Below are 144,179 nucleotides of genomic sequence, written 5' to 3'. Positions count from 1 at the left end.
ACCTAAACTCTGCAGAGGTGAAACTGAGAGAAGCTCTCCTGCCCTGCCCCTTACACATCAGTGCAGGGCTAAATACAATGTAGAATGGTTTCAGGAGAGCTGGGTTCAATTCCCACTTCTGCCATACACTGCCTATGTGCCCTTTGGCAAGTTGCTTAATCTCTTGGTGCCTCAGTTTCCCATACGTAAAATGGGGATAATAACCATGCCTGTCTCTCTTGTCTATTACAGTTTGAGCTTTTTGGAGCAGGGACTGTCTCTTATTTTGTGTGCATATAGCCCCTAGCACAACTGGGCCCCAAGCATAGTTACAACTTTGAGATATTACTGTCATACAAATAATAACAACAGTTTTATATTTCATGGTAGTGCTGTATACTTGCATCGTCTAGGCTCTGTGCCCATTTATACGTGAATTTTCCCCCAGAGAATTGAATCCTGTATAATCTTATATCATCTACAAATGCATATATACACACACAGAGTATATATACAAACACACAATCATTGATGCCACATATAGATAGCTAGAAATATACACACGCATAGTACACTGTGTAATATGCATATATGAGTATTTATAATACTAGCCAGTGTATATTGTATGTAGAAAGAAAGAAAGAGAAAGAATTGAAAAATCCCCAGCTTCCTTCTATCTATGGCTTCAGAGATCTCTTTCTCCTGAAATTACTTCTTGCCACAGTGATATAGGACTTGCAGGGCTTGTTGGGATACACAATCCATCTTCGCGAGCCCATAGTCACAGGGAAAGAGAGAGAGAGAAAAAAAACCAATTCCTAAGCACATTTCACCATTGGTTTTGATCCATAGCCAAGGCACTCCACCTGCAGAAATCTTCTACTATCACATTTCTACTGCTCTGGCCGATAACGAAGATAATTGTTTCATCCACTTTGTCAAGCTGAAATGAAAAGAGGGCAAAGCAAAATGATGCCATCATAAATCATGGGGCTGAGACAGCAAAAAAGGACAAGATAGTGACTTCATTAAGGGTTATGTATTGTGTCATTAAGTTGGCAGGGGTCACCTTTCATGTCATGCCACGGCCCCATGATGCATTGCCGGCTCCTCTTTCCAATAAAATTAAACGTAGATGTAAAACTGATTAGGCCGTGTTTGCTTCAGCCCAAGGCAAGGGAACTGCATAGGGAATAATTGATACAAGATCACGACTGATTTGTAATGGCAGCGATTTCTCTTCCTGGTCATTTCATTGCTGACCTTGCCCATTAAAATAAGCCCAGCTGCCTTGAAAAGAGAGAGACTTTATTCCACCATCTCCCCCCGCCCACCAAAGCGGCTTGCCTGGAATTCATTTCCCCAGACTTTCTCTCCTTGGAATTTTTCGTTCAATATTATTGCAGATTAAAACTGAATGCATGATGGCTGTGGCACTGTGTGTGACAGAGAGTCCTGGGGCCATCCCTTCCTATCTCCTTGGTATCACTCGCAACACCATCCTCATGTTCCAATGACATTGCCCGTCTCTGGCTTTGCCTTTGTGGGAAACAATTTATTATTTCCGTCTTCGCAGCCCTCCCAATCCCTGTAGGGTGAGGCTTGGCCTTACTGTGTCCCTCTGGTAGGTCTGCAATTTTGCTGGAGAGATCAGGTTGCAGGGTGTTGCATTGCACAGGTCTCATTGGTGTTTTGTATCAGTTTTGTTGAGCTCTGTCAAGGGTCTCCATGTTCCTTTGAGAAAGAAGAGCTTTAATCAGAATTTAGAGATTATAGGGGAGAAAGCAAGAGCAGCCAGCTAGGCACTGCAAGATGTGACCCTAGCCCGCCTATGTTACCTACTGTGAGAGTGTATTCTTGTTAATTAAACTATGCTAGGAAGGGAGTTTTACCAGCATAAGTGGGGTGACTACATGAAAAAGGGTGAAAAAATCATCCAAAATTCAGGTTTGAATATTTTCTACCAGCTTTACAACCTGGCAGAACAAAAATCTAAGATTAAAGAAGTGTCAAATATTTTCTGTGAAATTTAAAATGAAAATGTTAGTGAAAACTTCTTGGTTGAAATTAAAAAAAAAAAAATTCAACCAGCTCTACTAGCCTGTATACAGAGGTCTGAATTTAACCCTGTCTAAACTTGTTTCTAATAGCAGGTGGACAAGCTTACCACAAGGCTTTGAATTGTGCTTTCTTTAGCCCACTTTGACTGCCCAGTGATACGTTGAGGATAATTTTTTCCCCCTTGTGGGTTTCTGAGTGTTTTTCCAAATACTCCAAGATGGTGCTCGTTTCAGGCCTGATCCTGCAGCCCTTACTCACTCATAAGGATTTCAGGATTGGAACTTTCATTGCCAGCTCTCAGTTGCTTGCTCAATTGAGCCGATGAACATCCAAGATCTTCATTGCTTATATTCAACAGCCTTGGAGAAGATGTCTGTTATTAAACCCTAGAACTGGCAGGGGGGATGTCCCATGAAAAATGTCTACAAAATTAAAACTTTCTCGTTTCCATCTAATTTTCTGTTCTTTTCTTTTCGGACATTTTGGGGGTTCGTGTTGAAAAGCCAAAGCACTGCAACAAAAACAAACAATTTCCTTTTGGTCAAAAAAGCTTTTTTCTGCTGGGAAAAAAAGTTTTGATGGAAATGTTTCGACCGGCTCTACTAAACAATGATGAAAGGCCAATTTTGTGATTCTCAGCTGTATGGCATCCCTTATATCCATCATGATCAGGAAAACACTGCCTCTGTCTAATACCCACCAGCTATCCCTGCAATAATATTGCTATATAGGATAGTACTAGAAGTTAAGGGATGAAGTTAAGAAAGGGAAAAATTAGGCTAAATATCAGAAATAAATGCATGACAGTGACCTCAGTTGAGATTCTAAGGGAAGGCGGAAGCCCCATTGCTTAGAAGCATGGACTAGATAAAATCCTAGGAAATGTTATAGGCTATTTATAGGCATTTCAGTGTAGTATCTCAATGCTTCACAAACATTAACTAATGTACCCCCACAACACCCCTGTGAGCCAGGGAAATGTTATCCCCATTCAGGCTGATTGAAAATTTTCAATAGAAACAGTTGCTTGACAGAAAATTGGGTTACCGACCAAAGCAAATTTTTCCCAAAAAGCATCTGTGTTCTGTAGAAAGCATCTAGTTTTTGTTGAAATGGGGGGGGGGAAAAAACAAAAAAACAAAAATATTTTAGACCATAAAACAAAAATGGTTTTCGGTCAAAATCTTTCAGTTCTTACTTTTTCCATGAAAAGTCAAAATCTTCTGTGGGGGGAAAAAAAAATTCCAAGCTGGGGGAGGGGGAGGAGGAGGAGCAAGGCATTTTCCAACCAATTCAAAACCCGGTCAGGACAGATGAACAAACTGACACACATAGCAATGCGATGTCTTGCCCAAGAGTCACATAGCAAGTCAGTATCAGAGTCAGGTATAGAACCTAGGTCTCCTGAGTCTAATTCTGAGGACTTAAGGATGAAGCCAAGGCTCTCCTGAATGTAGAGAACAACCCTGAGTTGTCTGGTGTTTTCTATCTCCAGTTTCATGTGGATGGAGATGGCTCCGAAATCAGACTCCTCTCAAAGAGCTGGGTGGGATGAGATGAATGCTAATTCCTGCTATACATTATTTTAAAACCATAGGGCTGGTTACCTTCTGGGATCATGGGAGATTTAGACATCCGACTCCCCTATGCTAAGATAACAAGAGGCGCATAAATGTGTCCACTCTGAAATTTAAAGACAGTGGCTCAAACGAGATCTCCTTCGCATTCTCTGAAGACATAGAAAGCAACTCTGGCCTCATAACTCAATCTGTTTGGTTCTTGGCTACCCTTTACTGTACCTTCCCTCCCTCTATCATGTCCATCCCCTAATATAGGGCCCATAATGGCACACCACATTTCAAAGGGAGCCTCCCTGGTGCTTTATATATCCTCATGCCACAATAATGTCTGTGGATTAACACTCCTTGTGTTCACAGCACTTTGCAAGGGTGGAGAACATGAGCTGAAGTCAAGTCTGGAAGTGGAGGAAAGTCACTAGTGTTTTAATTTCCTTCAGAGAGAAGCAAGCAGGAACTTTGTTGCAACAGGAGGCCTAGGTCCTGAAAATTGTTCTGTGCGGATGCATTTCAATGAGACCATTCATCTGTCCCATCCACTATCCCATTTCGATAAGATTTTCAAAAGTGGCTCGTGACTTTTGGGTGCCCAACTTGAGACACCGTAAAAGAGTCTGATTTTCAGAGCACGGGCACTTAGCACTCTCTGAAAGTCCCCTTTAAAATGTCTGAAGATAGGCTACCAAAAACACTGATCCACCTCAAAGCACTAAACATTGGCCTTTGTCCGAAACAAACATTAATATACAAGCTGATCATCAACTGCTGTAAACTGGTGCAGCTCTGGACAGGTCAAGGAAGTTGGGACAATTTACAGCATTGAGCATCTGACTTCAATAGATCTAGGCCGGGGTTCTCAAACTGGGGGTCGGGGGGGGGTTGCGAGCTGTCAGCCTCCACCCCAAACCCCGCTTTGCCTCTGTGATGGGTTGGATCACAGAAACCCCCTGGGAGCTGCCACCCGATGTGCCAAGACTACTTCTATTCCTGCCTTCCCTGCCAGCTCAGGACTCCAGCACCCTGTCTTGTTGAGCCAGACACACCCGTCTGCTCCAACAAAGATCCAGGGTCAGAATTACTTGCTCCAAAGCTGCAGGTTTACCTGAAGGCAGCTTACAGAAGTGTTCCTGTCTTTAACACTCAGATGCCCAAATCCCAATGTGGTCTAAACCCAAGGAAATCTGTTTTACACTGTATAAAGCTTATACAGGGTAAACTCATAAATTGTTCGCCCTCTATATCACTGATAGACAGATATGCACAGTTGTTTGCTCCCCCAGGTATTAATACATACTCTGAGTTAACTAATAAGTAAAAAGTGATTTTATTAAATACAGAAAGTAGGATTTAAGTGGTTCCAAGTAGTAACAGACAGAACAAAGTAAGTCACCAAGCAAAATAAAATAAAATGCGCAAATCTATGTCTAATCAAACTGAATACAGATAATCTCACCCTTAGAGATGCTTCAGTAATTTTTTTCCTCATACTGGACACCTTCCAGGCCTGGGCACAATTCTTTCCCTTGCTATAGCTCTTGTTCCAGCTCAGGTGGTAGCTAGGGGATTCTTCATGATGGCTCCTCTCCCTCCTTTTGTTCTGTTCCACCCCTTTATATATCTTTTGCATAAGGCGGGAATCCTTTGTCTCTCTCTGGGTTTCCACCCCCCTCACTGGAAAAGCACAAGGTTAAAGATGGATTCCAGTTCATGTGACATGATCACATGTCACTGTAAGACCCCAAGCCTTCATTCCTCCCAGCCTGACTCACAGGAAAGCTTGCCTGCAAACAGAACCATCCAGTCAATTGTCCTGGTTGATGGGAGCCATTAAGATTCCGAACCACCATTAATGGCCCACACTTTGCATAATTACAATAGGCCCTCAGAGTTATATTTTATAGTTCTAGTTTCAGGTACAAGAGTGGAACATTTATACAAATAGGATGATCACACTCAGTAGATTTTAAGCTTTGTAATGATACCTTACAAGAGACCTTTTGCATGAAGCATATTCCAGTTACATTATATTCACTCATTACCATATTTTTATAAAACCATATAGACTGCACAACATCACAGCCTCCAGCATTTATAATGGTGTTAAATATATTAAAAAAGTGTTTTTAATTTATAAGGGGGGTCGCACTCAGAGGCTTGCTATGTGAAAGGGGTCACCAGTACAAACGTGGTGAGAAACACTGAGCTAGGCCAAGTTACATCTGCCAAGAACCTGAGCCACAACATAAATAAGTTTGTGCACTTCCCAACAATCAGCCCTCCACAATGATATGATATAAACCTAGGCAGAATTTCAAAGCCCTCCCTGCTCCTGCTTCCTTTACACTGAAATAGGTCACGTCTCAGGCAGCCTTATAACTATGAGGCAATTGGATTGATTGAACTGAGCGCTTGCAATAATGGCACTGGAAGAAAACAGAGTAAATAACAAGTATTGGGTCCCCTTTGCAATGAAAAACTATTAAAGAGACGGAACCTGTAAAACAAACCCATTTCCATGCATCACCCCAAGAAATATGGACTAAAAAATACATAGAGGGAGAGAGAGTGCACGAGCCTTATAAATGGAGAAGCGAAAAGCACTCATTTTCCCATGCTGTAACTAAGCTGATGTGGAACAAAGGAGCTGGGACCTTCTCACCATAAACAACTGATGAAAATATAAACATTTTCTGGGCGCAGATGGCCGATGCTTCGATTGTATTTGTCTTTTCTATACATTTGACAGCTAAATTCAGTCATTTGTGAACAACGCAGCAATAAAAATGAGTAATAATGATTGGAGGTATCTTACTTTTGTTTTAATGGGCCTCAATGCAATTCTTGGGGCTTCACCAACCTTTACAAGGAAGAAAAAAAAAGATATTGCAGGCCACATCCTCAGCTGGTGTGAATCAGCCCAGCTACAATGGGGCTGCCCAAATGTACGCCTGCTGCGGATCTGGTTCTGCAGTTTTCTGCAGTAATGGCTCTAAATATTAAATCCATGCTATCATCTGCTGCAGAGTTTCTGGTCTGCACAGTGATATCAACATACTATTAGATAAGGCAGATGAATAGGTGTTATTTTTAAATATTTTAATCTGCTTTTCATCTTTTTGTCCTTCTATGATTATTTGAACTGTAATGTATGTTTAGGCCAGGATTTTCAAAGGAACCTAAGAGAATTAGATGCCAATCCCAACCTTTGCTGAAATGCCCACAGTAGAGTGTTATGCAACCAGTTAAGGGAAGAGGATAGTTATGCATAGGGTGGCAGTGCTCTATTTGTCCTTCTGCCAGTATTTTGAGATCCTCAGATTATATAACTGCAATGTGAAATTATTAATTTTCAATACATTATGAACAGCTATGTATTGAGCAAACTAATCTGTGCTTATCAAATTATTATTAACGATGCTAAAAGGATAGATTAGATAATGTACTGGGGTCATAAATCTGGACGTGCAGAAAAGAAGAAACAACATAAGATTGGAATGCAAAAAAGAGGACTTCTATCAGAGAAATGAAAACCCCATTCTCAGCCAAGTAAATTTTAATAAAATTATGTATAATCCTTTTATTGACACTGATGCTGCGGTGGCCCAAAGGAACTGTGTTCATTCTATGTTCAACTCACATAGTACCCAGTGCTTCAGCTCCTGGTTTATACTTTGATTGGACTCTCCCCAAAGTCATTTGGTCAAAGTTTGCCCTGGACTACAGAGAGCGGATTCAGGGAATGACTTTCACTGGTATCCAAGGATTAGCTGGCTTGGAACTTGTTTAGGGACATGTCCAAAAACATACAGGCCAGTGCTGCACCTCGGTTATTCAATGACATGGCATTAGATGGTATTTAAAACTAAAGCCAGCTGTGACAGTGAGTTTACCAAGCTGGAAAACAAAGCGATAAAACCTCACAATACTGCTGCCTCTCTGAGGATGAAATTCACCACTGTGCAAAGAGGCCAGAAAAAGGCCAAGGCACCACTTAAGTCCCACCTAAGCCCTATTTTGAGGACTTAAGTGGCTCATAGGCCTTACACTGGCCCGTCTGCACGGGGTGAATTCCATCCCAATATAGTAAATTGCTGCATTTTGATTAATAGCCTCTCTGTCGCAGGGGGTGGGCGCACGCCTTCCTTCCAGTGACCCTCAAGCTGGGGTTAGAACCCACCTCTCTCGGACGCCAGTGCTTGCCTGACTATAAAGGCTATTGAAGTCAATGTGGGTATTTTCATTGAGTTCAATGGGCTTTGGATGAGGGCATAAAACAGTCCTTGCAGCTGTGTCTCGCCCCCACTAAATAAACACTCACTAGACGATCCCAGCGCACCGATCCACAGAATTATGTTCCTGCTGCACCTTTGACCTTCCAGCATTTAGAAAAGGCGTCTTCATAGCTGAGTACAGGCCCAGAGGGAGAGCAGGAACAGTGGGAAAGAACAAAGTACATTTATACAACTTCTTACTAGGCAACTAGCATTCTCCCCATAGTATGTTCTGCCTATCACAGTCTTTTACTGCCATTAACAGCAGAGTCAGGGGACAACAAGGATGGGGGGGGAAGAGGCGGGATTATTAAATAGATTAAATGTTAAAGTAACTTTCAGGCCCAGGCTCCCTTCTTCAAGCTGGTTAGGGGGAGCTGCTATTTAGTTGGTAGCTGGAGCTGTTTTTGAGGGGCTTAGTTATTACTACTCTTCCTGGACCTATAGGTAACAGGTCTCAACAAGCAACAAAGAGTCCTGTGGCACCTTATAGACTAACAGACGTATTGGAGCATAAGCTTTCATGGGTGAATACTCACTTCATCAACAGTTCAAGCAGGGCTTTGTTACAACAGCCTTTTACTTTGTTTTCCTAGTGAACTGGAAGGAAAAAGCAGCACCTTCCATGTCCTGGCTCCAGGTATGAACTGCCCAGTTGGACAACAGTTAGCAACTCCTTTTCTCTGTCTTTTCACAAGATCTCCTTACCTTGGGGGCAGGAGCCTTCTCCACTGCAGCTTTGGCCATCTGGCACAGCCTTTCTGAATCACCCTCCGGCTCTCTTCTGATCTCAGGTAAAAACACATTTTGCCCCTTGACTGTATTCCTCGGTATCTCTGCTGCTATTTACTCTTGCAGTCTGAGACACTCTTATTTGTCTCTGCAAAAAGTTTTGGAATGCTGTTGTTGTGAAAGATGCTCTTTCTGCCATGATGCCTACCAATCACTGCCACCTGACAATGGTTAGGTGGGTGGTAAGCTGGAACTGTTGTTATTATGCATAATGTGGTCTTTGCACCTGTGATGGGTTGGATCACAGAAACCCCCTGGGAACTGCCAACTGGTATGCCAAGACTACTTCAGCCCCTGCTTTCCTGCCCTGGCAACTTGGGACTTCAGCACCCTGTCTTGTTGAGCCAGACACGCCCGTCTGCTCCAACACAGACCCAGGGTCTGAACCACGTGCCCCAAAGCTGCAGACTTAATTGAAAGTAACTTAAGAAGTGTTCTTGTCTTTAACACTCAGATGCCCAACTCCCAATGGGGTCCAACCCCAAATAAATCTGTTTTACCCTGTATAAAGCTTATACAGGGTAAACTCATAAATTGTTCGCCCTCTATAACACTGATAGAGAGGTGTGCACAGCTGTTTGCCCCCCCCCCCCAAGTATTAATACATACTCTGGGTTAATGAATAAGTAAAAAGTGATTTTATTAAATACAGAAAGTAGGATTTAAGTGGTTCCAAGTAGTGACAGACAGAACAAAGTGAATTACCAAGCAAAATAAAATAAAACACACCAGCTTATGCCTAATACAGTAATAAAACTGAATACAGATAAAATCTCACCCTCAGAGATGTTTCAATAAGTTTCTTTCACAGACTGGACACCTTCCTAGTCTGGGCACAATCCTTTCCCCTGGTACAGCCCTTGTTCCAGCTCAGGTGGTAGCTAGGGGATTTCTCATGACTGCAGCCCCTTTTGTTCTGTTCCATCCCTTTATATAGCTTTGGCACAAGGCGGGAATCTTTTGTCTCTCTGGGTCCTCCCCACCCCCTTCTAAATGGAAAGCACCAGGTTTAAGATGGATTTCAGTACCAGGTGACATGGTCACATGTCCTGTGAGACTCCAAGCCTTCATTCCTCCCAGCCTGACTCACAGGAAGGCCTGCCTGCAAACAGAGCCCTAGTCAGTTGTCCTGGCTGATGGGAGCCATCAAGATTCCAAACCACCATTAATGGCCCACACTTTGCATAATTACAATAGGCCCTCATAGTTATATTTCATAGTTCTAGTTTCAGATACAAGAGTGATACATTTATACAAATAGGATGACCACACTCAGTAGATTATAAGCTTTGTAATGATACCTTACAAGAGACCTTTTGCATGAAGCATATTTTAGTTATATTATATTCCCACTCATCAGCATATTTTCATAAAATCATATAGAGTGCAACAACACAGCACCATTATGGTATCTTCCCATCTCCATCACCCCACTCCTTTATCCTGTTTCTTCCACTTGTTGTGCCTTGGCATTATCCTAGACTGAGAGCATACTGGGGCAGAGACTGTCTTATTTTGTGTTTACACAGTGCCCAGCACAATGGGGATCTGACCCTTGGCTGATCCTATTTGTGCTCCTGTAATAATAACAATAATTAATCTTGTGTGGGCCTAATCTTACAAACACTTAGTACCCGGCATTGATCTCTGCTGAGTGAGCAGTCCCAGTGATGTTTGAGCCAGGGGGCGATTTGCCCCTGCTTTTTAGGAATTTAGAAGCATTTAATAACAGAGCTGCCAGTGAGCTCTATGCACCTCCCCTAGCCAAAGAGGGAGGGGAACATTAAATGATAATCAATAGCTCCCCATTCCAGTAAGGAGATGGCATCCCAAAAAGAGGTCCAGTGGCAGCTTCTACTCCCCCATTCACTATGTCCCAGTGCATGCCGCCAAGTCAAGATGCTGAGCTGTGATCCCAGATTGATTTTTCTTAATGTCTTTATATAGATGAGTTAACTCAAAGCCCTTCCAACATAAGCATGTTTTTCTGTTCCTTCATTCTGACCTTGGCATTTTCTTTCTCCACTCCAAGTTCTGTGCTGTCCTCTGGCCAGCTTTGCCTCTCATTTGTCAATGTTATTATTGAATTTTCAAATGCCAGTAGTGCACATAAATCAATGGCTTGCTTCTCCCTAGTGGCATATCCCTGCCACATGTGGTCATTCATTTTTTTTAATAAGTCCTCCTCTCCTTTCACCCATTTATAAAAATGCATCTTGTTCGCCCACTGCCGTCCATCATTCCGTGAGTCCAGCTATTTGTTGCCCCTGAGTGCTTATTCATCAACGTTTTCAAAAGCAAAATCACTCTTCGCCTCCTGCTCTTATTGTGCCATCAATCTCGACTGGGGATCAATAAACCTCGCTTTTGCAATTTTTCCCCTCCACCTTCCTGCGCTAGTTTTCCCAAAGTCTAGTCTTTTTATTTACATTTTTAACTGATCATCAGGAGCGGGGCAATGACAGTGTCGAGGAGCTAAATGCTTTCATTTGCTCCCAGCGTGGCAATCACCAGCTAGGCATCAGTCATTTCACATGGTAACCCAGAGAAAGGAATACTCCTCTTTTCCCCTTGCTCCACTCCTGCAGTGTGAATTGTAAGTGGAGGGCAGAAAATCCCCAGCCCCAATGGTATCTGGAGGCAGCAGCCATAGGGACTAGTATTGATTGCTTTTTTTTTTTTTTTTTCATTATATAGCAATTTCAGGGGAAAGGAAATTTCACTGAATTTTCAGAGAAAAACATTATTTTTTGATGAAATTTTCTGTTTTACCAAAAATGATATACATTTTTATCAAGAATGTTTTTCAAATACTGGAAATTCTTAAGGAAACAGTTTTTTAAAACTGTGGGGGGGGTTTTCTTTCAACCAATAATGTTTTTCAAAAGCTGAAAATACTTAGTGAAAACAATTTTTGAACAAAAAATATTTTTTCAGTTTTTCATTCACATAAAATGTTGACAAAAATGAAAAAGCTCCCCCAAAGTGACCCACAAAGTTAGTTACCATCTTTTGAACTGCTCTAATAGGGACAAGCTGTTTTGGTCACATAAGGGACATAGCTGGTCAGTGTTACTTGCTGAAGTGATTTGCTGGACTGGGTTTGAGTGGCTACAAGAGTGTATAATTTCAGACTGAGGGAGTGGCTAGCAGGGCTTGGTTCATTCATTAAGGGAACTTCATGTATCTTTTGCCTTTGTGTAGTTTCCAGATTGTATTTAACACAGGGAATTCTATTCCCCCACTGCCTGCTCTCCCTAATACCAGCCCAATTTTCTTTCAATTCACTGGCCTTTCACTTCTGGATCCATGGCTTCCTCAAATTCTGATTTAGGACACCAGTGAAAATGAGTCTTATGGCCTTGATCTAGTATCAAATGGACTTTCCTCCACCGCACAAAATCACCACCCAATGTGGGATGGCTAGCCATCTTTTTGACTCAGGGCATTGATCTAGACCTATTGAAAAGTGCTGGCAAAGAAGAGCTGGCCGGAATGGGCAGAGGACTGGAAAAGAAGTGGCACTGTAGGTGAAGACTGAAAGGTTGTGGCAGAGTGTGTTGGTCATTTTTGGATAGCTACCAACTCCATTATGCCTGCCTTTCTCCAGTGCAAATTACCCTTTGTGTGCATAGAAACTATCCCCACTCATGCTCACCAGGTTCACCGTCTTCCGGGTTATCTAGCCAGACATCATTCCCATAGAAACAACAGCTGGCCTCAGTGTTACCAATCAGTCAAGTGGGCCAGGGAGTAACACTCGGGTGACAAAGGCTGCCCTTGGGGTGTTTCACCAGGGGTGGAAAGTGTGTCATTAACCCTTTGTAAACAAGATAAGGGAAACTAAGGCCCCACGTTTTCAAGAGGGAGGAAGCCAGAGCAAGGAAAAGAAAGAGGAGGCAGAAGGAAGCATCTGCCAAGATAATAAATGCAGGCCAAAATCATTAACATTTTGTGGTTTGACACTTAATTGATTAACTGATTTGAGGCAACAAGATTCAGTGTAGCTGTAGATTAGTGTCGAAGGGATAATTATGGCTAAGCTCCTATTTCCAAACAGTGTGTCAGCTGCAGTTTAGAGCAGGCAAAACCTGCATTACAGCTTTTGCTTTGCAGCCAGTACAAAAGGTTCTTGGAAGAGGTCCCTTTATGGCTCAGCACACTGGGATTGCAATGGAAAGGTCAGGCGCTGCCTTATCAGCATAGACAAAATCCCCTTCTATAATGTATGTGTTTATTCTCAAATTAAATATATTAATGTATTATTTGTTCTTAAAATGTCATTCAATAGATAGTAAGCCTAGGTTTCCTGGCAGACCTTTGAAGCCTGAAGTGTAATGTAATAATAGTACATTAATCCATAAGCTACACAGTCATCTCCCAGCAGACACCAAAACCCCAGTACTAGCTCTGAACCGCTGAATTCGCTGCATCTGTTCCTAGGAATTTCTGTCTAACAATAGCGGGCTTGTTGAAATATGCTCTGCCAGCTCCAGCATGAGACACTGCTTCTCTCCCATCCATCTGTTCAGCATTAACACTCAGGCACCTGTAACGGTGCTTCTGGGTACAAAGGCAGGTATTCATTTCTCTAGTGGCACACATCACAGCTCCACTTTAATTCGGGGTGCGCTCGAAGCACAGAGTTCAGCTCTGTAACCAAATCAGGATTTGGACTTTCCCTGTTGCCCAAAATTTTGGTTTGGGCCCATCCCTAATTGAACTTCAGTGGAAAATTGCTGCAGTTGGACTTGACCCCTTCCTGAATTCTTGGCATAAGCAGATGATCTCTTGATAAAAAGAAAGAATGTCTCCAGCCTATTTCTCAAAAGCTACCTAGCTATCTATCGTGATATGCTATATTATAGGTACCTAAATGCCAATAGTATATGCAGCTTTAAAGTAAACGGAAACCTTTTATTTACCCTTATCCCCACTGAACCTTGATAGTTTGGAGAAATTGGAATCCACCTCTGAAGCACTCTGGTTTTGGTTTTGCAAATCTGACACTTGACTGACGAGTACAGCTGAGCAAATAGTTTACAACAGTTCATTTATCTGGCAAATTTAGACCTCTTTTGTCTTTACAGAATATCCACAAGCAGAGCATGTTTTATTTTAATGTATCCGTTATTCCAATTTATTCAATGAATGTTTAATTTTTTTACTAAATTACGTATTTTGTTTTTTTCATGTTCTTATGCCACATCCATCTTATCTTAGCGTTTAACAACATGGATTGACCACGAACACGTCCCGAAGAGTATTCATTTGTCAACATTCAAAATTATAACTGAGCTGCTTACTTGCGACTGGTCAGTTAAGTCACATTATTATCTGTCCCCCAATGCTATGAGTATACATGCATAGCCAATGCTTATAGCCATGCACACGAATTTAAAATTTCCCAAAATACTTTTACAGGCAACTTTGACATTCACTTTTTGTGGACGTGTGTATCAGCACAACTTGATTTCTCAAGTGTCTCCACAAATCTAATCCAAAAGGGATGTGATCCCAGCCAAAGAGAGATCAATGGAGAGGATTGGAGCTATACTTTTCACCACGTTTGCTTCAATTTTGAAATGAAGTCAATGACAAAACTCCTACTGGCTTGAGTGGTGCTGAATTAGGCCCTACATAAGATATTCACCCATCTTTACTGATGAGGTTGTGCAAAATTATCCCAAAGTGTGTGTGTGTGTGCGTGTGTGTGTGCGTGCGTGCATAAGAGAGAGAGAAAGAGAGAGAGAGAGAGAGAGAGATATGCATGTATAGGGAGTACTGTTTACTTAGATTGTAAGGTCTTTGAGCAATGGAATCCTGGTACTTGAATGGGGTTCCTAGATAATGATGAAATAATAACCTAAATTATTTATTAATCATTATTATTATTATCCTATTTTCGATATATATGTAAATCTTTTTTTTAATTAAGCACTTGGCAGATTGCTAGCACAATGGAACTGTAGGACAGGAATTAATTATGATATATGATCATTACTGGTAGTATTATAAATAATAAGAAGAAAAGTTTTCTGTTTCCTTTACTAGGATGTTCAAAGCCAGGAATTCCCATTTGAGGAAAGCTCAATAGATAGGTGGTGTAATTGCACTATGTAAAGTCAAGATTAGAAGCTTGGTGCTCTTTGGCTGTATTGCAACACCCTCTCATTCCAACCCCACACACTCAGGGCAGCTTCCTCTCATCCTGAGAAAAGATTGCAACTCTACTTAGAGATGACATGTATGAAAATGAAGGAAAAAATTGGAGAACTTGGCAGCGAGGGGTGGGTGGTACCAACAGATTCCTAGCACTTCCTGTTCCTTCTCCATTGTGCTCAGGAAACTGTATAAAATGCAGAGACCCTGCTCCGAATCCCAATACCTTCCAAGCTGTGTGCTCTCCAGGAGAGAAGGATGCAAAGGCAAGTTTCCCTGTCAAAGTGGAGCAGTTCTATTATAGGAGGGAGGGGGAATATGTCCCAGTGTAACCCTCGATCAAGGAGCCATAGAGGTCACAGAGAGAACATGCCGGGATTCTTCTCTTCAGCTCTTGTAATGGTATTAGCAATGACTGTTTCTTACTCAATCATACTCCCAAAGGATTTTCAATAAACTTTTTATGTGCCATAACTGTTACATTAAATAAAGCTGAAAGTATTGAGTAAACTGACTGTAAATCACTTTAGATGCCTTGGAATTACATTAAGTGTGAGAATTATGGATCTTTTGCTGCTTGCAGAAACTGAGAGACGACAGAGCCAGATATTTTTATGTTGCAGCCTTTCTGAAGATTTTTTTAATTATTTTTATGCCATGCGACAGGCTTCTCCTCCTGTAAAGGGCTTGTTCAGGAGTACATAGATGCTGAATGCTGGCTACACTTTGGAATCTTATGGCTCCAGGGAATATCGCCCTCCCCCCCCCAAATCTGCGTTGGTTTTCTCAAGTGGGAAACCTTAATTAAATGCTGGAGGGGACAGCGTTAGCAGATCTGAATACACTGCAGAGTTTATTACATTGAGGGTGATTTTCCATTGGATGCTTACCAGCTGATATTTTATCAATATAAAAATCTTATTTATTTAGATTTTTAAAAATGCTGAGCAAAGAGCGAAGTGTGGGCCCCTTCCTGAATGGGGGAGGCAACCTAGTGACAGAGGATGTGGAAAAAGCTAATGTACTCAATGGTTTTTTTTGCCTCTGTCTTCACGAAAAAGGTCAGCTCCCAGACTACTGCACTGGGCAGCACAGTATGGAGAGGAGGTGACCAGCCCTCTGTGGAGAAAGAAGTGGTTCAGGACTATTTAGAAAAGCTCGACGAGTACAAGTCCATGGGGCTGGCTGCACTGCAACCGAGGGCGCTAAAGGAGTTGGCGGATGTGATTGCAGAGCCATTGGCCATAATCTTTGAACACTCATGGTGATCGGGGGAGGTCCCGGATGACTGGAAAAAGGCTAATGTAGTACCCATCTTTTAAAAAGGGAAGGAGGAGGATCCGGGGAACTACAGGCCAGTCAGCCTCACCTCAGTCCCTGGAAAAATCATGGAGCAGGTCCTCAAGGAATCAATTTTGAAGCACTTTGAGGAGAGAATAGTGATCAGGAACAGTCAGCATGGATTCACCAAGGGCAAGTCATGCCTGACTAACCTAATTGCCTTCTATGATGAGATAACTGGCTCTGTGAATGAGGGGAAAGCAGTGGACGTGTTATTCCTTGACTTTAGCAAAGCTTTTGATACGGTCTCCCACAGTATTCTTGCCAGCAAGTTAAAGAAGTATGGGCTGGATGAATGGACTATAAGGTGGATAGAAAGGTGGCTAGATCGTCGGGCTCAACGGGTAGTGATCAATGGCTCCATGTCTAGTTGGCAACCGGTATCAAGTGGAGTGCCCCAAGGGTCGGTCTTGGGGCTGGTTTTGTTCAATATCTTCATTAATGATCTGGAGGATGGCGTGGACTGCACCCACAGCAAGTTTGCAGATGACACTAAACTGGGAGGAGTGGTATGTATGCTGGAGGGTAGGGATAGGATACAGAGGGAGCTAGACAAATTAGAGGATTGGGCCAAAAGAATTCTGATAAGGTTCAACAAAGACAAGTGCAGAGTCCTGCACTTAGGATGGAAGAATCCCATGCACTGCTACAGACTAGGGACCGAATGGCTAGGCAGCAGTTCTGCAGAAAAGGACCTAGGGATTACAGTGGACGAGAAGCTGGATATGAGTCAACAGTGTGCCCTTGTTGCCAAGAAGGCTAACGGCATTTTGGGCTGTATAAGTAGGGGCATTGCCAGCAGATTGAGGGACGTGATCATTCCCCTCTATTCGGCACTGTTGAGGCTTCATCTGGAGTACTGTGCCAGTTTTGGGTACCACACTACAAGAAGGATGTGAAAAAATTGGAAAGAGTCCAGTGGAGGGTAACAAAAATGATTAAGGGGCTGGAGCACATGCTCTTCCTCCTCCAGCTTCTCCTCCACTTACAACTCCCTCCACCCCATTATCAAATGAGTGGGAAACAAGATGAACTTTGCAAAATGCACTGATGGTCATCAGATTCAGGGCATTTTGGACCAAGGGTGGGGAGCAGTAGGACACTCACAGAATATGGTGAACCAGCAGCCTCTTCTTGTTTATACCAACAGGTCTTCAACTCAAGCTCCTCTGCTGATCTCAACTTGACCTTGATCCAGTGGCCTTGCTGTGACTGTCATTCTGTCATAGATCATTGGGGGGCATTGGTTTTTAATCCTTTAAGGCTTAATGGGTCTCATCCAGTGCCCATCATAGTCAATGGGAGTGTTTCCATTGACTTCAGTGGTCTTTGGATCGGGCACCACAGGACATTCATCCTGCAGGAAAAGTGAACAGAGCATTTATAAAAACTGACCTGTCAGGGGATTCTGATGGAGCCTTTCACCTCTACACTGCTGGTTCAAACCACATCAAAGTAGGGAGTGGATAAGAGCTGTTACCATCTGCATGATATTTGGTGACCTATGGGAACTGAGTATGCTGGGTCTTGTTGCAGTTCTTTATGGACAGGTGCCCATGTCACAAAATCCACCTTCACGATTAACACCAATTCTTGACAGCCTCTGCAGAGAAACCAAGGACAACGAGGAATTCTGCTCTCAGCCACCAAGGTCAGGGTTTTGTCCTTGGGAGACAGTACATGAGGATCATTTGCGTGTGCTCCATGGACTAGTAGAGGACTCCTGTCTCCTTTGTGTAACTTTCATGAGCATCAAGTTCACATGAACAGTAACATCAACAGAAAAGCTTCATAAACAGACTCCAACAAGAGATTGATGAGCTGGAATTGATACGCAAACTAGATACAATCAACTTAGGCTTGAATAAGGACTGGGAATGGCTGAGCCATTACAAACATTGAATCTATCTCCCCTTGTAAGTATTCTCACACTACTTATCAAACTGTCTGTACTGGGCTATCTTGATTATCACTTCAAAAGTTTTTTTCTCTTACTTAATTGGCCTCTCAGAGTTGGTAAGACAACTCCCACCTGTTCATGCTCTCTGTATGTGTGTATATATATCTCCTCAATATATGTTCCATTCTATGCATCTGAAGAAGTGGGCTGTAGCCCACGAAAGCTTATGCTCTAATAAATTTGTTAGTCTCTAAGGTGCCACAAGTACTCCTGTTCTTTTTGCGGATACAGACTAACACGGCTGCTACTCTGAAACCTATCATGATGGTGGTGAACAAGTATAGGAAGGAAGTTGGTTTGTTTCTTTTCTTTTGATCCAACTGATGTGAAAACTTTCGACCTGAATGCTTGTTGCTTTTAACAAAAGGGCCAAAATCAGAGGTAATGAGCATGATGGTGTATGTTAAATTCCAATAGGTCTTCTCTATGCTAATTGTTTTCGCAAAAGATTTCCAATTCTTGCTACTGCTGGTTCAGCTCCACTGGGGATAGCACTGTTGCAGACAGGGAACCATCATGCCATCTTCCTGGTTTTTGCCTCCAGCCCGCAAACATAACCACAGGGGCGGCTCGTGATAACCACAGGGGCGGCTCGTATCTGGGAATTTGAATTGGAGGCATTCTTGCTCCTCAAAAAGGAGTGGGCTGGGAAATTAAAGGTTTTGGCCTCTCCCTTGTTTAAAGCAAGGCAACAGGCATTTTAAAAGTTCCATCCTGGTCCAGCCCTACTTGGCCAGCTCTGTCTCAGGTTCACAGCAGTTCAACCAGTCTGATTCTTCTCCCACCCACAGCGCTGCAAATCAAGAATCAAATCCACCAAAGTCAATGGAGTTACCCCAGAATGGAAAGAGTCAGGTCCAATATATTGCAAGTGGGCTTGTGCATCGCTCACTATGCATTAAAAGTGCAAAACAAAGGGCAACAGTCTGGGGATATTTTGGTTTTGTGTGTTATCATTACCACTGAATTAGAAATCTAACTCTGCAAATCAAGCAAGGCAAATGGCAACCTGGCTGGAATCCAGGCCGGAGTGCTGAGATGGTTGGGGGGAGGGCGGTGAGTGAAGGAAAGAGAGAGAAATGCCTGGCTAGAATTGCTGGTCTATGTTTCTAGCAGAAGCATAGCAAATCACAGGCTCTCGCAAGCCAACATTCTGATGAGGAAATAGTTAGAAAAAGACTCCCAGTGGGAAAACCTTCTGTTTTGCTGATCTTGTAAATCAGCTGAATTCAGCATGTCACAAGCACGTCTTACAATACACAAGACAATGCCCAGATTTTTGTAGCGCAAAAGCATATTAACCTTTGTGTACTCTTGCGGGCTTTCAACAAAAGATGTCTGGTAAGAACTGCAGGGCTCATTGTAATTGCTTGCCATGTGGGTAAATGATCCAGAGCTGTGTGAAGATAAGAAGAAATTGCTAAAGGCAAATCACCTGGGTTTTATTATGCTTGCCCTAAAAAATAATTAGCATGGCCTATGAAATCATGCTGTGAGGGGGTTTGTTTTAGAAGGAAACTGTAACCTATATAGTGTAACTTTCTTTCTGCAGTGTAGATGTTGTTGTTGTTGGGGGAATGTGTGGGGTTGACTACAGCGAAAGACAAATGAACAAGTCCCTGTTACATTGAATAGCAACAAGGGGATTGAGTGTTAAACTGCAAAACCAGGTATCTTCACTCATCAAGACACAGACTTGACCTTAAGGAAAATCTTGTCAGTTTCTCCAAGTGGACACCGCTGGCTGTAGCAAAATTCCCTCCCCAACCCCATGTGCTACCTGGAATCAGGAATTGTTGTGAATTTGTCCCAGTCATAAAAATTCCCCATTTTTTAAGGATGCAAACAGCTTTGTAGAGGAGCAAAATGACCGTTTTCTTGATTTTTGTAGATGCTGAATACCTACAGCTCAATGAGGACTGCAGATACTCAGCACATCTGAAAAACATTCCCTGTACATACGAACATTTAAAAATCGTGAGTCAGGGCCTCCCTCCACCCAAATCACAAGATTTGACGTAAAATTCATGAGACACTTAAAAAATAATAAATATAGATTTCTTTTTATTGGCCTTCTGGTTCTTGAGCCTTTAAGGTTCATGTTTTCATGCTTTCCTCTGCACCCGTGTGAGCTAGAAACTTACTTATTTTATTCATAAAAGCTGAGACTCTCATGCAATAACATGACTCTGGGAGCCAAGGCTTGAAAAAAAAAGCCAAATATCACGAGCCTTGTGATTAAATCATGAGAGATGGCGAGAGTTATGTGATTGTTTCATTCTCCCTTTTCCCCTTTTTTAAGTGGCTCATCTCTTCTTACATAGCAAGGTCTGTGGGGCAGCTGAAAGTGTCTTGTGAAAATGCACAAAGGGGGCTGCACCTCATGCAACATAATAGCAAAGAACAATGTATTTTCATTACTGTGTTTTTACCCCCCTTTGAAACTAGGGAGAGCTGTACACGTGCAATCCATGGATTACAGTAGTTTACCCTCTCTGCACTAGGGGTTCGCACAGGTGCAGCTCCACCAGTGGCTCGTCGTTAGTGGGTGGAAATGTAACAAAGCAGACAAGGCCTGAGGCTGCAGACAGCACTGGGTGTGTCATCTGAATGCACTCACTGTGCCAGACATCCAGTGTGTAGAACCACTGGACTGCTTTGCTATGGAAACAGGGCAGCCAGCCCCGGGGACCAGCCTGTGTCTTCTACCATTTGCCTATACCACTATGGGCAAAACTCACCACTGCATAAGACGTATGGACCACTTAGGCCTTGAATGGTGCATGGGGCCCTTTGCACAGCGGGCTGCATCATATCAACACCAACTCCCCTGACTTCCCAGTCTCTTTGCTTTTTATTACTCCAGCTCTGTGGCTTTTCTTTGCGCCTACAATAATCCCTGCATTATCCTAAGAGAGTCCGCCCCCCTCCCCCCGCCCCGAGCTCAACTGATTATTTATTTAGTTTTGCTAAGTGTTTCTGTTCTGGGGGCAGGGGAGAGGAAGGCTGGTGTCTTAGAAAAAACGACTCATAAATGTTCAGGTATATTCCTTTTTTGTTTCGTTTTGTTGGCTAAGCTGCTTTCCCCGCCAAAACTATAATCCCACTATGCGCATCTCCCAGGACCTGGGAGCAAACATATTTCATCTCTCCTTGGTGACAATGCACAGACGCCAATGCTGCTGGTTTGGTTGTTCTTGTTTTAATGATGCATTTTAGAAAGGAATAGATTTTTGTCCAGATGTGTTTTGCTCAGTGGGGGCTTAAGTGGCATTCAGGGGGTGCATGGGCCTCATGCTAACTAATGCAATTATTTGAGAAACTGCATATGAATTCATTCTGCTTCAGTGAGATGGCACCTACGTCTTACTTGAGTTGTCAAAATAGTGCTGCATAGAGTTTATGTGCTATCTACACAGGGGTAAGTTTCATCCTTGGGTACCAGAACAGATGAGATCCTGTTCCCATTAAAATCAATGGCAAAACTCTCAGTGACATCAGTGGGATCACGATTTCACCCCAGGTATCTTTTACATGTGTATGTATTACACATTGAAAGGCGGGGGGTAGAGAGGGAAGCTCTGTAACTGCTCCAAATCCCCTATGATATACAGTCCGTGTGTTCTAATGATTCGAATGCCTTTCAATCATTGGGGTGGGGCTGGGGGTATTTTATTGGGGGCTGGAGGGAATGCAGGAAACTAAATAGGTAATGTTTGTGCTGAGCCCAAATCTTGGATCCACTTTCTCCTCCTGTCTCCGCTGGAGCCAGAAAGTTTGCTGGGTTGCTGATGCAGAGTAAGCTCTGAATGGCATTTATGTGTCTTCTATCACATGCCTAGCAGGCTAGACTTTTCCCCTGGTTCATTTTCTAAAGCGACCCATTTGTTTTTGCACTGGGCAGTTGTTCTGAGTTCTGGAAGGGCTTCAATGGGCTGCACCTTACAGGGAGGAACAGATTGTGTTTCTTGGAGTCCCCGAAGCATGGTTGGGCCCAGAGGATCCTGACACAGTGAGGGCATTCTTTGGTGCAAAGCTGAAATCAATGAAGATGGAGTCTTATTAGCAACCACCTTTAAATCAACTGTCTAATTTCAAGCAGAAAGGCAGGTCACTCCAAAGTGGATACATTCACCAGATGGAGACACTCAATTCAAACGTTTCATGCCAGGTCATTTGTAATGGATGTGGTATGTTTGTCTCCTGCCAGCACTTCATGTGGACAGGTATAAATTAACAACCTCATCATTTATCATGGGAGCTGCAACAGGGAAATTTTGCTGAAGGATCAGGTGGCTTAAAGAAATTGGTAATAGGCCTTTGCTTAAAGTTAAGCATATGCTTAAGGGCTTTGCTGAAATGTGGCTTCTAAGTCCAACTGACGTCAATATGAGTTGAAGTTCAGCATGTGTTTAAAGGGGTTTAGAGCCTTTAGGATCAAATTTCTATAAGAACACAGCTCCCATTTAGGTACCTAAATAAATTGTTCAGATTTACAAAAGTGTGAACAATGGGAGATGCAGGGTGCTGGGAATTCTGAAAATCTGACTCTTCTTTAGGTGCCTAAATGGGAGCTGAGCTCTTCTGCAAACCTGGCCATTCATCATCCTCTTCACTGATTTGAATGTGGTCCAGGATGTTTCTGACTGAGTGTTGCTATCTATTTCTTGCTCCCTGTAAAAATGAGTGGGTGGGTGAGGTTGTATGTAGCAGAGGAGGTTTTTCACTCTATTTCTTAGTGGATCACATGTCTTTCTCACAAAAATCACTATCAGAATCGACATGAATAGGCACACTCATTGACAATCTCAGATAGGTGAAGCATGGAACAGGACACAGAGTCTGAACCTCACAATTACCTCTCCTGAAAAGAGTCGATGCAAATCGGTTCTGCCACTGTCCATTGTGTATTTGCTTTGTAGATAAACTGAACTCTCCATTCCTTGGGCTGTAAGCCTGAGCCCTTTAACAGCCAATAAATACTTTTATTTTTTAAATGACCTAGCCTGAAGGACTCCCTATTTGAAACATTCCATCTGCAGTAGACAGGGGAGACTCTTATCTGTGTTTAGAAAATCTCTCTCATTGGAAAGGCCGCAGATCCCTTCTATTTTCTCCCAGGAATTCTGGCTGTGTTTGCTTTGTCCAACTGCTTTCTGAGCTTCCACTTAAAGGTCAGGGAGAGCCATAAAAATCCTATTCCGCATTATTACATGCTTAAAACAATCGGTTCCATTCTTAAGTAGGTATGGGAGGGTTTATTCCGTCCTTGCAAAAAAAAAAATTTTAATTGGTTTTGGCAACACATTCCACCAAAAGGAAAATTCCTATGGTAATTAGTAATTCCTGTGGTCGTCAGTATAATAACAGAAATATGCTATCCTGTAGTTTTAGATTAAATTTAAAATAAGATACAAAAAGGACCACTGAAAACAGAAAGAGTCAGACATCATCCTACGAAAGCACAGTGATCCTAGCTTCAGGCTCCTGTGCTAAGCTGGGCCCACTCTGCTGTGTATAGATGCACAATAGTTTACACACTATTCCAAGGTTAGAGAACAGACATGCCTTAGAAAGGTTCAGCATGCAGGTGAGGCTAGAATAAGCACCCTGATGATGCTGCACCCCAGCCCTCTAGGTCTGCAAAAATAGGCCAGGAAACTCTCGAGAGGCCGGGACTTTTCACAAGGTTTCTGCTGCTTCCTGCATCTGATGGGAAAACTCAAGGAAAGTCTCAGTGATGGGAAATCATCAAAAACCACCACAATGGAAGTGCAAGCTTCCCCACAACTCAATCTGTATGGGCCTTAGTGCTTCACACCTGGACTAGAAAGAGAAAGAGAATTCAGTCTTTATGACCTACTCACTACTTGTCCTAGCTGCTGGGGCAACCAACAAGAGCCATTAGTGCCAGCTGGGACACTGATATTGAAAACTTGGGCTGAGCCCAAACCATCTCACTGAAACCACATCCCATTGAGCTGTGTGGGAGAGTTCAGGTCCCAGTCTGAAAATCACTTCTCAGGCAGACATATCTATACTGGGCCGAACTGGAACAACAAATCCAAACACCAGAGAAGAGTTTAGGGGATGTTGGATTTGACTCTGGATCCAAACACCCCAGTTCAGGCTCATAGTAAAACTCAGCTCTTCTATAGAACTTTTCAGCCACAGATTTTAAGATGTCTTACAAAGGAAGGTCAGTATCATTATCCCCATCTGTAAGATGGGAAACTGAGGCACAGAGACGTGAAATAAATAACCTAGATAGTGGAATAGAATCCAGTGCTCCCAACTGCCAGTCCCATGCTCTGTCCATTGGCAAACTCCATCAATTTATTGTCCACAGGCCACTGAACAGCCATCGTATACTGAGAAAATCCCAAATGGGCCGTAACTAAACTAGATTTATCCCAAAGATGAAAGTTTCTGAAGGTGGAAGCTTTGATCTCATGGGCTTTCTTCAGTCATTACCAGTCATCCTGAGCCACTGAATCCATCTCAAAGCTCCAGAGTTTCAGAAACAATGATAGCTTAGAAACTAGTGGAAAAAACCTATCCCCGCGGATTATGTATTTTTCGCCATTAAGACCTTGTAAAAAAGGCATTAAAATTCATAAGCCACAATAGTGCCGCTTCCTCGTAGCTCCCAGTGACTTGGAGGTACTAAAGACAATGTGATGTAGCAGTTTGCACACTGTGGATTTTATTATTAAATACCAGCATAAATAGTCATTTGAAACTGACATCATTTGTCAGCTCCTGAGTTATGGCTGCTGTGGTAACATAGACACCCTCAGCTTCTGCCAAGTTCTCATGCTCTTTGTTTTGAATATGTATAATTTTATGGGTTTGGACTTAAATAACTTCTGCTGTCTCTCTCAGATTCCACCAGTGTAGGAGCAAAGGCAAAGCTACTTCCACACAGGATACAAAGGGAACCGTAATGTGCCACCGTTTTTTCTTGGGAAACAGTTGCGTTGCTCGTTTTTCTAAGCAATTGGAGAGTCATGCTGGAAAGGAATCAACTCTGCTGTTAGTATTAGTCACAGACCTTGGAAATGTGTATCTTTCCCAGGAAGTCCCAATGAAGTTTAAAGTCCTCAGGCCAGATTCACAAAGGTATTGAGATATGTAAAGATGCAGTCAGGTGCCTAGTGGGGTTTACACAAACTTCTGAGCAGGTCAGACCCCTATCTTCCACGGAAAGTCCATGGGATTTAGATGCCAACTCACTTAGGTGCTTTTTCAAATCCCATTAGACACCTGTATAATCTGCAGGTGCCTAAACACCTGTGAAAATCTGGCCCTTGTTCTATCCCCATTTTTCATTCACTCGTAATTTGGGATCTGACGATTACATTGTAGAAATGTATGCAAAAGAATAAAAAGAAAAACCACAAATTCTTTAAAATACTTTCACTGCACAAGGCAAATCCCTCAAACCCCAGTGCAGCAGATACTCAGCTGAGGTAAATTCGCACCACTCAGTTGGCTTTAATGGGACTCGTATTATTAAGTGTATTACAGTAGTGGCTAGAAGCCCAGGTTGTTGACCAGGAGCCCATTGTCTTAGGCGCTGTACAAACAGAACTACGCTGATTTACGCCAGCTGAAGATTTGGTGCCGTTTCTCTTGTGATTAGCACAGGCAAATGGAAATCAGGCCTGGCTTCTGTAGTGTTCCAGGTTGATGGAAGCTTCCTGAATCAAAGCGCTAAGGGTTGATAAATGAGGCAAATAACAATTAGCTTTATCAAAGATGTCCACATTTATGGGTTGCAGTCTATAAAGTACTAATTACTGGTGACTCTCAATATCCTGCCTCATCATGACCTGGGCTGATGAATTTTTTGGAGAGGTCTCCTCTTCATTTATTCCCAAAGCCTCAAGCCCAGTTCAGATCCCATGGAAGTCGGTGCAAAGCTTCCACTGACTTCCATGCGAGCAGGCTGGAATCCAGAGTGGGTCTTGCTGAGATGTTGCAGGTTCTACTCCCAGCTCTGGCACTGATTTGCTGTATGACCTTGGGCACATCTCTGACCCTTGTGTGCCTCTGTTACTGCATCTTCAAAAAGGAAATAACGGTGTGTTGCACAGCTTAATTGTTTGTAAAGTGCTTTGAAATCCTCAGATACATGGTAGAAATGCAAATCATTATGACTTTGGATAACTGTGCCTCTTTTAATCCATGTGTTGCCTGCAAAGTATAATTAAAACAAATACAAATTATCAGCCAGATTTCAATCCCTTTACTTGCGCTTGCTTTGCACATGACTCTGCAGGAGAATGATTTAAGGATCGGAAAACATGCCTATAGTGGTAAACTCAAGGAGCTCAATCTGTTTAGTTTCCCAAAGGGTACCTTGATCACAGTCTATAAGTACCTAACTGGGGAACAAAGATTTGATAACGGGCTCTTCAATCTAGCAGACAAAGGTATAACAAGATTCAGTGGCTGGAAGTGGAAGCTAGGCAATTTCAGACTAGAAATAAGGTGTACATTTTTAACAGTGAATGTAATTAACTACTGGAACAATTGACCAAGGGTTGTGGTGGATTCTCCATCATCGGTAAGCTTTAAATCAAGATAGGATGTTTTTCTAATAGATCTGCTCTACTGCAATCAGGAATTATTTCAGAGACGTTCTCTGGCCTGTGTTCTGCAGGAGGTCAGGTTAGACTATCACAATGGTCCCTTCTGGCCTTAGGATCTATGAATCTGCATGCAGCCCCATGGAATACTTGTGGCTGAGTAAGGGCGGCACAGTCTGTCCCATTATGTATATAAATTTACAGCTCTTTTCTAATAGCATCAGACAAAGGGAAACATAGGCATAGACAGAATGAGAAAGCCAATACCCCCAATACCAGACCCACGCTCCTGTGCTGCGGTCAGAACTTCCAGAGGGTAGAAGTGCTTTTCTCTTTGAACTAGTGCTTAGTTCTATGTGTACCAAAATTGCTGAACTATTGACTGTCATGCTGGTTCAATTATCCTCCGCTATAACCTTCTTTTTCCACATTGCTGCAGATAACAGAAATTGCAGGCACATCCATTCACCAAGGCCACACAAGGAGGCACTTGCTGTGCAGTTACAAGTTCCCTGCCATATAACTCTTCCTAGCAGAGAACGTTGGCTCACAGGCGAAGGGCAGGAAGATAAGGGACTAGCCTGACACCTCTTGAAACCCGTATTCAGACCTGGCCTGGATCGCAAGTGAAATGTGTTTGCTGGGTCTCAGGCTGCCATTTGTCATCCCCTAAATATCACCATGGAACTTGACAGATGCTTAATGGGCATACGAGGGATGGGACAATAGGAGACAGTGTGGGGCATTGGCAGAGAGAGCTGGCCAGACATCAGAATTCCTGTTCCACAGGAAATACCAAAATTTAAAAACAAAAACAAATCTGAAACAGAATAAAACTGAAATTTCTAAATTTCCTGCAGACTGGGAATTCTGAAACTGCATTTCAAAAAAGTAGAATAGACCTTTTATTTTGACCTCTTCTAAATGTTTGCAAGGCTTCCCCAACTGCCCAGAGTCCCGGCAGCTCACCAGGCAGAGAGTCGGGCAACTCAGGGGACCTGGGAACCAGAGCTCTCAGAGTTTCTGGGCTGCTAAGGAGCCAAGAGCCTGGAAGCAGTAGGATCCCCAGCTGCAGGACAGGTGGCCAGGCAGGCTGCCCCAGAGCTGAGGAGCTGGTAGCTTGGGAGCCAGGGCTTCCAGGCTCCTGGTTCTCCATCCAGGTTTCGAAACCTGCCCGAGCTCTGTCAGAATTTTGCGAAATTCGGCTGCGGTCCCGTGGAATGTTTCAATTTCATCGCATTGACACTTCCAAAGGAACCGTGTTCTGTCAGAAAATTTCTGACAGGTTTGATTGGCAGAATTGTGTGGTGAGGCCTGAGGCTGGAGCAGAAGGGAGTCTTGCAGGGCAGGACTGAGGGGCAGTGGCAGATTTTCGAGGTAGCCTGAGACTGGAGGTCTGGATTAATGTAAGTCTGAGAGAGCTGTTCCACCGAACCTGCTTGCACTATGCACCAGACAGGTCTATTGCTGCGGTCCTGGTGCTCATTTTATGTATGTATGTATTATTGGCATGCCTAGGGCCTGAATTGAGAATCAGGACCCCATTGTGCTAGGTGCTGTACAAACATAGAACAAACAGATGGTCCTTGCCCCAAAGAGCTTCCCATCCAAGTACATGACTAGAGATAGCAGACGGATACAATCAACAATCAGGAGGAGCGTGAGGTAACAATGAGACACGCCTGGTCTGCACGATAAGCAGTGATCACAGCTCGCCGGCTGCCGACCCAGCCTCCTCACCATTACAATTCAGCACTCTTTATTTTAAGGATCTATATATATATAAAACCCAAACCAGGAGAGGTGATAAGCTGAACAGCTGTCTGCTGGGCTAATAACCTAGCATCTTGCTGCCCATCAGGGTGTGTAGACTTGCTGCATAGTAGGCCAGGATAACAGCAATATTTGTATTTTTATTATTGGACATTTATTATCTATTCTATTGCAGCAGTGTCTAGAGACCACAGCCACTGATTTCAGAAGCTATCAGTGTCACCAGAAAGTTTCCGGCTGCTCAGACACATTTACAGTGTGACCATTGTGCTAGGTGTGTAGGATGCAGGGGAACTGGGGTATAGTTGTCGGCCTCATGGAGAAGAGGCCTTGGTAGGGTTTTGCCATCTTGGGTGGATACTTTCCAAGTTAATTTCAGATCTACAAACCTTCCCATGGATGTTGCTCGTAGCTGCCTTGCTCTGCAGCAGGGGTCACTGTACAGCTAGGATAACAGCACCAGCCCAGGGACAACATGCATTGCACTTTGGGCAGCAACCTGTCCTTTCCTGTTAGGTTCATACGGCTGAGTGCAGCTGTGTGTCTTGGACACAGATTCTTCCTCTGATCACATCTCATGCTGTGCCCTGTAAAGACAACCTGGGTATTGTCACCCATCACCGTGCGGCAAGGAGAGCCTCCTGGGCATCAGGGAGGAGCAGAGGAGTGAGGACTTAGGGATGCTAGCACTTGTCAAATGCACTTCGTGTGATTGGGGACCTAAGCCTTATAAACTGTCTGAAAGGGAAGGAAGCATGGTCCTATGGTTAAAGCAGTAGATTAGGAACAGGCCTGGCCTGTACTACAGAGTCAGAGTCACAGCCATATAGCCGGACGAGAGACTAAGACACCAGGACTCTAGTGCACTATTCCTGGCTATAACCCTGACTCGTTCCCTCTCCTTGCGTCAGTTTCCCCATCAGTCAGATGCGGGTGATGATGCTGACCTATCACACAGAGTGTGTTGTGAGGGTTACCAGTTAATGATTTGTTGATTGGTCAGATCTTAGCTCTATTATAAACTAAAGTCCCAGAACTGGGAAACGGGATATTAACTTTAGGTCCAGTCTCTATCTCCGAAATGGGCAGAACACCTGCGGTCTGGGTAGAACTTCAAAAAACATTTTTTTTAAAAAATAAAGCGGCATCTAAATAAAGTCGAGCACAGGACTAGGACTTAGGAGACCTGGGTTCTATCCCTGGCTCTGCCACTGCGTGTGCCTCAGTTTCATGCTCTGTACATTGGGGATAATGATCGTGCTCTCCTTTGTGAAGCCCTTTGAGATCGGTTGATGAAAATGCATTGTGTGTATATATATAAGAACCGAGTATTATTATTAGTGCTAAATATTAAGGCCAGAATTTTCAGAAGGATTCAGCATCCACAGGTGGGGCTTATGTTTCCAAAATAGCTCAGCTCCCATTTAGGCATCTGGAAAAAAACAAAAACAGATTTTCAAAAGAGTTCAGCGAGTTGAATGCAGGACTCATTTGACAACCTGGTTCCACCTGTGGGTGCTGAGCACTTGAAAATCTGGCCCTGAGCTCTTCTGAAAAACTGGCTCAGCCCCTGTTGACCTACCGCATTGGGAGGGTGGGGAGAAGCTTAATGTTCATAAGCCACTGTGAGAGCTTCACTTGAAAAACATTGTGGGTAAAATTCACCTCAGTTCAGAGAGAGAGCGTGAAGCCCTCAGAACAGTGCCTAGGGCTGGTATTGGTCTATAGGCATGCAAAGCCCCTCATTGTTACTGCCATTGTTTAATGTGTCTATTTACTGGGGAAGCACTGCAACCAGAGGGATAATAGAAAGGTTAAATGATAAATTGTAAAGGCCTTTGCTTGGCCACCACACATGGGACACAGCCATCCTTACCAGCAATCTGAGTTCTAATGGGAAAGGGAAATTATTTTGCCGTCTACTAAAGAGCAATTTTCTGATCAGCTCCTGTTCTGATGCATGCAGAGAGGAGAGAGAGCAGAAGAAGGAGAAGAGTACAAAAAAAAATAGTGAGAGAGAAAGAAACACTTACGCTTTAATGGAAGCTCATTTTTGTAAAGTACCCCAGTGGCCCCGTGGGCCCAGAGAATTAAACGCTGTCATTCAGAGCTTGAAAGCAGAGCTATCCAGTTTGCAGACACCTGTCATAATTAAACTAATGGCTCTGAAAATGTGCCTTGATATTAAATCTATCTTCCACCGAGGAGCAGGGCTGATTAAAACTGCTGTTTGACAGTTAATGATGAACCTCTCGCTTGCTGAGCTCAGTAACTGGAACAGACCGGTTCATCCCTCCCCTGGCCTGTCCCTTTCCCATATTACTCTCCTCCTCCCATGAACTGCCTGACTTCTCCCCAGGTCCTGTCCTGCCAGCAATGAGAGGTGGTGGGTGATAGGGCTTGAAAGGCAATGCCAAGCTAGTGAATGCATGTCATGGCTCAGCATAGGGACTCCAGCAATTTTTTAGTGGCAAGAGGATAAGAAGCCATCTGGAGGGGATTGGGTGGTTTTGCAGTTGGGGGAGGCTTTTTATATGTATGTACAGAGCCTAGCACAATGGGCTCAAACATGAATGGCCGCTAGGTGCTACTGCAATATTAATTAACCTTTTATAAGCCCAGAAAAAATATCCAGACCCAAATATCTCTGATCTTTCTCTAATGGGAAGGTTGGAATTTGAACCCAGATCTGGATTTCAAACCTGGCCACTTGTCTCTGTGCATGGCTAGATCCTGAAATCCCTGAACTCTGGAATATTTGGTATTTAGATCCTTTATTTTACCTCTGTATTTGGCACTAGTGCAACTGCTGCTGGAACACTGTGTCCATTTCCGGTGCCCACGATTCGAGGAGGATGTTGATAAATTGGAGAGGGTTCAGAGAAGACCCATGAGAATAATTAAAGGATTGGAAAACCTGCCTTATAATTATAAACCCAAGGAGCTTGATCTACTTAGCTTAACAAAGAGAAGGCGAAGGGGAGACTTGATGACAGTCCAGAAGTACCTATGTGATGAACAGAAATTTGATAATAGGCTCTTCAATCTAGCACACAAGATCCAATGGCTGAAAGTTAAAACTAGATACATTCAGACTGGAAATGAGGCAGAAATTTTTAACAATGAGGGCAATTAATCATTGGAACAGTCATGGGTGGCAGGTGGACCCCCCTTTCGGGGAGACTTGCCCCACAGCCCCGCCCCCTCTGCACGAGGCCCCATCCCCCCACGGCCAGAGCCTTGAGCCCCGCCTCAGCCAGAGAAGCCTCGGGCCAGCCGGAACCTCGAGCCACACAACCCCTCTCCACCAGAGGGGCCCCCCCAGGGCCAGAGCAGCCCCAACCACGCCAGCCAGCCCAGGGCCAGAGCAATCCCAGCCCCACTGGCCGGCCCAGGGCCAGAGCAGCCCCAGCCCAGCATCTCGCGGCAGTGGCTACAGACAGGGAAAGCAGAGCCTACCCTGGCCGATTATACCCACCGCCCATGGGAACAGTTTATCAAAGATCGAGGTATATTCCCCGCCGTGGGCAATTTTTAGATCAAGGTTGAATATTTTTCTAAAAGATCTGATCTAGTTCAAACAGGAATTTATCCAGGGCAGTCCTCTGGCCTGCTTTATACAGGAGGTCAGACTAGATGATCCCAGTGGTCCTTTCTGGCTTTATAATCTACAAATTCAGCTCTGTGGGCCAGGGAATCAGGAGACCTGGATTCTATTCCTGGCTCTGGCATCGACCTTGGACAAGTCACTTCCCCTCTCTGTCTCTGTCTCTTTTGTTTCCCCTTCTCAGTCCTTGTCTATTTAAATTGCAAGCCTTTGAGGCAGGAACTGTCTCTTACTATGTGAACATGCAGCGCCTCGCACAATGTGCCCTCCTCTCCATGGGGCTTCTAGATACTACTGTCATACAAATAATAAGATATTTGAATTGTGCCTCAAGAGTCCATCTGGACCCTGTAATTGTGGTGCAGCTGGTGACTGTGAAAATGCTGAATCATCTTTTGTAGAGGTGCTTCTGCCAAGAAATCTTGTCCTTTCAGGTTCTCTGCATGTCTAAGAGGACAAGAAAAACTCTTTGATCATCCCTATTATTAGGTACATTGGCATGGAAACAGGGATCTTTATTGCTTTGTTTTTCATCAGCTGCTGCTTATTCCCCAGATGATGTCATAACCTACTTATTCTGATGTCACAGTTGGTTGCCATGGCAGTGGTTTGGCTGTCACAAACACAGGATTATGATTTCAGGAGAGGGAAAGAATCCAAATTGCTGTTTTCTTGGAAATGTCTCCATTAAGGACTGTTGGGGTGCAATGGGTTAGTGCCTCAGTCCAGCTTCTAGCAGGGACCAATTCTTCTCAGCAATCCCTCAGAACAGCTGCTTCTAGCTTTTCCCCTTGTTGGTAGCCTCCTGGGGGGCGGGGAGGGAGACCAAGACTAAATTGACCATAGAGACTGAACTGCCCCTGGTCCCTAGAGGCAGCCCTTTGAACACTCATAAACTAGGGTTATGTGCTCAGCCTAGATAAACACAATAATCCCAAAGTGATTGCAAAGCTAATCAGACACAGCCGTAGCAATTAGTGTGATGCAAACTCCAAAAAGTACAGATAAGTATCAGCAGTTCCAGATATCATTTACTCTGATGAGCTGGCTCATATGATATCTCAGTGCCTCAATTCTACATCTATACAATGGGGATCATAAAACTTCTTTTGTCTACCTTGTCTTTGTAAATTGTAAGATCACTGGGGCAGGGAATGTCAGTATCTAGATGCCCAACTGAGATCAGGGCCCCTTTGTACTGCGTGCTGTATAACACATAGTAACAGACACTATAAATGCACTACGTAAGTCCATGGTACACCCACACCTTGAATACTGCAATCAGTTATTGTCGCCCCATCTCCAAAAAGATATATTAGAATTGGAAAAGGTACAGAGAAGGGCAACAAAAATGATTAGCGGTATGGAACAGCTTTTATATGAGGAGAAATTTAAAAGACTGGGACTTTTCATCTTAGAAAAGTGACGACTAAGGGGTGATATGATCGATAAAATCAAGAATGGTGTGAAGAAAGTGACTAGAGAAGTGTTATGTACCCCTTCACATAACACAAGCCCTAGAGGTCATCTGATTAAATTAATAGGCAGCAGTTTTGAAACAAACAGAAGGAAGTACTTCTTCACACAGCGCACAGTCAACCTGTGGAACTTGCTGCCAGGGGATGTTGTGAAGGTCAAAAGTATAACTGAGTTCAAAAAAGAATGAGATAAGTTCACAGAGAATAGGTCCATCAATGGCTATAAGCCAAAATGGTCAGGGATACAACCCCATGTTCGCAGTGTCTCTAAACTTCTGACTGCCAGGAACTTGGTCTGGACCACGGGTTGGATCACTTCGTAAATTGTCCTGTTCTATTCGTTCCCCCTGAAGCATCTGGCATTGACCACTGTTGGAAGACAGGATACTGGGATACATGGACCATTGGTCTGACTCAATATGGCTGTTCTTATGCTGTAATATAAATAATAAGGCACACTAATAATTCAGGATGCTGATGAGAAAATAGGTTTATGTATAGAGAGAGTGATAAAAGAGCCATTTGCTGGACTTGTCTGATCACAAGAGCTCTCACTCCACAGTCAGCCTGCCACTGACATCCAGCCAGGCTTCTATGTGACTAGCATTAGCTTTCTTACCCAGCTCTAATGCCATCCGCTGCCACAACAGTAATTACCAGGAGATTAGGCAGCATTAAGCACTCCTTAATTTGACACATTGCAATGATCTCCATTCAGCCTTTCTGCTCAAATAACTCTCCATAAATATTTCGTAAGGCTACCAAAATAAACAGAAACTAGGCTGTTTGTACAGCTGAGCTCCTTGCAGCTTTTAGGAGACCAGGTAGCAGGGCAGAGGGCTATTGTGGATGCAGTAGGAGGGAATCTGCAAAGTAAATTGGTTCTGGTGAAGCACCAGGAACTGGGGAAATTACACTGTGCAGCAAAAGTTAAAATAATAATAATAATAATAATTAATAATAAATGTCTTATCCCTGATAGCAATTTAATAGAAACCATTTTTAAACAACAACCTAGTAAAGAGAGATGGGTATTTATGTAAGAAGTGGCTGCATTAGGAGAAATAATAATTACATTGGAGTTGGCTTTTTTGGTGTGCTATTAACCTAGACATTATTCATTAAGTAATGCAGTGGAAAACCACTGTTAGTATAGCAATAAATCCCATGGGGCCCCATCGCTTCTGAGATAGGATCATTTGGTAATTACTGTGCATTAGAAGTTCAATATTCTTTCATGATTTTTTTTTTTCGTACTCTCCTCCCTCCCTGAGCGAGTTGGATTAGAGGTGGGCTGCAAAGGCATGCGCTGGGGAGAAATACTGCAAACGCAAGGTGTGCTGCTCCACATGATGTCACTGCACCTGATGTCGGCTCCTTATGAGCCTCAGTCCTGCGCAGTACAGGAGAGGAAAGTCACATGAGCAAAGCAAAATGTGTAGGACAGGAGGGTGGAGGAACCTGATGCAGCATTAATGAGAATGTACCCACAACATTATTCCTGCCTAGGAGCAGGAGTATGGCTAACGAGGGCAGCTCGTTATTATCATTCGTGTATAGACATCTTTCAAACTCACTTACCCCACTAGAACAATAGAGCTTCCAGCTACCAGGGTAAGACTCGTGAGCATGAGCTTTCCTTGGCAGCTGGAACTCAGCTGTGGAACCTGTCCCTGGAGATGGAGCTGGGGCTGAGTGAAAATTTTCTACTTTAATTTTTAAAACAGAAAATTGGATTTTCAACTAACTGAAAATTTTCATGGAAAAAAAGTCTGATTTCCTTGAAAATTTTCACCAGAAAACCTGAACTCTCTCCGCCCAAATTGAGTCAAAAACAGCTCCAAATTGAAAAGAAATTGGCTAAAACCCAAACAATTTTGGGAGCAAAATATTTAGGGTTTGGGCTGAAATTTTTCGGTTTTGTGGTCTTTCTGATTTTCAGCAAAAAGTGAAAAAATTCTGCAGAAATGTTGATACACAAAAAGAAGTGTTTTCATTGAAATTTCCCACCAACTGTCTCCCCCCCCCCCAACAAACAAATTTTCCAACCAGTTCTAAACATTTGCATTTTGCATTGAGGATAATAAAGCTCATGCTAAACTTATTTATTTGACATAGCTTTCCTGATTACATGCAAGTGTGTGACTGTATAGAGTCACAACAGAGAAAGAGAAATAGGCTCACTACAGATAGCTAGATAGCTGTATCTCTATAATATATATATATATAGTATACATGAGTGCATGCACATATATATGTATTTATGCACACTAACATACTGACCTGAAGAAGAGCTCTGTGAAGCTCGAAAGCTTGTCCCTTCCACCAACAGAAGTTGGTTCAATAAAAGTTATTACCTCACCCACCTTGTCCCTCTAATATACTTGTTAATATTTCTCTTTTCTAAAACTGGCCGGGTGCTCAGATACCGTTGTTATTATTGTATTACAGTGGTTCCTACAAGCCCCAACCAAAGTTAGCCCCTGACCTGAAGAATTTATAATCCAGACAAGGCAAATCAGACAAAGGATGGGATAAAGGAAAGATTATTATCCCCATTTTACAAATGGAAAACTGAGGCACAAAAAGATTCAGTGACTTGCCCACTGTCATATTGGAAGCTTGAGGAGGAGCCAGGATTTAAACCAGTCCAGTGCCTTGACCATGAGATCCTGTCTCTCTAGCCATGGTGATGAGACAGGAATAAAAACTAGACAGATAAACAGATTCTCTACTCACATCCTAGTTTTAGTCTTTGTGGCACTCAAGAATTAAGGGAGTGGGTGTGCAAGGATTTTTGAGACATTTTCCATTCAGCGTCGAAGACTGTCGGCCAAATCCTCAGCTGGTGTAAAGTGATGCAGCTCAGTGGAGCTATGCTGATTTAAACCTCTGAGGGTTTGACCTTGTACCTAGTGCTTAACCTTACTTGTGCACACATCGAACCTTTGCAGCACAATGATTTTTTGCACTGCACAAGGACTTGCAGGATCAAGGGCTATCAACATCTGGGAATAGGGATGGAGCTGGGCAGGCCAGGGTGAAGGTGATTCTAGGCAGGAAGAAGGCAGAGTCCTTGGCAGGTTGTTTACAGGTGTGACGGGTTGGATCACAGAAACCCCCTGGGAGCTGCCACCTGATGTGCCCAGACTACTTCTACCCCTGCTTTCCCTGCCAGTTCAGGACTCCAGCACCCTGTCTTGCTGAGCCAGACACACCCGTCTGCTCCAACAAAGACCCAGGGTCTGAATTAGCTGCTTTCAGGTAAACCTGCAGCTTTGGGGCAAGTAACAGAAGTGTTCCTGTCTTTAACACTCAGATGCCCAACTCCCAATGGCGTCTAAACCCAAAGAAATCTGTTTTACACTGTATAAAGCTTATACAGGGTAAAGTCATAAATTGTTCGCCCTCTATAACACGGATAGAGAGATATGCACAGTTGTTTGCTCCCCCAGGTATTAATACATACTCTGAGTTAACTAATAAGTAAAAAGTGATTTTATTAAATACAGAAAGTAGGATTTAAGTGATTCCAAGTAGTAACAGACAGAACAAAGTAAGTCACCAAGCAAAATAAAATAAAACATGCAAATCTATGTCTAATCAAACTGAATACAGATAATCTCACCATTAGAGATGCTTCAGTAAGTTTTTTTCCTCAGACTGGACACCTTCCAGGCCTGGGCACAATTCTTTCCCCTGGTACAGCGCTTGTTCCAGCTCAGGTGGAAGCTAGGGGATTCTTCATGATGGCTCCTCTCCCTCCTTTTGTTCTGTTCCACCCCTTTATATATCTTTTGCATAAGGCGGGAATCCTTTGTCCCTCTCTGGGTTCCCACCCCCTCCTTCTCAATGGAAAGACATCAGGTTAAAGATGGATTCCAGTTCAGGTGACATGATCATGTCACTGCAAGACTTCATTGCCCACTTGCCAGCACACACGTATACAGGAAAACTTACAGTTAAACACAGCCATCTGCAGACAATTGTCCTGGTTAATGGGAGTCATCAAGATTCCAAACCACCATTTATGGCCCACACTTTGCATAATTACAATAGGCCCTCGGAGTTATATTTCATATTTCTAGTTTCAGATACAAGAGTGGTACATTTATACAAATAGGATGATCACACTCAGTAGATTATAAGCTTTGTAATGATAATTTACAAGAGACCTTTTGCATGAAGCATATTCCAGTTACATTATATTCACTCATTAGAATATTTTTATAAAACCATATAGACTGCAACGTCACAACAGGATTAGGTGATTGACCATAGTGATTCGACCCACAACTATGGGGTCAGGAAGGAATTCCCCACCTATGGAGCAGAGCACTGAGCGAGGGCTATCGCCGAGGATCAGATGGGTGTATCCCATGGGGCAACCTTTTGGCCCATTGGCTTCAACAGGAGTTGAGGATGCTCAGAAGCTGGAAACCCGGAAGCCCTGGATAGCCGCTATGCATTTATTACGATGGGGTAAATGCTGCCTTTACATAGAAGAAATTCCCTTCCTTTACGCAGCAGCTGCTATTAAACAGTAATGAAATCTATGGGTGCTCTTAACAAATGCATCTTCCCTGAGTGCTAAAGTAAACTGTCTCCATTTACAGTGTCAATATCAGAGTGGAGTCTTCCCCGTTCTTCAAGCAGCCCTTAATGGATTGTGGTCGGCTTCCGGGCCCCCGATTCCTATGCACAGTGAAAGCTGTCAATGGACGTGTCAATAAGATACTGGGGGCTATTGATCAGCATAGGTGTGTAGGGGTCACTGGTCGATGAGAACTCTCGCCAAGAGATGTAGGAAATGAGCGCTTTCAAATAAAGGCAGCAAAATGAGAGTCCCCGATGAAGAATAATATGTCTCAGTTTTCCCCTCGCCCTGCTGCTTTGTCAATTCCCCTCTATCTGGAGGTGGTTGTGACCATGATAGCAGGGCCGGGTTGAATTCAAGTGTTTGACTGAAAACATCTCAGAGACTGAAAAAACAACCAGCGGCAATTAAACCACAGGTTAACTCCCAATAGACTGTGTGAAGGGAAGGGCAAAGGATAAGGTGCTAAACAAGAGCCATTCTGGTGTGAACCTAAGGATCAGTGATTTAGATAAGGGCACAGAGAGTACACTTATAAAGTTTGCGGAGGATACCAAGCTGGGAGGAGTTGCAAGTGCTTTGAAGGATAGGATTAAAATTCAAAATGATTTGGACAAACTGGAGAAATGGTCTGAAGTAAATAGGATGCAATTCATTAAGGACAAATGCAAAGTACTCCACTTAGGAAGGAACAATCAATCAGTTGCACTCCACACATACAAAATGGGAAATGACTGCCTAGAAAGGAGTACTGCAGAAAGGGATCTGGGGATAATATTGGATCACAAGCTTAAACATGAGTCAACAGTGTAACCCTGTTGGCAAAAAAAAGCAAACATAATTCTGGGATGTATTAGCAGGAGTGTTGTAAGCAAGACATGAGGAGTAATTCTTCCACTCTATTCTGTGCTAATTAAGCCCCAACTGGAGTATTGTGTCCAGTTCTGGGCGCCACATTTCAGGAAAGATGTAGACAAACTGGAGAAAGTCCAGAGAAGAGCAACAAAAATGATTAAAGGTCTAGAAAACATGACCTGTGAGGGAAGATTGAAAATATTGGGTTTGTTTAGTCTGGTAAAGAGAAGACTGAGAGGGGACATGATAACAGTTTTCAAGTACATAAACGGTTGTTACAAGGAGGAGGGAGAAAAATTGTTCTTCTTAACCTCTGAGGATAGGACAAGGAGCAGTGGGCTTAAATTGCAGCAAGGAGGGGTTAGGTTGGACATTAGGAAAAACGTCTTAGCTGTCAGGGTGGTTAAGCACTGGAATAAATTGCCTAGGGAGGTTGTGGAATCTCCATCATTGGGGATTTTTAAGAGCAGGTTAAACAAACACCTGTCAGGGATGGTCTAGATAATACTTAGTCCTGCCATGAGTGCAGGGGACTGGACTAGATGACCTCGCAAGGTCCTTTCCAGTCCTATGATTCTATGTCTCGCCTTTGAGAGCTCAAAGGATCGGTAACAGGATACAGGCCTGTAGCTCACTGGTGCTTTGTGATTGAGTTTCCATGCAAAATGGGTTGGTGGAGATCACACCAGTTGGCTGTCTGGTTGAATGGGCCATGGAGACTGAACAATCCCCTTATGGTTAGCTGGGAACTAAAATCTGTGTATATTCTCTGAATAGATAATAGTACCATCCTTCCCCCCCAGCAGGGTTTTCTGCCTTCCCCATTTTCAAGAGCAAGGCCCCATTTCCTGTGAATACAGCAACAGTGGTGGTTGCCATTACGCCATCCTGCCTGGATCAGAAACCTTGAGTCGATAGATACATTGTGCAAATGTGCAAATTTGTCATTTATTGGACATGAGTCATTATAAATATTGAAAAGTGGTGGTTCTTAATTCATTCATGCTCACAAAGCCCTTCAAGATCCTCGGTGTTACAACGGGCCACGGTCTCACTGAAATATCGTTACTCTCCATGCATTACAGCCGTCCCTGAGTTTCTCCTTTCTTCCTCCCTCTTCTGGTCTAAAGAAAATGCTTGCAGCCATCGAACCAGGAGAGCGCTCGTAGGTCTGAATGTTAATCAATATCTGTTCTGCAGATACAAAGTGTTTGCCATTGTTATTCAATTCCTCAGGCTGGAGTCAGACAGATACTGACAGCGGACTGGATTGGGAGGGAGGTGAGGAGAGCTGGCAGCATAATCGCTCTTTCCTCATGAGTCTTTAATTCTAATTGTGTTTTTGGTTTCACACAAAGTGGGACCCTAAGAATCCTGCAATGCCAGCTAGCGATGGGTTTACTATTCTGTATCCGCAAAGCCTATGAGGCCTGACAAACTCACTGCACCTAACACACTACTTTCATAGTATTGAACCACAAAGGGTCATGAAAGGTGTCTGATAAAAGCCTATATCATACTTGTAATCGCTGTGGGATGGATGGATGGATGGATGGATGGATGGATGGATGGGGGATATTTAAGACGTCGTATCTCTGTGCTGAAAGTGTGTTTTAGAATCTGTGTCCCTGGTAGGGTTGACAAGCAGATTTTGCCAGACAAGGGGATGCAGAATCACCTGTGCGGCTGGGTCTCTGATGTAGATTAAGCATTGTAAAGCCAAACAAAGTGGGAGCTACATTTGCATTCCAAGTCAACACAAGGATGTGAAGTCAACATGGGAAGACACCCAAGACTAAAACCACAGTGGGTTGTCTTGTCTCTTGGGTACAAAGGCAATGAACTTTGGGGTATAGGAGGAAGGAAAAAGGACCCCTGTGTCATTCATTTCTTGAGGAATAAATCAATAAAGGGAATGGGGTGTTCATGAAAAGTCGGATCCTGGTTATGATGGAAAATGATAGGCTTGATCAAAGAATGAATCCTAGGGAAGGAAGCTACTCTGTTAAACGGGAAAGTAACCATTACTAAGTGTAGATCTAGGACTGTGTTTGATGCTTTGTTTCACATGTAATCTGTTGTCCTGACTAGTCTTACTCACTATTTCTTATAATTTTAGCCTTTGCTAATAAACTGATGTTTGTTCTCACTATAAGTAGATCATAGTGCTGTGTTATTATAAAGGGGCTGATCCTGAGTTGGACCAGTCCAGTTGTGGGTGCTCTGTTCCTTCAGGGACAGCCTACCTGGTAATTTCTGTGAGTGTCCAATGACGGAGGCTGGATACTACAGAGGGAATGCTCCAGGGACTCAAGGGTTGGTGTTTGCCTGTTACTAGCCTGAACGGAGACAGCGAGGTCTGTAGAGAGCTGCACAGCAGGGCTTGTGTGGGCAGAGGCTGTTGATTTCAGGGAGCTGAGCTGCAGCAGGCACACACAAGACCATTTCACACTCAGGGCAAGTAATGGTGAGGTGCCTCACAGACCTGGATTCCCCTGGGGAGTGTCCCACAAAAGTTACTTGTCTAAGCACAAAGGGGGATGCACCGTCTGGACCTCTACCAGCCATGTCATTCATGTTGCTTACTGAGGCCTTGTCTGCACTGGGGATTTGCCCTGATTCCAGCTGTCAATGGCCAGCTGCTGATGCAGCATTGCAAATGCCAACTGTGGACAAGAACAGCCATGCTGGAGCTCACCCCTGCTGCAGTCTCCCATTGTTGCAGATCAAAGCTTAGCCTGTCTACACTAGAGACCTCACTATCACCTGCCCTTAGCGTGAGGACCCGTTGTCTGTGCCTGCCATGGGTCAGCTCCTCAACTCCCCTGGTCTTGGGCAGCACCAGCATTCCCCCCACCCCACAGGCCTCACAAGCCCTGCTGTCACTCTACAGCTTAGTGGCTGGCACACTCCTACTCTCAAGACCTTTGAGCATCTCCCTGGAGTGTCCAGTCCCTGGTCCACTGGCCACTCACAGTATTCACAGATTTGCTGCTTCCAAAGAAATAGTGCAGTCCAGCTCACCAGTTCCACCTCAGACCACCACTCCGCTATACACACAGCACTTCTACTTCATCTCACTATGAATAGATCTAAATTTAGTCAGCAAAGCAGAGCTTCAAGCAGGAGCAAGTAGAAGTACTGGAAACAATGGCTCCATATAAAATAAAATCATAACACACATTCTAGAGCCGAGGCTGAATTAACCTGAGACTCTCATGTCTTGCTGAGTATTGTGCACTCAAAATCCTTGCAATGCTTTAGAGCCAAGCTGGCTGTGACTCTCCTTTCATAAGGCACGTCCGCTGTCAGTTTGCCTCCTCAGAGAAGGATTCCGTGTGTCCCTTTGCACTCCTAGATATCCCAGAATGATCATTTGTCTTTATTCATAAACGGGACACCTCCCTGCTGTTCATTTATTCCTGTAGATTTACTCTTTTCTTCATTTCGCAATCTCTCTGTCCACACCCAGCTCAGTATGCAAATAGCAGACACTTATCTCTAGATCTGGACATTTGTGTATTATGTAATGTCTGCCTATCTCCTGCCTAAAAGGAATATTTCTCTGTCACCTCCTGGTGACTTGCCTTAACTCCAAGACCTTAAGAGCGTGATTTTCAGTATAGATACATAATTCCTTAAATATTATCCAGACATACATTCTGCAATGATTATGACAATCAGTGAGCAACTGGCTCTCAGTAGACACCTCCCATGCCACCCTTTGGTAAACTATTATGTAGATATCTGACCCAGGGGCCCTGTAAAACCCTCTGCCCCCTATGCCCTCTGCCAGGTGGGATCAAGGGATTCATAGGTCACAATTGCATCAGTGCAGCTATACCTGTGGCTGGCTATTGATTGCTGGAATTAGAGGCAATCATCAGTGTAGAGCAGACCTGAGGCTTGTCTGCAACTTGGGGAGCAATGGGGAGCAGCAGAAAAATGACAGAAGGGACAAACTTGACCCAGAGTTGCCATTTTGCATGGTCTTCTGGGTCTTTTTGTCTTCGGTTTCTTTCCTTTTTACCTCACTCTGAGGTTTGCACAGGCCACTGAATAACAGGCACTGCCTGCTTTGGAGCAGCCACTCTAGTTGCTGAGATACAGCATCCACCCTAAGTAGACAGGGATAGACAGATACAATCTGACCCACAGATGGTGTGCTGTAGATCTGAGACACAAGCTTTGTTCAGCAGAATCACTATAGAGGGACAAGTCTTCAGAGCATTAAAAACCCCAACCCAGTTCAGGTGCAGTGTAGGGAAATACCTGAAATCCATGCATCCGCCGTGACATAATGACCTTGTACCATCATGATGCAAACTTATTGGTGTTTTCAGCCCTGCATAACAAACCCTTGCTAATAATGCGACTCCATACCCAGAGAATGATATATGATTGGGAGAAGTAATGTATGGAAGCCACAGCCACTAACTGTTCCTTATAAGGGCTGGTCTATAGTGAAAAGTTACATCAGTATAACTACATCTCTCAGGGGTGTGAAAAATCCACACCCCTGAGAGACCAAGTGAAGCCAACTTAACCCCCAGTGTAAGCAGTGCTGGGTCAACAGAAGAATTCTTCCATCAACCTAACTATCGCCTCTCAGGGAGGTGGATTAACTACAACGATGGGAGCTGTAGTAAGTGTCTACACTGAAGTGCTACAACAGAGCTGCAGGGCCGCAGCTATGCCACAGCAGTGTTTTAAATGTAGCCATAGCCTGATAGTTGAAGGTTTCCCTGAGGTAGAACTTCATGGGACAACGCTTGTACCCAGCCAGCCGACCTCCACCCTCTTATCTCTGCCCATCTCCTGCTCCCAGAACCCAGAAGGGGGATAGGCTTGTGGATGAGTATCATACAATATGACACAGCTCCTTTGCTTTTACATTTGCTCTAAAATCAATGGTCAGAGTTTTCCACTGCATAACATTGAGTCATGCACACTGTCAGCTGAATACAACTTCCTTCTCTATACCTGGCCATTGTCCTTTGATTATTCCAGTTCTGGCACCTTGGGGATGGTTCTCTGATTGCATGTGCTTCCCTGACTTGCTTCTTTGCAATGCTTTTTTGGTGTCTTTCTGTTGTCAATTGCTCTGAGCTGGTGCTGGAAATTAAACTGTCTATGTGATGCAAATCAGGCAAGAGAAACAAAATGAGCCCTATGTGTTCTGCCACATAATCCTATTCTGTGAAAAAAAACTATGCACAGAAGACAAGACAGAGAGCTGCATGGGGCTAATTTGATCTCACTTACACTGGTGTAAATCAGGAGTAACTCAATTAATGCTAATGGCGCTAACGGCAGTTTGAAGCCAGCATAAGCGAGAGGAAAATCAGGCTCCACATAAGCACTCTTAGATCTAAGATAAACTTTCTCGCTTGTTTTTCGGTCATGCTGCAGACTTTCCCTGCAAGCTTTCTCCAGCCCTTCTGTTGGGGGTCAAAGTAAAGTTCATGAGAGGACTCATTCCATTCCCCAGTGAATGTGTATGCACATGACAAGGCTGCCATCATGTCTTTGTTGGCCTAGAGGGGGATAATTGACTGGGCTCTGTAGACTGCCCTGCCTGGTCAGTATTCAGGAATATTGGCCTGATTGTCTGGGGAAAGCTCTCACTGCATGGCTTCTGTAGCACAGATAGCAGCAGTGCAAGAACATTTTGCAAATAAATAAAAAGTAGCACGTTTGCAAATATTGTAAGGAATATATGTTCTCATACGTGCTGCTATTAAGTCCGTTCATATCGTATCAGCAAACATCATGTCAGCTTGGAGAGGTTCCTAGTTACTTTTTTTTCCCCCATGAAATGTTTTTCAATGCCTGAGTGAATCAAAATGAATGTAAATGAGGTTTATTAAGTCAACCCCACACAGTGCTGTATTGTCAGCATTTGTAGGCTGTGACAGGTTAGTTATTCCAGTTTGAAAGGAATGTCACCATCACAGCAGTCTGCAGCAAAAACTTTTAAAAAGAAGAAGAACAACAACAACACATCTCAGGACTTTCCATGATCTTTGAGAATCATTTTCACAAGAAATGTGAAAAGGAGTTTAAAATACTTAGGGAGAATTTTCAAAAGGCCTCTGGAATTTGTACAGGCAAAATGTATGTGTGCAGTCATTTGTCTGTGCAGTCAGTGGTTATGCAGTCATTTGTGTGTGTACTGACTGAGCACTCAGGGGCACTGAAAGGCACAAACGTTATTTTCTCTTCTGGTTTTTATACAATGCCAATTCCCCATGACTTCTGGAAGATACTCTGTAAATCTGACCCCCATGGAGCTGTCTCAGGAGTCGCTCTTGCCTTCAGTGAACCAATCAAATTAATTTTAGTAAATTACTTAGGCCTTGGCTATGCAACAAAAGTAACCAGGAGTAGTGTTTATTATTTATTATTCATTTAGATTTAAAATAACAAAAACACCTAGCCAGGTGCTAACCTAGGTGCGCTTAGCATCATCACTACATCATCCGGCCGGGGTAGCGGGGCCACGGGACTTGCCGCGCTCCGGCCGGGGGAGCGGGGCCGCGGGACTTGCCGCGCTCTGGCCGGGGTAGTGGGTCGCGGGACTTGCCGCACTCGGCCAGGGGAGTGGGGCCGCGGGACTTGTCGCGCTCCGGCCGGGGTAGCGGGTCGCGGGACTTGCCGCGCTCGGCCGGGGTAGCGGGGCCCGATAAGCAGCACAAATACCATCAGTTCCACAGCAACTCAGCCAGCTACCCCTTACTTCAGCATTTAGGAAGTGTCCCTCAGCCCCATCCAAAACCTTTATCAAACAGCCCCCAGGCTCCAAATTTGGATTTTTTTTATGGCCCAAAGGGGACACAAGGTCAAGAGCCTCAGAGCCCACACAGAAAATGGTCCCTTTCTTCTAGGACATGGAGGTACCAACTCAGTCACGCCAGGTCTATGGCATGTGGCACACGGAGAGGTGATCCCTCAGGTAGGTCATCCCAGCCCATGTAAGGTTTGTATAGGTTATTTATATTCTGGAAGTCACCAAAGGTGACTATCAGGATGCGGGCCACATTTTGCCAGGCTCTTCACAAACCTAGGAAAGAGGCAATTTTCTAGTCTAAAAGGCACAAATCAATAAAGGGCAGAGGAAGGGAATATAAGGAAAGCAAATAAGAACAGCCATACTGGGTTAGATCAATGGCCCATCTAGCCCAGTATCCTGTCTTCTGACAGTGGCCAATGCTGGGTGTGTCAGAGGGAATGAATAGAACAGGGGAAATTCGACTGGTCCATTCCCTGTCATCCAATCCCAGCTTCTGCCAGTCAGAGGTTTAGTGACACCCAGAGCATGGGGCAGCCTCCCTGACCCTCTTGGCTAATAGATCAAGTCCTGGAGGATAGGTCCATCAATGACTAATTCTTTTTTGAACCCAATTATACTTTTGGTCTTCACAACATCCCATGGCAACAAGTGCCACAGGCTGACTGTGTGCTGTGTAAAGAAACACTTCCTTTTGTTCATTTCAAAATTGCTGCCTATTAATGTCATCAGATTACCTCTAGTTCTTGTGTTATGTGAAGGGGTCAATAACATTTCCTATTCACTTTTTCCACACCATTCATGATTTTATGGACCTCTATCATATCTCCCCTTGGTTATCTTTTTTTCTAAGCTGAACAGTCTCAGTCTCTTTAATCTCTCCTTGTATGGAAGCTGTTCCATCCCCTTAATCATTTTTGTTGCCTTTCTCTGTACTTTTTCCAATTGTAATATATCTTTTTTGAGGTGGGGCAACCAGAACTGCAGGCAATATTCAAGGGGTGGGCGTACCGGCACTGGTGAGGCCACACCTGAAGTATTGCATCCAGTTTTGGTCCCCCCACTATAGAAGGGATGTGGACAAATTGGAGAGAGTCCAGCGGAGGGCAACGAAAATGATGAGGGGGCTGGAGCACATGACTTACGAGGAGAGGCTGAGGGAACTGGGGTTATTTAGTCTACAGAAGAGAAGAGTGAGGAGAGATTTGATAGCAACCTTCAACTACCTGAAGGGGGTTCAAAAGAGGATGGAGCTTGGTTGTTCTCAGTGGTGGCAGATAACCGAACAAGGAGCAATGGTCTCAAGTTACAGTGGGGGAGGTCTAGGTTGGATATTAGGAAACACTATTTCACTAGGAGGGTGATGAAGCACTGGAATGGGTTACCTAGGGAGGTGGTGGAATCTCCATCCTTAGAGGTTTTTAAGGTCAGGCTTGACAAAGCCCTGGCTGGGATGATTTAGTGGGTGTAGGTCCTGCTTTGAGCAGGGGATTGGACTAGATGACCTCCTGAGGTCTCTTTCAACCCTAATATTCTATGATTCTATGATTCTACCATGGATTTATATAGAGGTATCATGATATTTACTGCCTTATTATGGCATATGGCCCTTGTTTTTGGTCCCAAACTGAACCAGAAAGTGCAGAAGTCCCTGTGAAAATGAGAAATTGTTTTTAAAAAGTAATCTTAAATCTGTCAAAAATAAAACTGGATTGGGCGAGGTTGACTTTGTATTTTGGGGGTGGAGGTCTAAAGGGGCAGCTATATTATAGAAACCACTATACACAGAAAGTCCTGTTTATGCCCTGCATGAGATTTCAGCCTTTTACAACAGCTCTCATTCCTATTTTTCATGCCTTCCACAAGTGAACGATCAGGACACGGGACTGATGTTTAGGCCTGGCTGAAATTTTCAGGACAGATGAGAGCCGTTTTTCCCAGCGCATAATTTCTATTCCCACCTGCTTGATATGTCCTCTCTACTTAGACACAGTGCAGCTGTGCTGATGATGACCATACATTTTATAAGCAGGAGGCTCCAGTACACGTCATTGTCTGAAGATATAAGGTTGGAATTTTCAGAAGGTCTCAGCTACAGATTTTCCCATTTAGCTACCCAAAACACTCAGCACATTGGGTGATGATCTCTGTTGAAAATCCAGCCATTTGTGTCACCATGGGAGCTGCTGGGTGCTGAGCACTTTGGAAAACCTGGCCCATAATGACATGCCTACATGGGAGCTGAGTTCTTTTGACCATCTGGCTATAGCTGTGTGTGCTGAGCACTTGATCATCTGGCCATGAGTTCTTTTATAAGTCTGGTCTCAAAAGGAGACAAAGCAAGACTTTCTTCAAAACCAGCGCATGCTATTCTCTATAGCTGAGGCTTTCTTGACAGTTTGGGGTATTTTTCCAGGCTACAGTTTCCTGGCATTGTCCACTCCACCTGTCCCCTTTAGATTGGATTTCAGCTGACCATGTTTACATGCTGTACCCTCTGAAGAATCAGTGTCCTTCCTTTTTGATCAGCAATTGGCCTAGTTTTCCTAGCCAGCCTTTGAAATCAATTGGTTGGCAAAAGCGCTGTATATATATGTGTGTGTGTGTGTGTGTATGTGTGTCCACACACACATGCATGCTTATGGGGTACTCCCCCATCAGCTGTCTTCACTGACTGAAAGTATTTTTTACTCGTGTAGAAAAAAATAAACCAGTTTTGTTCTAGAGGCCAACAGACATAATCCCACCCGCCCCAAAATTTGTTTGCAATAGCACTCTCTCAAAATCGATCTAAAGAAACACCCACAACATTTAATATACTTTGGCTAGGTCAGTATTAGATCAGAAATGTTTTGAGGATGTCACATAAACCAGACAAAATTATTTGTTCCCTCAAGCTATCGATCTGCGCAAGGTGCCTTGCATTCTGTCTGCACCGAAAGGAGTTGCAGTTTGACAGAATCCTGTTCTGGTTTTGCATATTTATTCCTCCTTTAAATCATTTCCAAACCACTAAACCATTTTACAAGGACGAAGGAAAACATAAATTACAATTATAGTGAAAAACTCTTCCAAGGCAGAGCCTAGGTAGACGGAAAACGCACCCATCCATTTGCAGTTTTCACAAAGCACTTCATAATATTATGGCATGTTTCCTCTCCCCCCCCCCCCTTTCCCCTGCCCATCCCCTCTCTAGTTTTAAACGAACAGTATAATAGCTCAATTTTTGCTGATAGCAGATGTAATTGGAGGTACCTGTACCTTGTGAACCATGTGTTTTGCTCATCACAGTACCCCAGTGCTGACTTTTCAGTCTCCACCCTTCTTCTTGCATGGATTTGAGCTAACACTGGGGCTTCACTGAACAGAAGATCCTAAGGGGACATTATGGCAAGAAAGGTTGTTCATGCTTTTGGTATATCAGCCCAGACAGAAGCAGGAAGCACTGCAAATATCTCCCAAGACAGTTTTCCCCTTAGAGAATCCAAGTCCCTTCCTGCAGATGTAAGAAGTGTGGGCAATGGTGAAGATTGTTCAAATTTTGTGGGCTTATTCAAACTCCGAGCTCCATGCGGCTAATCTCTAATCTTCACATTTCCCACTGAGAGAATGAGAGAAGGGAGGAAGGGAATTAAGAGCCTGACCCAGAGTCCTCTGAAGTAAATAGGGGTATGGCTACTACTGACTTCAATGGGTATTGGATTAGAAACTAAAAATCCAGGGCCTCATTCTGTTCCGCCCTGAAGCTTGTGTAGCTGTTGACATCTGTGCAACATGGGTGTAAAACTCCATTGCATCAGAATGGCAGCGTTTTATACTCACTCGGCACTCACGTTGCAGTTAGAGCAGATCGAAACCAGAATTTCCGTTCCATGGAAAAATCTGAAATTAAAAAAAAAAAAGTTCCAAATCAGAATGAAAAGTTGCAATTTTGAAATTTCCCATGGAATGAAAATTCTGAAGAAAGTTGATTCAGAAGCCTCTAAATGTTTTGATAATGTCAATTCATTTTGTTTTGACTTATACATCTACAATATATATATTTAATATATTGTGTATATATGCTGCTGAATATTTTATAATATTTATATGACTATTTTGATATAATATAAAAGTCTAAATGAAATTAATTGAAATAAGTTGAAATGAAACAAATGAAACATTTTCTCATGGCGAAATAAAATGAGAAAGTCAAAAGTCATTCTGACTTCTTCCCATTTAAAATGTAGTCAAAATCGACATAGTCTCATGAAATATTTTGATTTTGCAAAGCCTGCATTTTCAGTTGGAAAACCATGCCATCAAAATGTTTTCAACCAGCATTAGTTTCAATATTTACAGTGAGAACCGTGGAGAATCAGGACCCCAGAACCCCCAGCATGGGTATTTAGGGTGAGAGATAGACACTTTAGGTGATTTGATCTAAACCTAAGGGCTATATTTGTGCTGAAATGTTTAGGGTAAGGAAGTGGGAATTGATCATACTTTGGATTCTGTCAATCTTAAATGTGTCCCATTTAAAGTTGGGCTTCTTTTCCTTTCAAGTGGACAAGACTAGAACCTGCAGTCAGCAGGCACAGATAGCGATTACTCTGTCCATCCACCACGACACTCAGTGGGCTGCTACCCTGATAGAGTAAATTAAATTAGCTACTAATTGGTTAATTGGTGACAGGTGGGGCTCTGTATAGCAGCTAGGAGCAAATTAAGCAGCAACAAGAAAAGTGCACATTTGTGAGATCAGGTTGCTCTTTCTGAGGGCTGCCAGTCAGTAATATCATGGTCTGGAAAGAAAATGGGGAAGGGGATGGCTATTGCCAAGATTGTGTGTGTGTACAATGGGAGTTTTGATTGTACTATACTTCTGATTGATGCACTGAGAGATCTGTGCATCTTGGGTCCTTTTTTGCCCATGCACAGTAAAATCTCTTTTGCTTTAGTGGGAACCTGTCCCTTCTTCATGCTGGATTCATCAGTGGTTAGCCACAGTTCTGTCATTAAGAGTATATGTGTGACACTGCATGTGTGTGTAGGTGTGTGTCTGTCTGCATTACTGTTTTTGAGCATGTCTGTCTCCATGAGTGTGTACATGGGTGTGACTCTTTCCTGACTCCATGCAAGTCTATGTGAGTCTCTGTGTTTTTGAGGTTGTGTGTGTGACTGTTTTTTGAGACCATGTGAGTGTATCTCAAAGCAGGAGTCTCTCTACTTTTGAAATCATGTGCAGCTGTGTAGCAGTGGCATGCTAAGAGCAATAGTCTTCTCTCCATTGACCAGGTTGCCTAGAGTTACATCCTTGAGTACTCATAAATGTAACTCAGATCTGATTTGCAGCAGGGGCTGACAAGCTCCCAGCAGAGTGAGAGAGCCCTTCAGTCCCTGTATCACTCACCCACTTCTCAGGAGCATTCATTTGCACTCATTCTAAGCTTTTGTAGCATCTACAGATGGTGCCTCCAGATGGAACTCTAACTGCCAGACTCTCCTGCCTTCAGATGATGAAGAATTATCGATAAACTAGGCAAATACAACTTAGATGGGGCTACTATAAGGTGGGTGCATACCTGGCTGGATAACCATACTCAGAGAGTAGTTATTAATGGTTCCCAATCCTGCTGGAAAGGTATAACGAGTGGGGTTCCGCAGGGGTCTGTTTTGGGACCGGCTCTGTTCAATATCTTCATCAACGACTTAATAAGTGTACTTTCTATGCCAATATCTAAGTTTGCAGATGATACCAAACTGGGAGGGATTGCAACTGCTTTGGAGGATAGGGTCAAAATTCAAAATGATCTGGACAAATTGGAGAAATGGTCTGAGGTAAACAGGATGAAGTTTAATAAAGACAAATGCAAAGTGCTCCACTTAGGAAGGAAAAATCAGTTTCACACATACAGAATGGGAAGAGACTATCTAGGAAGGAGTACGGCAGAAAGGGATCTAGGGGTTATAGTGGACCACAAGCTAAATATGAGTCAACAGTGTGATGCTGTTGCAAAAAAAGCAAAAGTGATTCTGGGATGTATTAACAGGTGTGTTGTGAGCAAGACACGAGAAGTCATTCTTCCGCTCTACTCTGCGTCGGTTAGGCCTCAGCTGGAGTATTGTGTCCAGTTCTGGACACCGCATTTCAAGAAAGATGTGGAGAAATTGGAAAGGGTCCAGAGAAGAGCAACAAGAATGATTAAAGGTCTAGAGAACATGACCTATGAAGGAAGGCTGAAAAATTGGGTTTGTTTAGTTTGGAAAAGAGAAGATTGCGAGGGGACATGATAGCAGTTTTCAGGTATCTAAAAGGGTGTCATAAGGAGGTGGGAGAAAACTTGTTCATCTTAGCCTCTAAGCAGGGCCGGCTCCAGCATTTCTGCCGCCCCAAGCAAAAAAAAAAAGCCGCGATTGGCAGCGGCAGTTCAGCGGCAGGTCCTTCGCTCCTAGAGGGAGTGAGGGACCTGCCGCCCCCGAATTGCCGCAGGTGCCGCCCCTCTCCCTTGGCCGCCCCAAGCACCTGCTTGTTAAGCTGGTGCCTGGAGCCGGCCCTGCTTCTAAGGATAGAACAAGAAGCAATGGGCTTAAACTGCAGCAAGGGAGGTTTAGGCTGGACATTAGGAAAAAATTCCTAACTGTCAGGGTGGTTAAACACTGGAATAAATTGCCTAGGGAAGTTGTGGAATCTCCATCTCTGGAGATATTTAAGAGTAGGTTAGATAAATGTCTATCCGGGATGGTCTAGACAGTATTTGGTCCTTCCATGAGGGTAAGGGACTGGACTCGATGACCTCTCAAGGTCCCTTCCAGTCCTGGAGTCTATGAATCTGTGAATCACTGCTGATCTTCCTGGTAAAAAAAAACCCAAACCATTCAGAGTGATGGAAAGTTTTCAACAAAATAAATGGAAATATGGGAACTTCCATCTGCAAAGAAACACACAGCAGGCCTATTTTGAGGCAGAATAAAGCAGTCAGTGGGTTAAACAGTTTCTTATAGCTCTCCCTTTGGGCTCCAATAGCTAACAGAGGGCAAAGGTTTGTTCCTCATTTTTCAAACCCTAGTATATACCCCTTTAAGTCCAGCCAGATGCCACATTAACTTGCGTGACTTCTTGCCTGTAACAACACATAATGCAGCTCGAGTGATGTAACTCAATGTGATGCCAAAATTTATAAGGAAAGACATTGCTTTCTGAGGTCAGGCTGGTATCTGATTTAAGCTGGCAGTGGGAGCATCGTTGTTTCTGCAAACCAGCAGATACTGCAGCTCTCCAACAAATCAAATTACTTTCAAAGACTTTGGCGTATCCCTAATCCAGACAGCTCTTCAAAACTGGGGACATCAATTAAGCCAGAGTGCATTAAACCCACACAGGGTTTTTGGGGATTTACTCAGACAGGCTCCTGAAAGCATTTTCAGGGACGGTTTTATTTTTTTATTTTATGAGCAGAAGGATTGCAGATAAACTTGATAAGGCCTGGAATCAAAACATCATCCTACAGCCAAAAATGCAGTGACAGATATTCTGGGGAGTGAAAAATGATGACAGATCCTAAGCAGACAGAAGTGAACATGATAAAACAAGTGAGATTATTATTCTTATATTAGCATTACAGTAGAAACTAGAGGCCACAACTGAGATTGGGGGCCCATTGAGCCAGGTGCTAATAAGACACACAGTAAGAGAGACACCCAGTCCGGAGGTGTTTACAGTCTAAGGCCAGGTCTATACTACAGACCCAGGGCCGGCTCTAGGGTTTTTGCCACCCGAAGCGGCGCAAAAAAAAAAAAAAAAAAAAGCCGCGATCGCGATCTGCGGCGGCAATTCGGCGGGAGGTCCTTCGCTCCAAGCGGGAGTGAGGGACCGTCCGCCGAATAGCTGGATGTGCCGCCCCTCTCCAGAGTGGCCGCCCCAAGCATCTGCTTGGCAAGCTGGTGCCAGGAGCCGGCCCTGTACAGACCTATGTCCGTATAATGGTGTGAAAAATCCACATCCCTGAGCAATGTAGTTATACCGTCCTCAAAACCCCCGGGTAGACAGCGCTATGTCAATGGGAGAACTTCTCCCGTCGGCGTAGGAGAATCTTCGCTTAAGCACTACAGCAGTGCTACAGCGTTTTAAGTGTAGACCTGCTCTAAATAGACAAGACTGACAAGGGGTGGGTGAAAGAAAGGATTATCCATTTTACAGATGGGGAACTTAGAGTAGATCCAAAATTTTCCATCAAAATGTTTTTTTCTGATGGAAAATATTTGTTCCATGAAATAAGCATATTCATGAAAAAATGTCTGCTTTATACAACATTTTCCATTTTTTTCAACAAAACCCCAAAACATTTTGAAGAGGTTCCCTGGCCAGCTCATGGGAGGCTAAGGCACAGAAAGATTAAGGGATAAGTTTTCAAAGCAGCTCCATGCCCAACAACTCCCATTTAGCAACCAGATTTTCAGAAATACCCAGAAGCTCCCTTAATTTTCTTTGGGAACTACAAATTTTTGAAAATCTGGCCATAAGCAATTTGTTCATAGTCAGACAGGGAGTCTGAAGCCGAGCTGTGGGTTAAGTGCAGATTTTCCAGTCTACGGGCTTAACCACAAGACCATCCTTCCTCTCAGACTGCCCAACAACTAATGGGATAGTCTACCCGAAACAGGGGAGGGCATCAGGTCAACAAAGCACTTCATGTAAAATAAGAGCCTAAATGATTTAGAAGCCTGAGTCATACTGACTTTTGATGATACTTAGGATCCTAAGTCTTAAGTCTCTTTTGTAAATGGGACTTAGGTGTTCTTGATAATTTTGCTTTAAGTGTCATTGAAAGTCAATGAGACTTAGGCTTCTAAATACCTAAGCCACTTTTGAGAATGGTATCTAGGCTCCCTAGCAGAGGATGAGTAACAGATTTTTCAATTTGCTGCTGCTAACAAAAAAAAGGGGGGGGGGGGAGAGGGAGGAATCGTTCTGAGTCAAACAGAAAACAAAATGTTTCAAAAAGTAAAAAAAAATTAAAAAATTTGGATTGAAAAAAAAAATGTGTTTTACCCAACATGAAATGTTTTATTTGGATTTAGAGCATTTTTAATTTTTTAAACTTTCAAAATTTCCTTTAATTTTTGTTATTAAAGCAAAAATTAGTTTTGAATCAAAAAATCAAAAGGTTTCCTTTAGAAAATGTTGAAACAAAAAAGAAGCTTTTTTTGTGGGGGTGGGTAGGGGGAGGTTTGACCAAAACAATCTGATAAAATCAACACAAATTATTTTAAACCCCTCCCTCCCACCCACCTCTCCAAAAAAAAAAAAAAAAGGTTTTGGTCAAAAAATTTCAGCTAGCTCAACTCCTAAGTTATTTGGGAAATTTTGAAAATTTTGCCCTTGAATATGTTCTTATCTTTAAACACCCATTGATGGGTTTAAAATACTAATATATAACAATTAATAATAAATGAATACATGAAATAAAGAGGTTGATAAGAACATAAATAATTAAAATAATAACAATAGTTGTTAAAGTAACAGAGTTACCCAGCAGCTTCCAGCATCCAATACAATCACGGATATTTTGGGCTGAGGGTTTCAGTGTGGTGGGGGGAGCTGAAAGGAATAAGAAGCCTAGCGCAGGCTTTCCACTCACTCCAGCCACCATCTCTAATTCTTTTCTTAAAGTATAAAATCATTCCTCCACTGATCTTGCTTGTGGTCAGAGCTCAGTACAGGACCATCAGTCACTGCGCTGATTTGGTTCAGCAGGTGTTCGTTGTGCAATCGCTCACTGCAGGCTAATCTGCTAGCGGCTGTCAAGGGTTATGGAGTATTTATTGAGTTTGTGTCAGGTCCAGATGACCAATAGCCAGCAGCCGCTGGATGCCCATTGACATTGATGATATTGCTGAATTAAACTAGGTGATGTATACGGAACTTGCTTAGAGCTAGTAATGAAGCCTGGAACCATTTGAAACACAATACAGAGGGCCCCTGTGCTTGGAGCTTTGCACTCTCCCTTTTAAATAAAAAAATATTATTATTTTCTTTTAACGCTAAAAGAGAAGCCATGAATTGAACTCCTCTGAAATATTTAGAAAGAAAAATAGAGTAGCCCAATGGAAATTAAAATCATCTTTATATTCTGCAGATTTACTGTCTGTAAGGTGGCTGGCAACTGAGGAATTTCTCAGCTGCTCTTTAGAAAGACAGGGTGGTGGGGAGGATGATGAATAGATTATTGAATACACATCAAGGACCTGATCCTTTCAAGGGCTTGCTGAGCACTTTGAGATCCCATTGACTTCAGCTCAGCATCTGGCAGGATCTGGCCAGATACGTGTTCTATGGCACTTTATCTTGTGAGATGCTGTGTGAATTACAGTTTACACAGTACTGCTCATCTGAAGGCACTTGAGAAATAGTAACCCAATAATCTACACTGTGAGATACAGTGCATAAGCAGCACTCTTAGTCCCATTACACAAAGGGGTAAACTGAGGCACGGAAAAGGGAAGGGAATTGACCCAGGTCATTCAGTGCATCACTGGCAGAGCTGGGAATAGCCCCGGGAGTCCTGACTTCCAGTTCTGTGCTCGGACCTCTACACTCTGCTTCTCTCTCATCATTTGCAGACATGAAGCCCCTGAAGGATATGGGGGAACTTGCTGATACAAGAGTAATCAGGGTTACTAGTGAGTAAGATATGTACACATGTCAGCTCTCTATGGGTTCATTTACACCGCAAAAAAATACCCTACCGCAGGGAGACTCAAAGCCTGAGTCTACAAACTTGGGCTCACAGGGCTCAAGCTACAGCACTAAAACTATCTGAATAGATGTTCCCACGTGGGCTGGGTCTCTTGCAACAGGCATTGCCCTAAGAGTGGTTCATGCCACTGTAGAGCCACATGCAGGGGTGTCATTGCACTGTAAGACCCAATTGATTCTGGGATCCTAATGTGAAGTATGTTGGGCCTGTTTCTCCATCACCCTGCCCTGCGTGTTGTCATTTAAACTAGTACAACATTAAGCGTGGAATGCTATCAAGTCAGAAGCATCCTGTCCCGCCTTTGCACTGGTGTAAATGACTACCCAAGAAGATGTAAGTATAACACCTGTCATCTTGGTGATCACTGGGGACTGAGCCCAGGACTTCCAGAGCTTAGCCCATCAGCACTGGCGACTCTCACGATTTCATCATGAGACTTGTGATATCTGTTGATCCTCAGCTCCTGGAATCAAGTGATTAGGTGAGAATCTCAGCTTCCATTTAAAAAAAGTAAAAGTTTCTAACCCTAAAGGTTGCAGAGAAAAAGCTTCAAAATATGACCCAAGTGTACCCTAAAGCAGTGGTTCTCAAACTAGGGCCGCCGCTTGTTCAGGGAAAGCCCCTGGCGGGCTGGGCTGGTTTGTTTACCTGCCACGTCCGCAGGTTCGGCCGATCGCAGCTCCCACTGGCCGCGGTTCGCCGCTCCAGGCCAATGGGGGCTGCAGGAAGCAGCGCGGGCCGAGGGATGTGCTGGCCGCCCTTCCTGCAGCCCCCATTGGCCTGGAGCGGCGAACCGCAGCCAGTGGGAGCCGCGATCGGCCGAACCTGCGGACGCGGCAGGTAAACAAACCAGCCCGGCCTGCGAGGGGCTTTCCCTGAAAAAAGCGGTGGCCCTAGTTTGAGAATCACTGCCCTAAAGGCTCAGAAACCAGAAACCGAATAAAATGAGGCCCAAATTGATTATTTTCTTAAAACTCATTATTTTTAAACCAACCTCATGATTTTTGAGACTTGACTCATGATTTTTGAATGCTTGGGGTTGGCAATGCTGTTGAGCTGAAGGAATAAGCTGCAATCTAAAGCAAAGTCATATCCTCTTGGGATCAGGCATGGGGACGAGTACCTCACGTTGGACTACCTGCATTTGAGGCAGGCAGAATCAGCGTCCCCTTTTGAAGACTGTGGCCTTTCTGTTTCCAAGCAGCTGTGGCTTTTCCTTGTGAGGCTCTTTTTCTCTGTTGTGGAAGTGGAAGTTAGGCTCCAGGACAGTGACTGGGCCCCTTCGCGACTGAATTATTTTGCACAAAGCATCAAAGTGAATTTGGGGGACGATCAGCTTGTTTGACAAGCCAGGCTGCTGTCACCACTGCCTGCTGAAACCTGGAGTGCTGGAGAAGGAGCAATCAAAGCAGTGACCTTGGCAAGGACTGGGGTTAGATTACAGCCATGATTAAATGCTGAGAAGAAGGCACCGGAGCTGCTATTTGAATACCTGTTTACATGTAGGATAATAAATGGCCACCCATTGACAGCCAGGCTGTAATTCACTTCTGGGACTCTGGGACTCTGATGACACCATAAACTATGAGAGGCAGAGCTCAGGCTGCTCACACAGGACAGCAAGTCCCTGAGAATGATTTACAGCCATGGACTCACTCTGTGGCTGTCTAATCTATTGTCTTTTATTGCAGACACCACCGGGAGAAAGTATTTTATTTTTTAAATTGTTTAAGGGAACACTGTAAACTCACTTTGATCTGCCAATGAAACCTTAAAATCCTTTGGTATGAGCAGGTGGAGGAGAGAGGATCCTTTGGAGTCTAATCTGACCTTATCTGCTGGCCCCACTCCATTGGAGTTAGTGGAGTTACTCCAGCAGAGGATTTAGCCCCTAAGATTTCATTTTTGAATATGCATTTTCAAGGGGGGCAGAGGGAATGACAAAATAAGGCCCCAATTCTGCAACTGATTCTGTGCAATTCGACCCCTGCACCTGTGTCGAGCCTCCATTGAAGTCACTACGTGGTCAGTTGCAGAATTAACCCACAATTTTATGGGTTACCAACCTCACCCCACCAATGTCTTGTCTGCACTCGAGCAACTCTGAAGCAGCAGTTAATACCCAGAGAATTCCTCTGGCTGTTACCCTCTTAGGCCTGGTCTACACTACGTGTTTAGGTTGACTTTAGCAGTGTTAAGTCGAATTAAGCCTGGACACGTTCACACGACGAAGCCCTTTCTTTCGACTTAAAGGGCCCTTTAAACCGGTTTCTTTACTCCACCTCCGACGAGGGGATTAGCGATAAAATCGGCCTTAGGGGGTCGGAATTGGGGTAGTGTGGATGGAATTCAACGTTATTGGCCTCTGGGAGCTATCCCACAGTGCTTCATTGTGACCGCTCTGGACAGCACTCTCAACTCAGATGCACTGGCCAGGTAGACAGGAAAAGCCCCGCGAACGTTTGAATTTCATTTCCTGTTTGCTCAGCGTGGAGAGCACAGGTGACCACGCAAAGCTCATCAGCACAGGTAACCGTAATGGAGTCCCAGGATCGCAAAAGAGCTCCAGCATGGACAGAACGGGAGGTACGGGATCTGCTCGCCATATGGGGAGATGAATCAGTGCTAGCTGAACTCCGAAGCAGTAAACGAAATGGCAAAATATTAGAAAAGGTCTCCAAAGGCCATGAAGGACAGAGGCCATAACAGGGACGCACAGCAGTGCCGCGTGAAAATTAAGGAGCTAAGGCAAGCCTACCACAAAGCCAGAGAAGCAAACGGCAGGTCCGGGGCAGAGCCGCAAACATGCCGCTTCTACGCGGAGCTGCATGCCATTCTAGGAGGTGCAGCCACCACTACCCCAACCGTGTGCTATGACTCCCTCACTGGAGAAACACACAGGGAAGCGGGTTCGGGGTACGAGGAAGATGAGAATGGAGATAATGTAGATAGCTCACAGCAGCAAGGAAGCGGAGAAACCGGTTTCCCCAACAGCCAGGATATGTTTATCACCCTGGACCTGGAACCAGTAACCCCCGAACTCACCCAAGGCGTACTCCCATCCCCTGAGGGCACACAGGGGACCTCTGGTGAGTGTACCTTTGTAAATATTACACATGGTTTAAAAGCAAGCGTGTTTAATGATTAATGATTAATTTGCCCTGGCAATCGCGGCCAGTACAGCTACTGGAAAAGTCTGTTAACGTGTATGGGGATGGAGCGGAAATCCTCCAGGGACATCTCCAGAAAACTCTCCTGGATGTACTCCCAAAGCCTTTGCAAAAGGTTTCTGGGGAGGGCTGCCTTATCCCGTCCGCCATGGTAGGACACTTTACCACGCCAGGCCAGTAGCACGTAGTCTGGAATCATTGCATAACAAAGCATGGCAGCGTATGGTCCCAGTGTTTGCTGGCATGCAGACAACGTCCATTCCTTATCGCTCTTTGTTATCCTCAGGAGAGTGATATCATTCACGGTTACCTGGTTGAAATGGGGCGATTTTATTAAGGGGATATTCAGAGGTGCCCGTTCCTGCTCTGCTGAACAGAAATATTTCCCGCTGTTAGCCACGCGGTGGGGGGGAGGGGTGAAGTGATCATCCCAGAGAATTGGGTGTGGGGGGGAGGGGAGTTAGTTGGGTTTGTGCTGCATGTTAACCCTGAAACCGCAGCCCCTCCTTTTACATTGCAAACCCATTTTAAATGGCCAACCCAATGGGTGCTTGGTATGGGAAATGAGAGCTCTACTGTTTGAAACCATTCCCACATGTTAAGAAGGTTAAAAAAGCCAAAAGACTGTGTCTTACCATGGCTGCCTGCAAGCCGAAATCTGTGGCCTGGCACTGCGTGAGTGATCTCTCACACCAAACCGGCAGGCCCTCAATATAAGAGGAAAAATGCGACCTTGTAACGAAAGCACATGTGCTGTGTAATGTGAACAGCAAAATTTAACGTGAAAGAGTGTACCCATTGTTCTCTAAAATGTGTCTTTTTTAACCACCTCTCCCTTCTCCTCCACCAGCTGCAAATGTTTCTCCTTCACAGAGGCTAGTGAAGATTAGAAAGAGAAAACGGAGGACGCGGGATGACATGTTCACAGAGCTCCAGATGTCCTCCCACGCTGACAGAGCACAGCAGAATGCGTGGAGTCAGTCATTGACTGATTACAGAAAAGCACAATATGAACGAGAGGAGAGGTGGCGTGCTGAATCGTGGGATGAACAGAGCAAGTTGCGGGCTGAAGATGATAGGTGGCGTCAGCTTGCAGACATAAGGCAAGAGTCGATGCTCCGGCTGCTGGAGCATCAAACTGATATGCTCCAGCGTATGGTTGAGCTGCAGGAAAGGCAGCAGGAGCAGAGACCGCCGCTACAGCCCCTGTGTAACCAACAGCCCTCCTCCCCAAGTTCCATAGCCTCCTCACCCAGACGCCCAAGAACACGGTGGGGGGGCCTCCGGCCACCCAGTCACTCCACCCCAGATGATTGCCCTAGCATCAGAAGGCTGGCCTTCAATAAGCGTTAAAGTTTTAAACTGCAGTGTGTCCTTTTCCTTCCCTCCTCCCCCACCCATCCCGGGCTACCTTTGCAATTATCCCCCTAGTTGTGTGATGAATTAATAAAGAATGCATGAATGTGAAGTAACAATGACTTTATTGCCTTTGCAAGCGGTGCTCGAAGGGGGGAGGGGAGGGTGGGGTGGTTGGCTTACAGGGAAGTAGAGTGAACCGGGTGGGGGGGGGGGCGGAGGGTTCATCAAGGAGAAACAAACAGAAGTTTCACACCGTAGCCTGGCCAGTCACAAAACTCGTTTTCAAAGCTTCTCTGATGCGCACCGCGCCCTGCTGTGCTCCTCTAACCGCCCTGGTGTCTGGCTGCGCGTAATCAGCGGCCAGGCGATTTGCCTCAACCTCCCACCCCGCCATAAATGTCTCCCCCTTACTCTCACAGATATTGTGGAGCACACAGCAAGCAGCAATAACAATGGGGATATTCTTTTCGCTAAGGTCTGAGCGAGTCAGTAACCTGCGCCAGCACGCTTTCAAACGTCCAAATTCACATTCCACCACCATTCGGCACTTGCTCAGCCTGTAGTTGAACAGGTCCTGACTCCTGTCCAGGCTGCCTGTGTACGGCTTCATGAGCCATGGCATTAAGGGGTAGGCTGGGTCCCCAAGGATCATGATAGGCATTTCAACATCCCCAATGGTTATTTTCTGGTCCGGGAAGAAAGTCCCTTCCTCCAGCTTTCGAAACAGAGCAGAGTGCCTGAAGACGCGAGCATCATGTACCTTTCCCGGCCATCCCACGTTGATGTTGGTGAAACGTCCCTTGTGATCCACCAGGGCTTGCAGCAGCATTGAAAAGTACCCCTTGCGATTTATGTACTCGGTGGCTTGGTGCTCCGGTGACAAGATAGGGATATGGGTTCCGTCTATGGCCCCACCACAGTTTGGGAATCCCATTGCAGCAAAGCCATCCACTATGGCCTGCACGTTTCCCAGAGTCACTACCCTTGATATCACCAGGTCTTTCATTGCCCTGGCAACTTGGATCACAGCAGCCCCCACAGTAGATTTGCCCACTCCAAATTGATTCCTGACTGACTGGTAGCTGTCTGGCGTTGCAAGCTTCCACAGGGCTATCGCCACTCGCTTCTCAACTGTGAGGGCTGCTCTCATCCTGGTATTCTGGCGCTTCAGGGCAGGGGAAAGCAAGTCACAAAGTTCCATGAAAGTGCCCTTACGCATGCGAAAGTTTCGCAGCCACTGGGAATCGTCCCACACCTGCATCACGATGCAGTCCCACCAGTCTGTGCTTGTTTCCCGGGCCCAGAATCGGCGTTCCACGGCATGAACCTGCCCCAGGAACACCATGATTTCCACATTGCTGGGTCCTGTGCCTTGTGAGAGGTCTATGTCCATCTCAATTTCCTCATCACTCTCGTCGCCGCGCTGCAATCGCCTCCTCGGCTGGTCCTGGTTTTGCTTTGGCATGTCCTGGCTCTGCATATACTCCAGGACAATGCGCGTGGTGTTCATAGTGCTCATAATTGCCGCGGTGATCTGAGCGGGCTCCATGATCCCAGTGCTAGCTATGGCGCCTGGTCTGAAAAAAGGCGCGAAACTAGTATCTGACGGACCAGGGGAAGGAGGGAGGGAGGGAGGGGCAAGTGACGACATGGCGTACAGGTACAGGGAATTAAAATCAACAAAGGTGGCTGTGCATCAGGGAGAAACACAAACAACTGTCACACAGAATGGCCCCCCCCAAAGATTGAACTCAAAACCCTGGGTTTAGCAGGCCGTTGATTTCACGGAGGGAGGGGGAAGCTAATGAATACAGAACAAATCTATTTTTTACATCTTAAGCTGGCAGCCGACGGTGCAGCATGACTGATAGCCACTGCAGTATGATGACGATGGATACCAGTCGTAATATACCATCTTCTACCAAAAGGCAAGGGGCTGCTGCTGTGTAGCAATGCAGCCCCACGTCTGCCAGCCCCACGTCTGCCAGCACCCAGATCGCCCTTGGCCTCTTCTGGGTGCTTAGCAGAAAATACTGGGCGCTTGGCAGAAAATAGCATACTACGACTGATAGCCATCATCGTCAAGACAGTTCAATAGGACTGAGCATGTCTGCCCAGGTGCCCATGATCGACAGCCACTGCAGTATGATGACGACGGATACCAATCGTAATATACCATCTTCTACCAAAAGGCAAGGGGCTGGTGCAATGCAGCCCTACGGCTGCCAGCCCCACGGCTACCAGTCATGCTGCACCGTCTACCGCCAAAAGGCAGTTAGCTGCTGCTGCTGTGTAGCAATGCAGTCCCACGTCTGCCGGCACCCAGATGACATATGGTGACGGTGAGCTGAGCTGAGCGGGCTCCATGCTTGCCGTGGTATGTTGACTGCACAGGTAACCCAGGTAAAAAGGCGCGAATCTATTGTCTGCCGTTGCTCTGACGGAGGGGGAGGGGCCTGACGACATGTACCCAGAACCCCCCGCGACACTGTTTTGCATCATTCGGGCATTGGGATCTCAACCCAGAATTCCAATGGGCGGCGGAGACTGCGGGAACTGTGGGATAGCTACCCATAGTGCAATGCTCCGGAAGTCGACGCTAGCCTCGGTACTGTGGACGCGGTCTGCCGACTAGAGCACTTAGAGCATTTTATGTGGGGACACACACAATCGGCTGTATACAACCGATTTCTATAAAACCGGCTTCTATAAATTCGACCTAATTTCGTAGTGTAGACATACCCTTAGACACCATTCCCAGGTCTGGGCTGTGCGCCCCCTTCTGGTTCTGCAGTTACATTAGCAGCCACTATGCCAGAGTGTGGGTGGCGAAGCTGCCCGTGCAAAGAGATATTCTGCTCTCTGCGCTCAATGCACAGAAACATGGTTTCATTGTAAACAACTTATTTGTATCAATAAAGTTTCAGGTTTTTAGAGTCTTTAGACATCCCCATAGGATTGGAGGATTGTTTGTCCTATGCTCACCATGTGCCGCTGTGCTGCTGGAATGGGCATACCTTTCACCAATACTGTCTCATTCTTTCCTCGTACTCCTCTGTCTGTTATCCCATCTGTTGTCTCTTATCTTATATTATTTAGACTGTCAGCAACTTGGTGCAGGGACCATCATTTTGTTCTGTGTTTGTACAGCACCTAGCATATTGGGGTCCTTGGCTCTACAATATTTCATATAATAAATAATAATAATAGTAAAGGTGCAGAACTAGAACACTGGCACCTGACCCTGCCAGAGCTCTGACACCAGAATGTCAGTTTCTTGAATTCAGAAAGGTGTGTGATGGGAAGATTAGTACAAACCACAGGATCAGCTTGTTTCCCTTCATTGCAGCTCTTAGGTTTAGTAGGAGTAAGGAAAGTAACTGAAATACTTCCCTGATAGATTGTATTTTCTAAATGGACAACCTACCCGAATTCTCAATTACTGATGGACAATCTCCACTCATTGATATATTTTGCTTTCCAACTCTCTGTACAACTCTTCATGGGTGATGTACCCGAGTAACAATACAGTTTAGATATTAGAATCTGAATAAATTTATTCACCTAAATTTGGGCTATTGCTGACTATGTACTCTATGTATCATATGACTTTTAAAAACAAACTAAATCTGGGTATAGTGCTTAGATTATCCACAAATACAGACATTCTTTTCTCAACCTATGTATTACATATTTTTTTAACATGCGCTTTAATAAAATTTTTAGGTCTGAAAGGTCCTTTATCAGTAGACCTGCCTAGTCAAGCAGATTTGATGATCGCTCAGGTTTTTCCATCTTTAAACTGATCCTAAGAACACTGTGATAAGAGAGATCTAAAAGCTCCAATGTCTTGGGGGAAAATGCTCATTATAAAGATCTGAGAAGTGTTTGCATTCATTCCTTCAACAGAGAGAACCACGGACAACTTATTTCACAGAGCAGAGCTCAGCAGCTGTACTATTCTCCCTCTCCTTACAACAAAACATTCCCTATTTATGTCTCTCCTTTCCCATTGCCCAGTTAATACGCTCGTTTGCAGAGATCTCAGCTACTTCCCAACCTCTGGGGAAAAAAAATCACTAGAAGGCTGAGACTGGAAAAGAATGTTTTGGGAAGTAGAATTGAAAGAAGTGTTTCCAGTAGATGCCTGGCTGTAAACTTACAAGTTATCATTATTAATCTTTTGAGCTTCTTTAGGGCCTTTTATCACAAGATCATCAAGTGCTTTACAAGCATTCCCTCATGAATAATATCCTTTGGTGGAGTGGGGTAATTTGCACTGAGGGGTTATGCCATTGGATTGGGAGTCTGGAATCTTGAGTTCAGTTTCTCGCTCTGCTATAGGCACCCTGTATGATCTTACTCTTATTCCCCTATTCTAAAATGGGGCTAATGATACTTCCCTACCTCACCGCAGTTGTATTCGGATACATTTATTGATGATTGCAAGGGGCTCAGAGCGCGTGGTATGAGAGTCAATGTTCCCCTGCAACAGGACTCAAGATCTGCTTATATAGCCCATCTCCATCCTCCCAGCCTGGGCGAGGACTCTCCTCAGTACTCAATATGCCTCTTCGGGATCTAGCTTTTCCTTCAAGATGCTATTGTACTTTCCTCAAGGCCCTGGTCTGTGAAAACCCCACCCTGGGAAAAACCCCGTGTAGATTTCCACATCATCTTGCTGGGAGTGACTTGTGGCATTTTATAGAAATATCCCTCTGTCTAAATGTTTAGCATCATTGCAGCTTGATTAGCAACCGGGCCCTCCAATTCCCCCTCGCTGTAATGATTTCCCTTTATGGAAAGCCACGTGGCAACTCCTTAGCTCATGACTAATTGTCCAAGGCCTTCTGACGCTGAAATAATCCATAATTGCTTAATCTATCTGGGCCTGTGTGGCAAGGGAGGGGAAAGCACTTTAGAGCAATCAATCATCTAAAATCATGGAGAGGCATATTGGCACCCAGGTTGCTGCCCATTCCCAGCTGAGAGAAAGGTGGTATTGTGAGATTAAGGCTCTGAGATAGACTTCTCCTGTCCCCGTAGCTTTTTGATCCTGAGAGAGGTTACCCCAGAAGCTGTCACTGCTCTCTGCTTGTGCTAAACCCAGATAATATCATTTGGAATCACCTCCACATAAATGATACCGCTACCAAACAAATTACCTTCTCTCCTCTCCCAGCTCCAAACCCCAAGTGACAGATCGGGCACCATGGTGGAGGGGGAGAAAAAATATTTTGTGGCTTGTACCCTGATCTCCTGGGATGGCCTTAAAAAAATGCTGAGTTCCTAAACAGCTGAAAAAACATAAAATGCTCCATATACTCTCTATAAACAAGCAGTTAGAGAAATTCAGGCTGGAAAACACTTGGTGGAATAGGGTCAAGCCTCTCATATGAATCAAATTAGTGGCCGCTCAACTAGCACCACAGTACATTAGGCTTCAGGGACGAGGGAAATGCAGCTATTTTCAAGGTTACGCTTTTCCTCCCCACCTGATCTACTTGCTGCTGGGAGATCTTGGTCATTTAGAACTGCAGGTCCCTCTGGGTGGATGTTTTCTGGCTTCCGCGGCATCTGAAGAGGAGAAACCCTGCCATTTGGGAGAGGGTGTAAAGGTCATTCCTAGCCCTCTTGCATGATTACAAAAATATTTACTTTGAAATAAAAGGAAAGGGTGTGTGTGAAAAACCTCAAGGAAATTACAAATGGGGTCTGTATGGGGACATTGATCACACTAGCTGCCCAGCTGGACACTCTATTCCAGAATAAGAATATCCACATAAATTAAAGTGACTTGCCCAAGGTCACTCCTGGAATCTGTGGCAGCCCCCAGAATTGAACTCAAATCTCCAGAGTCTCAGGCCACTGCCATAATCCCAAGATCTTCCTTCCTTTGACAAGAGAGCTCTCATACCTTTTACCTGGGGACTCTTGGCCTAGCAATGCATTGTAGGGATTTTTAAGGCACCCATCTCTGTCATATCTGGCTGATAGCTGAGCTATGCTGGGTTCCTGAGTTTTAGGTGAGCTGGGGCTGTGTCTTGGGTATGCCTTGTTCCTTTATGGGTTTCAGTCCAAACCACATGAGACTGGTTTGTTTCACATTATTACGAGACCAGGCAAAGAATGATGCTCTCAGCTGACTATTGCTCTGAATTTTTATTTAAACTCTAAATCACAGGGTCCACAAACCAGCAAGGACCACAGCGTAAAAAAACAAAACCAAAAGCATTGCCATACCAACTAATAAAGCCAGGGACACTACTTAGACTGTGTGTAGGAGGAGGGTCATATTTTATTTGGCCAGAGACAAAATGGCAGATGTGCCTTTAAGGTAGTGATTTTAACAGTCAGTTCCCTTGACTTATCTGAGGTTTGCGTGTTGATGTTGTTCCCAGAACAAGGTGAGGACTCTTGCTCCCAGAAACCTCATTAAAATGATTATCATGTGCCACAGAGATCATTTTGCTTCAATTATAGTGAAAAAACACTGATTTGCTTCTCCTCTCTGACCCCTCCTACCCCCCCTTCTGTCCCTGTCAAGGGCCAGACTTAAGGCAGTCAAGGAAACGAATCCAGATGCCATTAGCAATCAGTGTCGAGGAATTAAGAAGAAGCTAATTTCAAGGCAGCATGAGAAGTTTCAGCAGCGCCAATCATGCAAGCAGCAGTGCAGCTTGTATAAGAGTAATGAAGCGACAGAGCAGGATGCAAATGGAACAGGCTTCTGGATTCAAAGGTTGTTGCTGGGAGGTCAATCCTGCATGGTGCTGAGCAGAGCTGGGCAAAATTTTTCAATTGATACTCTTTTGGGCAAAAAATGCAGATTTGGCAGCCCAGAAACATTTTGTGAGTTCATGTCAGCTTCATCAAATCATTAGTGCTGGAAAAAAAGAAAAATCCCCAAAGTCAAAATGTTTTGTTTTGACATCTTCTGAAATGAAATGTTTTGATTTTTCTGTTCAAAATGACCTTTCATTTTGAAATTTCCTTTCATTTTAGTTTTTAAAAAATATTTAAAAATATTCCGAGGGGAAAAGGTTCATTCGATCTGAAATGTTTTTTTCCCCCAATTTTTTGAGTCAATGAAAATGAAAAATAAATTTGTTTAGGGTCAACCCAAAACTAAATTACTTATGACTTTTCAGAATTCCCAGCAAACTGAAAAAAATTATATTCACCCCACGATAGCGCTGAGCACCTGGAGTGGGAGCCGAAGGAATGTCTGCATCACACCGAAGGAGCAGGCCCAGGGCTTGCATTACAGATGACACATCTAAGAGTGACGGGTGGAAGCTCAGCAAAGGTGGAAGATGTGCCTGAATAGTATGGGAGACATGCAGATGATGAGGGCAGTATAGTTGGCGGAACCGTCTCCCAGAGGATGTTGTGGCAGTCCAGTCACTCAAAATCAGACTGAACACAGCACTAGAGAGTTATAGGGGAGAACTACTCTACCCTAGGTCAATAGAGAATGGGCGGTTTGGCTTCCCTAGCTGTGCAGCCTTTGCCCGTACAAATAAACCCTGGGTTCTATTTATTGATTTCTTTATTTGGAGGTGGCATAGTTCTGCAGTGCCCTTTGATCTCCTTTAAGGACCAGCTTTGCCAGCCACTAAACAAAATGAAGCCACCAGTCATCATCTTTCCGGCTACATTAAACCTCGGTTCGGGCAGCGCGGGACCGGCGTTGTTTCCTGTAGTAAAAGCAAAGTTAAGCATTGCTCTGAATGCAGCGAGAGTTCCTTGAAGCTGAAGTGTTCAATTTTACTCCACCAAGCATCCAGTATAATCCATTGAAAGGGCACTGTCCTTCAGGCCTTTCAGCTGAGCTGACAGCTGCCCACTGATTAATTGACAGGTTAAAAAGATTGATTCCACATGTCAGAGCTGTAACCCTGCCAGAACAATACGGCTGTCAATTGGGCTGTAAAACAGACGCTTACATTAACAGCCCTGACAGCAGCAGCACATGAACACATGCACCTGCCTTTATGGAGAGCCTAAACACACAGCCGTGCAAAGATTAATCATCTTGAAAGCAACATTGGAGGATCAAATAAATGTTTCTGCTGTGGAAAAGTGGCGCAGTGCTGACTTGGCATGGATGCCGCCTACAGATGGTGCCCGGCGGGCAGCCAAGAAGGACACTGGGGACTGAGGGGTGGGGTCCACAGTTGTCGTCAATGTTTCAGTTATTATCTTGGCCTCGTGTCGTCCCCTCCCCAACACACTCAGACTCACACTTCCCCTATACCAATATATGCTATATACAGACAGGCACAGCTGTGTACTGTATAGACAGACTCACCCAGGTGCTGTACCCTCACAAACAGACCCACACACACTCACAAACATATGCTGCACACACAGACTCACTCATCTACTCTCTACACAGACACACGCTCACTGAAAATCAGCCCCCTTTAAGGTTTCTCTGGTTCAACACCCAAAAACAGAGCACACAAAATCACTAGTCACATCTGAAAAATCCTGGCTACCCTACATACATGCCCTTATTCATACTCACATATACATATATTATACACACACACACTTACACATTTATTGTACATGCACTGACCAAGCCTCTCCCTAACATAAACATATCAGGTACCACATATAAATAAACATGTACCCACAAACGCTCCCAAACACACCCTGGGGGTAGGTCTACACTTTGAGCTGCGGATGTGATTCCCAGATCAAGGAGACATACTGAATAGAATGTAGCCACAGCAACTCAAGCTGCAGGAGGGACTGGCTGCCCTGAGTAGGTATCCATCCGAGACCCTCCTGCCATTCGCATGGCCAGTTATGCTCTATTTTTAGTGTGACAGCACTCAAGCTAAGAATCACACTCCCTGCTCCAAGTGTAGACACAGCCTCAGATGCAGGCACACTTTGCAACAGTTACAGATAGCTGGGCTGTAAAGTTGGTATAAAGCTGTGTCCAGCAGATGGCACAGTTCAGAACAGCCAATGTACAATGGCAACCATGCAAGGGACTAAAAATCAGGATTCGTGGCTGAGTCACTTCTCCACTCTCTGCATCATTTTCCCTATCAGCAAAATGTGGATAATTAATACCTATCTTGTTGGACTGTTTCTAAAGCACTTTGAGAGCCTCACTTGAAACCACTTAAATAATATTGGGCAAATTACACAGTAAAGGTGAAATTCACCCCGGGCAGAGGGGCCTACACCAGGCCTAGATGTCACCTATGCAACACTTAGACCCCGATGCAGAGAATCAGCAACAGACGTAAATATCTTGAGGGCTTGAGGTGGTTTAAGTGCCCTGGAACATGGATACACACTGAAATTAACATTCTAAATTTAAAAAAACTTCCCCCACCCAGTATTCTGAGGAATGAAAAAATCCCCTACACTCTAGGGAGATAAAGAAAGATTGAATCCCAACCAAGGTTGGCTTTGCCAGAAGACGTTTCAAAGCTTTTATGGTGAGATTCAATACAGATATACAGAGATCAATTATCTTAAAAGCAGCAAGGAGGTCCAGCAAATATTTCCAGCTTTAAACAGGTTTATTTCCATCTGCACTTATCTGTGCTATTTAAACTCCATTGCTTGCAGTTAATCTTTTGTAATGCAGCATAAGAGGGCTTATTTACTTTCTAATGACATCAATTGGCCATAAATATTAGACATCTAAGGTTCGCTGGAGCTATAGGGACAGATTTCCATTCCTACTTGACATTTGACTATTTGCAGAGCTTCCTTTCTGTTTGTTCTTGTGTGACTCACTTATCGGCTGTCATAGGCCCCTGTTCGATTTATTTAAATTGAATGAATAAGTACATTAGGCAAAGCTGTCAGGAGAAGAGAGAATGAGAACTCACAGGGATGAATGATAAGTCAACAAGCTGCAAGGGAGATTCTTAGTAGAACTGCACAAATCAAAGTACTAAATAGGAGGAACGGAGACAGCAAGGTGACAAGAATTTGGTATGAGCGAAACTATAGATCTCAGGGTAAACAGAATCTACCGACCGTAATCTATTGGACACGGTGGAACATTTGTTCTGCATGCCATATATTCAAACTAACAATTGTTGTAAAACCAAACTCTGAGCACTTTTTCGCAATACTAATAGTTATGAGTTATTATGGGATCAGAGTCTCCAGATTGCTATCTGACACTGAGGTGGGAGCAATGCAAATATTCAGATATCTAATTGCTTTGGGGGATAGTTTTCATTTTTCTTTTCAAGTATCTTTGCTTGATACTTAACTGGACTAATTAATTATGGGAGAATGTATACAATGGACCTTCCAGCTTTGTTTGCATTTAATCTATTAGGCATGAGTCTGAGGGGGGAAATGCACCTCAGCCCATTCTGCCCTCTCTGATTATTATTACTGGAATATTATTGTATTATTTTTATTGTATTATGTATCTATTTCATTATTATATGTCATTATTTGTTGCATTGCATATGGGTAATATGCTTTGTGCTGAACAAGACTCTAAATTTAAAGATCATCCCTGTCCCAATGAGTTTTTAAAAGGCAGACCTAGAAAAGGCAGGAGGCCCTGGGAAATACAAAGGAGGGGGCTCACTGAGGCACTGATCCCACAGAGACTTATGCACATGCTTACCTCCATTCACTGGGAGTAGTCCCTTTGGAAGCCATGTTGTGTAAAGTTAAGTGTAAACTGTGGCAACTGAGGCTGGACAAGGTGAGGTGATTTGCCCAACTCATTGGCATCATCTGGAAACAGAACCAAGAGTCCTGCTCCGATGGCTAGAGTGTCCCATAGTCAGATAGGGACTGGGAAACAGGAATCCTTGAATCTTGCCCATTCGCGTGGAATATGAAGGAGACTAACTTGAAATGGGGTGGACCTGCACTCAACTTACCATAGATTTATAGTCAGAATGAAACGGGTGCCATTGTAGGTGGAGTGCAGATGTAATTTGGCTCCTGTGTATTGCAGATCCAAACCATTCGGAATGACAATGGAAGGTGGTGGAAGTTACCTCCAATGAGCTGTAGTATTGCATCATTCACCCATTGCATTATGACAGCTGTTCATCTCCTTTTGAAATATCCACTGCTGCTAGAGTTGGAATACTGGGCTAGCCGGGTCAACGGACCTCTCTGATGTGCTTAGGATCAAGTACCTTGAGTAACTGCCCCAGAGCTGGGTGTTCTGTGGAAAGGGCATCTTGGATTTGTGGGAGGCTGGGAAGGAGGGAAGAGCTGATCTCAGAAAGCTGGACACCAGCAAAAACAAAATTAAAAATAATAAACTCCTTAGTAACTTTAATATATGGTGCCTGCGATTTTTTATAGTTCAATGAGTAACCGGACGAAGTTGAGAAATGCAGATGGGTTGGGTCAAAAGCTATAAATCTAAGGAAAGGGAAGCCTAATAAAACAGTTTGAAAATCACCCTCTATGCCTTTGATGGGTTAGGCTGGGTGGGTCAGAACCCAGTTCAGTGCCAGGATTATAAGAACCTAACTTCATTCCACTGGTCGCTTTGTTGGCAAGCCAGCAATTTAGTGTTTCACCAAAAGACAAACACCCAATGATTTAAAGCAATAGCAGTTTATGTTCACTAGAGCTATGCCCAACGGTTTCCATGGAGAGCGGGAAAACTAGTGAAATGTTCTCCTTTCACCAGCTTCCAAACTGGGAGGAAATAAAGTAATAATAATAAATAAATAATAATAATCAGATCATCCTCATTCGAATCCCTCTTAAGGACCCACTTCTACTCTGCTGCTTATACTAATGGAGCTGCCTTGCATAAAGATTGCCTATTGTCGTTCCTCTGCCCCGAACCTCTGCCCGTCTGTTTGTCAGCCCTTACATTGTCAGCTTTCCAGATCATAGACCTCCCTTCTTGAGAATGTGGAAAGTGCCTAGGTACCATAAATGAATAGTAAACAATGCTATGAAGATGATGATTTCTGCCCAGTGCAGTGGCTTCAGTAGAGTTATGTCAGCAGAGACTCCGGCCCACAGGTTGGGGGGTGGAATTTGTCAGCAATAACATGCTGTTCTCCTATTGCTGCTATGCCATCGCATATGCCCCTGGAGAGGGGGACAGTAAAGGTTACTTGTGAGTGACACTTGCTGCAGATTTTTAAAGGTAATTGAAATCGGGGGGAGATAGGCACCTAAATACCAGCCATTCGGGCCTACAAGTGGCGTAGATCCTGCCCTCTGAATGTGAACAACCAAAATTTGACATGCAATTTTTTGAGGTGAACAGTTCTGGGCAAGTTCAAGTCTCGGTGTGAGCCAATGGTGGAGGTACATTCACGATTCTGGCAATGTCATGTGCGATGAGGTCTTTGGTACTTCCAAAACTTGGCCAGCTGTGAATTCCTGTGAGAAGAGCCCTATTCATGGCACGATGGTATACCCACTTCTGACCTCAGCCAGCTGCTTAGGTATCTGAATGAGCTAAAGTGGGACCACCAAAAATTGCAGACACAAGAGGCCAAGTTTTAAAACTGTGCCCCATGGTGGGGCAGAGCCAATCATTATTGCAGCAAGTGTATTATAAAGGAGGGGAGGGGTAGTATAAGCATCACGAGACGATTACTCCTTCTTCTGGTATAAGCCAGTGCCAGAGCATATCCTCTTCCAATATGGCAAATTCTATGTTCCTTTAGTCCAACATTCACCTAGGACTAGGGTTTTCATTACACTTAAGTCCAGTAGCCCTTACAAACATCAGGCCTGAGTCACCTCCAGCTTGGTGTAACTCCAGTGGGCCAGATCCTCAGCGGGTGCTAATCGGTTTCAATGGCACTGTGCTCATTCACACCAGCTGGGGATCTGTCCCATTGACTCCAGTGGAGCTAGACCTGCCTGATGCGTATATAATGCTGTCATGAATCAAGCCCCGAACACACATCTAAGGCTAGTGTGAGAGTGACCCAGTCCTTTGTTAGCCCCCTAAACCCCCTTTGCCTTGGCCTGCAGCTGAGGAGCCTGATGTAGCATCAGCATTTTACCTTCTGGGTGGGCCTAGAGAATCTCATCCTCACTTTTCCTTACATGCTCCTTTCCATTCACGGCATGTTTTTGTTTTTCACCTCTTAACCTCTGACCCCCTTGAAACCTTAATTGGCTGAGCACAGTAAATCAGAGCTGACAGTGGTTGAATAGCAGCTAATCAAAATCATTTATTTTCAACTTGGTGTGCTGCAGGCTTTACCCTACACAACTTTTGTGGCATCCTCAACAGTTCCTTTTTCGCTCGCTCTTGCTCACTCTTTTTCAGGGCCGCCCAGATGGGGGGGGGGGCAAGTGGGGCAATTTGCCCCAGGCCCCGGGCCCCGCAGGGGCCCCCACGAGAGTTTTTCGGGGCCCCTAGAGCGGGGTCCTTCACTCGCTGCGGGGGCCCCGGAAAACTCTCGTGGGGCCCGGGCCCCCAGAGCTTCTTCCGCTCCGGGTCTTCAGCGGCAATTCGGCGGCGGGGGGTCCTTCCGCTCCGGGACCCGCCGCCGAAGTGCCCTGAAGACCCGCAGCGGGGGGTTCTCCCGCCCCGGGACCCGCCACCGAAGTGCCGGGTCTTCGGTGGCAATTCGGCGGCGGGGGCCCCCACCGCCGAAGACCCCAGGCCCCCTGAATCCTCTGGGCAGCCCTGCTCTTTTTTCCTAAGGAATTAACTCTTGTTTTTCTAATTCTTTAAAGCTGAACTTCCCCCAACTCCAAAAAATACCCCCGTCTCCATTTTACAAGCCCAGCCTTATTTATCTCATGGACCACTTGTGCGGTTCCCTCAAAGGGAAGGGGTTTGTAAGTGCTACAACTTGCAGCCTGCATCGATTAAAAAAAAAAAAAAAGCAGCGAAGAAAAGTATCCAAGCTCCTCATTCCATTTTTGTAGCCTAACTACTCATCACATCACTGTCTGAAATGGATAATTAAATATTTAGGTAACACGATAAGAAAACTGTGAAGTGCAGGGAATATCCATCATGCTTAGCTTGGAAGATGTGGCATCCCCTTAGGGACAGAAAGAATGTGGGGTCTCTCTAGGGATGCTCCATATCCTAGAGCATTTTCCAGGGGTGGGTCAGAGAAAGTTTGAAGGGTTCCTGTCAGTGGGAGGTAGTGTAGGATTAGTACATAGCAGGAGAGAAGAGGGTGGCTTTTATTGCTGATGGTCTCATTCGGAGAGGCGCTGAGTCCCTTATGAGAGGTGGCGAATGTCCTCAATCCCCACTGATGTCAATAGAGAATGGGAGTTGCTCAGTACCTCACAGGATTAGGACCTGAATGTTCAGGTTTGGAAGCTTCTTCACTGGAGGTTTTCCAAAGGAGGCTGGAGCCATCTGTCTTGGATGGTTTAGACACAACAAATCCTGCATATTAGCAGGGGTTTAGACTAGATGGCCCTTGTGGTCCCACCTAACCCTACGGTTCTGTGATTCTATGACTTGCAATCTGAGTGCAGGTGGACTGCTATGTGCTCCACTTCTATGTATGGCCACAAAAGCACCACCCGGGAAAGGCTTGCAGGCGGAGTGAGCAATTTCCCAATCTTAGGTATTTAGAGTGCTGACTACTTGTATGCATCAAATTAAAACCAAATGCACAATACAAATATCTTTGCCATTCTAGTGAAGGGTTTTCATGACAGCCACATTCCTGTGACAAATCCCATCATGTGTTTTAACACACAGGCTAACAGCTATTTCCAAAACACTCCCAGTGATGAACAGACAAAATCTTGGGTATTTGGACATACGTATTATTTTGTTTATTTATTGCACCATAGCCATGCATGAGAGGGCAATGTGTGTTTAGTCACTTCTCTGGAGCATTAACTCATCATGGATGTTTCCAATCTGAACAAAAATAGACAAACTATGCAATTAGCTGACACACAATTCTCCAGGCAACATAATGGGGCCCCACAGGGATGGAGTGATTCTTCTGCACATAAACAGATTATGCAACAAAGCGATATACATTTAAGTTGAGTGCGCTGCACCGTATAACAGGTAGGAATACATGTCGTGATTCCAGACCAGAGGTTCAGGCCAACTCCTTCTGAACCCTGAGGAAGTTTGGATCAGTGCCCCATTGAGAACTCTGCATCTTTGTTATTATTGCTGTTGTTGTAGCAGTATCACATAGATGCTGCAGCTGTGTTCTGTGTAGACACATAACAAAACAAAAAAAAAGATCCCTGCACTAAAGTTTACAATCTAAGTAAACTTAGCCCCATTTGACATCAGAGTTTCTATTGATAATCAGCTCGCTGTAAATTACACACAGCCACAGGCATATATTTGAACACTCGCTACACACATCCTTATGAAGACACATCCACATGTGCCCAGACCCCTCCAAGGGCATGATATACCTAATGCCATATGCTATATCCCACACATAGACACACACATGTACATACCATAGCCCTCCCATAAATGCACACGAACACTGACTACTAGAGGGATGCTCACATGTTACTCTATCCGTTCCCTTATGCACACGCACATGCATGTGACACTCCCCACACGCACACACAGACAGCTGAACGAGCTGTATGAGTTCCGAAAGCGATTAGTTCTCTTGGAGGATGTTTACTTTTCAAAGCCGTCTTTTCCTTACATTTAAACAGAAATGTTTCCTTTCCCAAACAGTTTACATTTCTGGTTCCAGTGGTATCTAGCCTGCCAAAACCACCAGTATTCATCTCACTTTAAACGCATCTGAATGCTAAATACACAAGCACACACACACATATATATACACAATACAGCATATAAATATATATTCATTTTTTCTTGTTAAATTTACTGAAAGCAAACATTCCTTGAGCTCATTTAAATAATTTAAAACCAAAACACATCACATGCCACCCACTGTCAGCAGTAAGTAGACTCTCCCTAGGGTAAATCAGACACATGCAAGTATGATTGTCTGTTCAGATTGACAAATCAGTGCGACAGTTGGGTGCAAAACAATGGCGTTTTAAGTAGGGCAAACCCGAAAATGAGAATTCTGTTTTGCAAAAGATTTCAACGTTTGTTTTCATTCCACAATGGGACAAAACCAAAACCTTTCGAAATGTTTCATAAAAAAGCAGAGACAGAGCGAGGACCCTTCCCCACACCCTGAGAATAGCCAATAGCTCCGTTGTTAGGTTTAGGGTATGGGTGCTAGTGGTCTGTGGTATACAGGAGGTCAGACAAAATGTTCTGGTGGGGTCTTCTGGCCATTCAGAGCAGGAACTTAAACCAGGGGTCTCCCACATTCTAAACGAGTGCCCTAACCACCAGGCTATAGAGACTGGCTCTAGATCAATGGATATTTAATTATTTATACAAAGTGGAACAGCTCCAAGAGAAGAGATCAATTCTGCCCAGGGGTTACGGAAGTCTGAATCCAGCAGTGCAGAGATTTCAGCCTGGGGTCTCCCCAGTCTAGCTGAGTGCTCTAACTACCAGGTTATAGTGAGTCTCTCTCTCTCTGGTCCGATGAATATTTAATTATTGATACAAAGTGGAAGAGCTCCCGTAGGAGAGACTGCCTCTAGCCCTGTGCTGCGTCTGATTTGGAACAGGACTCGAAGCCAAGTCCCTCACAGCCCACGTGAGTACCCTAACCACTGGGCTATTCGCTATTTGGGAGTTGGGTGTGCTCTGGTTTTGACCAGAGAGTCCATCCTGGACTTGAGAAACCTTTCCCAACAAAAGCCTAGTCAAAAGCAATATGGGTCTGCAAAAATTTCTGTTTTGACAAATTGGTATCTTCTGATGAAAAAAGGTTTTCTCAAAAGCATCCTGACCACCTCTGCTTTTAAGTGATATGATCCTGTGTATTGATGAATGGTAGCATTTCTCCTTTTACTACTCATGAGGTCTTCATATAGCATTTTCTGTCCAAGAGCACTACATTAATTTTTACAAGCTCCTGCATGATGGGCATTATTATACCCGTTTAACAGATGGAGACACTGAGGGGTGAAGTGACTTACCCAAGGCCACTCAATGACATAGTGGCAAAGCCAGAATTAGAATTCAGACCTCCAGGTCTGTGCTCTAACTCCGACACCCTGCCAGCCTCCTCACTTCCAAAACGACCATAAAAAAGATTCTCCTCCTCAATCTGGAGAGCTGATGCATAAATTCAAGAGGTTTAGGCCACTTGTACAAAGGAAAGGGGAGCCTGCCACAGAAGCTGAAAATCTTAGCATCCCTCTGCAAGTCTTTCCAAGGATAATGGCACAGTCATAAAGATGCCTAAGGAAAAATGTAGAGGACAAGTTCTGGCCCTATTGAAGTCAAAGGGGAGTGTTGCTATTGACTTCAACGGGACCAGGATTTTATCTCAGGCTATGACGACACTGTGCATCTTACTGCAGCACAGCTGTGCCACTACAGCCGGGTAAGGTCTGCAGTGTAGCCGCTCTTTGTCGGCAGGAGAGAGCCGCTCTCCCTACTGCTCATTCTCCTCCTCACCGGTCTCAATTTCGTTCTCCTCTCTGAATTTTCGTTCTGCTTTCGGCTCTTCCCTCTCTCTATGCCACTCCCTTTCTCTCCACCACTGTCCAGGAGACTTAGAAAACTCCAGCGAACCTGCAGGTATTTATACACTGCTTACAAAGAGTAATAATAATTAGAGCAAGTTGAACATTTTCTGAAGGGACAGTTTTCCGTTGGAAACTGCTGATTCAAGGAAATCTAAAGGTTTTTGCCGGGATGTATCGATTTCATCAAAATTTTCAACAGGAATTTATTGAAACATTTCAGGAGTCTCCTGTCATTTAGACTTTTAAGTTAATATGTAACCTAACATAAAACATAAAAAGGTCAAAATGATAAGGAATTATTTGGGAAAGTTTTCTGGCCTATGTTATCCAGGAGGTCAGATTAGATGATCACAATGGTCCCTTCTGGCCTTGGAATCTATGAAAAGTCCAAATAAAATATTGTGGAATATTTCATTTTGCAAAACACTCTGAGATTTCAATTTTTCATCCCAATTTTGGATGAAATGAAATTTCAAAATCTTGGAATTTCTCACAGGACAGAAATTCTGTTTTTTTGGCCAGTGGTAATATTAACAGATCATAATTAATATTAATCTTGAAAGGGGGCTGAAGGAATCAAATCCCTTTTTTGTTGCTGAGATTTCAGAAATAGTAATATCCCTAGTGCCACCTTTCTTTCAAGATTCCCCTATTGACACCGGAATGGGGAAAAGTTAGACTTGTAGCAGACAGTTCGTACAACTTGCCAAATCATGCAGGGCCCAGCAAAGTTCAGCCTTATTCTTCCTCTGGAAAATGATGATGGAAAATTCATTTAAGTATCATATGTAGCTTTTGCTGGGATGGAGGAGGGAAGGGATAAATCTAATGCAGATACAGCGTTCCCCTCAAACGGATGCTGAATGTAAACGTTCACTGCATTTCTGTCAGACTTAATGGATTTCACTTACGGGAACCATAATAAACAGTTCAGATCAGAGTCAGCTGGGGGAACATTTAAAACCCAGTAGAGTCATTTGTTTTGCCAGGCAGATTTAGTCTGGGGGTCAGGAGAGCTAGGGTTTTAAGGTGCTGTATTTATATTTTAGGCTCAAGCAGCGAGAAACTGGAATCTTGGGGCATCATGAAAAGCCACAAATGGACTGAGGCACGTCATGGACCTCTGAGATCCAAGGCTTCCTGGAGCAGTGGGGCTGTGTTAGAGGAGACATAGCGATGCCAACTCTGGTGATTTTATCACTCGTCTTGCAATAATCTGTGTTTCCTTAATATCCCAGCTCCTGGAGTCATGTAATTGCACAAGAATCTTGGCTTTCTTTTCTTTTCTTTTCTTTTTTTTTCTAAAGGAAGTTTCTATCCCCTGTGGTTGCGTGAAAATGTGACCTTTAAAGAAGACAGAAAGAACCTTCTGTTTTTTTAAAAATAATATCCTGATTTTAAGCGGATAGGTTGGTTTTCTGGGGCCTGGCTCATGATTTTTGAATGATTGAGACACGCGACACAAGGATAGAATTGTAAGGAGACATGGAAATGCAGTCTGCCCTCCAGCGAGATGGAAATGCTTGTCAGTGGGCATTTAACACCCCACCCAAACATCTCCCTTGTTTTGGAGGAGGCCTGTGCTGTTAGCATCACCCCCCTGACCTATTGAGGTGGCTCCATAAATGTGGAGAATTGATATACAGTACTAGTGGAATCACAGGGCGAACAACAGCAGGAGAGCCGCCCTGTCCAGATGGGCCTCTAATGCTGATGTGTGTAGGAAGCCTTCGGCAGGCAGCAGTGTTTGGATGCTGGTTTGATCGGTGCTCGTTATGGGGGAACGGTTTGGTACAAATGAATCTGGGCTCCGAGCTGGAGACAAAAAGCAAATGAGCCAAGTTGCCCCCTTCATCATTCTTCACAGGCTTTTATGATAGGAAAGTAAAGGGAGCATCTACCCCGTTAGCTATAATTGATCATCTCAAGGCAAGAGACCTTCACAACATCCTGGGATGGCTGCAGTTGGGGCCAGCGAGGTGAGGCCAGCCGTGCAAAGAAGAGGAGCAGCCAGCCACAGTTCTGTACCTCTCTAATGAACTGCTAAAGAGACTGAATTTATCCGTCACTAAACATCTGCAGATCGAGGGCTCAGGATCCCAACTGCACCCTCTGGAGTGAATCTTCTTTGCTCCACATCTGGCAATTTGGGGGTGGGGTGGGAGGACAGACATGGTCGGCAGAGGCAGGAGCGGCTGGCTTTCTCCTGCCATTAATCTCCTCCTCTGCTGCACCATTAATCTGAGCCATCTCCTGTCAGGGCTGAAGCCAGAGGACACTGGTTTCAAACAGTATGACTGTCAAGTTGCTCAGCACGCAATAAATCACTCACAGCATCTTCCCTTTCATGTCTGCTCAGCTGGGGAGCTTGCAGATACTTCTTAAACACTTCCATACCCACTTGGATGCTCGCTTCATTTTGCCTTGGCCATAAGCCGGGGAACTTCTGCCTCTACCACACACTGCAGAAAGTAAATTCTTCCCTCTGAGAGCAGAGGGCAATTGGATTCTGAGGATGAAAGGAGCTTTGAGAGGCATCAGCAAGCGCTCTGTTTCACTTGTCATTAGGTAATTTGTATATAGATATGCTGACACGGTCTCTCTCTCTCCTACACAGACACACACATACATACGGAGTCTGTTTTTCTGTGTCTCTTGAACAATACACAGTCTCTCTCTCACACACACACGTCTCTTTAAAAGCACCAGGCTTTGGAAGATAAACTTTAAACTGGAAAAATCATAATATGCGGGGAGGAAAGCCAGGATATAGTGGATTGTTTGGTTTAAAATGTTGTGGTTGAAATACCAAATATGTAGCTTTATTTTTAATTACATCTAGGGCTCAGGGGACTGGGAAAAGGAGACAGAGCTCTGCACCTCTGTGTGGTTTGGATCCAGTCAGGGTCAGCTGTGATCCAAAGTTCATAGCTTCATAGGTTTAAGGACAGAAGGGACCATTATCTTGTCCAGAGATTCTCAGCTGGTGGGCCGCTTGTGACCCAATCAGCACACAGTGGCCCATGTGACATCCTCAGAGGGGCCATACAGGTAGTATGTATATTGTGTGGATGCATATGCAGCCCACAACGGTAAATAGGTTGAAAACCCCTGATCTAGTCTGACCTCTTGCATAACCCAGGCCATAGATTTCACCCCACGATGCTGGCAGTTCGTTGGTGTCTGCTCACTCTCACAGTGGATGTGTGTCCGCATCCTGAGCTGGTTGGAGAAATGGAAGAAAATGTTTTTTTTCTAATTTTTCATCAAAATCTGAATGTTTCTGAAATTTCCCCACCAGCTGTATTCACATCAAGATACTGCACTAATTAGCCCTTACCCCAGCAGACTCAGGAGATAGCGGCCACAGACTGAAAGAGCCATGGGACATGTGTTTGAAGGAAGTTTGCCCTGATAGTGATGGTGCTGTACCTGTCTGGTCAATGAACAGGTGGTTGTAGTCTCCAAGACTATCAAAGCAACATGAAAATCAGAATGTACATACAAGTGACCCTCATGTGTCTTTGAAAGCATGTATGATGTGTGTGCCTTAGAATGCATACAGAGGTGACATGCATGCATCTTAGAATGCATGCATACATGATATGTGTGCCTCAAAGCTAATACACATCAAAGGTCATGTGCCTTTTAGAATGCATGCATAATGTATGTTCCTTGGAATGCAAACACATATGACATGCATGTGCCTAGGAATGAGCCCTAATTCTACAGTTTGCTAATGCTGACGCAGGTGCATTTTTTGGTGTGGGGAAGGCTTTGTGAGTGTCTTTATTTGTTGCTGTAGAAATGTAAATATAAATTGTAAATATAAATTGCAAGGCAAAAATAAATCTGCATTCTGCAGTGACCCTGAAAGCTCATCTGTTCTAGGAAATGACAAATGAATCTGGAACTCTCAGAAAAATAATTAGCCATAATAAAAAATAGCCCAAGTCCTTGCTATAGATTAACTTGTTTGGGGTTTTATTCTTGATGATGTTATTGATGTTTGACCAGTTCTTTTGAGGTCAGCCTCATAATTTCTAATTCCTGAAGTTATTAGCCTGTGCATTAAACCAATGAACATATTAATCAAACCTGATTAGGCAATGGAATAGATACAGGTCACAATATTATTAATGGTTTCATTGGTTTTACATAGATTCCCCTCCATTTCCAGATCTGTTTGCAAGGGGGGAAAGGACCCTTTCGAATCTTTCTTGCCTCATGTGCAGAGAAGGACTGAGTGATACAGAATAAAGCTGTTTGAATTAACCCTTTGGAAGCAAACATATTCTCTTAAACAACTGTTTGATGGGAGTTGGTGTTGGTTTGCTGGTTAGAACTGTGAACAGGCCGTCAGGAGATGAGGGATCTATCACTGACTCTATGGACCTTGGACAAATTACTTGGGGTCTGATCCACTTCCTATTGAAGTCAGTGAAAATATTCCCCTTTTCAATATGCTTTGGATCTGACCTTTAGAGCCTGATTCTCATTTACCCCAATGCGGCTTTACACCACTCTGACAATGTAAAGGGGGCTTGAAGTAAATGAAAATCTGACCTGTCATGTCTGCGGTCCAGATCCTCAGCTGGTGTAGCTCAATTGATAATAATGGAGTTATGCTGATCTTTATGAGCCCTCTGAGTCCATCTGTTCCCTCCCGCCCCCCACTGATTTTATTACTCACCCATTTTACAGAGTGCTTTGAGATCCTCAGATGATGATAAATAATGATACTTTGTTTTTACACAGCCACTTTAATAGGAGGCTCTCAAAGCAATTTAAAAACAATTAAGCCTCACAACTTTCCTGTGAAATGGGGAATTATTATTATCTCTATTTTATATATCAAGAAATTAAGCCACTGTCAGGTGAAGCAACTCGCCCACGAGCACATGGTTAGACAATGACAAATCCAGGAATAGAACCTGTCTCCCACCCTCGCTGCTCTAACCACTAGCCATCACTACCCTCCCTGAGCCAGGAACAGGAGCCCTGACTGCCAGTTACACTGCCCTAACCACTGAGAAAGACTCCCTTCACATTTGGAGAATTGTAAAACATGAGTTCCCTTAGGGTTAAACCACCTTCTGTTCAGTCATGATGCTGGAAAAATAGGGGACCCCATCCTCCCTATTTAGAGGAGGCAAATTTCTCTCTATATAAAATGAAATGGGTCTTATCAGTTCCCCGTCCATCCATCAGCCTATTCTTAACACCCGTGCATAAGGGACAATGCGTATATTTTTAAGTTGTGCAATGTGCAGGTGTATGTTGGGGAGTGGATTATAGCATAAAATGTGCATCCAGAACAATGCATCCAAACAATTGCTAAGCAAATCAGGACTGATCTGCAAAGATGCTGAGATGCTGAGCTCCTGCATCTCCCAGTGACTTCGAGTGGAGCTGTGGGGGCTCCGCACCCTGACAATCAGGCCTAAAATGTTTCATTGGAAAGATTCTCACCGTGGCGAGAGAGTTTGAGCCCACTAGTGGCAGGAGAGGGGAAGCAGCTGAGAGCGAAAAGGAAAGGCCTCGCTCCAAGCCCACTGAACTGCTGTTGTACACAATAATGCAGCAGAGAGCGAGTCCAGCTGGCTGTGATGTGAACTCCAAAGTCTGATGTTCGAGGGCTCTCTTGGGCAGAATATATTTCCCTTCTTTGTAGCTGGCTGTAACTCACACCCCTGCAAAGCACGCTGCCATACGGCATTTGCTGATGTATAATCACAGCCGTTTCCACTGTTTCCCTTACTCTGTCTCTGTACAGAATAATATGCGATTAATTGATTTTCTGTCACTCTTTTAGTACGGAAAATTAATTTTGCAGCAACCTTGTTTTCTCAGGGTATGAATTCTCCACATGCAGAGTAATTCTGCTTGTACATTATTCATGAGAGAAAATAGTGATGGAGTGTGTGACTGAGGCAGCCCCAAGGCCACAAACTGATAGTCTGTGTTACTGATACAACAATATTCCATGGATGCTTCGAAATAATTCACGTCTACAACTCAATTTGGCACCAGGCGTGAGACTCGGGATGTGACTGGCGAACGGGAGGAGAGAGGTGCCGTGCCAGGACACAATGATTCTCGATGACAATGCAAAGCTGAAGTGGCTGGGATCACAGCTGATCTCCAGCAGGGCATTGGCGGATATGGGCGACAAGACAGGAAGACACAACTCCAGGGCAATTAACCTGCATTTCCCTTGACTCTAGTTGGATTGCTAAAGCTCCTTGATGAATAGTGTTTCCTAGAGGATCAATTAAACAGGAGTGTGTGGGGAAGGGGGCAACGGCTGCATACAAAAGGCTGGCTGTCCTCTCACACTGGTGTAGATCAAGAGTTACACCAGTGCAAAAGCCAGAGCGAGGGAAGAATCAGGCCCGTAGGCGCCACTACCAGCCCATGCGGCAGGGGTGAAGGAGCTGGAGAGGCTGTGGTGTGAAAGCTCGGAAGGCCATGGAGAGCAGCAAGGTCATTTTCTACATTGTTAAAACTGAGAGGGTGTGGCAGGAATGGTGTCTCGTGATTGGACTCCTGGGCAGCTGTGCAGTCGGGTAGCACACCTGGTAGAACATGGGTGGTGTGGGAGAGGAGGGTTTGTTGTGAATCTCAGATCAGCAAGGGTCTGATTTTCAGAGGTGTGGTGCCTTTGCTGCTCCTGTGAACATTAGGTGGCATTGGAGATGCTCAGGCCCTGAACATTCCCTCTCCTCACACTGATAATAAGTAAAGACGCTGTCACACAGTGGGGAAGGGCCATCCTTTTGTTGCAACGTTGAAGATCCCAAGGCAAGACAAAGAAGGTGCAAAGCAAAATGTAGACAGGGACATTTCCTGTGAGCGAACTCTACCTGGGCTATGGAGCAGTCTCCTAAGGGAAATGGTGGAAGCTCCATTGTTTAGCATTTAACACAAGACTAGCAAATATGTTGTACGGAAAAGTATCCTGGACTAAACGCAATTGGACTAAATGTCACCTAGTTCCCATCTTCTAACTCCAAGGATCCTTCAGCCACCTCTCAGCCTGTTTGCTTCTTGATTCTGATAGTAATTCCCTGACCAAGGGAGGGAAGAGACATGCCAGTTTCTAATCTCAACCTCCAGGCCACCCATCATAGGCATAAATAGCTCTGTCACAATGGGCTGGGTGTGGTTATGTTGGTGAAACGATGAACTGTGGGGATATTTTTTTTCAGGGTGAAAACTGACAGCTGGCACTGGCGCTCAGTAGCTCAGTTTCTAATACACCCCCGCTCCCTCTCCACCCTCGGCTACCAGCAGCCTTCAGTTAGCCTTTGTAATATTTTTCAAGTGCCCCCAGAGAACAGATGCTGAGCAGGAATGTTATCCTCCTGCCGACGTGTGGTGAGAGGGCTGTGTCACTCTAGGGAAAGGCCCCTCAGCAGCTGTGCCGCTGGCCACCCAGGCATCCTTTTCATCCCGACCAAATCATTAAACAAGAGCAAAGGGGACCCCAAGGGCACAACCCGGGGGAAGGGTAACCTAGGGCTTCTCAGGAGCTGACACTTGAGTTGCCCCCAGGTGGGGAACCTGGGTCAGATTTCAAAGCCTTCTGCAAGGGTGAGGCAAGGTAACACCACAGAGCCATGAGAGTGAAAAATGACATGGGGCCTCTCTCTCTCCCTCTCTCTGCGCTGAGTCTTGCTGAGCTGGTCCAAAGACCGTGGACCTTCTCCTGGCACTGGTCCCCATTTAGATTAATGACTTGCAATGAGATGCCTAAGTTACATATTGGGGTTTTCAACATTAACTGTACCTGGCACTTCCCGGCCATTTATCACAGGGAAGCTGTCACAGCAGCGCATGCGGAAGGCCAAGGAACACAACTTCCTCGCCAGTCTGGGTTGGTTTTTTTTTAATCTAAAATGATAAATCTGATTTCTTCAGGATATTGGAACAGCTGCAGCCGACCTGGCTATTTATCTGACAGATCGTCAGGGTGTACGATAACAGCTCTTATAGGATGGATGTGGTATTATAAGCCATCCAGGCATGGAACATGATTAATGTGATTCAAAGAGATAAACAGATGGGAGAGAGCTCACGCGCTGAGGAAATCGTGCCCCTAGACTGGGTAGCCATTGGTGAACTGGAACAGAACCACAAGGCAAAGGGTGTCCCTTAGAGCAATGTTTCCTGTGTATGCCAAGCTATCCCAGCTTCCACTCTGCCATCCAGCCGTGCTGCTATGTTCCACTGCCAGGTATGGTGGTGCCATCCTGCTAGTGCCCAGCTAACCTGCTATTCAGAGCTGGGTGACATTTTTCAACTAAACCATTTTTTTTCTGGAGGGGTAAAAGTGCAGATTCAGGTTGACTGAAACATTTTTTTCAAATTCATGTCAAATTTGCTGAATTGTTTCGATTTAAAAAACAAACGAAAAATCTCAACGTTTCATTTTGAAAAATGTTAAAACTAAATGTTTTGACTCTTTCAGAAGTTCATTTTTTAATTCAAAATGTGTCATTCAGACCTTCCCTTCGATTTTACTTAAATTGAAAAAACCTTTAAAAAAACCTGAAATGTTTTGTTTTCATTACTTTTTGGAACTGCCAGCAAACTGAACAGCTCTATTGCTGATATCCTCCTGTGTTGCCCCTTTTGTGCTGCCTGGTGTGCCTGATGCCTTTTTTTAATGATGCAGCTGTTCCATGTGGAGACAAGAGTACTAAGGTATAAGCATTTCTGCAACACTCTGGAGACCACCAGGCAACAAAACGGCCTACTCCGTAAATTTCTTCTTGGAGCAGATACCGATTTTACTGGGAGCACAGTAACTATACTTTGCTGTTCTCCATCACCTTTCTTCCAAGGATCTAGACGTACCTCCAAACAATAATTCAGCCTCACAGCAACCTGTGAATTAAGGTGTGATGGGTTTGGGCCCTTTGGGGTGTCATCTGATGTGCTGGGGTGCCACTGAGTCAGCCTATTCTGCCAGCCTAGGTCCCCTTTACCCGGCCTTGCTGGGCTAGGCTCACAAACCTCTTCCAGTCAAGCACACAGGCAGGGTCACACTCAGCTGCACAGAGAGACAGAGATCCACTCTGGGAAGATTCAGCCTTAGGGGCTCGCCCCAAAACCCTGGTGCCCACTCCCTTTAAGGGGTACAAACCCAAAGGTTTTATGAAATTCGCCCCCTCCCTCAATGTGGAGGGAGATATGCACAACTTCTTGCCCCACCCCTCCTAAATTAGAAATTATATAAACTGGGTTAGATTATAAACAAGAAATAAGTTTATTAACTACAAAAGGTGAATTTTAAGTGAATATCAGAGATAACAGACAGAACAAAGCAGATTACTGAGCAAATAAATCAAAATATGCAAGCTAAGCTCAATAGACTTCAGAAACAGGTTACAACATGTAAATTCTCACCCTAAATGTTATTTTAGGCAGGTTGCAAACATTCTGTGGTTCAAAGTTCCAGTGATATTCCTTTTCAGACTGGACCCTTGTCTCAGTCTGGACTCCCTGCCCTGCCTTCCCTTCAGGTGGCTTTAGCAGTCTTTCTTCTTGGGCAGACAGGCCATGGAGAGAAGGGGTCCCATTTTCCTTCCTCCACACCCTTAAATAGGATTTAAATAAGGTAGGAATCCTTTGTTTCCCAAACTTGACCCCCCCCCTTCCCTTCCAGTGGAAAGTTACAAGAAGTCCCAGGTAATATTTAGTATCAGGTGACAAGATCACCTGACTCTGTAGTATCACAGCATCCATGAGTCAGGGGCAGTATGGAGTTCCACAGGAAGGCCAAGCTTTTCACAGTCCATTGTCCCCACTGATGGGCCATCAGCCCTGTCTGGTTTTTCCATTATTGTACCTGACGTGTTAGCAGTGGACGTCACCCAACGTAGCATAGTTGAAATACAGATACATAGTCAATATTCCTAACTTCAGATATAGAAATGATACAGGCATAGAAATTGGATAATCACATTCAGTAAATTATAAGCTTTCCAGTGATATCTTACAAGACCCATCTTGCATAAAGTACATCTCAGTGTTGACATGTTCATATCATAAGCATATTTTCATAAAGAATATGGAGTGAAACGTCACATACGGAAATATTGTTATCCCCAGACATATATAGTTTAACCTGCTCTAACCGCTGACTTTGCTATCAAGCAGGTTCCCAAAGAGTTCCTTGTGGGCCTGATCCAAAGTCCAGTGCGATCAATGGGAATCTTTCCGTTGACTTCAATGGGCTTTGGATCATGAGTCTCTCCAGCGAGATCTCCATGGGATGTGCAGGATCAGAGAAAAGACTTGGGCCAGAGAATTCTTGCAACTGGGTTGTGGAGTACCTGCATCATTCCTAGCATTTCTGCCAAACAGCAGTATCCAAGGGAAGAGCTTATCTCCTCCTCTCAGTGTCTCAAATGAGTCTTACTGGATACAGACCAGGGAACACCACAAAGAAGGGATCGGGTGGAGAGAATAAAACAGTGTGGTTAGTATAGAATTTCTCATTCAAAGGAATGGATCAAATAAACACTAAGGCTTAATGAATCACTACCAGCACAGACTAAAGATGACCCTTCAACATTACGGACTGGACAAGGATTGAGCATCATTCCAATTGCACCAGGAGGAAAAAATTCCCTTTGGTTCATGTGGAGGAAGCTCAAAATTATTACTTCCTGCCGGGTCCCATTCTATCCTTTATGAAACACCTGCAATAAAGAAAGGATAAAAACTAAAATGAAACAGCCATTGCCCCTGCAGTCCTGGGTTGAGTTCCCAATGGTAGGTTGGAGGTCAAGGTCAGGCGGAACATATTTCACTTGGCAGGGCCTATAATGCTTTTGTCCTCATTTGTTAACAAGACTGGATCAATTACAGAGAGCCACTGGGAAAACAGATTTCAAAATCCTGCCTCTTCCCTGCTGAAGTGTTTGTGTGTATGTGTGAGTGGAACATTAGCAATACAAGTCACCAGAGATGAACCATAAAAAGGTGCTTTCTTTTGCCTTCAAACTTTGCTATACAGCCGCTGTGTAGCATGCACCAGATGCAGCAGCAACAGCACAAGGCCTATAACCTCCATCCAAATGGTAATAATTCCCCCAGGACCCTAACATACTTGTAATTTACAACTCTGCTAAAATGAACATTATTTCAAGCTAAGTGTATTCTCCTAGGTGCGTATAGAATGTGGTAGCTTTCCTGCTGACAGTGGAGTTTCTTTTTTTAAATGTCATGCATTCACTTTCATTACTTCCAAATAATTGCCCAAAAGATCAGCAGCCGGACAGGCAAGAGCATTTTATATCACTGTTAGTCAATTCCAGGATCGTAAAAGAAGCCACAGGGAGCAGGTCTTGACTACAGTGAGGAAATGACTGTCTGTTCAGTGGAGGTGGGGAGTTGATAAAGAATCCAGGGTAATACTGTGACTGTCTTTTAGCTGAAAGGACTAAGTAGCCATGAGAAGTGGGACCCACTGGGATGTTTTTCTCTAGGACCAGTTCTCAGAGGGTATAAATCCATTGAATGCAATGGAGCTAGGCTGATTTACACCACTCCATGTTGCAACCCAGAGATCATGAGTCAGTTCTCAAAAAATCATGAGCCTGACTTAAAAATCATGATTTAAAAAAAAAAAATGGTGGGTACTTTTTCTTTGCCTTTTAGAGTCTGAGTCGTTAGGGTGCTCTCGAGTCACTTTTACAAGCTTTTCTTTAACAAATCTAAGATTCTCATGTAATCAGAAGAATCCCAGGAACTAGAACTGTAAGAAAAACATCAAATATCATGAGGAAATCACAAAAGATGGCAACATTGCCAGCTGAGGGTCCCTCGCCCATGGTCTGGCCAGCACAGATATACCAAGGAGAACCTCAAAGTGCACAGTGACCCACATGAGCACCCAGACATGGGGATGTTATAAAATCTATTTGAGCCCTTATGACAAATAATCTAATTGAAACTGATCATCTCTCTGTAGGTTTTTTGAACCGTCCTGTGGAACTGAATAGAAAATTCTATCTCTGCTGTAGAATTCTATAGGATGGTTAAAAATATAGCCGTAGAGAGGATTTCATTCTGTTAAATTCTCTGGGTCTGATTTCCCATTGCACTGGTGTAAATGACCATGCCAGGTGCAGGGCTAAGTACAAAAGGCTCCCGGATCAGAGTGGGGGTGTTTTACACCCAATTTGCACTGTTGTACTCCATCCCCACTTCATGTACACTTTCCACCAACATGCCTTAAACCTGAGAGCAGACCTCTAAAAGGATAAGAGAGGAGTCTAGTCTCCAGAGCCCATTCTGTCTCTATGGTGGTGGGTAATTAGGCCTGGTCTACACTCAAAAATTAGCTTGACCTAGCTACGTCATTCAGGGGTATGAGAAATCCACACCCTGAGCACTGTAGCAATGCTGACCTAAGCCCCAGTGTAGGCACAGCTAGGTCAACACACATTGACCTAGCTACAGTCACTCGGGGAAATGGTGCTCCTCCAGTGATGGAAAAAACCCTTCCCTTGGTGTAGACAGCATCTGCACTCTGGGGGCAGGCCAGCGGAGCTACAGTGCTATAGCTATGCTGATGTAGTGTAGACATAGCCTTAGTCATATGGAGATTTGCTCACCAGAGACTGGACTGCAGGCATGAAACTCATTCCCTGGAGCAGTCGTGAGATGCTAACAGCCTTGCAGCATTACCGAGCCGGGCGGCCTTCAAACCAGCCCCCAAAAGAGGAAGGGTTTATCAGCCCACTACCCATCTCCTCTCAGCTGTACACTGTTTGACTGTGACTGGCTGTGGGTGTGTATTTTGGGGCTTGTCACCCTGAATGCCTGCCTTGTTGTTGTTTGTGCCCTACTCTCCCCTCATGATCTGCTGCACTTGTGGCAGGATTAAATTTAAAACTACATGAGACGTTGCAGGCAGGATAATCAATCACTTCATCATTGGAGCTTTCTTTGTCCCTCTGCTTCCTTGATCTGCAGTGGCAAACACCTGATTTCAGGAAATTGGGCTTGTAGGTCAAAAGACCCCCCACCCCTCCTCTCTTCTTGGGGAATCCCTGATGGACGGAGCCAGCAAGGGCGGGAGTACATGCAAAAAGGAGAAAACAGAAATTGAAGGGCACAGCGTACAATGTAATGTCCAGCTGCTGCTATTATTTGTATTACAGGAGCACTTAGAAATCCCAACTCAGATGGGGAGCCCACTGTGCTAGGGGATGTACACACGTCTAGTAAGAAGACAGCCCCTTCCCCAAAGTGCTTACGTACACAAATACACAAAACGGACTAATGGTGGGAGAAAGAAAGGATTAGTATCCCCATTTTACAGATGGGGAACTGAGGCACAGAGAGAGTAAGCGACTTGCCCAAGGTCACAGAAATTGACACCCTGGTCTCCTGACACCCACTGGAGTGTCTCAGCCACAAGACCTTCCTAATAATGTTTTATGGCTGAGACTCGGGGACTTAGATGGTGTTTTCTTGGGGGATGCCCCTGCATTGCCTCTACTTGGCCCACCATACCCCTCAGCACACCCACAGAAATGGCAAGTAGCTGAAATGATGGGGACTAGCATAGCCAGGGAACAGCGTCTCCTGTCACAGTGCTGGTGAAGTACTGTGTTTCAGTGCCTTGTGTCCTCTGCATAAATGCAATTTCCCCAAATGTCAGACGGAAAGCATTACAGATAACACACTGTGTGTGTCTTTGACCCAGTAAGTGCCGAAATCACAGATCTCATTATTCTGACATGATAGAATTTTCCCCCTCCCCGCTGCAACCCTACTGCTGTTGTTTTCCAGACTGCAGACATAATTGCCGAAGGTGCAAAGCCTCCACAGACAAATATGTCTTGCTTACTTCCCTAAATCTAGCAAAATGCCAGCTCTATGTATGCATAAGAAAATGCTTTTAGATCATACTCATAAGCAGTGCATATTTCCGTTGGGTGCTGGCCACAGTCAAATTTACCTTTAGGGATGTGCCAGACGGCAGAGCCAGGCAGGTAAAAGTGCTACAATTGCAGACAATTCCCAGAGACAATGTTTCACAGCTATGTTTGCCAGCCAGTGGCCAGGCATGAGACCAGTGTATGACTTAAGTGGTTAGTGGAGCCCTTCATCCAGAAGGCCTGTGTGTGTATCCCACATGTTAGTGCACTTGAGCCGCAAATGGGGCCTCACAGTGTTATCGTGTCAACCACAAAGAAAGCCATTAGGAGCTGTACTGAGCTGGTGTCAGAAGTTGCTCTTTGGAGACCCTATAGGCCTGTTCAGGAGCAGCAGTCATGAATGACCTTAAATATATTGACCCTTTCAGTAGGGTGTTATCGTGCGGTGAGGAAGGGCGGCATAGGAGGTGCCCGGAGAAGATCATTGTTCAGTTCTCAGCTCAGCCACAGACTTGTGTGCGCTTAAGCAAATCACTTCCTCTTTTTCTCTGCATCAGTTCTCCATCTGTAAAATGGGAAGAAGAAGAATAGCCGTTCCTTTTCTCCCTCCCTTTGCTTGTCTTGTCTATCTAAGCTCTTCAAGGTAGGACTGATTATTATTATTATTTATTGTTTATATTACCATAGCGCCTAGGAGACCAGTCATGGACCAGGATACCATGCGCTAGGTGCTGTACAGACATAATAGGAAGACACAGTCTATGTCTTAAAGAGCTTTACTGGGTTTGATGAATCAGTCTTACTTTTTATTTTTCTCTTGTGATTTTATCTTTTGAAGAAGAGAAGGAGGTAAATTCTGAGAGTGGGATAAATGTCAGCGGCTGACAAATAAAACAGCATGAACCTTAATGAATTTAGAACTTTAGAACTGGGCAGGACCATTGTTGTTCGCCAGCAGAAGCTTTCTGTCTTCCTAAATTTCTCTTGCAGTTTTAATTTGATTCAATAGTCTTCTTTAATTACTGCTTTGTAGCATTGCTGGGCACTATTAAACAGTTACTGTGTTTTACCCCAGAGGTGGCTGCATTTCAGTAGTAGGCATAATGACTCCGGATTACATCAAGTTTGTAAAACTTTATAGGATCATTTGGGATGAAGCATGTTAGATACAAGTTCTGATTTGATTGCTAGAGAAAGTTGGAATTTTTTGAAATTTGAAAAAAAAAATCATAGAAATTCAACAAAACTTTTGCAAAATGTCCATCCTTGTTTTTCCACCATCTCTAGTTATTTTTATAACAGAACAACAGCAAGGAAGCCATTCCTGCGGTGGGACTCAAGCCCGGTGTCTTACTAGTTGACCATCTGGAGAACATGGACTGCCGAGGTCTATTTTTGGTATCAAAGAACTTCAGGCCTGTGCTTTATTTACCTGTACACAAGATATCAGATCCCAATGCCATTCCTCACTTCTCAGCTGCCTCCAAAGACCACTAGAAAGAAATCAAGTAGAGCACCTCAATTAATTTTACACAGCTACACCAAATAAGTGACTAGGTGATCAAAGTGCCATTAATACCACAGCCATCCTTTCAGCTTTATCTTATTCTCACGAGGTGGAGTTTGCAGACTAGGAAGGTGAAAGAGCTTTGCTGATGTTAATTAATAATAAGCTGGCCCTGAACTACTTGAGAAAAATGAATGCTGAAATCTATTGCTGTATTTGGAAATTCCGAGAAATATTTAGGTGCTTTCCACTTCTCTGAGTTTCCTTCCGTTAAGCAATAAAGTAGCTTTAATATAGCTGAATGATGTGCCAATTTTATTGCAATATCCACATCACCAGTCTATCTTATACGGCCCCCATCACCTTAGTATCTAGAGCCCCACAATCTTTATTATTTATTAGTTGTATTGCAGTCGTTCCTAGGAATCATACTCATGGACCAGAACCCCATTGTACCAGGTGCTGCACAAACACAGGACACAAAGTCCCTACCCAAAGAGCTTACAGTCCAAGTAATCTTTAATGTATTTGTCCTCACAACACCCCTGTGTGATAGGGCAATGCTAGTATCCATATTTTACAGATAGGGCACTGAGAGACTAAGTGACTTGCCCGAAGTCACAAAGGAAGTCTATGGCAGAGCAGGGACTTGAACCCAGGTCTTCTAACCCCTAGGGTGGGGCCCTCATTACTGGACAGTCCTTCTTCTCTCAGCCAAAGCCCCTAATGTAGCCTGCTCACCTATAGGAACAGTTTTTTTTCTATAGGTTGTTGTTATTTATTTATTTATTTATTTGTATTACAGTAGCGTGTATAAGCTCCAGCTGAGATCAGGGCCACGTTGTGCTGAGGTCTGTACAAACATGAGATATTCCCTGTCTCAAAGAGCTTACAGTCTAAATAAACTGGACAAAGAGAATACTATTGTCCCCATTTTACAGAAAGGAAACTGAGGCACAGAGAGATGAAGAGATTTGCCCAGGGTCAAACAGGAAATCTGAGGAAGGCAAACCCAGACCTCCAGAGTCCCAATCCAGTGCCTTTACCACAAAACTATCCTTCCTGTCCAGAGGATCCTTCTTCACTGTTATTTTCATCTTTATGTATGTTTGTATATTACTTTAATTGTGTTGTTTTCATTAATGAATGTTTGTAATCAACTTTATGAATCCGCTTTATTAGCAATAACTCTAAATGCTTTTAATTGCTGCATCATTAGTTCAGCCACACAGTAACACAGCAATTTAGTAGAGCACTAAATGAGGGGTGGAAAAAAATGTTAAATTGTTTGCTGGTTAAGAGCTGAAAGGAAGGAAAAGCGCACCGAGATCTCAGACTGTAAAAGGCAGGCTGCTCCAGGGCAAAAATGCCATTAAGAGGTTCTGCCAGGTGTAAAGTCCCAATTGAGCCAATCTTGCATATTCTTAGATGTTAGGGAATTCTGAAGCAGCACCGTCGTGAACAGAGCTTGGTGGATGTCTGAAAAAACTCAGGATGAATGTTATCTTGAATTCTGAATCACTTTTCGATGCAAATGTATTCAAATCCCTTTATTTATTTATTTTTCTTACAAGCATTTGCAAAAGGGATTTTCCTTGCACAAATGTTGGTGAATGGCAGTTCATTGAGTGACTGGCCATATCCGAACAGGAACAAGCGTATTGGCATGCAAGTCTGGGTATTCGCTATTCTCACTGAAAATGTTCACCCAAGGGATAATTCACAGGATTGCCAAAACAAGGTCTATGCACCAATAGGGCTTGAGTGCGACTTACAAGAGGGTTAATTTTGCCCCCACTCTTTAATAAATTTCAGCCATCCAATCAGAGAGCAGAAAGAACACCACGAGAATAAGGTGACCAGTCACACACCTCGAATAGCAGACAGTTAAATACATGGTTGAATCAACTTTCATGAGCGTTGATAGGCTGAAAAGCAAGTTTGAGTAAAGTGGTCAATTACCATAAACCAATAAATCCATAAAAATCAAAAGCGGTTCACAGATAATTCCAGAACAGTAAAAAATGAGCTAAATTAATCACATAAATTGTTCTCTATGAAGAGTTTGGCTAGCTCTAGTCCCAAGGGAGTGCTGTGCTCAACAAATGTTAATTTGGACTTAATATATAGCACCTGTCATCCAAAAAGACCCCAAAGTGCTTAACAAACTGCACAGACATAGATTAGTTTAGTGACAAAATCTAGGCATCCTAGCAGCAGTTAAGGCTGAGATTTTTCAAAGTTACCAAAGTGATTTGGGCACTAAAATTTATGTGCAGGAGTTTGAAAATAAAATATAATGCAAAGAAGCCCTGTGCATACAATCAAGCTGCTTTAACAGCAGTTAAGGCCGATTTTCAAAGCTGCCAAAGTGATTTGGGCAGCCATTTCCCAGTCACAATCATTTTATTGGATTAAAATTTAAATTAAATTAAATTAAAATGAAATACAGGTGATGTCCAAGCAGTTAAAATATCACCCAGCAGACCAAGACAATAGAAAAAATGTATCATTGCAGCTGCCATTGGGTACAAGTCACAAATTGCAGCACAGGAATGCTGCACAGAAAGTTTAGGGCAGGAAATGATGAAAGGATGGTCCACGAGTTAGGGCAGACCTCAGGAGACTAAGGTTCAATTCCGTGCTCTGTCACAGAATGCCTGTGTGACCTTGGGCAAGTCACTTAGATACTATGGTAACGAGGCTTGTGCTTGGGATTGATACTAATTACCTCACAACACCCCTGGGAGGCAGGGAAATGCTATCACTTCCATTGTACAGATGGGAGCTGAGGCACAGAGAGACTAAGTATTAATTGAAAGTGCAGGGGGTGGGATTTTTGCCTAGCCAGGACACAGGATCTAAATTTCCCTCCTTGCAAAATGTAATAGCCACAAGTTGTCACACCACAGCTTTATGAGTCCTCTGAAAGTTGTCACCTGCAGCCGCGCAGCATAATTCCCGTCTTTCTTTACGCTTAAGGGGTCTAAGAGGTGCAGTGACCTGGCTCAGGCAGCAAAGCTGCAGTATCAGAAAACACATCACAGGTGACTCTATCACAGGAATTGAAAAGGTGACATTTTCCATTATTGCGCTGTGTGACAGTACAAATATTACCCTCTTGCTAACTACAGGCTGGGGGTAATCACACACCTGCCTTCTGACTTCTCCTCTAATAGATGCTGAGGCAAAATTGAAAGGAGGATTTTTTGTCTTGCTGACACATCTCATTTCATCTGGTGTTGGGCATGGGAAGGTATTTCATATATTTTATTTCTGAATCCTGCTAAGATATGATAACCTTTGTTAGCCTGACCAAAATGTATAGTGCGCTTCTTCCTACTAAACCTAACCAGGGTTTGCACAAGGTCCTGAACACAAAAGAAACTTCCCAGAAGGAATTTCTCTGAGGGTAGGTCTACACTTACCCGGTAGTTCTGCGGCGAGCGATCTAACTTCTGGGTTTGACTTATTGCGTCTTGTCTGGACGCGATAAGTCGAACCAGGAAGTGCTCGCCGTCGACTGCGGTACTCCAGCTAGACGAGAGGAGTACCGCGGAGTCGACGGGGGAGCCTGCCTGCCGCGTGTGGACCGAGGTAAGTTCGAACTAAGGTACTTCGAACTTCAGCTACGTTATTCACGTAGCTGAAGTTGCGTACCTTAGTTCGAATTAGGGGGTTAGTGTAGACCTGGCCTAAGTCTCTCCAGGAGGTGTCAGCAGTCTGGGCTCTGGCCAAACAGTTGTTGTTAAAACTTTGTTCAAACACAGTTGTGTTTGCAGAATTCTCTTGAGAAAAAAAAAGCGGGGGAGGAGAAGAGAATTAGCAGGACGCACCAATGATGAGTGGAAGTCTGGTAAAGAGAGCTTTAAAAATAATGAAACCACAAAGTACTGATGGAAAAACAACAGCACCCATTCTCATGTGAAAGCCTGCACCAGGTCTGCAAGCCAAATGAAAGGGGCAGAGATTTCTCAGAAATGGTGAAAGTTATTTGGCTGTTAGTGCAATATTCGCGTGCCTTGACTCAGGGGCTGGGAGCCGACAGCTGAGGGGAACTAGAATCTGACCACTGATCTTGCACCGCGAAGCATCTGCCAGTCTAAAGAGGCTGGAATCCAAACTCAGATTCTCTGCACCCAGCACCTGCCAACCCAGGGAGCTCAGAACCCAGATCACGGAGCCGACATCTTGGGGCCCCGAACGCAGATGCCCTCTGTCTCACAGCACAGGCCTGGCTGACCTTGGGCTAATACAGATGCAGTGGTGCCTTATAGCAGCACCTCTCAGTCAGGAACAAATGTTCTACTCAGCCAGAGTTGGAGGGGGAACAGAACATCATAGTCTGCGCATTAGCCATAAATTGTTTCCCAGAGAACAAAACTCTGCTGTCAATGGAAAGGAATGCTCAGAAGTGAAATGGGTTTTTGCGGCATTAAGGCATTGCTTGGAGCAAAGCGAGTCCCCTGTGGTAACAGATCACCACCCATTCACCTGGAGAAATCAGAAACAGGAAATGAAAATGTGCAGGAAAATCACCAGGTGGTGTTTTGCTGTGCAGCCTACGCCCCACAGAGCCAGCTGCTTACAGACAATGCCCAGGCTCTCTGCAGCTATGTGTGGTGTGGAGGGCAAAGTGGATATTTTTTCCCTGCACATCAGTATTCAGGTTTAGAGCTATCTTTTTAAGGCACTTCTTCAGCCACTACGTATTGCCATAATGTCTGAGCATCTCCCAGTCTTTCATAGAATCATAGAAGATTAGGGTTGGAAGGGACCTCAGGAGGTCATCTAGTCCAACCCCCTGCTCAAAGCAGGACCAATCCCCAACTAAATCATCCCAGCCAGGGCTTTGTTAAGCCTGACCTTAAAAACCTCTGAGGAAGGAGATTTCACCACTTCAATGTATTTATCCTCACAACACTGGGAAAGGGTGTTGGGGTAGTGCAGTGCTATTATCCCCACTTCCCAGAGGAGGCACTGAAGCACAGGGAGTTGAAGGGACAGATTTTCAAGGTATTTAGGTGCCCAAAGATGCAGATTGGTACCTATTGGGATATACCCCTTTAACAACTGGCCCTAAGAGACTTGCCCAAGGTCACATAGGAAGGGGGTGGCAGAGCAGGGAATTAAACCCAGGTCTCCTGAGACCCAAGATAACACCATAACCATCCTCTCTGCCATCATAAATAGCAGGCTCCCTCCTCCATAGGTGAAATCCATCCCTGTGTAGGACAAGGCCTGTGTACCACATATCTCCTGCTTAATTGCATTTCTATCCTGAGGTCTACAGTGGTGTACAGGCTTTGTGCTGATCCCCTGCAGAGGGATGAATTTCACTCTCAAGGAGAGGCGCAGAGATGAGTCCTGCCCCAAATTCCTCATATGCTAATATTATAAACCCTGGAAAACCCCCAACCTCACACCTGACTCCTCCTCTTTGTAGTGGCCCAAACCAACTGAACATTCAGAGGTTAATTGTCCAGGTTGGGTCCATCTCCAGAAAAAAACATTCTGAGTGAATACTAACAGCCATGATCAATAACTAATATTTGTTTATGGCAGCACCCACAACATGTGAGGCACTGTCCAAATGCTCCAGAAACAATGGTACTAGCTCCAGGGAGCTGAAAGTCTAAGGAGAGATGCATGAGTGAACAGAGAACAGGCTGCTGTAGCAGGCCTATAGTCTGTAGAGAAATCCTTGAGGGTTCACAGGGAATCAGAGAACTCCTCACATCTGCCTTGAGGAACTAATTTGGTTTCCAGGAAGGCTGTATCTTGGACTAACATTGTTTACAGGACTAATTAACTCCTCGGCATCCACTCCAGCCACTCTTGTCTTTAGAGAGACATTTTACCAGGGGTTGGATGAGATGATGGAATAGGTCTTTTTTTTTTCCCAACTGAAACAATTTTAGAAAATTTATACAAATTCACAAAATGTTTCTGGGTCGATGAATCTGCATTTTGGTCCAAAAAAAAAAAATTCACTGTGAAAAATTTCCACCCATCTCCAGTCCTGAGTTCTAGTCTCCTGTGCCATAGTGGTTCAGGTTAGCATCCATCCACAGGGTGTGTCTGTACATAGGGATCCCAGTTTTATTATGGGGGGAGAAATTGCCATGTGGCACTAGCCCCCAGAGAGGAAAGTGCCAAACCCACTCTCTCCACTTCAACACTGCCACCCAATGGTGATGTATGAACACACCATGGGGCACACAGGCACAGTACCTTGCAAATGGCCTGTTTCTCTGTACAATGGATTCTGGGTGGCTTTAGCCACAACTTAAGAGTCTTCCCTATCTGCAATAACCTCTTATTATTTTTTAATGTTGTTGTAACTTTATGGCTTAATCAGTATTTGCAATTTGTTAGTTGTCTGGGCTGCAATAAAATATGTTTTCCAGGTACTGAAACATCTTATCAAGGTTTGTAAAGCAGTGGTTCTTTGTTTATCACACCCATAAAATGCACAGGCAACTTGACAGATATAATAACCTTTTTTATCAAGTGTCTAATTTGAGAGGAAATTAAGCCATACATTACATGCTGGTCTGCTCTGGAGCTGGAAAACGACCCAGCCACCCCATCCCTGTCCCAGGAAGTTTCTTTTCTCATCCCAGTCTCTTTCATCCAAGAGGACTGTTTTAGTTCCAGACATGCTTCTGCATTCACTCTGCAGTCTCCTCAAATTGTGTGTCTGTTTTTAAAGGGCACTGCACACTTAATAAAAAATTATTTATGTGGCCTGCATTGATGTCACAGCAGTGAAACAATACCTTTCCTTTACTGCAGCGGAGAGCGGTGATTTATATGAGTGCTTGGAAAAGCTTCCTTGATATGCAGTGCACATGCTCCAGGCCACTGTAACAGCCACCCGCACGTTTCCTTACAGGCCAAGATTTTCCAAAGGGGCTAGTAGATCTGGGTACCTCAGTTTCTGCATGCCCAACTTCACAGTCCTTAGAAGGCTCTGATTTTCTGGCAGAAAACCAGGCCCTTTAAAGGTATCTTTGAAAATCTTGAGTATTGTCCCTAGAATTTTGGTCAGTCTACATTTCTGATGTCAGGATTCCTATAGAATTTATTTATTTTTTTATAAGCACCCCATAGAATCGGAAAATGGATTCCATCTCAGCTAGACAGTTCTCTAGGACCAAAAATTCATAGTCAGGATCTCCTTCTGTGAGCCAGATTGTCTGTCAAGCTATGGTGTGCATTTCTCTAACATATCTATCTGCTGCAAACACACACACATGCATGTGTGCACACTTCATATAAAAGCATACACATAAAACCCCCAAACCATCCCCAGTCTTTGTTCCACCACCATCCTAACACCATGAGGCTAACTGAGGAGGAGAATATTTGAAGGGTCATTATTCTAGTGCTTAATTCCAGCACTGATTTGCCAGGTTCCCATATGTGGTACCAAAACACCTATAAATATTTGAGTAACTAAAGTGGATCATTTGGTGACACTGATATAAAAAAGAGGAATTTCAAACAGATATCTAAGGGTACGTCTATACCCAGCCGCTAGTTCGGCGGCTGGCAATCGAACTTCTGGGTTCGACTTATCGCGTCTTGTCTGGACGCGATAAGTCGAACCTGGAAGTGCTCGCCGTCGACTGCGGTACTCCTGCTCGGCGAGAGGAGTACCGCGGAGTTGACGGGGGAGCCTGCCTGCCGCGTGTGGACCGAGGTAAGATCGAACTAAGGTACTTCGAACTTCAGCTACGTTATTCACGTAGCTGAAGTTGCGTACTTTAGTTCGATTTGGGGGGTTAGTGTAGACCAAGCCTAAGACACTTCTGCCTAGCATACTGTACAGGGCCAATATCTTGTCTTTGCAAGCTGCAAAATTTAAGCACTCACTGAGGTCAGAATGAGTTTGCTTTTGAGCCCCGGAGTAAGAGTCAGAAGTTGACTATGAGCTACATATTGTATTTGTTTAAATTTTCATGCTAGAGAATGTCTGTGATGCAGGAGACAGGTTTATGGAGAGCGAAATAAAATGTTGACAAATGGCCCAGTAATCAACTGGAACATGCAATAAATCATTGGAATGCCAATAACACTTCCAGGACAAGTCTTGAAAGGTCATTATGATGCCACCATATATCTTGCAACGCCAAACAAAGCAAACAGAACATGTTGGGAATAGGATTATGGGGGAAGCATCTGTCAGTTCTAATTAAGAATGAACTGCAGGCCATATATAGAAAGATGTGAAATGTATTTCTCTTTCCCCTCCCCTCCCTCCTTACCCCCACTGCTCCCCTCCCCAAAATAAAACTCAATCCATATAAATAAATAAATAAATAAATGACCAGCTCAACAGCAGAAAAAGAAACCAAAGTGACAAATGAAAGCAAGATCAGAGGAGAAGGGGAGAGACTCTCTCTCTGGTTTCTGTAGGCTCCTATTCCAAATGGGAATACTCCCTGCAACTTGACCCAACTGCATCTAGGACTGCGAGCCCTTTGGCATCTCTGGATTATTGAACACGGTGGCTCCAGAGCCCTGCATTTTGAGTCTTTGCCCCTACAGTGATTCACTGTTATGACAGAGGGTGAGAAGGGCTCCAGAGAGAAAACAGTGAGATTCAGATACTACAATGATGGATACTAAAGAAAAATTATAGGTAGATGGACAAACCAAGATAAAATAGAGAAGCAGGCTTGGCTCTAGGAAGATTTGAGAGGAAGGAATCTATTAATCACCACTTTGCCCCCATTTCCTGCTTTATCTATCTATCTACTTCGATGCACTGTGTTATCTGAGGGCCTCACAACATCACCTGTGAGACAGGAAAGTAGGATGTGCCTGTTTTACAGATAGGGAACTGAGGCACATAGAGACTAAGTGACTTGCCCAAGGTCACACAGTGAGTGTGTGGCAGTGCCAGGAACTGAATGCAGATCTCCTGAGTCCCAATCCACTGCCTTAACCATGAGACCACCCTTCCCCTCCTGTTGCTAGCAATAACATTAACGTTTCCTGTTGCCGCAGTCTCGTTATGCATCTTTGGCCTCTTCGTCTCTCCTTTCCATGATTTTACCCACTCTGGCTATTGCACACATTATTGACATCTGGCCTCAACTGACACAGGGTGCTGGGAGGCAGGATTGCATGTGATTCATTCACCGGATCAGTGTTTAACAAGCCGATGAGATGCTTCGCATTAGTAGCCTACCAGCTACATTGTTCAGAATGACCCTTTCCACATAAGCGTCTCATAAATTCCCTGAACACCTCCTTCATTTTCACCTTCTCTTGACTCTCCTCCTTCAGGCTGCCCCTCTCTCTATCCATTAATCTGAGCTGCATTTTATCATGTGAGCGCCTTCCCCAGGTCTCCTGCTGAGAGGGCTATGCAAGCTGCACACTTTTTATTATGATGATGATTTTTCCTTTCTTCCCTTCTATCTTTCCAGGCCTCGTTTCTGCTTAAGTTTGCATTTCTCCTTTTTTTTTTTTTTTTCCCCTTTCTGCTGACTGAGACGAGAGCATGTCCTAGTTCAACGTTCCAGGATTTGTTACAAACTTCAAGGTGCAGCTTTATAGCTGCGGTTGTCCCGTTTATGGCACAGTTCTTATTATGGGTTCTAATAAACTTTGTAGCTCGAGGGGGCTCTTAAATCCTGATATGAAAGATACAGAAGAATCATTACTTAGTCCAACTAAATATAAGACACTTCACCCTTGAAGGCTGAGGCTAATGTTTCTTTCGCAGGTGTGGAAAGACCCATAATTCCCAAGTACAGTTGGAGGAAAAAGATAATCCATTTTCTCAATAGAAATAAGCATCCTCACCCCATGTGGTAAGGGTGGAAATAGCTCTGTTTGGTATGGCTCAATTTATGGGGATACTTTAACATATGGGAAAGAATAACACTACACAATAGAACTTATAGGGGAACTGAAAAGATCTTTACCTGACAGGACCTTGAGTTCAAGGTTTAGTTTCCTTAGAACTAACCCCTAAAGCCTTTTAAGGAGTGTAGCAAGAATCCTGAATTCAGGTCCTGCCAGATAAGTAATGGAAAATCCAATTCCTGACTTTTTTTTAAGTATGTTTACAAATGTTGCTTCTATACTGATATTCGGCTACATTTTCAAATGCCACCACTTAACCTGCATGCATAATTTTTCCACATGCAAGTCCTTGGTACCCACAAATTCGGTTTTATCACATGTGCTTCCAAACATGAATTTTCATAATACTCAAGAATGTAAACCCATAAAACCATCTGGGTGAAAATGCATCCTGCAAGAAGCCACAGATATCTGTTCAGCTGGGTTGTGGCCACATTGAAAAGTTATCCCTGTATGCTAATATAATATGAGATCTTAACCAGGATTTATTAACAATAATAATAATAATGTTCAAGAAAAATGGATTGGTATAAACTAAAACTATTAATAACCAAACAAAATTTTTCATATGAGGTGGTTGAATTTTAGCAGCCAATCTTCTATGTGAAAGTTTCTCCATGACTGTAGGCCCATGAAGGACAGTATAAGAAGCGCTTTCTCACTTTCCCCCTTGTGGTTCCAGTTTTTACATTGGTGGTTAGGGCTGAGGGTTACACATTAGTTAAATCCTATTTGCCATATATCTTATGCATGCTTCTCCTAGGTCCCTAGGATATAGGATCAGACTGAAAGATACGTGAACACTCTGAGCCAGGAAGGCTAAATTACAAGAGAAAAGAACTCATTCAGTTCTTTAAAATTTCCTGCACTGTCTTTTTCTTTTAGATTAGGAAACTGACAATGGAGTCATTAGGCAAATTATGGTACCACTCCTTAGACAGCACAAACACCAAGATTTTGTTAGTTTTTTTACTTGTGTAGGTCTTTTTGTTCATATGATGATAATAAAGATTATTATTATTATTCATTATAATAGCACCTATGGATGCAATCAAGGAGCAGGACTTCACTGAATTTGGCACTGTGTAGTCAAGTAACAAAGAGGACAGTCTCTGGCCAAGATTGCTTGAAATGTAGGCATCAGACAGCATGCAATAGCCAAACAAAACTGAACTACTGAGTCCCAGGCCAGTGCCTTAACAACAAGTCCACCAATGCTCTCAGTATGCAGAACATCTCACAATATTCCCATTGTAACACCAGGGAACTATCACCCTATAGCTGCTCCAAAACTCTGGCCATAGAAATATTTTTGTGTTTCCAGAGAGTCAATGACTAGCTCCATTGTGGTAGCAATGAATTATCAGAGTGTTGCCATTTGCCATGCGTTCAGCAAGGTTAGGAATGTAGCTTTTTACTCATAAACAGCTCAAAGAAATTTGCCCATCACAAAAGACAAAGAGCTGTTTCCCCAGTTAGAAAGATGCACTGGTGTATATAACACTTTACAGCCCTGGCAGGAAGCTGCAGGTCTTTGGTCTCTTTGGAGACTCAAGACGTTATATGGCATTATGCAAAGGTAGCAAAGTGACTTGCTACATGACAAAACACCAGTAGGAAATTCAATGGCATATGTGTAGTTCCAGCTGCAGACACCACTCTCAGTTCTGTTTTCAGCTGAAATTTAGAGGACAAGCTGAATGGTAACAGAATAAATAGCAGAAGGATTGCAAAGTGGCATTCAGTGTGATTCTCTGGGACCAGAACATTTCTCTGCTACCTCTCACTCTTAGAGGGGGTATTGTGCACCTGCTCAACTCTTGCTGCCTTTTGAAATTTGTTCTGCACTCATGATTGGCACATGATTGAGATCACTGAATGCTCAAGTCTTCTATCCACAGAACAGTGGATAAAGAAAGTAAGCGTGACTGGAACCAGGTCTCCTACCCTCTAGGGAGACCTGACCATTGGACTATGGACTCATCCTCCCCTTCTGTCTCTTACTCTTTAGTTATCCACAGTGGAACAGCTACAACAGGAACGACTGAGGGAGTCACATATCTCAATATCCCATAGCTCAGTGGTTAGAGCACTTTCCTGGCTGGTAGTAGATCCCTCTTCAAATTCTTTCCCCCCTCAGGCCAAAAGTTATCAGGGGTGAGTGACACCACCGCCTCCTCCAGCTATTTTGTGTGGAGTGAGGCAGGTGCCTAACTCATTCCTGGAAGAAATTACATAGCCGCCTAAGCCAGGAGTGGGGTTCCCATTCATGGATCGCTTGCAGATGTAGGTGCCTCCCCGCACCCTAGACGTAGGTGCCCATCTCTGAGATAGGGGTGATGCTTAGCACATCGGCATCGCCCATTGGCTTCCTTAGGTGGCTATCTGGCCTGTGTGCTGGCTTTGTGACTTGCATGCTTGGGCCCCTTCTCTCCCCAGTCATTGTGTAGGGAGCCGAGATGCCGAACTTGGGTTTTTGGGTCACAGTGTTGTTCCTGTGATTTTCTAGGCATCTAAAAGTTAGGCCCCCGTCCGTGGTGTTCCGAGTTGCAATGCCTAAATCCCTAGGTGGATCCTACCCTTAATCGTGCTGTGTTTCAGTTCCCCACCTGTAAAGCGGGAGAAATAATCCTTTATTCCACCTGCCTTTGTCTGTCACGCCCCTCTAGGTTATAAATTCTTGAGGAAGAGACTGTTTCTCATTATCTGTTTGCATAGTGTCTAGCACAATGGATCCCAGTTCTCATTTGGGGCCCATAGGTGATAAATACTGTAATACAGCTAATAATTATAATGAGCAAATAACAATTCAAGCTTCCCCAGCAAACTTCCCAGCTAATGTCAACTCTGCCTTGGAGAGACTATTTCTACACAGGGGAATTCAGCCTCCATTAAAGCTAGTCCATTTTGTTGTTTTTGTTCAATAACATTTTTCTTGACAAAAAAAGAGCCTATTTTTCAAAACTAACATTTTTGGTTTGTTGGAATTATTCCATTCTTTGACCAAAAAGAGAAAAAAATCATTTTTTATTTTTGTGGTTTTCCATTCCCCACCCCACACCCACTTGTTCTTTCTTCTCTTTTTCATTTTGCCACAGGAAAAGAAGGCAGAGGAGTAAGAATGGGAGGGGAGGGGGGAAGAGAGAGAAAAAACTGAAAAAAAATTGTCTCATAAAAATGTTTAAAAGATTTTTTTCAAAATTTTCCATAAAAAAATAATTTCCTTGTTTTGACCAGTTGTTGTATCCATGATTCATCTGAGCTTGGCTGACGTCACCACCAAAAGATACAACTAGTCGCAGTTTTTTTCCAGACATTGCCAAGTGCCTCCAAGGAACTAGGGTGAGACCAACCCGTTATTTCACACAGGCCAGCAAAAAATCATCAGGGAATAATGATGGCTAGCAACTGCAGTCCTGAATAGTACATTGGACCCGAAAATAATCAGTTAATCTGAATTTCCACAAATAGCTCATTTTTCATTACATTTCTGTTTTGTTTTTATATAAAATTATTATACATTCTTCATAGAAAAGAAATAAATGAAAGCAAATTGGGGGGAGCTGCAAATGAACCTTTAATTGAATACAACACCATTCTAAACCAAAAGAAATATACCTGTCCAAATGTTATGATTTCATTAAAATTAACCATTGGGTAAAGTGTAACAGATAGATAGATAGATAGATAGATAGATAGATAGATAGATAGATAGATAGATAGATAGATATTACAGTGATGGTAGATAGATAGCTCTATCTAAGTCAATTGATAGATAGATAGATAGATAGATAGATAGATAGATAGATAGATAGATAGATAGATAGATAGATAGATGCCCTATCAATTGACTTAGATAGAGCTATCTATCTACCATCACTGTAATATCTATCTATCTATCTATCTATCTGAGTGCCTGGTTAGAGAATTCCCCTTATTAAAATGTTCGGTTCCAGGGGTTGAAAGAAACTGAACATTGATTGCTCCTGTTTGCTATCACTCTCTCCATCCATGTCAAGGAACTTTATTTTGTCTCTCCTTCAGAGTCGCACCCGGTGTGAGCAGTGAATATTTATATAAATATTTTACGGCGCTAGCTTAAAATAAGAGAGCCTCTTTTTTGTAAATTGTCATGTTTTGGACCATTGAGATAGAATATTATAGACTTTCTACATGTATAAAGCCCAACTTTCAAATGTTAGGGCTGCCGGTCCTGTGTTCAGATGCTAGCCGAGTGTGTAACTCCCCACCTTGCAGAAGGCAACACAAGGACTATGCATGACCTGAGTCCCACTCAGGTTTTCACACTGGGGCTTAACTCATGCATAGACCCTGTGCTGGCATTCGGCACAGGGGTAATTGCAGCCAGCGTGTCTCAAGGTTGATCTGGGATCATTAGCTTCGGCTGCCCCAGTTTATAAGTGGGCCTGTAGTATTGTTACCAGCATTGTTTGTGGAAATGAGTCTTCGCCAGACATTGTTTTAACATGTAAAGTATCATTGCAATTATTTTACTTATTCATGAATTATTATTGTCATTTTGCATTCTAAGCTGCTGCTGGGCCCAGTTGTCTCCCAGCTCCTAACCTAGGAAACCCCCATCCACCCCAGTACGATTCAGGGAAATTGGTGACAGCTGCTTCATCTGCAGATTTCAAAGAGGGCACCATGAGATGAGAACAACCAGGAACTACTGATCTGAAAGAGACTGAAATCTAAATCTTGCTGGGAAAGGCTCCTTAGCCTATTACTGACCCCCTGACCCAGCCAGTCATTCTCATCCCCACACTTATCTATCGTACTTATGAGGTCCTTATTTCACTAGGAGGGTGGTGAAGCACTGGAATGGGTTACGTAGGGAGGTGGTGGAATCTCCATCTTTAGATGTTTTTAAGGCCCGGCTTGACAAAGCCCTGGCTGGGATGATTCAGTTGGTGTTGGTCCTGCTTTGAGCAGGTGGTTGGACTAGATGACCTCCTGAGGTCTCTTCCAACCCTGATATTCTGTGATTCATCACTGTAGTGCCAGAGCACCTCACAACACCCGTGTGCCATTATCCCCATTGTCCGGATGAGGAACTCCGGTGTAGAGAGACTAAATGGGTTAGCCGCACCGGGAGTCTGTGGCAGAACAGGAACATGAATCCACATCTCTTAAGTCCTGGGCTAGCACTCTAACTGCTGGACCAGCCTTCCGCTCTTACCCCATCTTCTAAAGCGCATTTGAAGTACTCACACAGGTTCTAGCGCATCTTAGACGACATAGTCAGGGCCAGAGGTAGCTGGAGGAAATAAGATATTGATGGTATTCTACTTTTAAAAAATAATTTAAATAAACCCCACAGTCTAAAAGGCACTAAAAGACATTGTGTGACACCAGCTTGTTTGTTTATTCAGATGTATGCAAATACTAAAAGAGGGTGTCTATACATTTACTGCAGGTGCCCTTGACATAAGTTAAAACACACCACAAATCATACCGTAAGCGCAGCAACAAATTGAATATAACCAAGCACAGTGAGTCAGGTGACTTTAATATTCAGCTCCCTCTTTCCCTTCCAACCATCCCAGGGGACAAAGAGGAGCCTTCCAATATGCTTTGATGTCATCAGACACAGGCTGCTTTGGGGAACGAATGTCTAACCCCTACAGAAAATGCCATACCAACTGCCCCTTCTCATGTATACCAACAGGGTTCCTTTGCCAATGTTGAAGCCCCAGCCTGCAGAGCACTGGAGCTGTGTCGGGGAACTTCCAAAAAACATCTGGCAAAGAATACAGCTAAGAGTTTGCAAACTATTTTCCCACTCCGCACCCTCCTCAAGCCAATTCCAGGGAATGATGTGAGAGGGCAGAAAATGGAACGCCAAACTGGGAATGGAATGAATGTGTCAGAGGATAAATGTTCCCAGCAATGCTGCAGCTGTTATTGTAAAATGTGGTAAGTAGCTGCATCAGAGGGCATCAGGCATCGGCATCTGTTCCGGTACCTCCAGCACTGAAAGGATTCGGCAAGCTTCCACCAATGACTGAAAGCAGGGAGCGTGGGGGAGAGGGGAGGTCAGGAGCCACGCCTGCATCGTCTCTACTCTCCCTCTTCCCACACTGTCTGGCTTTGCTCCTAAGATATGAGAGAAACCAATAATTCTAGCCCGAAAAATGAAATTAACATGTTATTTGCAGATTTATAGCTTTGGGGACATTTTATTTCTACGTGTCTAGAATATCTGAGAAAGTACCACATGCTGGTTAGGCCCTCAGTTGCTGGAGCCATCTTCAGTAACACATTACCCATCCAGGGTCTATCCACCCCACAGCTGAGCCAAGAACCAGCTCCCCATCACTGCTATTTCAATTTCCAGGAACATGAAACGAAATACTCATTGCTAAATTGATGGCTAGAAAAAGAGAGAAAAATGACTCCAGGAGGTGGGAGTGGGCCTCGTCTTTTGGCTAAGTTTGTCTTCGTATCAAGCATGGGGCTGTAGGGGATGTAGGGCACCTGCCAAAGCACTAGTGATTCCTGATAAGAAAGTACCATCCCCTTTCCCTGACTCATGCTGATGACGTGTTATCAACTGGAGGTATCCATTCCTTATGAGAATGGGCCAAGACCTCGTTATGAAGAATGATCCATGGAGGGTCAGCAGAGCAGTGTGGACTAGGGAAACGAGCACAGGGCTGGTTCTCAGGTTTCTCTCATATCTTAGGAGCAAAGCCAGACAGAGTTCCAATTCTGGGCCTGGGCCTGACTCATGTGGCCTTGAGTGAGTCACTTCACCTCTCTGTCTGTAAAGGGAGGATAATTGTGCTTACTCCCCACCTCTGAGAATTAATGAAAATCTATTAACAATACTTAACTATTGGAAGGCATTGTCCAGATGTTGAGACTAGAAGGGACCATTATGATCATCTAGTCTGACGCAATATTTATCGTGGTTTCTTCTGATAAGGTTCTCCGGGTCAATCTTTCAATGGTGGGAAGTTGATGGGAGTTTACAATGCTCTGTACCATGCAGGGGTGGGCACTATCTCAGACAGTTTAGCATCATGAGCTGCTTCCTACTTGCTTCATATGGATGGAGGAGTTCACTTTGCCTCATGTTAAATTCCCTCACATTTTGTAGGTTTAACTCAGACTTAGGGGTTATTGTTTGGTTCATGATCTGTTTAGGAGAGACTGTGAAAGAAGGAGTGGCAGGGACAGGGAGATAAATTTCAGGGGGGGAAGGGTTAAAAATGGAACAGAGATGAAAACAAAACAATACAGTTAAGCCTTGATTAGCCATATTGAAGAGGGGAAATTGAATGATTTGGAGTAATCAAGGGAACTTCCAGTGCGATTAATAATAGATACCAAGGTCATGACACTGCTTTGGAAAGCAGATGGTCTCAGATCACTGTGGGTCCCATAATCAAGTGTGACTTCTTCAGACATAGGAGATAGCAACGTTCTAATGCCTCTCAGATACTGTCTATGTGGGGCATGCCCTTGTTGAGCTGAGCTTTAAGCTTTAAGGGATCTCTTACCCACGGCACAGAGACCGGGCTTCACTTTTGCTACCAATGCGTGTTTAAATCACCCTTGGGAAGAAGCACAGCCTTAAATCCCCAGGAGAAGGTTCATGAACTCAGACAGCCTCTGCAAACCCAAAAGCTGGTTGGTGAGATGCACCAGACCTCAAACTCTAGTGCGGCTTGCTCGGATGCCTTCTGCTTGAGAACAACCCTTCTAGTCAACATAAGGAAGTGGGGAGGGTGTGTGTAAATTGCGATAGAACCATGCTGCTCTTGCCTTTGTATAGTATTAGCAAGATCAAGTACATCTGTTCTGCCCCTTGACAAGTTTTAAATTCATTGTGCTTTACTTTAGTTGCTGGAAGCACACTGCTAATAATAACAAAGGGTGGGTTCCCGCAGTGTGCCGGGTGCATGCAAGTGAATATATCCCTGTTAAGAGATTACACACAGTCATCCATTTACCATCCCTTTAAGCACACCCATCCTTTGAGTTTCTTAAACCCATGGCATCTATCTCAGAGTGGCTCACATTGGGCTTAGGGCCAGACTTCAGGAGAACTCATTAGCTGAGGGTGTGATAGCCTTGGTCTTCCTTTGGTTAGTGATGGTGGCCTCCAGAACAGATTATCTAATGCTGCTGTAAATTCAGAGCTGTGGCTTCTTGTTTTGGAGCCATGGAACCCCCTTGCTGAGCTTCAGTCCCACATAGTCTGACGACACCTGCCATCCTCAATCCAGAAGAATGCTGGTGATCTTTCATTTCATTTTAAACACACACCCCTTGCCATGTGCTGTGTTTTACAGAACTAACTCTGTGGTTTGTTCAGACCGCTCTGCCACACTGGGGATCCACACAGAGGTGCTAACTTTCATGATTCAGGATCTGTAACATCTGATGGGATTAGGGCTAAGGGAAAGGTAGAGATTTCAAAGGGCATTGAAAAGGCAGATGCAGCATGCAACGGCATAATGGGACAGAATCTCCAGCTGGGGGCTGAGCACTGCTTTCTAGTGGCTGGGGGCCTGAAAGCAACATGAGTAGGGAGCAAAGTTCTTCAGTATCTCCCCTAATGCGGCATGTGCACAGATAACTTGTGTCTCAGTTGTCTGTTTCAGAATGGTAGCCGTGTCTGTGTGGCCATGGGTGGTTGATGTCCCAGCCTTGCTGTCCCAGCCTTGTCTCCATCTGTCTATCTTCCATTTTACTTCCAAAATTGTGATGCTGTTGTCAGGGGGGTTCTGGGCTCCTGCCACCCCATGGGGATTTATCAGTATGAAGAAGAAGAAGAAGAAATGCATTTAGGTTTTGGCTTGTAGGCATTTCCAGTAGGGTCTGTGAACACACACACAAACGTTATCAAATAGACTTTGATCCCAATACTATTCTCTTATTGAACTTTCTGCGAAAGGGAGGGAAATATACTGCAACAAGTGAGGTACGGAATATCTATTGTTCAGAAATGTAATGTCATTGTGTCTGTGAAAGGGTGCGACTGTGAATCAACACTGCTGAGAAGAATGTGAGTGTACCTAAGGGCATGCACTCTTGTGAGGGAGCGTGTGTGCACATCTGCGCATGTGTGAGCTCCCATGTGTGCATTCACATGTGAGATTGTGTGTGTACATGTGCAGATGAGTGTGCACTTACGTGTGTGTGTGTGTGTGTGTGTGTGTGTGTGTGTGTGTGTGTGTGTGTGTGTGTCAGGGGAAATAAAAGTATAACCCCTCATTTTGCCCTTATGGGACACTTCCATTCCCCAGCTTTGGTCACCATCTTCCTGGAGTGCTTTCTATACAGCCTCGGAAATTGGGTAATGAAAGCAGAGTCATACATTTCTGCTTTATGTTTCCAAAGACGCAAGTGTGACTGTCAGGTTTACAAAAGATTGTTTATGTTCAGTGGCGTGAAATGGGGAGCGAGTGTGCGGCACAGAGAGAGAGAAAGACTGCCCTGCCCGGGCTGACAGCACTGCATTCATCCTCCACGCTACAGCAGACAAAGCACTAGTGCTGGCTGACAGGGACCATAAATCACAGGCAGGAGATGCTGTACCTACAGCTTATACCATTCCAGATGACAAACACACAATAATCCACACAGCACAGCACTTTCTCTCTCTCTCTGTCTCTTACTCGCTGGGGCTCGAGTGACGACAAGAGACGCCGAGGAAACCTGCAAAGCCTGGAGCTCCTGCTGCAAGGTCTGGAAAAGAAGGAGCAGGAAACGTCACAGAGGTGACTAATCTAAACCCATGGCCCAGCTGAATCCACATCCACTGGGGGGAAATAACAGGGGGCATCTCCGTGCTAAGGACAGAGATGGTGATGCCTAAAGGGGTTAAACCCTCCCCTGCAAAGAAGATTCAAATTGGCATTCCAAAGCGGGTGTTCCATTAACCGGGGAGAGAAGATGCTAAGGAGAGGCAGGATGGCCTTGTGGTTAAAGGCCTGGAAGTTAGGAAACAGCTTTAATTCCTGACTCTGCCACAACCTTCCAGGGTGACCTTGGGCAAGGCAGATTTTCAAACATGTTCAGCTTCTCTGGCGACAGAGCTAGATTTGGCAGGTGGCAGCGGGGGGACATTGCCTCTTGTTTTGGTGTCTACATGGAAGCTGAATGCTCATGAAAATCTGAATTTGGGGTGCTGGGCTCTTTTTAAATTGCAATTGCTGCCCAGCCCCAGTGCTGGATTAGATGACTTTGGCACTAGTTTTAAGCAATGGCTCTGGAGTCTTCAATTTCTCTGTCACGCTGAACGGCTTTAACATAAATGGTAGGAAATATAGGCAACCTAGTTCCTGAGTGGGCTTGCTGCTCTGGAAATGAATTACCTGAGGGTTTGTTTGGCTCGCGGGGGTATGGGCTCCAGTGGGTCACTGGCTCAAACCCAGCCCAGGTCAGTAATGGCCAAGACGTGCCCATTGGATGGCGGTTAGTAGCCCTTTGTGAAATGAGTTAAGGGTCTCGGTTTGGTTTTAGTGGCATGCAGATGACAACAACAAATATCCCATTGGCTCTGCTGATCACCCTCACTGCCTGTTGTGGGCAATCACATTGTCCACTCCAAGGACTAAATAGGCTCTGAAAGAGGCCTTGTCTACAAGAGAAAGTTGCACTGGTTTAACTTAAATCGGGGTTTAAACTGATATAGTTAAATGGGTGCAAACCGTGTGTGGATGCTGTTATTTCCATTTCAGAGCCGCTTACTTTGGCTTATGTTAACTCTGTTCCCAGTTGACTGAAGGAAATCCAAAATAAGCCTGGCTTAAACAAAACAAGAGAGTCCACGCAGGGTGTTGCGCTGGCTTCATGAAATGGGTTTAAATTCACACCTTAGGTTATACCATGTCCCATGTGGGCAAGCCCTGAAACACCCTGCAGCCCCATCCAGGTCATTGGCCAGTGAATACAGAGAGGCCACCAGGCCACTGGGCTGACAGTCAAGCCCCTTTCACCCTCATTGGACTAGTTTTTTTAAGTGCATGTAGAAAAGCATGAAATGGTCAAGGAGAGAGGGAGGAAATGGTATGCAGAGGCAGACACATTTCCACCACCCTGAGCTGTAATTCGCCAGGAAAGGAGGGGGAGAGAGAGGACTGTCTGCTTGGACAACCCTTAAAATCGATGTATCCTAATTAACGAAGGATTTAATTCATCAAAGTGACAGCGATTCTATTTATATCATTTCTTTCAATGGGGGCTGTTGGGGCTTGGTTATTTACTCGCTGCTTTATCTTTTCCCACGCACTTGTCTCTCGGCTTTTGGGGAGCCAGATCAGGAACAGATTTCTCCTCTGGAAACTGATTGGCCATCCCCACTCCCACCTCAAAAACAACAAGAAGAAGGGGGAGATAGAATGAAAACAAGAATGAATAGTCAGGCTTGTGCGATGCACCGGGGTGGGGAAAGGGCAGGGAGGAAAGGAGAACAGAGGGCGTGTGCCAGGGTGACTATATTATAATAATAATAATAATAATAAGTAATACCTAGGTCTTGTATAGGCTTTTTCATCCATAAATGTCAACAAACTTTAACAAAGGAGGGCAGTATTATTATCCCCATGGGGAAACTGAGGCACATATCAGCGAAGCAGTGACAGAGCAGGAATAGAATGCAGATCTTCTGAGTTGCAGTCCAGGATGCTATCCACTAGACTATGCTGCTTCCCATGTCATGTTATGATATCATGTTGCCACTCTCACATTATTTGGTAGCTTTCCTAAAACCCCAGCTCCTGGAATCATACGCATATACAAGAATCTCAGTTTTCATTTAGAAAAAGAACGCATTTCGACCCCTTGTGGTTGGCTCAGAAACTGTAAGGCAAAGAAAAAGACCCCCCAGATGTGTTTTTTTAAAAACTAATTCATCGTTTTAAGCCAGTCTCGTGATTTTAGGGGTTTTGCAATGCTAATCTGATAAGACAAGGAGCGTGTCATTTCTGAATGACCCTGCTGTCCGACGGAGACCTCACCCATGCGAGCAAAGACTGAACATCATATATGCTGGAATGAAAAAAATGAATTCCACTCCAGCCACTCCTTGCCGCTGTGGCCACAACATCCAGATGTGAAACACAAGCCCCCTTTGCTAATGAGCAAAAGGAAACCAAGGAGGCTGCCTGGGAAAAGGCAAAACAAAAACAAGCCAAGCTTGACTCCAAAGTGTGGTTGCACTTGCAACACATCAGCCAACGCCGATATGAAAGGGCTATAAAATGAAACCATTGCCTTAGACTGCATCAGAATATATATCCTGATGTGTCAGGAATACCTGCTTCTCTTTTAACCTAAACTTCTGATGAACCAACGTGCTTCAGAGTGCATTTATATGCAAAGGCATATAATATGTCCCCTGTATCTAATTATCTGTCAACCCGAGGCAGTTTGTTTTCCAAATCGGCCTCTCGGCTGTGACTTTATGAGGTCATAAAGAAAGCGGTGCCACTCTCTGTGCTGAAATGCCAGGCGAGGCTGGATCAACAAATTACAGTCTTTAATGGTGTCTCTTCTCTGCAAGTTCACACCCTAGGTTATCCCCTTAAACGGCAAATCACATCCAAACCACGCACGGGGCCTTTTCCTATCAGCACTCTTGGTTTGTTATTGAACAATTCCATCAAATAACTCATAGAGTGTGGTTGTGGGAGTGGAGGTCCTGTACATTTTCCCTCTGCTGACACCCTAGTCCAAGACTAATTAGACAAAATCCAAGTAGCTTCAAATCAGGTGTCAGCCACAGTTACAGGCAGGAAACCTAGAGTAGCTGGACAGATGATCTAATCCGTTATAGCAAGAGGTGGAACACAAAGCTAGGAGGCAGCATAGGTCAATGGGTAGCGTGCCAGACTAAGTAGTAAAACTCCTCGGTTCTAGTTCCAGGTTTCTGTGTGACTTGACCACTCCCTGCCTCAGTTTCCTCATCTGTAATGCTTGCCCATCCTTCTAAAGTGCTTTGAGATCTAGGGATGAATAGCATTTCTGTGAGTATGAGCTGGCCTGGCATGGCAGGAAGTAAGATAGTGGACCAGAGAGGGTCTGATCTGGTATGACAGGAGCTGGGGTACAGGTGTAAGTTGTGCAGAGAGGTGGGATACCAGACCAATGGCCTAATGGTGGCAACTCCACTGTTCTTGCCAGCGAAAAGCACACATGGCAGCTGCTGTCGAGAGAGCATGTACAGGAGAGTGAGGTGATTGTGCAGGGTCAGTCAGAAAAAGCCAAAAAAGATTTGTTTGGCACTTTGTTTGATTTATTGGAGTGCAGCTTTAAAACCAGGGAAGGGGAAAAACGAAAAACAAAATCCTTTCCTAACACAGCATAAATCACCAGAAGCCACAGCGCCCTGCACAGACTTGATGAGACCATCCAGGACTAGCGTGTCCCAGTCCAACACTCACAAAGAGGAGGAAAGGAGGGAATCTCCCGGCACACAGTCTTCAGCTCTGATTAGTCCTCCTCTGATCTTGGGCGGATTAATTAGGAAGTTTGTCAGGAGCCAGCAGCGAACTCCAGCCATTCCACTGTGAGAGCAGTAACAGTGCCAGTGAAATCCAAGCCACAGAATTCCTCTACCCAAGCTGCTCCTATGATTAATGATAGAAAGGAATTTTAAAAAAAGAAAGAGAGAGGGGAGGAGGGGATGGGTCAACAGCTGAGTGCAAGGCGAGTCGCTAGACAGGGAGTAATTAAGATACTTGGGTAAATATGATTAATAAGCTCAAACTGGCAGGGTGTGCAGTAAACAAGGGCTAACCAGATGGTACCCTTTCCTTCTGACAGTGCTGCGAGCTTTATAAAAATAGGAAGGCTAACTCTGGATCCTTTAAACTTTTATGTTCTTATACAGGGAGGTGGGGAGGATTCAGCATTGGGCCAGAACGATGAATCACCTGATAGGAATGAATGACATTTCCCCTCTTAATTGAGTTGCTGTCAGGAATCGCTGCCAGTGTAAAACAAATGGGCATTCTCATCATGTCAGGATGGAATTCACCCCTCTGCAGAGAGTCCAGTACAGGCTTGTGCACCACTTATGCCCTCAAAGTAGGGTTTAAGGCCCTGATCCAGGAAAGCACTTAAGCATGTACTGAACTTTAAGCAGGATTCTAGCCCCATTAGCTTCACGGATGTCATAATATATGGAATCAGGATCCATCTTTAATAGGAGTCCTTTGTTAGAGAAAACTGTTATGGCTATGCACACAAACAGGCTTCCACACAGCTTGAACTCCAGCTTTGTCACCATTGTTTACCAGGGACCACACTCACTTTGGAACTCTGTACAGCACACAGAGACACCTAGTAACCGAGTAATGTACCACAAGTAAACACTGTTACAAATGCGACTACTCGCATACCACAAATTGAGCATGTGCTTATATGCTTTCCTGGATCAGGGTATAAGTGGCACTTAACCCTGTGCAAGACCTTGGTACAGAAGGTGAATTTTACCCAACAGGAAACAGGGCATCATAATGGATCTGAAAGCACCCTTCTATGGGCTCTTACCCAGGTTTTAGCCACGTAAGCTACTGTCCACACAGAGATACCCCTCACTTGGGTTTTGAGGTTTTTAAGTCTAGGCTATTTTACCTGAGAGAGAGTTACAGTCCGGCTCCATTTTAGCTCCGGCTGGAACCCCACCCACATTGCATTGAGAACATAGGCTAAATCACTTGAGCATTGATAGTCCTCCAGTGCCTTCTCGCAGTTGCCCCCGAAGGACAGACAAGACCCCCTAGAGCATCTCACCACAAAGAACCATGGGATGTGCCTCCAAACACTCACAGGCAAATGCAGAAATACTGAGGACACAGTAATGCAGATAGGGCTTTGCGGTGGGGTGGCTCACACCCAGGTTAGGCTAATTCAGCCCCAGGTACCAATCACCCAGGTTAACTTTCCCATGTGTAGCCTCTAACCAGATTGTCCCTGATCTTTGTGAAGGTGAGTAGGGAAAGGTAGTGGCTCAAAACATCTCCCACTGCACACATCACTCAGGGGCTAGGGACAATTCTAATAGCTGCTTGAGGAGTCACAGCTATGATGGGTGCAGACTGTCCATAAATCATTGTGCCACTGGGTGTCATTTATCCAAATCTAGCAACTCATAGACTTTAAGGTCAGAAGGGACCATTGTGATTATCTAGTCTGACCTCCTGCACATTGCAGGCCACAGAACCTCGCCCACCCACTCCTGTAACAGACTCCTAACCCCTGGCTGAGTTACTGAAGTCCTTGAATCATGGTTTAAAGACTTCAAGTTACAGAGAATCCACCATTCACACTGCTATTCCCTCCTGCGTCCTCACCGTGCTTGTATTTCCAATTTCATTCCTAATTTCTCACTTATCACAACAGAGTTTGTATTAAAAATAAAAACCCCTTCTCGGGTACGGCACTAAGCCAGTTACTTTCCATGCATGGAAGGTCCAAATGCAGCCCTGTGCGGCTCAATCAGTGTTCATGTGTTACCAGAGGAGACGCCATTGAATAAGATGCAGTAACAATGTTGTAATCCTTTTCTCAGTTCAGGACCAGGCAGGGAAGAATAACCTGGGCAAAAGTAACCTCTGACTGTCTCAATACCTACAGCTAGGGCTAGACTGCGCCTTCGGCTAGAGTGCTCAAGGGCAGGGGTGTGAAATGCACCACCCCAGAAGTAGCCGCGGGAGGCTCTTTGCCATGGATACACCTCACTCTTTCCTTCCTCCTGATCCTAGTAACTTGCTGCTGGCTAGCGCTGGTTAGAAATTTTCAGACAAAATATTTTCCCATCAGAAAATTCAGATTCGCTGAAAGCAAAGCTTTTGCAGAAATGTGTGAATTTCATAGAAATTTCATTTAGAAAGAAAAATAGGGGTAAGGGGGAAAGGCATTTTGATAAGGTTAACGTGTTCCACGTTGATCTTTTTGGAAGAGAGCATTTCCATTTGCCATTTCAAAATGCCTTTTTGTTTCAGCTTTAGATATAACACATGTAGAATGAAATTTAAGAAGTTGAAATTAGAATGATACGTTCTGATCAACCCAAAATGAATTTTTTTCAGAATTATTTTGTTTTCATTCTGTTCTGGAAGGAAAAATATTGACTATCACAAATTTTCCTGGGAAGTGAAAAATCCGGTTCCCACCCAGCTGCACTGAATCATAGAATCATAGAATATCAGGGTTGGAAGGGACCTCAGGAGGTCATCTAGTCCAACCCCCTGCTCAAAGCAGGACCAATCCCCAATTAAATCATCCCAGTCAAGGCTTGTCAAGCCAGGCCTTCAAAACCTCTAAGGAAGGAGATTCCACCACCTCCCTAGATAACCCATTCCAGTGCTTCACCACCCTCCTAGTGAAAAAGTTTTTCCTAATTTCCAACCTAAACCTCCCCCACTGCAACTTGAGACCACTGCTTCTTGTTCTGTTATCAGCCACCACTGAGAACAGTCTAGATCCATCCTCTTTGGAACCCCCTTTCAGGTCATTGAAAGCAGCTATCAAATCCCACCTCATTCTTCTCTTCTGCAGACTAAATAAGCCCAGTTCCCTCAGCCTCGCCTCATAAGTCATGTGCTCCGGCCTCCTAATCATTTTTGTTGCCCTCTGCTGGACTCTTTCCAATTTTTTCCACATCCTTCTTGTAGTGTGGGGCCCAAAACTGGACACAGTACTCCAGATGAGGCCTCACCAATGTTGAATAGAGGGGAATGATCAGGTCCCTCAATCTGCTGGTAATGCTCCTACTTATACAGCCCAAAATGCCATTAGTCTTCTTGGCAACAAGGGCACACTGTTGACTCATATCCAGCTTCTCACCCACTGTAAGCCCTAGGTCCTTTTCTGCAGAACTGCTGCCTAGCCATTCAGTCCCTAGTCTGTAGCAGTGCATGGGATTCTTCCGTCCTAAGTGCAGGACTCTGCACTTGTCCTTGTTGAACCTCATCAGATTTCTTTTGGCCCAATCCTCTAATTTGTCTAGGTCCCTCTGTATCCTATCCTTACCCTCCAGCATATCTACCACTCCTCCCATTTTAGTGTCATCTGCAAACTTGCTGAGGGTGCAGTCCACACCATCCTCTAGATGACCTTTACCACGAGCACATTGCCCCATCCCCTGCCCATGCTTGGATGCACTGTCTGGAGGGTTAGGTGGGGACACAGAACACAAGTCCTGACCACTCCCACTCCCCTGTTCACTTCTCATTTACTTAGTCCAGAGGGGGAAGTAGCAGGTGTGCAGGTACCACATATTTTTGCATGTCCAGACTCAATGTCCAGGTAGCTTGTGCAGAGGCATAACGGGTGTGTTTACTTCCTTTTCATACAGTGTAAGTCACAACCCAGCCCTTAGTTAAGAGCAGTCACTGAACACTGAGCTAAGTTGCCAAGATCTTGTATATAAGGTGTCCATAGAAGATGCATCCAAATATATTTCCCTAAACCGTCCATTTCAGAAATGTCAGCATCAAAACCCACGATGGCCAAGTGATGTCTGAGCAACCTCCAAAATCTCAGAGTAGTCAATTTTCATTTGATTGATTACTTGGTGTCCAGCACTTTTAAACGGTACAATCATGTTGACTCGTATCACATATTAATAATAAATCAAATGGTTCCTTAGTTTGCAAGTTCCTCGGGGCAGGAATTGTGTTGCTGAACACTTGTGCATAACCGGCTCCCCCAGTAATAGCAATAATAACTAATATCTTCTCTTTACAGAGAGACAGACAGAACAATGGGGGAAAAGAAAGCTCCTTCATCAGCAAGATGTCATTCAGGAAGAAGCATGTCACCAGTCGCAGCTCAGCTTTATTCTTTTTGTGATGTTCCATTTTAATTACACGTAACCTGTCTTATTATTTCAGTCAATTTGTCCTAGATTGGGAAAGGTCCCCATTGACTCTCATAGATCTTGGAGATGTCGCTTTTTATCTCTGGTGCCTCAGCTCCCTATCTGTAATAACAATGCTTCATCTGTCTATTTAGATTGCAAGCTTTTCAGGGCAAGGGCTGTCTTTTACTCTGTGTATATGCTGCACCTAGCACAGGGGGACCCTGATTGTTTGGGGACCGCTGCATGCTACCATAATACAAATGAGCATAACAAAGTGAGACTTTGCTTGGTTGCGTCCAGATAGGCAGAGATGCAGCAAGAGCCAGTGGCTGGGTGGAAATGGGGAAGAGATTGAGGTTAAAGAAGAAATTGCAGCTCATTGGCACGGCACATATTTTTCCAATATAAAAGCAAATGGGGGAACCCTTAAATAAATTGTCTCCATAAAAATGTCCCTTTGTATTACCACCTCACCTTTTCAAGGGGGAAACACAAAGGTTTATTTTCCTGGCTCCCGAATAAAAATATCATTGAAGCATCATAATTTCACAGAACCAACAAGCAGTCCATATCTATTTAAAATACACAGGCAGCACAAGGTACAGGGCCCCTCAGTAACTATCATTGGACTGACTGCAAGAGCAGCTGCCACATAATTACAAGCCCTCGTCACAAGTGCGGGGAAACAAGTTGTGGCATTTAGGAAAGGTCTGCAAAAATAGGTGTCAGACCTTAACTAATAGTGATTGTCCTTCCATTCTGCTGTAATTTACATTTAATTCACACATTTCATTTCCATTTAAAAGATGATTACAGTGTTTTGAAGCACATCTCACATGTCCCCCCATATTACAGCAAGATGAAAATAACATGAAGCAGCAGGAGCTAGGCAGACTACTCAAGAACTTGGCTGCCAGATCGTAAACACATGGTACCTTTCCCGGATTTGGAGAAAGGGAGAGGGAGCACTTTCAAAAGCCTTGCAAGTAGGGAAAGAAGGCAGGGAGTGTCCCTTCACTGCCCTTGTGTGCTTCACATGTGTGGTTCTTGACTATAGGATTTCTGAGCATTGCCTAACGGCCCATGTTCAAAGGGGACATACGTACCAGTGTAGCTACCGTGATGCTGCAAACCGCCAGAGTATTTGTGCTGCACACGTGCTTCTTCGCCCGGTTTGAAATTGGTGCAGTACATCTACCCTAGAGATTTGCACCATGTTGCTTTGCCTGTGTAGCTATCCCAGATCCTAACTCAGAGATGAATCATGAAATTTTATTTTCATTATTATTATTATTGTGGGAGAGGGGGTCACTGACAAATTCCAAACTAAGCACGTGGCATAACATACAAGAAATGGCAGGCTGGTCCCTGCACTGAGGAGTCTGGATTTCCTCCTGAGATGGGGTGGCAGGAGGCACATCGCACTGTGTGGGTAACGACAGCATAGACTCTCTGGCAAGCAAACGGTAGAGAAATATGCTCCTCTCAATGCATTGTGGCTGTTGTATGTGCAATTTCTTCTGCTTCCTCATCCACCTGCTCTTTTGCTTCTCTGTCATCTCTCTGCCTTCTGCTACACAGCTGTCTTTGTATGGTACAACCTCCCTGAGTTCAGTCAGATGGCTCCTAATCCTACCTTGCCGAGGTTCCTCTTCAGTGACCTACGACTGCCATGCTGTCTGCAGTTAACTGAGCTGACTGTATAAAACACCCTCAATTGTTCACCTTTCCTCTACATTGTTTAACTGTGAGCTCCTGAGGGCAGGATACACCCCTTCTTCTATGTCTGGAAACCACCTGTCACATGATGGGAGCTACCATAAACAAATAAGAGCCTGCATTGTGAGAAAGGGAAGTGCTAATCAACTAATTGCTAATATGAGAGCTGGGAAAGAGCTATCACTTACTATCCCCAAGCCTGAGCATGCAATCCATGTGCAAACATGCTGATGTCACTCCAGGAGGAAAACTTAGCAAACTAACATCGCTGCTGAGGTGCAGCAGAAAATGGAGTGGATGTGCCCAGCTATTGTCCTGGAGGTCTTTGGGTAGCACAAGTCACAATGATGGAGTTAACTACAGTCCCAGTGAAGATATTTCATTGTCCTCCTTTCTCTAACCATCTTTCATATAGAGCGGGGCAAACTTTTTTCATTTAAACATTTTTTCTATTAAAAATGGCTTTTTGGCTAAAATAAAAAATGTCTTTTTGGTTGAAATTTTCCATTTTTTCAATGAAAAATTAGAAATTTTCTGGTTAAAAAAAATTCAGGGTTTGGTAAAAAAAAATTGGCTTTTGGAAAGTATTTTCAGGTTTTTGGTTTTCAAATACCAAATGCTTACCAAAAGCTGGAATTTTCCCCCAAAAAACTGTTTCAGTTTTTGGTTTTGGTTTTTTATCCCTTCCTCTCTCTCTCTACCCCTCTCTCTCTCTCTCTCAGTAAGAGAAAGCAGCCTTGAAGAGCCAATCCAGACAACCACTGGCACAGGCTTGTGGCAGGTATGGCAGTGAGCACAGGGCTTGGGTTCTAAAGTCAGGCCATAGCAGGCCTAAGATTTGGCTCCCAAATGGCTCAGGATGTTGGTAATGGCTTAACATGCCTTTCACTTGTAGACAGCTGGGTCCAAGCCAGCTCTGCTTGGTAAAAGCCAGGCTACGGGATATTATGCTATATCATTATCACATTTAGCATGTTTCTTTAGAAATGAGACATTAAGCTTTGTGCTGAGACTAGCCGGGAATTAATACACCATAATTCACATCCTGGAGTTTGCCCTTTGTAAGTTCCAGCAATTTACGCCAATCAGTTTCATTTTGGATACCACTGTACTTTCCCCTTCCTAATGGTAAATAATGGCCTCTAATTGCATACACAGCTATCTTGCTGCTTGGGCATCTTAAATTAACTTTTCCTTGAAGCTTCATTTCCATGGATTTGAAAACTAGAGGGGAAAATAACAGGGCCAAGTGTCTGTGTTTCATTTGGTGCCTCAGTTCTACCATGGCATCCTCAGCAAGGATAGCTCAGCTTGGAAGAAGGCTTATAATTATTACTGCACTAGTGTCTAGATGCCCCAACTGAGATGACAGCCCCATTGTGCAAGGCGCAATGCACACACATAGCAAAAGGCAGTAGTGTGGACAAGACTTGAGACTACCCAGAACTCCTACATTTCCCATGCTCCAGATGTGGAACCAGCAGCATTGCTAACAGCAAGCATTCAAAAATCATGGGACTGGCTAAAACACATGTGATTTTTTTTTTAAATAATAACTGTTGAGTGCTTTTTATTTGCCATCTGGTTTCTGAGGCTTTAAGTTACACTTGTGTCACATTTTCCAGGGTGTGTCTGTAACCATGAGGGCTAGAAACTTGCTTTTTTTAAAACTGAAAGCGGAGATTCTCCAATAATAACATGATTCCAGGAGCTAGGGCTTTAAGAAACACACTAACTACTGTGAGACTCACAATAAAATCATGAGCTGGCAACACTGGACCAGGGTCCTCTGTTTCCTTCTGGCGTGATGGGATTCTTTGTCTGCCTGTAAAAAGCAACAGAGGGTTCTGTGGCACCTTTAAGACTAACAGAAGTATTGGAAGCATAAGCTTTCGTGGGTAAGAACCTCACTTCTTCAGATGCAAGATGTACTTGCATCTGAAGAAGTGAGGTTCTTACCCACGAAAGCTTATGCTCCCAATACTTCTGTTAGTCTTAAAGGTGCCACAGGACCCTCTGTTGCTTTTTACAGATTCAGACTAACACGGCTACCCCTCTGATATTTGTCTGCCTGGGCTCTGTGAATGAACAGCCCTGTCTTGTCCCTGTGCAGCAGCACCCAAAACGTACTCTGTGAACAGCAGCTGCTGCTGGGTGCGACTGGAGAGTTCAGAGGGTCACCCTTCACATCGCAACGCATGACTCTGCGAATGCAGATCAGAACAAAGCCAGGAGGAGGGTCTGCTTTGTGTGCTGCTCGGTAGATGTAAAGTTAAAAACCAAATAACTTTGTTTAACACGAGTTGTCCTTGCATTAATGTGAAGAACGCCACAATTGTCAGAGAAGAGTCTAGAAGGAATCCAACTAGTACAGTGTTTAAAATCCAGAGAATAGCCCAACTTCAGATTATCAATTATAGCTTTGAACCTAAGGGTCCTTTCTAATAGCACGAAACCCCTTTGTATTAAGGATCCACAGTCTGGTGACCCACTCACTACCATGCTGCTTCTTTGAGCTTGATTTCATACTAACTAGCTCATTACTGAAGTAGCTCCCTAGAACCCTTGTTTTATTGTGTCATCACACAGCTACTACAAAGGCGAGTGTCAACTGGGTTCTATTCCAGCACACAGAGACCTCTCCCTCACAGTACACATACATGATCTGTATTTTAACATGTAGCTGTCCAGGCTGGTAACATCTTTAGGGAGAAACAGTTATTTTGCACTGGCAGATCAAGGTGATTTGCGTTCTCTGTCTACGTTAGGGTGACCAGATGCCCCGATTTTATAGGGACAGTCCCGATTTTGGGGTCTTTTTCTTATATAGGCTGTCCTGATTTTTCACATTAGCTGTCTAGTCACCCTAGTCTACGTTCTGGCCTAAATTTCAAAGCCGCTGCAGCTGCATTCTCTCCAAGGTGGCAGCCAGCCACTGCGGATCCAGACACAAGTCGTTTGTTCTGATCAAGTAAAGAGTCTGAAAATCTGTAATTTGCCTGGGTCTTTACCCCCTTTTAATTGAATGCTTGTGGAGGAGAGAGAGCAGTTCATTCCCTCCGCTCGGTAGTTTTTGTTTTCTCATGTAACAGATACATATCTGGGATGAAATGCTACCATGCACAAAACCCAGGCCTTACTTAAGTCCCATTTAAGTCATCAAAATAGGCCTATGCAGAGCCTAAGACTGTTCACCACTTAAATCCTAAATCCCAAACTCCTTCTCCAAGGTGGACAGCTGGTTAACTCAATGCAGAAGCAAAAAGCTGATTCATTCCTTAAACTATCCCATCTCTTCAGGGTGCCCCAGTAAGGCTGCAAGAGCACCACAGCACTTGGGCAGCCCACACATGTCATGTACTCCATGTAGCCATGGGGCAGTAAGGAGTTAAACCGAGTCTCGGAGATATAGAGTGCAAGTCAAATCTTTATCTTGGGATCCAATTACCAATCATAGTCAGAAATGTTTCTAGCTTTTGGAAGTCCCAGGCTACCAGGGTGAGTGAAATGGATGGGGGTTTCCTTTAAACAAAACCAGAACACCCACCACATTCCAGCCATTCCCCCCCCCCCCCCAAAATTGTGCCCCATGTGATAAGATACAGCACATTACTCAAGGAATCCTACATGGCAGGCCCAATACAGAGCAATTAAGCAAACACACCTTTTGTGGCATGTAAAACCCAGTGCTGGAGGAAATAATAACGAATACTTAGCACTTCTATAGATAAATCTCAAAAGGTGGGTAAATATCATTACTTACTTGATGACAAACTCTTTAAGGCTGGGCCTGCCTTTTCAATATCTATCAGTACAGCGCCTAGCACCATGTGTTCCTGACACAATTGGAGCTTCTAGGTTCTATAGGAATACAAATAATAATATCATTATCCCCATTTTACAGATGGGGAAACTGAGGCACAGAGACTAAGTGATCTGCCCAAGGTCGCACAGTAACTCAATAGCAAAGCCATGTATACAGCTTAGGAGTCTGGATTCCCCATACTGCACTCTACCTGCTAGACCGCGTGGTTCAAATTAATGCCTTCCATTGACCTCATCACCGATGCAGGATGTTAGTGACCAGTGGCATTTCCCAACTTTGGAGCTTCTTGAGTGCAGCCAGAAATGATTCATCAAATACATTATTTGGCAATAAAAAGGCAAACTTCAACAAGACAGGCATTAGCTGAATATTTAACCAGCTCTACCCAATCTACAGGCTGATCCAAAGTCCACTGAAATCAGTAGGAGTCTTTCCATTAACTTCAATGGGTTTTGCATCAGGCTCTTAGACTGGGGATGCAGTGCAAGTGATTTTCTCTGTTATATTTGAGATTTGGAGATGATGAAATTGGAACAGGCCTGATATACGTGCACCTTTTCTGTGCTTGAGGGGCCTACAATCTAGATTTGCATGCAAACCTATGTCTGCCATGATCATGCAGTGGAGCGCAGCTGCTTAAAAAATTGGGCCATGGTCTCCTACCAGTGCAGGCTTCTTTCTTCAGCGAGTCCTTAAAAACAACCAATCAAAGGTTCAATCTACACTTGCCATCCATCTTAGAAATGTCCAGTGCTACCATAGTCTTTGACCAGCTGTCTCACAAACCAGAATGAAAAGCCTAAAGCAGAGCTGACAGCTTGCTGATGTCAGACAGCAGCCCAATAGCCTGCCTGCAAAAACTGCAGGGATCCCCACCAGAGTCTGAGTGTATCCAGAGCCAAAGCTGCCAGTCTCAGCTGCTTCCATATGGCCTGTGATATCCAAAGCGTCCAACTACATCTATACTGAAGAGCTCTCTATTTCGTGTTTTCCCTATTGGCCCAGAAAAGGCTCCTGAAAACCAAGGCAATAGCAGCCCTGTATTACCTAATGCAACACTAGAGTGAGGCACAGTTTGTAGGGAGGCATGTGACAAGCAGCTGTGGCTTAGGAATTCTTTGCTAAGGGACAAATGCATTGTTTCTCAGCAGTGGGGTTGCACTGGGTGGAAGTCAGGGCAAAATCTGGCTATAAGACCATAGATTCCAGCCAAGGCTCAGCCTGGTCAGTGCAGATTTGTTATTAATTCCCTCATATGAACAGCAGTGAGAGTGAATCTGGAGTTGTTTTAAAGGAAAAACCTACATATAGATAGATATGGATGATGTAGGTAAAGAGAGGGTATGGAATAGATGCTGTGATATAAAGGTTTACTGGTAAGAAATTGGGATGCTCCATTGCTCTCTTACAGAGACAGAGAGGTAATTTATTATTTGTTGTTGTTATTATTGTGCTGGCATCTGGGAGCCCTAGTCATGGACCCAGACCCAATTGTGCTAGGCGCTGTATGAACACAGAACAAAATATGGTCTCTGCACCAAATGTTTTTTCGATAGAAAATGTTGTTTCCACAAAATTTAAATTTTCTATTCACAGGCGGACACACACACACACACACACGCACACACTCGTCTGCACATTTAACTCTCTAAAATACTGCAGCTCATTGTAATTAGAAATTGACCTTGCTGTCTGAGCACAGGACAGAGATTCAGGAACCCCTGAGTTTTAATCCCAGCTCTGACATAGACTCTGTGGCCTTGGCTAAGTAACTTAACTTCTCAGTGCCAGGAGTTTCCCAGCTGTAAAATAGGGATAATGGTACTTAGCTACCTCACTGGAGTGCTGGGAGACTGAAATGGTTAATGGCTGTAAAGCCCTTTGAATATGAAGAATACTGCGGGTAAAATTCACCACTCAAGACCTATTTTGAGCACTTATGTAGGATTTAGATAGTTCAGTGGCCTTGTGTTGATCCCTCTGCACAGGGTGAATTGCACTGTACATTAGCTAAGTGTTATTGTTGCAGCATCTTTCCAATGAGGCGAGGTTTCAATAACAGTTAGAAAAAGTGCTGAGGTCATGAAGCTGTTATAGGGTGGCTTGCCCTTGGGCTGGAGAGCCTGGGGCTAAGTTAGCCCTGATTACAAGAGGAGCCTCCAGGTGAGGGGAATCAAGTAATTCAAATATAAAAGGCAGCCAAAAGCTGCAAGGTGCATGTGTGTTTGTATAGATAGAAAAACAGAGGGTCAGAGGCAGGCAGGCAGTCTGACTGTGTGCAGAAGAAAGCTCCCTGCCCAAGAAGCAAGGGAGAGATTGCAAAGGCCTACCTAGAAAGGGGTGTGGAGAAGGACAAACTCCAGGCAGGAGTATTTGGGAAGCAGGCAAACAGACAGGCCCTCAGGGAGGAAGGGACTGTGCTTAGCTGAAACTGGGGTGAAGTCTGCATGAGTTTGTGTTTTCTTTGGCAAGACTTTGAAATATTAGGGGACAGAAAGTGAACTGGGGTTGGGGTGTGGAGGGCCAGTGTACACCTGAGACTAAACATGCGGGATCGCTTAGGGGGATTGTTTGTTTGAAGTACTGTTTGAACTGTGAGCTCTTAAAGGGAGCCTGAAGAGAGGGGATGGCTACAGAGACAAAAGGCTGGGGTGACCTCTGGCCATGAGAGGCAGTAAACGGCCATACTGCTACAAGCACCAAAACAGCCGCACAGCTTTTCTTGTGGCCCTAACACACTTTTTATGAACGCTCCATCTTAAACCCCTAACTCTAGCCTGACAAATGTAAAGCAGAGCCCGTGGGGAGAACACTGCTGTCAGGCCCTGCTCCCCACCTTAGATAATGGAGCTGTCCTTGCCTCACATACACATCCATGTTAGCTAGGTAGGTTAGACAAAGCTCAGTCTAGGCCACTTGAGCAATCAGTCTCCAAGGAATGGGAAAATACAGAATGACCTACCTAGGGATGTCTAATTGACCTACAAAAATACAGTAATTGCTAAGGGCTTGTCCATGCTGGATCCAGCCATTGGTGTCACTGCTCCACTATTTGCACCAGGGCTTGGAACCAGGGTAATCTGTAATAGGGCAAAATGCAGCTTACAGCCGTTTATCCGGTCTGCTGTGGGTTGCATGGGTGGAGTTAGACAAGTGGCTGCAACTGGGGCAAATTCCCAGTGTAGACAAGGCCTATATTACTTCAGTGGCTCTTCATCTTCCTTGGGACTCTGCAGAAATAAGAAATATTGCCTGTCCCCGCTGGGCTTTAGAGAGAGGGTTTTTTTTTTTTTTTTTAAATACTAAAAGCCTTGTCTAGAAAATAAATAAGCAGAAACCCACTCTCACCACTCCACCTCCCCACACCTCACACCCCTGCACCTGCCCACAAAGAACCGAGAATGCAGGGATGTTCTGATTAATATCTGCTACGTGGAGGGAAAAACAACAGCCCCGCAAACAGTATTATTAACCCATGGGCTGGCGATAAATCAGCGTGAGAAGGTGACCTCAGCGATGCTGGAGTAATCCTGTGTGTCAGGGTAAATTTATGAGGCCAATTTTATTGGCCTGTATGACCCAGGCTCCTTGGAGATGTCTCAGTAACAAATCCAATCCATATCATTTATTAGCTTTGTACAGTGTCAACCGTAAGCATAGTAGGGATCCCATTAAAACATATTGCTCCCTCTACAAAGGATGGGCACAAATAAGCTATTGGATAATTGTCAGCTGCTGATTAAGAGCTTCCTATTAAGAAATTGCCTTTTGTGGGCTTGCTTTCTAATCCATAAACTAGCTGGGGCTGGGATTGTTGGGTTTTGGTTTTGTGGTTTTTTTTGTTTTGCTTGCTTGCTTGCTTTTCGCCATCATAAGTTGACTACCAGCTTGAAGGCATTTGCAACTATGCTGGAGGAAAGAGGAAGAGACTGATTAGGACAAGAAAATAAAATAGCCTGGCTCATGGGGACAGCCTGCAGCTGGGACAAGCCCTGCATAGCTTGGTCCCGGGAAGGCTCCATTTCAGCCACATGAGAGCCAGGTTGCCCATGCACCTGCAGCCTCCTGGGTTGAATCTCAGCTGTAGTAATGTGCAGGCTTCTAAGTCCCACCAGTGAGACTCTGGAGTAGTTCCACTGGCTGCAGTTACACCAGTAAGCAGCTAGATTTCAGAGTGCTGAGCAGGACAGAACTTCAGAGAGTTCCTACATCACATTTTTTCCCTCTTTACAATCATGCAGTGCCATGACACGGCTCTACAGCCCAACACACCATTGCCCTGTACACCAGCACAAAGTGCTTCCATCCCAATTTGGTAGAGGTTTAGGTCCTGTTTGCAACACAACGTGAGGGCGATAGTGATTTGGGCCCCCAGAGCTTGAACAGCCGAACTGTCCTGCAGGAAGGAGGGTGTCTCTTGTTGTTGCTTGAACAGGAACTCAAAGTTATTCCCTGGAACAGCTCCAGCAGGGCAGGAAGTTACTTGCAGGAGAGGTGGAATTCTAAGGCCCTGGGACTGTGGGCTGCATTGATGAAAAGCTCCACCCAGGCAACAGCCAGAGTAGACTATTCTCCAGCTCCATGTTGTGCATGGCACCTTCAGAGCAGGGAGCAGTCACACTTTCACACCGGCACCTCATTCATATTTGATCTCTGCTGGCTAACCAGAGTCTGGTGGAAGCAGTTTAAATCTGTTTGACTGTCCCTGTCATCATAAGGTTTACGGATGGTTAATTTATTCTTTATAGCACAGTCATTGATGGCTGTTAAATCACAAATGAGAGCCAATAAAGGGTGAATTGCAGCTGAAATTACACTGTTTATATGACAGCAGAGTGCTGGCTAAAAGATTCATATGCCGCTGATGAAGTACGTTATAAATTTTAATTACCATAGTTTGTACAAATGACATGTTTGAAATGCTATTGAGTAATGTGACCCTGATAATGAAACTATAAAATAAATCATTAACTTTCTGAATGAGCTTTTTTATTTCCATGCTACATGAAGTAAACTTTCCAATTTATTCCGGTACAGCCTTCTTTTAAAAAAAAATGTTACCAGCCATCTCCTCTGCTGACACCCACAATGGGATAGGGATGGAAGGAAACTTGTTAGAAAGGACAAGAGAAGAATGGGCAGAAAAGCCAAAGCCTCAAAAGTTTCAATCTTGTTAATATCAGACAAATAGTTCCTCCTCCAGACACATCCAGCTTAGCAAGGGGGAGTGAACAGAGAAGGATGGGGACTCAGAATCTGTGCTGAAGATCCATAAAATCTTTTTTTCCCTTTTTTTCTCAAATAGAGAAGGGAGAAAATCTTTGTTACAGCCAGGACATAATTATAACTCACTGCTTGTCTATAGGCTTTGAAGACTAAATCATTAAAGGCTCCTGCAGGGAGGCTCTCTGCATCTGCCTTAGATCTTTGAAGCAGGAGTCAAGGTGCCTAGTGGGCAAATGTTTCAAAAAGAAACAAGGATAATTCTTCTGGACATGAAGCCAGTGGAAGCCAAGGACTAAACAGTCTTTCTATAGCGCTGGCAAAGGATTTCCTTGGGGCTATCCCAGTTGAGGAGTGTATACTGGACAAGAAGTACTGTGCACCTTTCCCCATTCCCTCCAAAAATCAACAAGGTTAATAATAGGCTAAGAAATTCTCCGTAATGAGACAGATTATACCCTACCCAGGCCAGGGAATAATATTTATTTATTTGTATTATGGTTATATGTAAGAGTCCCAGATCCCCATTGTGCTAGGCGCTGTACAAACAGAGAACAAAAAGATGGTCCATGCCCCAAGGAACATCCAAGATAAATAGACTAGATGACCAGACAATCTAGGAGGCTAGATAATCTAGTAGGTGTTTGCATCTAACTATTATGATCCTAGCACTGAACATTTGATCTGAAAGGATCTCAGTGAATTGTATGAACTATTGGATCCTATAGTCTGTGCTCAGGCAAAAACACCCATGAATTTCTGTAGGAATTTTGCCTGAGTAAGATCTGCAGGATCTTTGTCTACATAGAGAGAGGAATTGCTTTAGTCATTGCTGAAACGCAGCTACTGGGGTGACCGCTGTTGGACAGTGCACTGCAATATACCCCAGGAAATGAAGAAGAGCATAAGAACATAAGAGCTGCCATACTGGGTCAGACCATGGTCCACCTTACCTGGTTTCATGTCTCCTACAGTGGCCCAGGCCAGAGCTTCAATGAGAGTGTACAGAACAGATCGATTATGGAGGGTAACCAGCTGAAATATGGTGCAGTGTGTCCAATTGAAATTGAGTATCCACATAGGCATGTATTGCCCCTCAATGTTGGGTGGGCAGAATACTTACAAGTATTTAAGTCATAAACAATAATACTCAGAAGAGCAGTGGTCATAAGTCATGCACAAGATCTGTATCAAACTTCAGGACATGGTGTCTTACAACTAAAGGACCAGATAGGAACTCAAGAAGAGCCAAACTAAGAGCAGCAGAACCAGGCTCAGGGCCCAATACTGCATGGTGGGACTTGGCACCTTGGAGAATCAGGTCTTATTGAGTGTCACCCTACTCCTGATTCAAGCCCACTGTCACTCACAGAGGAACGTGACTCGGGGGAGGGGGATTTCAAAGGGAATTTAGGCACCCATCTCCTATTGAAAGGCAATGGAAGTTGGGCACCGAATTCCCCTTTGTATCTTTGAACTTCTCACCCTCAATGCTCCATTCACTGAGCTCAGGCTGAACCTGGCCAGGTTGTCTTCTGCTTTACAGCAGCAAATGCAGACTGTAATGTACGGTTAAACAGCAGAGGTGCATGCACTTCAGTGGTCGGCTCTGCATATGTCAAGTCAGCAGAATGCTTTGTGATCCTTCAAGATGAAAGCCACTATACAGGTGCTAAATACAGAGCTGGTCAAAACTTTTCACTTTTTTTGTTGTTTGACCTTTCAAAATTTTTGAAATTATGAAAATTACAACATTTTGCAAAAAAATAGTCAAAACACTGAAATTATTTTGGAAAAAATTATTTTGCCTTCTTTGCAAAACAAATCTGCATTTTTCAATCAGCTCTAGTAAGATATCATTACTAATCCACTACTACTTATTGTACTATCATATCGTTATCGCCTTAAGTAAAGGGATAAGCAATATAAAAAAAGACGAGTACATCTTAGTTCCTTTCCGGACACTGCACAAATCAGAGCAGAGACTGCAGAAAAGGGGCAAAGCTTTCCAGATTTTAAAGACAGGGTTTTAAAGGTTCCTAATGCTCAATGCTTTCAATGGTAATAGGCACAAAGGACTGAAGTAGAGGCAAAACTCGTGCTTCGGGGCATAAACTGATGGTTGTTGGGATCAGGAAGGAATCCTCCACACCCATGTGCAAGATTCCACAATTGGTCATTACATATGAGGAGTTTCACCTCTAAAACACCGGGGGTGAAATCCTGGCCCTATTAAAGTCAGTGGGAGTTGTGCCATTGATGTCAACACCATCGAAGTATCTAAGTGCTGACAGCTCTCCCTTCTCTCTGCTCCATTTATCATTGGGCTCTTTCTCTCTTAATCTTTGCCCACAGTCACGCCTTAGCAGAGCATGAACCCAACAATATTCAGACTCCAGCCAGCCTCCCACACAGGTGATGTTCCAGTGGGTTCTGAATCAGGCAAAGTGAGTTGGCCTGTCCTCATAGCTAATATATTAGCAGAGCCCTCTACCTGGCAACTGGACAATCTGACTCTGAGCTAGAACCCCCATAGTTTCTCGACATCAAGGCTGTGTCTTGAGCCTGAAGGTTTTCCAAGTGGATAGGGACCATTCAGAGTCCGTCTCAGCTGCGAGTCATCCATTGTAGTATGACCTGCAAATGATGTGACCAATGCATCATCCCTTGCAGTGAAGATCTTGAGGGTTTTTTTTTTTTCCCAAGATGTTTTGAATTGGATGGTATTTTAACACCTGTTTTCTGTCTTATCAGCCAGAGCAAAAACATTTCCAGGCAGGCTGCTCATGCCGCCCTACTTACCATTAAAAGAAAGGACCACATTATTGCTGTTATAAACCATTGATTAAGGTTTATAATAGCAATAATCCCCTCGAAATTCATTGTTACTGCAGTTAATGACCAGTTTATTAGAGCGTTAACCATCCTTGGCAATGGACTGAGTCGTTTAATGCTGGTAACGACCAATTTCTCAAGGGTTATTGCTTAAATAACAATCCTTTGTTAGATATATGCTCAAGCACCAGATACTGCTCCAGCTGGAACCTTCTTCTCTGAAATAATTGTTATTTATTTCTTCCAAGTTTTGCCACCATGTCTCAAAGTTTCAGGTCCAAAGGGTGGCTTAGTACAAGAAAGGATCTGAGAAACTGAAAACTTAGACTGGATTATGCACTAAGAAACAAACTGTAGAGAATAAACCAGCACTCATTGAGTGAGCATCAAGTGCAGGAGATGGAACTTTTTGAGGTGTTTCTAATTCTGACACCTCTGATTCTACAAATGTCAGTGATGTGCCATTCTGAATGGAGATAAGACAAATGCAGAACCTCAAATCCAGCCTCTCTCACGTTTCACTGGACAAGGGGCAGATTCAGATCTACGTTTATGGATTATGGTACCAGGCCTCCTGCAAAAATTGAAAAGGCCTATTTGAATCAAATCCACATTAACAGGCCTCTTTCATTTTTGAAGATGACTATTTTCCAGTTTGGTTAGTAGCCAAAAATCACATGAATGGCAGCTCCAAATGACAGATATCTCACGAGAACAGCTGAGCGCTCAAGATTTCAGTTTCAAGAAACTGAAATCACAAGAGAATAGCTGCGTGATTTCAGCAGCATCAGATTTATGGCCAAATCCTAGCTTCGATTTAGTCTCAGATCCAAACTTTTGCCTGAATCTAATCTAGGGAAGAAGAGTAGTCTCATGTCTAGTGCACCGAACTAAGATTCAAGAGACCTGAATTGTGTTCCCAGTTCAGCCACAGGCCTCTTGGGTGACCTTGGGCAAGTTACTTCCCCTCTTTATGCCTCTGTTTCCTCATCTGTAAGATGGGGATAACAATACTGACCTTCTTTGTAAAGTGCTTTGAGATCTACTGCTGAAAAGTGCTATCTAAGAACTGGGTATTATTAGATCCAGAACCCACAAATTCTTGTCAGCCCAGGGGCAAAATTTTGAAGGTAACTAAGGCTTTGAAATGCTGAGCAGAGCAAGGCTAAGTCTGAAGTGACCCAGGCACTTAGGATCCTACGTCTCAAGAAAGTCAAGGAGCCACATGCTTCTAAGTGCCTGAATTTCTTCTAAAAATGATACTTAGGCTCCTAAATCACAGAGGTGTTTCTGAACATATTATATGCCTAGTTTTGAAAATTCATGGATCCAGTAAGGAGCTAGTTGCTTCTGTGATCACGGTCTGTCTGCACACAGGGAAAGTGAAGGAGGATGTTGCCCTGGGCTCATAGATGCAGTGCAAGCAACCCAGAAAAGACATAAGAGCCTTTTCCCCACTTTTATTTTTATTAATACGAGCTGAATGTTTCATCACATTAACTATTTCCCATCATTTCACGTTAGCATCATCCTTTTAACGGTGTTCATTTTGCCTGACATGATATGAAAGGTACAGACATGATTACACTTTAATTGTGTCATATTAGCTAAAATAAATACTAAACCAGTATAGGGCTAACACCACATGATGGCAAATCACTGACATATTAGAAAGCCAAGAAGCCTGCCCCTTGTAGCCAAACAATAAATTCTGCCCTTTTCTAGAAATGGGAGGTGGAGGTGGGGGGGGATTCCCTTCCGTTCTTTTCTTTGATTTCTTTCACCTTCCCTTTTAAAGGCAGCTTATTGGCTGGATTGACAACTGTGGGAAAGTCAGGCCTTTAACCAGAGATCCCCCAACACTGCCCCCTAATTCTCAACTGGAAGGAGCCCTCTGTGGGGTAAAAGAAGAGTTGAGTCTCCACGATCCATTCAATCCTTTGCCTCTCCGCCAAGGCTGCCGGTTAGGATGCTGTCCCTTCTCCACGGCAATCCAGTTCTCCACCCAGAGGACAGCTGGCAGCAGGAAGTAGGAGTAAGATTTTTCTGCCCATTCTTTAGCCAGCCAGGAGTCTTGAGGTGGGAGGGTGGAGAGGCCAGCTTCTCCTGCTCACCAATCCCCAACAAATCATGGCTTTTGGGAAAAGTATAAAAACAAAACTTTTTTGAATTAGTTTCATGAAACGTAATTACCATTTTTAAATCAGCGTTGAGGCCAGCCCAGCTTGCCAGGTCTTTGTGGTGGTTATTATTGCCAAGAGGCCTTCAAACAGGCTCAGGATAAGAAAAGCAAAGGGTTGATGTTCAAACCAAACTACCAGCCTGTTCAGCTGTTTTACCCTTCCCTGTACTCTATGCAACATCTCCAGTACAATGAGGCCAGATCTGTTCTCGTCCCTGTCGTGATTACTGTAGGGATTTGTGCACGCGTCCATGTTATTTTAGAGATAATGTGAGCGGAGTGGCACATGTCACAGGATAATGGTCTCCTGCTCTTGGCATTTATCGAAAAATGAGACCAGAGGGAATGTGCGCCAGGGAACCAAGGTGTTGATTCGATGACGGCTATTTCATGATAAAATTTAACAGAAATAAAAACGAATCAATCACAAAATGGTTTGTTCATAGAAGTACCCAGCCAAGAAATGCAACAGTTTAACTGAAAGATCTGGAGCAAACTGGAAGGGGAAATCCCCAGCCCCATTTACCATCAAACCTTTTCTTTAGGTATCATCAGCATTGCGGTGTCAGAACAAACTCTCTTGTTGGCTGATCATAAGAACGGCCATACTGGGTCAGGCCAATGCTCCATCTAGCCCAGTATCCTGTCTTCTGACAGAGGCCAATGCCAGATGCTTCAAAGGAAATTAACAGAGCGGGTAATCATCAAGTGATTCATCCCATCGTCTAGTTCCAGCATGTGGCAGTCAGAGGCTTAGGGACACACAGCATGGGGTTGCATCCCTTACTATCTTGACAAATAGCCATTGATGGATCTATCATCCAGGAACTTATCTAATTCTTTTTTGAACCCAGTTATACTTTTGGCCTTCACAACATCCTCTGGCAACGAGTTCCACAGGTTGACTGTGTGTTGGGTGAAGAAGTACTTCCTTTTGTCTTAAACCTGCTGCCTATTAATTTCAATTGGGGGACCCCTGGTTTTTGTGTTTTGGGAAGGAGTAAATAACACTTCCTTATTCATTTTATCCACACCATTCATGATTTTATAGACCTCTATCACATCCCCCTCAGTCATCTCTTCCGAGATGAACAGTCCCAGTCATTTAAATCTCTCCTCATATGGAAGCTGTTCTGTACCCTTAATCATTTTGTTGCCCTTCTCTGTACCTTTTCCATTTCTAATATAGTTTTTTAAAGATAGGATGACCAAAACTGCATGCAATATTCAGGGAGTAGGTATATCATGGATTTATACAGTGGCATTACGATCATACATGGTGGGCATGATATGCTTGCACCTTGTTGTTTGAGTCATGTAGAGTGTGATACAGCATGGCCAGAGGGCAGCAGGAGAGGGTTAGAAGGGAGCCTTATTCACTGTAGAGAGAAGAAAGTTTGCTATAGATTAATTAGAGCACCTGAAGCCAGTCACCTGATAAAAAAAAACCCTGCTTCAATCAGACAGGGGAAGGAGTTGGAGCAGAGAGGATTGATCTTGGAGCAGAGAACAGTTTGAAGGAGTAGAAACAGTGGATTGGTGTTGGAGCAGAGAGCAGTTTGGAGGGAAGCAGACAAAAGTTTGGAGAAGTGCCGTGGTGGGCTAAGAAGACCAAGACCCTAGGTAAAGGGACACCTGGCTTGTGCAGAGGGAGGGCAGGAAGCCCCCCACAAGCTGAAGGGCAGGAGAGGGAAGTAGCCCAGGGAAAGGAACCACTAGTTCAAGTGGTTTACCACTATCCCTAGGGCCCCTGGGCTGGGACCCGGAGTAGAGGGCGGGCCCGGGTCCCTCCCTCTCCACTCCACTCCCCTCCTCTAGGAAACTAGTGGGGCAGTTAATATCCCGGTTCAGGGGCAAGAAACGGCGCCCCGAACCCCCCCACAAGAAGAGAAAGCGTGAGACCCATCATAGTAGTGCCGGTAATTTGCCACAAGAGATAGACATGAACGAGGTACTGGAATAGCTACTGTAGGAAACAATCCTTTAATTGCTACAGGCCACATTCTGGTCTCAGTGGAAATCCAGAGGAACCAAAGAACATATGGAACTACCAGACTGGATCAAATCAGTGGCCCAGCATATTGTCTCTGACTGTGGCCAATACCAGATGCCTCAGAGGAAGATGGAAGAAACTTTATAATGGCTGATAATGGATTTGCACCACTGTTCCTAGGGGTGGGATTTGACCCTAAAATCTGGACCCTTTCTGGATCCCAGCTGATTTCTCTGCTGCTCTCCTAAATTCTCCCTGTTCTTGGTACAGATGATTGACAGGCTGACAATGGTTTCTACACTCACCCCGCCCATTTCTCCTCCGCTCTACATTTCTATTTCCCTCATATTGAGCTTTTAAATGGGTTTAAGATGCACCTTCAGACACCAAGTGAGTCCTTTCAGGGCTGGAGCGCTTTGTAAATCACTCAGCAGTTTGTGGACACACTAGTAAACCACTGGGGATTACTGGAGGGCTGCAGCCCTGTCTACATTGGGAAGAGACGAAGATACTGAGCTCCAAGCATCTATGGCAGCAGTTGGAGATTATTGAGGTGCTTTGGCTTTCAGTTAATGGAATCCCAGACTGAAGGGCTCTTTAAGGGGGAAAAGATTATGAAGGTGAAATGGGCCATCTTGATGCAGCAAATAGCATGAGTGAAAACCCCAGTTCCATCTGTTAATTAAAAGCATTTTTCACCCCAAAACCTATAAAATGCTGATTTGCAGCCAAGCACATAGTGTAGATGGTTATCCAATGCCCTACATCACCTGTCAGGTCTGTGCCTTCCCTGTCCTAAAAGAGAAAACAAGGTCAGCAAAAATCAGTGGAAAGTGCTCTTGCCTCTCACATCTCTTGCTGAGAAATGCTTCTCTCCAGCTATTTAGTGGGGATTTAGTCATGCTTAGTTTCTCCACATGCTTCTGTAGTTATTCTCAACTTTTTCCAGACTGGACCCCCTTTGCCAGAACAGGATCCCTGCCCCCAGTCTCATGTTGTCAGGACCCTCCCCCTCCCATTTAGCAATATGCTTGTTCTGAATCCAGTTTGCCCAGGGGCTCCAGTGAAGTCAGTTGAAATGTAGCAGTGGCTGTGAGAAGAGAACCAGGTTTCATAGAGTTTAAGGCCAAGAGGAACCGTTAGATCATCTAGTCTGACCTCCTGTTTAGCACAGGTTGATTGGTTTCACTAGGTTATCCTTGCCTTGAGACCAATAACTTGGGTTAAACTGAAGCATTCCAGTCCTCAGGAGACTAAACTGTTGTGTGCCACAGGCAGAGAACAGGAGGAGCCTAGGTGCCACCAATGCCCCAGGCCTCTCCAGTGGTGGAGAACTGATTAAGTGAAATATACCCAGATGGTCTCAGCAGGTGACCCACACCCCATGCCACAGAGGAAGGCAAAAAATCTCCAAGGGCCATGCCAATCTGATCTGGGGGGAGATTCCTTCCCAATGCCAAATCTGGCCATCGGTGTGACCCTGAGCATGTGAGACACACCAGCCAAGCAGCTAAAGAAAGAGGATTCTCTGTCCCACCTCAAAGAACTGGGTCATGCCCCCACCCCGGCGTCACCAGCTGTGGCCAGTCTCCACTGCTTTGGAGGAAGATGGGGGGGGAAACAACCCAGAATATACCCCAGGGTCCCAGCTGTCAAACAGTTTTCTTTACTAATAACTAAAGAGGAGGTTTTCAAAAGCATAGATGGGAATTAAGCACCTAACTCCCATTGACTTTCCATGGGGATTGGATGCCCTACTGCCCATGTGGTTTTGAAAACTACCACCTAATCTCAGTTGTCCCTGTAACTAATGGTCACAACCGATGATGATGGAGTTTCTGCCCTAGATATTTCTCAGTGCCCCAGAATGCTGTAGACGACCGTGCTGAGGTATGATGGTAACATGACTTCTTCATTGGCCTATGCCTCCAGCAGGATGGGGCCTGGATAAATGTCTCCCCTGGGTTCATTACTAATTGAGATCATTGGTCAAGCTCCTGAGTGCGCAGTACAACCCAGCCAACATGGGGCTAACTGAATGACACAGAGGCCATGTCTACATTTAAATTGCAGCTGCACTGCTATAGTATTTCAGAGTAGACACCACCTACACCAATGGGAGGGGAAGGTAAGTCACCTCCCAAGAAGCAGTAGCTAGGTCAACAGAAGAATCCTTCCATTAACCTAGCACTGTCTGCACCGAAGGTTAGATCGGCATAGCTACATTTCTCAGGGGTGTGGATGTAGCCCTGAGAGACGTGGCTATGCCTAGGTAAGTTCCCAGTGTAGACCAGCCCAGACACACTCACAAGATAGCCATTGCATGTACACACCACATGTTTAATACAGAGGCATAGGTGCTCGAACTAGGGGTGCAGAGGGGGTGCTGCAACACCCACTAGCTTGAAGTGGTCACAGGGTTTACAGTTTGGTTCAATTATCAGAGGGGTAGCCGTGTTAGTCTGTATCCACAAAAACAACGAGGAGTCAGGTGGCACCTTAAAGACTAACAAATGTATTTGGGCATAAGCTTTTGTGGGTAAAAAACCCGAAGAAGTGCGTTTTTTACCCACAAAAGCTTATGCCCAAATACATTTGTTAGTCTTTAAGGTGCCACCGGACTCCTCGTAGTTTGGTTCAATGTCTCTCAGCATCCCCACTATAAAAATTGTTCCAGAACCCCAGTACAGAAACATGTTTCCAAAGCTGTACCAATTGTGCTCTGCATTAAAAGCATCCCCCTGGCCCCTTTACTGAACATCAGACCTGTTAATGAGGACACATCTGCTTCCCGCCAGTTTACAACTCACTGGGTGGAAGGAATCCCTCAGAAAGTCAGGCACAAACCTGTTACAGGATCCACTTACTGTACACACTGGCAACGCATTTCAAAGGGGGCCCCTGCTGTCCTGTCAGACTTGTAAAGTAATTGATACGCATGTTACCAACAGATACTGTATCATTCGAGCAATCAGCAAACAAGAGGGCACCCTACAGGTATTGCAGTGCCTGCAACATGCTTCTGCTCCCTGCTGAGGGTTTATGTTGTAAAAGCGACAAGGAGCATTCTGTGTTCTCTTGTGTGTGTTGATGTAGCACAGAACTTGGCATGACCCCGATGGAAGAGCGTGTTTGCAAAGCTAGTCTTGCATTTTTAAATAGCAGTGTCACCACGATAGTATTGTTTGTGGCAGCAGAGGCTGAGCTCAGTACATACCCACCGGTTTCAGGTGCATACATACTTGGCAAGCCTCAGTTGTGCCTCCACTTCCGCTACCAGCACAGCAGTGGCGTCACTGCTATTTATACTCAGGCTAGCTCAATGAGTGCTGGTTTGAGTGTGTGTACACAAGCAGGGAATCCTACCCCTAGCATGTAGTAGAGACATAGCCTAAGTGACTTACTAATGATCATACAAGGAGCTTATGAAAGAAACAGAAATTGAACCTAGATCTCCTGAGTCCCAGTACAGTGTTTTACCCACTAACCATCCTCCTGAACTGTAGATTAGAAATTATTCTGTAGATTGTCTGTGGAGGGATAGGCCTCTCCATTCTGGATATACAGGAAAACCATGTCACAGTGATGCTTATACCTAACATCTTCAAAAATAGCTCTGGGAGAACTCTGGCTGTCGTTTCTGAACCTGGAAATGGTTATCATTCATTGTTATCTCATTCTGTTATTGACACGCTTGTGGGAATATGGAGGAAGTGAATCAAGTCTATGGGAAGGATTTGAATGAACTGAAGGTAGAGGACCAGTGTATGGCTCCGTTCTATTTTGTTCTGTTTTATTCTTGTACTTCTAAAGAGCTGGTTGAAAAAAATGTAATATTTTTTGTGCAAGTCTTCAAAACATTCAAAATAGGTTTCATGCCACAGGTTTTGGAAAGGAACTATTTGCTTTTTTTTCAAAATGTTTCCTACAAAGTTTTTACTGAAGATTTTGAAAATGAATATTTGAGGCTTTTCATTTTCATTTCATTTTGGTTTGGGGGGGTTGTTTTTGGGCATGGGGTTGCAATCCCTTTTTCCATTTTGCTCATGAAAATGGAGTGAGGGGGAATCAAAACTAAAAATAATCCCCAAAGTTCTGATTTCACCAAGTTGGCCCAATTTTTTTCTGTTTGAGCTAAAAAAAAAAAAAAACCCTTAACATTCTGAGTTTCAAAAATTTGTTTAAAGATCAATATGTGCATCAAAACATGTAAAACTATTAAACATTTCATATATCTGCAACAAACTATGACCTCATCTACTGATCAGCTGTGGGACTGAACCCTGGACCTTGAGCGTCAAAACTATAGATCTCAAACATTTGAGCTAAAAAACTACTTTAGCTGGGTACTACTAGTAGGCTGTGTAGTTGCTGGAATCTGCCACTAAAGGGAGACAGGAAAACACACACACATACTCTGTGTCTCTCGCTGAAAACATTTTTTCACTAAATTTCACAATAGAAACGATTCACTGGAAAAGCATGGTAAACTTAAAGGAATAGGCAGACAAACACACCTTCCTTGTTACTGGCCTAACTGCTTACTCTTGTCAAGCATTATTTAATTTGATTGATTGATTTGTATTTATTTTACCTCTTTTTTTTTTTTTTTTT

The sequence above is a fragment of the Emys orbicularis genome, chromosome 2 (genome assembly GCF_028017835.1).
Source record: "Emys orbicularis isolate rEmyOrb1 chromosome 2, rEmyOrb1.hap1, whole genome shotgun sequence".
In the NCBI taxonomy this organism is placed as follows: domain Eukaryota; kingdom Metazoa; phylum Chordata; order Testudines; family Emydidae; genus Emys; species Emys orbicularis.
Note: the sequence above shows the minus strand (reverse complement) of the source record.